This window comes from Ascaphus truei, chromosome 6 (assembly GCF_040206685.1).
Source record: "Ascaphus truei isolate aAscTru1 chromosome 6, aAscTru1.hap1, whole genome shotgun sequence".
NCBI lineage: Eukaryota > Metazoa > Chordata > Amphibia > Anura > Ascaphidae > Ascaphus > Ascaphus truei.
The window spans coordinates 42922113-43066291 of NC_134488.1; the positions used below are offsets into that span (position 1 = coordinate 42922113).

The 144179-nt window shown below is 45.1% G+C and overlaps 4 protein-coding genes and 1 long non-coding RNA gene across 11 annotated transcripts in view; 2 read left to right on the forward strand and 3 right to left on the reverse strand.

Moving 5' to 3' along the window:
- The first annotated feature begins 1414 nt into the window (after window positions 1-1414).
- On the forward strand, window positions 1415-30924 carry TMPRSS5 (transmembrane serine protease 5). Of its 5 annotated transcripts, none has more exons than XM_075604042.1 (13): window positions 1415-1649; window positions 3748-3850; window positions 4842-4940; window positions 12611-12727; window positions 13673-13808; window positions 14532-14645; window positions 15737-15780; window positions 20430-20592; window positions 21802-21986; window positions 22963-23061; window positions 26807-26949; window positions 30072-30224; window positions 30347-30924. In XM_075604042.1, the coding sequence occupies exons 1-13, from the start codon at window positions 1611-1613 to the stop codon at window positions 30353-30355; spliced, it is 1404 nt and encodes a 467-aa protein (XP_075460157.1). In that variant the 5' UTR covers window positions 1415-1610; the 3' UTR covers window positions 30356-30924. The 5 variants fall into 5 exon arrangements, with proteins under 5 accessions (XP_075460157.1, XP_075460158.1, XP_075460159.1 ...); XM_075604043.1 differs by having other exon boundaries at window positions 21808-21986; XM_075604044.1 differs by lacking the exon at window positions 4842-4940.
- A 5185-nt stretch (window positions 30925-36109) lies between these two features.
- ZW10 (zw10 kinetochore protein) lies at window positions 36110-51596 on the reverse strand. 3 transcript variants are annotated; one of them, XM_075604048.1, is made up of 17 exons: window positions 51440-51596; window positions 46773-46907; window positions 46064-46165; window positions 45385-45462; window positions 44775-44934; window positions 43925-44074; window positions 43099-43290; window positions 42040-42203; window positions 40791-40973; window positions 40245-40480; window positions 39407-39478; window positions 39081-39119; window positions 38785-38942; window positions 38312-38442; window positions 37868-37999; window positions 37440-37642; window positions 36110-36783 (listed from the first exon to the last, which is right to left on the reverse strand). In XM_075604048.1, the coding sequence occupies exons 1-17, from the start codon at window positions 51542-51544 to the stop codon at window positions 36663-36665; spliced, it is 2361 nt and encodes a 786-aa protein (XP_075460163.1). In that variant the 5' UTR covers window positions 51545-51596; the 3' UTR covers window positions 36110-36662. The 3 variants fall into 3 exon arrangements, 2 of the variants coding, with proteins under 2 accessions (XP_075460163.1, XP_075460164.1); XM_075604049.1 differs by lacking the exon at window positions 39081-39119; XR_012802139.1 differs by lacking the exon at window positions 36110-36783 and having other exon boundaries at window positions 37504-37642; window positions 38316-38442.
- A 241-nt stretch (window positions 51597-51837) lies between these two features.
- Window positions 51838-64363, forward strand: LOC142496935 (uncharacterized). The gene is made up of 3 exons (XR_012802140.1): window positions 51838-51925; window positions 52396-52514; window positions 62639-64363. It is a non-coding gene; the product is annotated as an uncharacterized LOC142496935 (long non-coding RNA).
- LOC142496934 (G protein-activated inward rectifier potassium channel 4-like) lies at window positions 55245-103958 on the reverse strand. Its single transcript, XM_075604050.1, has 4 exons — window positions 103753-103958; window positions 69353-69629; window positions 65056-66292; window positions 55245-56990 (listed from the first exon to the last, which is right to left on the reverse strand). The coding sequence occupies exons 2-4, from the start codon at window positions 69566-69568 to the stop codon at window positions 56632-56634; spliced, it is 1812 nt and encodes a 603-aa protein (XP_075460165.1). The 5' UTR covers window positions 69569-69629; window positions 103753-103958; the 3' UTR covers window positions 55245-56631.
- Window positions 103959-121808: 17850 nt separating this feature from the next.
- Window positions 121809-144179, reverse strand: part of USP28 (ubiquitin specific peptidase 28) — a 28992-nt gene continuing 6621 nt past the window's right edge. The window contains exons 6-11 of the mRNA XM_075606584.1: window positions 132119-132297; window positions 131909-131987; window positions 130904-130983; window positions 127469-127592; window positions 126378-126573; window positions 121809-123837 (exon numbers count right to left, since the gene is read on the reverse strand). Of these exons, the coding sequence (XP_075462699.1) occupies window positions 123668-123837; window positions 126378-126573; window positions 127469-127592; window positions 130904-130983; window positions 131909-131987; window positions 132119-132297 (828 nt within the window). The 3' untranslated portion in view covers window positions 121809-123667. The remainder of the gene's footprint in view (window positions 123838-126377; window positions 126574-127468; window positions 127593-130903; window positions 130984-131908; window positions 131988-132118; window positions 132298-144179) is intronic.

Sequence of the window (144179 nt, forward strand, 5' to 3'; positions counted from 1 at the left end):
AGGTCTCCCCCATCCATCTCAGCTGATCTGTACCAGGAGTCTGTGTGTAAAGATACCTTTACGTGAATTTTACTCTTTATGTCCTGTGTGTATTATCTACCTTACATTTATTTAAATACATTTTATTTCCTCTGCATCATATATATACATACATACATACATACATACAGAGAAAGCGCGCGCGCACACACACACACACACACACACACACACACACACACACACACACACACACACACACACACACTGAAAAAAAAAAGGTCTCAGCAACTGTGGTGCACGATAAAGGGTTAATACTTAGTCTGTACGGATCCTTAGAGAGCACAACACAAGAGATAATCACAAAAAAATGTGCTTTATTGGGTCCACAATGTATACATATGCCTGACATTTCAGTCCCCAGGGGGACCTTCTTCAGTGGTAGCATGCCAGCTGGGAGCCACACACTAAAGGAAGTATGAATGCACAGTGAACAGGAAAGGAGCTACTGTAGGATTTAAATCAAACAACGACTGACCTGTGATTCTTGTTTTGTGGTGCACCTTTATCAGATGTCCCTGTGATCTAATATACATTGGTAAGACAAAAAGGAAACTGAAACAGCGGATAGCTCAGCATAGGTCATGCATCATGTTATCCTTACATCGTTACGTCCGGATCTTAAGCAGCAACCGGTGGTCAGATGTTTTGTGGAATTTGCATATCAGAGATCGGCATTTTGGTTCATGCCAATTGACTGTGTGCTACGCTCTAATAGAGGTGGGGACAATGATATGTTGTTACTACAGAGGGAAGCCCGCTGGATTTTACATCGTAAAACTAGAGCGCCTTAGGATAAATGGGGAACTCAGTCTGGCATGTTTCTATGAACGCTGCTTTCACGTGGAAACATTTCCCTCTGCGCTGTTGACCAGACACAGGGTGCATGGTAATTCTTTTTGGCTGTATCGTAACCAGGTCATATTGTAATGGTCCTGGCTGCTTGATCTGTATACTATGATAACTACTCTCAAGCTTCCCCCCCCCCCCCCCCCCCCAACTGGGCAGGTTTTCAGGATATACCTGCTTCAGCACAGGTGGCTCAATCAGTCCCAGCTTCAGCACAGGTGACTCAATCAGTCCCTGCTTCAGCACAGGTGGATCCATCAGTCCCTGCTTCTGCACAGGTGGCTCAATCAGAGGCTCAGTCTCCAACTGAGCCCATGATTGAGCCACTTGTGCTGAAGCTGGGATATCCTGAAAACCTGACCTGTTGGAGGGGTTGAGGTCTGGAGTTGAGCACCCCTGCTGTATATAACAGGTAGTGCAGACTAGTCCAGCCAGGGCTCGTGACCCCAGAGTTGAAATAACAAACCCAATTCAGCTGAGCTCTGCTGATGTGACTCTCTCTTTACACCAGATAACAATCTGTTCTCGCTGACTATTTAACTAGAGGCCACCGCTGGACATCCCTTCAACGCTCAGCTACTGCACAGGGCAAAAAGCGCGTGTACCCAGCATACACCTCAGCTTTGGATCAACATGGCAGGAACATCTGTAATAATTTCCTGTGGAACATAAGCTGTTTTTATTCATCTATTTATTCTACTTGTTGGGCTGAAAATATCGGAATGTGCCCAAGATACATTGAAACAGACATGGGAAATCTGGTATGTTTGCCGTTACTTACTGTGTCATGTTTTTATAGTTCCGGTAGCTTTATTAGAAGTATTCGTAAATGGGTTTTTTATTTACGTTTTATCACTTCTCTAGTAAACAAACGCTTTGTTTTTGTTTTTTACAATCTTTATCTAATTTTTTTGCTGAGGACATCAGTCTTCAGAATAGTTATCTCTGCTCTGAGCCTCTGTTTACAAAATCATTCTGAAGCCGACAGATAAACTGATCTGCTTGAATCTCGTGTATCCGACAATATTCTTTTTTTCCCCAAGATAGAAATAAGAAACAGTTATTTAAAGGGTGATTGAACCTGCCTTGTAGAGCTAATAACACTGACACATTGTTTCAAACAAACTAAACATCTACAAGTTGAACTGACGCCTTTCAGAATTCTGCGGTGATCATGTGATTCTGTATAGCGCTTTCCAAACCTCACAAGTCTCTTCTTCATATGTCCTGCCGGCAGCAGACTGGAAAGAACGGAACATTTTGAAATGGCGATAACAGGCACAATGTATAAACAATTGTTGTTTTTTAAAATGAATTGAAGGAATGCACTTTGTTCCCCCCAAAATACTTTTTTTTCACCTAAAATCATTAGCAGCATTTGGTGATGTCATTATTCACTTTCTCCCATTCAGGGCACGTTTTCTTATTGTGGGTCATGTCCATGCATAGGAATGCATTAACAATTATTTTGTCTTTTATGACCAGAATTGACGGACAATTGGTTCACAAGAGTGGCGCATTATTGCAATTTGTTATACATATCTGCATATGTATGTATATCTTTGTATAGCGCATTCCACGTATATAGCACTTTATGATACACGTGACATAATATAATACAGGGGAGCGAAAACTTTTTGAGCTGCGCCCCCTGCCTGCTCCCCCTCACTCTCGCGCCCCACTTACCTGGTTTGGCGGCGTCAAATGGCGCTGTGGGGTCACGTGACCCCGTTGCCATGGAGATTGTGTGATGTCACTGCGCATGACACCGTGGCGTCATTTGATGCGGTGTTGCCATGGCGACGTATCACAGCAACACGTCTGAACCCGGGTAAGTGAGTTGCAGTGGCCTCACGCGATCCCCCGGGATTTCATTTAAATGTCTCGGGGAAGAGTGCGGGACCTCTGCAACCGCCTGCCTACCCCCCCCCCCCCCACCCACCCCAAAAAAAATATCCGGCGCCCCCCCTTTGTGCACCACTGATATAACACATAATGAGAATTTGCGCTTCAGACAATACAATAGGAAAAGGGTTCCCTACCCCAAATAGCTTAGAATCTAAGTGGGGAGAACATACACAGCTACAGTAGTAGGAGGGCGTTCTGGTGTGTGTGTGCCAGGGGTTCAAGGTCTGTGTATGAGGTGTATAGTTCATGGACCAGCCAGTATAGTTCATATGTGCACCATACAAACTCCGCCTCCAATCCTACACCCCAGTGTCATTGAAAGAGACATTTACGCACCCACCGCACAACACATCTTGTTGTGCATCTTCTGTGCGTCTGTTTTTAAGACCAAATTGCCAATAGCGATGTTTTGTACATATCCCACAATGTGCGCTGGAAGTCTTGGGAGAGGGGTGTTGAGAGGCGTAGAATAAATTAGGAGGAAAGTGTTCTAGGTGTTAGAGGTAGAAGAAAACGAGCGTAGGGGATAAACTGGGTGCATTTTGATAACTAGATCAATACGGGGAAAAATCTCTCTAAAATTGAACATACTGCAGTATAGAACAGGGGTAGTCAACTCCAGTCCTCAAGACCCCCCCCCCCTCCCCCCATAGGTCTGGTTTTCAGGATGTCCCTGCTTCAGCACAGGTGGCTCACTAAGCCACCTGTGCTGACGCAGGGATATCCTGAAAACCAGACCTGTTGGGGGGGGTCGAGGACTGGAGTTGAGAACCCCTCCGTTCACACCTCTTCACACTTTCATTGGCCAGAGGGGTTAGCAGTGAGACTACTCACCTGTAGCATCCATGGGAGTTTCTGTGCGCTCGTGTCCTGATCGGCACTATCCTAGTTTAACGAATAACCCCCAAAGAGCTTGACTAATATTTGGCTACTCTCTCTCTCCGCCTCCAGAGCCCCGGATCCGATTCCTTGGCACAGAATAATGCTGAGCACCACAAACATACCAGCAAGATCAAAAGGGATCTGGTAGGGGTTCAAAGATCTCTTGAACCAGGTAAGCCGTGTGCATAGGCCCTGGGTCTCTCTCCGGGAATGTTGTGAGACTGGGTAAGGAAATTGATGGTTTGTACTTCAAATATGAACATGTGTCATAGACATTAGGTAATGTTGGTGCCTCCGGCTCTGGGAGATAAAGGAACATGTCCAAAGCCCCAGGGAGAGCTGATAGTGGGATCCGAACCAGTTACACTGGTTACAACAGCCCGAACTTACTACTGCAAATAGTCCCAAAGCACTGAGAATGAAGGTCATGTGATCAGGATCCCACCGAGCGCGCGCAAGTGATTTTTGGTTAGACTTGACCACCCATGTTTACACATTCAACGTCGACCAGAACATGCAGTGCGTGCAGAGAAACAGCCACCCACTGGAAGGGCCCGGAGATTATAAATAATGCATGGAACCGGTGTAACACAAAGGGGTTCTTCTTACTGACGTCTTTCGGCTGCCAGACGGGGTATAAACCAGTGCAAAAAAACATCACCAGATTCATCAAGGAATAGGAACCCCGTGGAATGGAAGGAATTGGACTTTTTTTGCACTGGGTTAGCGCCCATTTTGCTGCCGGGAGACCTTAGAAAGTGATTTCCATGAACTCCAGTAGGGTGCTGAAGTTGGGGTGATGTTTGCTTTGGCATCACCATGTAAAAAATAGAATACAATCTTCGTGCGACTACTTATCATCCATCAATTTGATTGCAAGCTCTTCGGGGCAGTTATGAGCATTTCACCTGTGATGTTGGCTCGGTGAGTAAAGGTACTGACTGAGCGTAATAACAATCCCCTGCGAGGTGGGTTACCCCCCCCGTTCAAATCCTAAAACCAGCGTCTTGTAACCCGAGGCCGGTACCTTTAATGCCTTGTGCCTCAAGCACCAAAATTAGATTGTAAGTTCTGCAGGTTAACATTTTTATGTTCAGCACTCCCTATAGTGTCACCAACTTGATACAAAGGATACATCAACTATCACATGCTTTCTTGCTTAGAGACATCCAAGGATTGCCCCCGCAGTGTGAAGAAGACCCTCGTCCTTCTGCTCGCCGTTGGAGTTCTTGCAGGAACGGCGGCGGGACTTTATATTCTAGGTGTGTGACTTATACAGTGTATTCGATTTAAAGGGTCAGATCAACGACCCCCCGCCCTCTCCCCCTCCAAAACAAACAACTTTCTTTGCACACGGTTTACACGAGTAATCGGCTTAAATCATTGCCAATTAGGGTTTCACCCACATTTTTGGTCCGAGATCAGATGCATTTTATTGGGGTCTTAAATAATCCTGTATCATTTTGGCTTAATTGCATGATTGAGCAACCCTATATTTTGTACACGTGACAGTCAGACGTGGCGCCTCACGCTGATTTTCTGTGCGTCTCACTGATTTTTGGCATTATTGACGAGAGTTCGATTACATTTCTTTTAAAGTAATATTTTGGGTTCACGAAACATTTTGGCTCGTGCAGGGTGAAATCTCTGCTTTGTGTTCCCTGTCCCATACATAAAAACCATGAAAGGAAACATACCATTGGCGACGTGCGCGCTGCCTGGAGCTGCAAGGCGGCAAACTCCTGGAGAGATTTTGAAAATTGTTTCTGGCGGGTGACAGCCGCGTCACACGAGTGGCTTTGCCAATGAGGGCGAACCACTCACTGCCACACCTCCGCCACGCCTCCTGTCCCCTCTTCTCCCCTGTGTGATCAAGATGCCGCTCGGCGGCAGCGCAGGGCAACGTCACCGGATCGCGCTGCCACTCAGCGGCATCTGGTATAATCCGAGCCTTACACGTCCCTTTACTGACGAGCAATCTTATCATAGTACTAGCCTGGCCAAAGACATGTAATAACGTCAAACTCCCATGTAGTTACTGAACCTTTTCTACTTTGCCAATCTCAAATATTAGTGCATACATATAAAGATATATTAGAGAGTGTACAGCAGCGGTGGCTAACTCCAGTCCCCAAGGGCCACTAACAGGTCAGGTTAAGATATTCCTGCTTCAGCACAGGTGGCTCAGTCAAAGACTGTGCCACTGCTTGAGCCACCTGTACTAAAGCAGGGATAACCATAAAAGTGAGTGGCTCAGTCAATAACTGGGCAACTCCAATCCTCAAGGGCCCCCAACAGGTTAGATTTACAGAATACATGTAGAACAAAGAAGCAAAAGGCGCACTGCCAGGGAGTCAGGTGGTGCAAAAAATAGAATCCATTTATTTCAGAACATCTCTGATGACAAACATAACCCCAGGGGGGGCAACAAACAACCTCCTATGCGTTTCGGACGGGTAGGTCCTTTATCGTCCGAAACGCGTAGGAGGTTGTTTGTTGCCCCCCCCCTGGGGTTATGTTTGTCATCAGAGATGTTCTGAAATAAATGGATTCTATTTTTTGCACCACCTGACTCCCTGGCAGTGCGCCTTTTGCTTCTTTGTTCTACATGTATTTGGATTTCCTCCATGGCTGGCATGCCACAGCGGACCCCTACAGACAGCAGAAGTGGGTAAGGAATATATTTTTTCATGTATGACCATTATAGTTGAGTACTCTAACCTGGACTGCCTTAATTACTATGAGGACATTATTCTACATGCTGTTATGAGTGACTCACAGGCCAATTCATTTTATACCCACACTGCTATATTGGGGTCCATGAAGATTGCTAACTGTTGATCTAGTTGTCATAAGATTGGAGCACACCTTGACCCCCCCTTTTTTCCTAGATTTACAGAATATCCCTGCATCAGCACAGGTGGCGCAGTCTTCAACTTAGCCACCTGGGCTGAAGCAGGGATATCCTGAAAACCTGACCTGTTGGGGTCTTGAAGATTGGGGTTAAGAACCCGTGGATTCACTCTATTCCAGTGAGTGAGGCTCAATAACAATGAGTAAGGCTTCTGTCCAATGACGTTGTACAATACAATGAGAATAATATAAACGAGGAAAGTGGAAGTGTGGTCCTAAAGTATGGAGAATGCAGAAGTAGTGGTTCTCCTTACTCCGCAGTACTATATGTTCTCCTTACTCCGCAGTACTATAGGTGCTCCTTACTCCGCAGTACTATAGGTTCTCCTTACTCCGCAGAACTATAGGTTCTCCTTACTCCGCAGAACTATAGGTTCTCCTTACTCCGCAGTACTATATGTTCTCCTTACTCCGCAGTACTATAGCACCTTAACCAATGATGTGTATGTACTGTATATGTAGCAATGTGGGGCGATTTGGGGAATACCCTAATCAGGGTAATACAGAGTACTGGAATGGGTGCTACTATCACACAATTATTGCAAATAAAGAGATAGACAGGCCCGCCAAAAAGGTATACAAAAAGTGTCTTTTATTGAATCAAAAAAGTCACTTTGTATACCTTTTTGGTGTGCCCATCTTTATTTTATATCTATATAAAAAAAAAAATATGTATTAAAATGCCAAAAACGGAGAATACTCCAAACTCTGCAAATGCAGAAGATTGCAAATACTGATCAGCTGGAAAAAGCTGTAAACTTGCCCAAGTAACAGAGGAAACTACAGTACCTGTCTCAGTATGACAGCAGAGCAGGGACACAACATGAGGTATTTCATACAAACAAAATGCCTATCAACTCTGCCACTGTATAAGCAGCTAACCACCAGCATGGCAGGAACTTGGGATTAGATACCTCAAATGACTTTTCAAAACAGATAGTCGCTGTCAGCCCAGAAGAACGCACAGCCGTCCTGGGAGTTACACACCACCTGTCTGATTATGAACTGTCAAAACCAGAGCTCTCCCCATTCTCTCTAAGGAACTAACATTCTGTCCCAGCACCAAAATGGATCAAATCCAATTATACTCCGACCTAGAAGAATTCTTCAGGAGTTACGACTGAAAGAATATTTCCGCAAAAACGAGAGCACCCCCAGAATGACGGAGTGCACTTATTTCACAGCGGCAAACTAGACGGCTACATCTACCGCTTCATATTCCGAGTTTCCTCACTAGCGTCAGCACAGCAGAAAAAAATAATGTACAACCTTTCCCCCATGGAGAGATCTGCAATCATGGAACTGCCAACCAACCACAGCATCAAACCAGCAGACAAAAGGAGGTGCAGTGGTGGTTATGGATACAAATAAATACATAGAAGGTAATAGACATCTACAACAAGAAACTGACCCATGATCCAACCCAGGAATATATAAAGCAACTCGGGAATCTCCTCAAATCATTCCCTAATCACCTGCAACCAGAATTGGAGCTACTAATACCTAACAACGCAGGAGTTGGTATCTTCCACATGCTTCCCAAAATCCTGGCCAACCAATTATAACAGGTATGGATATACTCACTGAACAAATATCAGGCCAACGTTGAGAATATCCTAAAACCACTAGTCACAAACACCAACAGCTTCATACAAGATACCACTGACTTTCTAAACTAAACAACTACTGTACTGTACCATCCAACACACTACTAGTTACTATGGATGTAGAATCCCTGTACAGTAACATTCCCCACAAGGATGGCACTGCAGCATGCTTGTTATTCCTTGTAACATCTCCCCTGGATCAGAAATACAGCGCTGAAGTAATAACCAAACTGATAGAATACATCCTCACGCACAACTACTTCAGCTTCAGCCAGGACATTTATCTACAACTAATGGGGACTGCAATGGGCACCAGGATGGCCCCGCAATATGTCAATCTTGAACAGGGATTCTTTACCACATGCCTCCATAAACCTTATAAATATTACGGAAGCAATTGATGATCTGTTTATAATATGGACAAAGGGTGAAGAAAATCTCAAGTAGGTAATGAAGAAACAGGCACACGGTCTTAATCAGCAACAATAAGGTTTAATGTGCCATGAAAACCAACGTTTCGGCAGTACAATATATATATAGCAAATGTAAATATACTGTATGCTCATTTGCATGTCTTAGGCCGGTCTGCAACCCTGCCTTTCACCATTATCACCCCGCACACAGCACTTCCACTGCAGCAAGGGATTCTAGGAAATGACATGCAAATGAGCCACTTTTTGCTTCAAAAATCATTTTATACATGGTTCCCTATAGGCTTAAGCTTGCTGCATGGTCACAGCTTTGAGCACAGCCAGGGTTAAGATGCATAGCCAGAAAACCCACCCACAGACAGCTGTTTCGACCTTAATGGGTCTCATCAGTGTGGGGTTGGTTAACTGGCTATGCAATGAAGCGAAAGGATGGGGTTTACCATACTGAGTTAAGTTATGGTGAGTAAAAAAAGTGACAAAAACCCTCCACAGTGGAGGCGCTGCGCTATAAGTGTTACCCCAAGCTCCCAGCTAGCGGAGGCTCAGATCTCCTGGAGCCACAGGTTGTGTACAGTGACCAGTAGTCTCTTTGTGAGCGTCAGAAAAGGGGCTACATATATTGTATTGTATTGTATGTCTTTATTTATATAGCGCCATTAATGCACATAGCGCTTCACAGTAGTAATACATGGGGTAATCAAATTAATAACAGATAATATAAATAACAGATCATGGGAATAAGTGCTTTAGACATAAAAGTAAAATTTCGGAAGAGGAGTCCCTGCCCCGAGGAGCTTACAGTCTAATTTATATATATATATATATATATATATATATATATATATATATATATATATATATATATATATATATAAAGGGTCACGTGGCATAGGAACTACGGTGGTCGAGCAGTCCAGACGCCAGAATGAGGACGTCAGTGAAGGATTTCCCTGGTCACTGATTGGTGAGAGGCTAATGGTGGCCACACTGAACAGAGGTGTTCCGCTTTGAAGGAAAAATACCTTTTCGGTGACTACAGCAGCAGCAACATCCATTTGCAGTAATTTCCACCGCATTCAAATGGAGGACGGCTGTGAAGTCTCACGTCCATCTGGTGCATGGGCTGGTCCCATAACATGCCTTTATTTTATTGACAAAGTGTGAGTGTACATTTGTCTGTCCATAGAATAGTAAACCTTTCATATCTGATTTTATACAAGGATCGGGTGCTTTTTCTTTATCTTTTCTATATATAATTAAAATCAAGGACAGAACATAGAACACAGACAGAGCCCAATGCTACTTCCAATGACACAGATACACAGTAAAGTACCTATATATCTATATATATATATGTATATCTAAACTAAAAACATATGATCATTTAGTTTGATTCTTTGGCCAAAGTATCTTAAGCCTGCACACCAAACGCCAAGGTAGACCAAATCTGTGCAGGTCCTAACACTAATCAAATTCTTAATAACCTGTATAATACCAGGAAGAAAACTTTATAATAAAGCTGTTGTGATTAGCTGCATAGTTCTTAGTTTGATGGAAGCTCTTATTTACCTGTATAATACCAGGAAAAGCAATCTGAATTAGATTTGTCACCACCAAACTGCATGCATGGACCTGCGTGTGTGGAAAATTAATGATCCTTAACCATTTGGAAGCATAGTGGGATGGGGGTGAGCATGGAACCTGGGAAGGAGGAGCCACCCTCCCTTAAACAGCTGTGACCAGCTGGACAAGATTGCAAAACAGAGAAAACCAGTAAGCTCCTAATTTATATACCCCCATATATATCCAGAGGAAGGCAAACAAGAAAAAGCCAAATGACATATCATCCAATGATATCTCCTAAGGGGGGGAAATAAATTCCTTCCAGACTCCAAATAATTGCAATCAGATTTCTCCCTGGATCAACTTCCTTCCCATGTTTACTTACTTGATATATCTCTGTATATCTTTCCTTTCTAAAAAGATGTCCAACTTTTTTTCTTTTTTTTTAAGATGTATATTGTATCTGCCATCAGTCTCCATGGGTAATGAATTCAACATTTTAACTGCCCTTACTGTAAAGATCCCTTTCCATTATTGCTGTTGAAATCTCTTTTCCTCCAATCTTAAGGGATGACCCTGTGTCCTTCGTACTGCCCTTGGGATGAATAGTTCTTTTGACAGCTCCCTGTATTTTCCCCGGATATATTTGTATATAATTATCATATCCCATCTTAGACACCTTTTTTAATATACATAAATCTAATTGGGTAGCCTCTGCTCATAAATCAGATTATCCATCCCCTTTATTAATTTTGTGGCTCTTTTCTGCACTTTCTCTAATACCATAATGTCTTTTCTATGGAGTGATGCCCAAAACTGTACTCCATATTTAAGGTGTGGTCTTACTAATGCTTTAATTATGTTTAGTTCCCTTCCATCCAGTCCCCATTGAATACAAGATAAGATCTTGTTTGACATTGCAGCTATTGCATGATTTTGGGTACTATTGCTAAGCCTTACATTTATCTGTATTAAACCTCATCTGCCATTTACCTGCCCAAGTTTCCAGTCTCTCCAAGTCCTTCTGGAGAGAAATTACATCCTGCTCTGATTCTACTACCTTACACAATTTAGTATTGTCAGCAAAGATGGAGACTTTGCTCTCGATGCCAACCTCAAAGTCATTAATAAACAAGTTAAAAAGCAGGGGTCCCAGTACCGATCCCTGAGGTACTCCACTCACGACTTTAATCCAACCTGAAAAAGTTCCATTTATGACAACCCTCTATTGTCTCCTTCAACCAGTTTTCAAACCAGGTGCATATATTATTACTGAGTCCAATTTGGTTTATTTTGTATACCCGCCTCGTGTGGAACCATATCAAAAGCCTTTGCAAAATCTAAGTAGACCACATCAACTGCATTACCCTGGTCTAAATTCCTATTTACCTCCTCAAAGAAACTAATAAGGTTAGTTTGGCATGATCAATCCTTCATAAATCCATGCTGACTATTACTAATAATTTTGCTACCTACAGTATTGGGTATTCCTGAATATTACCCCATACTAAACCTTCAAGTAGCTTCCCCACTATTGATGTCCAGGCTTACAGGTCTGTAATTCCCTGGTTGTGATCTAGCTCCCTCTTTAAATATAGGCACCACGTCTGCTTTACACCAATCTGCACAGACACACCATGAAGAAGGAAGATTTTGTACTCCAGTGAGACACACTTCTCACGGCCAGATTATTCCAGAAATGATTTAAACATCAAAATCCTCAAAATAATCTTTACAAGGATCTAGAACGGAAAATATTTTAACTTAAAATGACAATGATTATTGACACTAAAGCAAAAGGACGTAATGCTGAAATGGGGTTTCTTATACACGATCAGCATGGTTTGTAATGTTTCTCCCTACCTCTTTGATTTCATTCCAAACCCTTCTCCCCCGCTGCACACACCCTCACACTGCTCATGGATATATGGTCCTACATGTTCTCTAAATATCTCAGTAACCCTTTCATCCATGTATTGTCCTGTCTATTTGTTTATCCTCTTGCAATGAATTCGTCACATCTCCTGTCTTACTTTGTTTTCTGGGTTTTTTACATCTGTTTTAACCTCCTGGAATCTTTATCAATCAGAATCGTTTGACATAAGGAAGAGAGGAGATGTCACGAAAGCTTGTCTTAAAATATCAATTGTTAGTCCAAATAAAAAAAAAAGGTATCATCTAATTCTGAAGTACTCCGTTACTCTGCACGATCGCAACTGGACTAACACGGCTATTTCTACTGTGTGTGTGTGTATCTATCACACACACCTTCCCTTTCTTGATACAAATAGAAATTTCTACTTTTAAACATTGTCTCCACTCAACATCTTCACCGATTAACATAGCATTGAAATACTGTAGGGATTAGTTGCTGCTGCAGGAGTGAAGCATTAATTCTATTCCTTTGACTGTTTGCAGTGCAGTATTTCATGGGGCCCCTCGTTTATCAAGGCTCTGTTCCGTTACAAGATGCTGAGGTGACGGCTCTGTGCAATGACACCGACAACGAGGTCACCACTGTGGCGCCCAGAAAAGGTTTGGGATTTTACTACTATTGGGTTCTTGGTATTGCATTCCTATGAATTTCAGGGACATAAACAGTGACTATGCTTGGGATAGAGACCTACATGTACTGTATGTCAGGCACAGTCCTGAAGTCCTTGTGTTGGACTCTATTCTCATGAAGTTCTAGAGCAAAGTTGACACTACAGATGGTCAAGCTCCTTCCGTACAGAGCTCATTGTGTGTGTGTCTGTGTGTGTGTGTGTGTGTGTGTGTCTCTATAAAGCCTCTAGCATTGAGAAATCTAAAACCACGACTGTCCAAGACAGCACTGTTCTGTAATATGTTGTTACCCATCAAAATATGCTTTGATATCACTTGTGATAGAAATCCCTTAAATTTATGCTACTGAAGCTGACAAATTCTCCACTGTTGACGTTGTATTGATCTACAATGCGTTAGTTACAGTACAGGCTCCCCCAGATGAGAGGAACTGTAACTGCCATATTAGATCAATTAACTTTGGTTTAAGTTTAATGTGGAGTCCAGTTGAATAGCCACAATATAGTATAGTAAAGGAATCTGTAAGGTAACACTGAAACCGTTCCTTCGACTGTATGAAAGTGGTCATTGTATGGGATAAAACATGTAGAAATCTGGAAAGAATCAGCGTATTTTGGAATAGGAATCCATTTCTTTAACTTTCAATAGACTAAAGAGAATGAATAATTAAAGGTTTACGTGAAAAATCTGTTTCTGTGACAATTCTTTTATTAAGTAACCCTATCTCCGTTAGGTACGTGGGCATTTCCAACCAACGTTCCATTCCCTGGGAAATTAAGTGGTTGCTAATTAATTGTTTATACCTATTTTTTTTTTTAAATTTGGCTAGTGTTTCATGAAGATAGTGATTCTGTTACTGTAATACAGAGACTCAACATTATCATTAGAAATCCTTCTTTAATAAAATGGTTTCAGTATCTTTCAGAATAACAACGGAAAACTTCTTGTTGGAAGTACAGGTGGAGGACAGGCAAGAATGGCTCCCAACATGTCACGAGAGATGGAATTCTACCTGGGGGACCCTCATATGCAGACATCTGGGATACATCAGGTACAGTATCGCTGTCTACTTCAAGGTGTACGTTACAAAGGGAAATATGATGGTCAAAGAGTAATCCCCCTTCCATTCCAATCCTGCACAATACTTAGAATGCTGGTGTGCCCAATAAAGCCATACCTACAATTAAATTAATATATTGACAACCTAACTCCATGTCTTCATGAGGTTTTTTTGAACCAGGATATACTAGGATCAGATTGGGTTGCATCCAAAGCTTATGATGACACAGAACCAGGTTTGTATTGGTAATAGTTCTGTATTAATTTGTACTTTTTCAATTCCAAAGCAGTTTTTAAACAATTATATTTGAGAAGCATTCATACAGCCAAATCTAGTGTGAAATATTGCCAATGAATGTGTGTTTTTTGGGTCGACTTGCAAACTAGGGTTACCACCTGCCTGCCAACCTGAAGATGTAAATCCAGGCCAGTGACATTTGGGGATGCTTGTATTAAAAGCCAAAACTAACCCCCAACCTCCACCAACCCCTTTACAACCATCTCAACATCTGGATGGGATCAGCATTTTTGAGTGGGAGCTTGTGGTAATTATGTTGAGAAAGGAGCAGTGTTAAGCAACACAAAGCAATTCATCATATAACCTCCTGCAAAGTGATTAGCACATTTACTGCTGAAGGACAGTAATGCATTGCAATGCTTAATCTTTCTGGAGTGGTGTATCCCATTGATCCCACACTGTGTCCTCTTCCTGAAGGTTGACGCAACACAAAGGCGTGAATATGACAGACATCAAGTTAAACCACAGCCAAGAATTTGTTCAAGTACCACTTGGTCAGACCTCTGGAATTGAACATATCTGGCAAATCAGGTATGCAACCTATGAATAAATCCCATAAAAGTCTAACGGTTCTATGTATATTAACACCCCAGGAAGCCATTGGGAAAATAAAGGTGTGTAACGTTCTTCTGGTTGGGGATGGGATCTGTATGATTTAATGCTCCCATTCATATTTCTGATAGTGGAATGGAAGTAATCACTTACAGAAATGTGTAGTAGGACTGATTATCCCAGCACTCTTAAGCTCCTTCTCTTTAGCACTGATGGGGCTTAAGTGTTCCTTTTTTTTTAACTATATTTTTCAGCTTACAATAAAGTAGCAGTGGCCAATTCCAGTCCTCAGGTTTTCAGGATATCCCTGCTGAGCTAGCTGTGCTGAAGCAGGGATATTCAGATGACCTGCTGGTGGCCCTTGAGGACTGGAGTTGGCCACTCATGCACTAAAAGGATGACTCGCAAAACTTTTTTTCTTCCATATTAATGTTGTTTTTGTTCATAATTAAAGGTGCGGTTCGTCCCGCATTTTTCCTCGTTTTCACGATTTCTTCCCCACGCTGTACAACACGCTGTATGTGTCGTTTTTTTTTTTTTTTTTTTAATCTGCGCACTGATTTTTAATATGTGTTTTTATTCCTGAAAAATGAGCCCCAATCCCAAATCGAGAAAGCTGGTAAACCTAGCAGGACCAGAGCGTTTCTCCGATAGGTCTCTTTGAAAGTCTGCCTAGGAAGCAGCTCTGTGCTGCCTGCTGTAGTGAATAGAGTGAGAATGACCTGCAGAGGCTGCCATGTGCATACTCTACGGCAAGCTTTGGGCCTTTTATTTAACATAAAACGTGATAATCAATAACAGACGGAAAAACAAATAAAAAATAAGGTTGGTACGTAGTTTGCGTTACAGGCCGGCGCGCGCATTGCACGGAGAACATTTCAGACAGGTCATGTTGGCGTAAATCTGTGTCTTTAAAGGTATAATGAAAACTAACTTCACTCGCATAATGGTGAAAAATAGTACAGCCCAACGTGCCACGATCGGCACTATCGTGGTTTAATGAATAAACCAATCTAGGCTTGGCAGTGTATTCTTCGGGTGGGCTCATGTCTCAACCTTTCAATCTGCAGGCGCGGGTGTGTTTCTGGTCGTATTGTTGCCATAAAATGTTCAGGTGAGCCCCATCCATCTTTCCTCTTTTGCTTCTCTGTCACCTGCCTTGTTCATTATAAAATAGGGTTACCATGCCTCCGTATTTTCCCGAACATGTCCGGCTTCTTGACTGGAAGGTCGCCGTTCAGGAGGAATTTTTTTTAATAACTCTAAATGTCCAGGAACGCCAACCGCGCAAGCGGTGATGAACATGCACGTGTGTGGCTTTTGGTGTCCTGTTTAAAAAATTAAAAAAATAAAAATTAATATGGACTGCTGGTAACCCTATTATAAAAGCTATCCTCAAACACATGGACCCTATAACAGAGTCTGCTCCTGGGTTTCTGTACCTGATATACGGTATCATTCTATACTGCAGCATGTTTGAGATTTTGTAAATATTGTATACGAAGAAAAAGTGGGGACCTACTTAAAACCCACAGTTTCCCAAACCTGCTTTTCAATTACCTCCGACATCTACAATACTTCTTATTTATACTAACTCTGAATGCTCCACTTGGAAGAGACCTACACCGTGTATCCCCATGTCAACATCTCCTCTGCTTATGTAAACTCCATGCTCCGTTCTTCCCAATCTTCTGCGGGACACAGGGAAAAGATCTGCGACCTCTGAACAAGCAACCCCCCCCCCCCCCCAAGACAGAAGGGAGAAATGCCATTTGAGGTGCACGCAAAGAGTCCCACAAACATGCATTAAACATTAACCACAAAAAAAGGACACGGCATTTAAACTCCAGAGAAAATACTGTGCGTGTAACTGCTATTTAAACTAGCTAATGTTGATAGTAATTCCCAGGATAACGGGGTAAATAATCTCTGTACACGCTGTGGTCAGGACAAATTTTATGAGCTTTTTGCTGGAGTTTATATGCAGTGTTCTTTATTTGTTTATTTTTTTGGGTTAATATTTAATACATGTTTGTGGGATTCTTTGAGTGCGCCGCACATGGTATTTCTCCTTTGTTTTTGGGTGGGTTTGCATGGTCTCCGTACGTGATAGCTGAGGTAGTCCCACAGCCATGTATATTTGAAATGATAATGACATATAGATTTTGTTAATATTATTGAGACTTTTTTGAGTGCAGGATCATTTCTTTTGTATGTATCTGTGATGTTTGAAGAGCTCTATACCAGGCGCTCTCGGCCTCTTTTTGCACAGGGGCACCCCTGCAGGACTTTTTAAATCTTGGGGCACCCCTGCTCTTAAGATTTCACTCATCCCGTACTTCACTTGCCCTCGCCATCCGTCTCACAAGTGCTAACCCCCACCCTCTTCTTACACACTCCAGATTCACCCTCACACTCACTATTACTCAACACACGTGCCACATTTATCTCCCACCACACACAGACTCTTTCTTAATACTAAACATAAACACCCCATTTTCTCCCATGCTCTTAAACTACCTATTCCCCCCCTCCCCCCCCACAACAAAAAGCCTAACTTCCCTCACCCTCCTCACACACAACGCCCTCACTCCTTCCCTCTTTCCTCCCAGACACCTCAAACATGTCCGCTGCTCAGCGGGTACGCTCTGCGCTGTCTGGAGATCAGAGGCTCCACGCTCTCCTCTGTGCCGGGCACACCCTTGGCAGTGACTCACAGCACACTGGGGTTCTCCGGCACACTTTGGCAGAGGTTCATGGCACACTGGAGTTCCCCAGCACCCTTATGGCACACTGGGTTTCCCTGGTACACCCTTGGCAGAGGTTCACGGCACACTGGGGTTCCCCAGCACCCTCGGCAGTGGGTCACGGCACACTGGGGTTCCCCAGCACCCTTGGCAGAGGCTCACGGCACACTGGGGTTCCCCAGCACCCTCGGCAGAGGCTCACGGCACACTGGGGTTCCCCAGCACCCTCAGCAGAGGCTCACGGCACACTGGGGTTCCCCAGCACACTGCTTTAGAAACATTGCTCTATACAATATAATTTAATCACTGGAGAAGTGTAATATGTGTCTGTTAAACCTAGAGGGCAACAAGAAAAGGTTTTAATCAGCTTACCCGTGTAATCACCAGTCTTAGGGGCCGCTTCGATAAGCCACTTATCGAGGCCTTTTCAGCCAAAATGCCAACTGCTAATCATTAAGCCTCGATAAGTGGGCAATAAAGGCATGAATCGCAAATTTTTTTCAGCCGTCAAAAAAAGATCGGCGGGTGAGCGGCGATAAGCCCCTTATCTGAAACTCGTGCAATTCTAGTAACCTCGATCAGTTTTTCGAGACAAATCGTAGCTCTAGAATGGTGATTTTTCTCCCAAAATCCTCACGCCAGGAAAAGTTGATGTGAAGCGGCGAGACAGGATTTAGAAAAAAAAATGCATTTTTCCTGCATCAGATTCATGCCTTCATTACCTTTAGCGAGTTAATAGCGCTAAGGTAATGAAGGAGTTAACCCCTCCCGCTACCCACCCAGTAGGTATATAAACACCCACCATGGGCCAAATTCCAACTTCACCCATCCTCGCTACCCACAATTAATATTTTAAAACATAACAACCCTACTACCCACCTCCTCTACCCCCAACAACCCCCCCAAACACATACAGTAGAGTAATGGGCAAAATTACTATTATCCAGATATGGATAATAGTGCATTTGCCCATTATAAAATCAAACATTAGCCAGCCAGCATTAATAAAGTAATGAAAACATTCAACTTACTGCTGCCATCATGAAGGCATCCTCGTCAGCATACTGCAGGTCCATGTCCTCCGATGCCAGCAAGAATACAAGAAAAAAATACAAGCTATTGGGCCCTAACCCCTTAATTACTATAGTGGTTATTAACCGCTAAGGTGATTAAGGGGTTAACACCGTCCCCCCGCTACCCACCTGGGAGGCTAACCACCCACGCAGGCCCCACTATACCCACCCTATACCCACTGATTGGCACATCATACCCATATAATATGGGCATAATAAGCCACTATATCACTCAATGTTCAACCTAATAAAAATAATTAAGGCCAAAAATACATAATAATCAAAGAAATACACAAGCACCTAAACAACCCAACAATAAAAGAACTAAAAAGCCTCAACTACACATCAATCACTAAAACAGCAAAATAATTCCAATTATGTTATTCCAAAATATAAGCATACAAATAAATAAACATCTATCCAACCAATCAATTAAAGAAATAAAACCAGCAGCCAACAAAACAAATAATTCATTTAAAACGCTAACCAATCCTAAAATTTACTAAAAACAAGCCATCCAAATTCAAAACAATTTAATCCAAACAATAAACAGAAATCGAAAAAATAACAATCAATAGAAAACAAGCATTTGCCAAAAAATGCATTGGCTGGCACTGTATTTATCTGTACCCTAAAGGGGCACAGATAAATATATTAGCAGTCAATGGGCAATCACAAACATAAAAAGAAATACAATAAAAAAAACCTGAAAAAGACATTTACATACATTCCGACTCCCGGTGTATCTGCTAGCTCTCGACCCGCGACTTCATCACCGGCAATCCATCTCCATCCACCTTGAAGATTAGGAACAGGTAACAAAAATCTTCAATCTTCATCTGTCAATTCAAAACCCAGTGGTAAATCCACAACGGGTGTTGTCTCATCGTCTTCTTGAGCTAAAATGAGACGGAACAGGCCTTATATAGGGCCTGTGATGTCACATTTTAGGGTTCCCACCACTATGGTAGTGAAGGGGTTAACTGCTCCCGCAACCTTCCTGGCAGGCCTAACCACCCACCCTGTGACTACTACCCCCTTCATCCACCCCCTCTGCCCCAAGAAACAGGCTATTGAGTTTTAACCCCTTCATTGCCTTAGCGTCTGGCTGCTAAAGTAATGAAGCTGTTTTAAGCTGTTTTAATATACATTTTAATACTAGTGTAGATGAGCAGGGGGTCTCCGGAGCAGAACCGCGCTGAATTGAGGTCCGGGGACCCCCAGCTTCCCGAGATACCGGCCCCCCATAACTGGGCCTGTATCTCCTATGCATTTTATTCCCACGGTCACGTGACGCGAGACATTTAAATGCATAAGAGATACCGGCACCCCATAGTGGAGCTTGTATCTCGGGAAGCAGGGGGTCCCCGGACATGAAATCAACGCGGTTCTGCTCCGGAGACCCCCAATATACAATATACTAGTACTGTAATACAATTTATATTCCAAAACGTTAATTTCGGGTGAGATTTACCAGGGAGAGGCGGCTCTCTATGCAGCCGAAAGAAATCACCGCGTAAGACCTTTTGAGAGAGACGATCATCACGCCGCCGGCTTCTCGCCCGTTTTGGAATTCTGCTATCACAGGTAATCGAGGCTTTCTGATACCGTGATAGCAACGCTCAAAAAATGGCGGCGTAAATGGCCCAGCGATTTATTTTTTATGAAGGCTTCTAGAATAGGCCCCTTAGAAAGATGAATTCCTCTTAATGTAACGGTCTTTCTTATTTGTATCTTGGGAAAGAAATGGAATATGCTTTGCATTTCTCCGGTAACACTGGATTCAAGCCGATCACATACTTAAGTTTGCGTTTCATAATTACTTTGCAAACAAAAAACACAGTATTACAGGACTGACACACGGTCTTATCACCAAGAGATAAAGATGATCAAGTCGCTTCCCATGTATATGCTAAATGTTAAACCTTAACCTCTCTCTGCAGAATGTGGGACTCGTTCCAAGTCTGCCCGAATCATTGGGGGAAGTGACGCTCTGCTGGGACGTTGGCCGTGGCAGGTCAGCCTGTACCTCAACAACAAACATGTCTGCGGTGGGTCCATCGTGGCACATCAGTGGATCATCACAGCAGCGCACTGCGTGCACAAGTAGGTCAAACGTTTCACTCCCTACCAGCAGCATTCTCCGACCTCTCACAGTGTGTCTCTGCCTCCTGTTCTTCTCCCTCTCACAGTGTGTCTCTGCCTCCTGTTCTCCTCCCTCTCACGGTGTCTCTCTGTCTCCTGTTCTCCTCCCTCTCACGGTGTCTCTCTGTCTCCTGTTCTCCTCCCTCTCACGGTGTCTCTCTGTCTCCTGTTCTCCTCCCTCTCACAGTGTGTCTCTGCCTCCTGTGCTTCTCCCTGTCACGGTGTCTCTCTGTCTCCTGTTCTCCTCCCTCTCACAGTGTGTCTCTGCCTCCTGTTCTCCTCCCTCTCACGGTGTCTCTCTGTCTCCTGTTCTCCTCCCTCTCACGGTGTCTCTCTGTCTCCTGTTCTCCCTCTCACAGTGTGTCTCTGTCTCCTGTTCTCCTCCCTCTCACGGTGTCTCTGTCTCCTGTTCTCCACCCTCTCACGGTGTCTCTCTGTCTCCTGTTCTCCTCCCTCTCACGGTGTCTCTCTGTCTCCTGTTCTCCCTCTCACAGTGTGTCTCTGTCTCCTGTTCTCCTCCCTCTCACGGTGTCTCTCTGTCTCCTGTTCTCCTCCCTCTCACGGTGTCTCTCTGTCTCCTGTTCTCCCTCTCACAGTGTGTCTCTGTCTCCTGTTCTCCTCCCTCTCACAGTGTGTCTCTGTCTCCTGTTCTCCTCCCTCTCACAGTGTGTCTCTGTCTCCTGTTCTCCTCCCTCTCACGGTGTCTCTCTGTCTCCTGTTCTCCTCCCTCTCACGGTGTCTCTCTGTCTCCTGTTCTCCCTCTCACAGTGTGTCTCTGTCTCCTGTTCTCCTCCCTCTCACGGTGTCTCTCTGTCTCCTGTTCTCCTCCCTCTCACGGTGTCTCTCTGTCTCCTGTTCTCCCTCTCACGGTGTCTCTCTGTCTCCTGTTCTCCTCCCTCTCACGGTGTCTCTCGGTCTCCTGTTCTCCACCCTCTCACGGTGTCTCTCTGTCTCCTGTTCTCCACCCTCTCACGGTGTCTCTCTGTCTCCTGTTCTCCTCCCTCTCACGGTGTCTCTCTGTCTCCTGTTCTCCTCCCTCTCACGGTGTCTCTCTGTCTCCTGTTCTCCTCCCTCTCACGGTGTCTCTCTGTCTCCTGTTCTCCCCCCTCTCACGGTTTCTCTGTCCATCTGCTGTCTACATACTGACACGGGCTTCTCCCCTGGGTTAAGCTACAGGTCCCCTCAGCTGTCCAGCTGGTCCATATTTGCAGGCATTGTTAGTCACTCACACACAGTGAGGCATGCCACACTGCCATCTACTGTGGAGAAGATCATTTATCACGAGAAGTATGATGACAGAAGCCATGATTACGACATAGCTCTGATGAAGCTTGAAAAGTCCTTAAATTATTCCGGTAAGGATCCTGGTTTCAGATGCAGTACATACAGACTGCGAGAAGGGCTTACAGGGACCTGTTCTGGTATCTCTGAAGTGGGACAACCTGCTTGTAAAGAGCCCTTTCCGATGGTATTGGCACGCTTTGCTATTCTGTAAGCCGTTCTCGCATGTCCAAACTGTGTCTAAAAGGCTTTTTTAGATGTGGTTTAACTCTGGTTCTGCCAAACCGATGGGTTTGTCAAAAAAGCCTCAAACTCGCATTGTTTTTACTATAACCGCTATTCTTGTAGCTCCGTTATGCAAACCGCTTCTAAACACTTGAATTTTTTCGCACCACCTCATATCATGTGGGTTACATCCAGAGCCTAAATCTGGGTTTGGCCGAGAGAGCAAAACCCCATATATCAGATTGGGGATGGAGTTAGCACCTCAGGTCACCCCGCTTTTAACGCGCGTACAATCCGGGCGGTTTGCCTGTTACACCGCATAATTTGTCACTATTTATAGAAGCCGTTTAGAAGAAGCCGTTTGCAATAGAGAATAGGGGGTTTTCTCCCTTTTCACTCCACTTCTGCACATGTCACACCGTGCGATTTGGCACGACAACTTCGGAGCTATGAGAATGAGCCCCTACATCTCCTTTCTTTTTAGCATTAAAAATAATGTATTGCGCTATGATGGCGCGCGTTTCTCTGCTTGTGTCTGTACCTATACAGATATAACCAGGGTTATTTTAACCTCTGCTGCATTATGGTGAGGGATATGTTGTGATATTCTGTATTATCGCTGTCTTTGATTCCTATGGAAAATCTGTGATATTCTGCGTTATAACGCGATATTCTGCGTTACCAGCGGCGGGTACAATAACCTTTGCTGCATCTGTATCGTACCTTTTTGCTTCCATTATCAGCGGCATCCCCTCCGACCCTCCTGTTTGTTATTCCCTGTGACGCGTCCGCTGTAGTTGACACTAACATCAGTTTTCCGCACAGATAGCGTGCGTCCGGTATGTTTGCCTCAGTATGACCAGGAGCTCCCCGCGGGAACGGAGTGCTGGGTCTCCGGCTGGGGGCACACTCACCCTGACAGCAGTAAGTTAACATCACTGAAAACCAATGGCCTGCCTGCCCATAACTCCAGGTCAGCACTGTGATAATGGTCCAGTCCGGTCTTTGTTCAGAGCTTACTTTATTATACTAAAGCAGCTTACAGACCATCAATGGGAACACAAAACCAAGACTGGTTCATTATAAAACTGGGACTTGGTTGGAAGCAATTACTATTATTGACAAACATGTTTAATGGGTCAGTCCTTTCTAGGGCCAAAGTGTACTAATGGCAGTGACATGTTTAAGGGGTCAGTCCCTCCTAGGAGAAAATATTCAGGGGCAGAGTCAGACTTGGCCCCTGAGGTTGGGAGGGGGTCCTGCCAGGGGGCAGTCAGACTTGGCCCCTGTGGTTGGGAGGGGGTCCCTGCAGAGAGTAGATTCTTGACCCCTGAGGTTGGGGGGGATCCTGGCAGAGGGCAGATGCAGACTTGGGCCCTGAGGTTGAGAGGGGGTCCCGGCAGGGGGCAGATTCAGACTTGGGCCCCGGAGGTTGGGGGGGGGGGACTCCTGGATACCGACCAAATACTGCCCAACGAAGCTTTGAGGCGGTCCTAGTTCCTATCCAAATTTTCTGCAAATTTCTCCAGGAATTCTATCATTTCTTTCATTGGCTCAGGTTGTGCTAATGATCGTCTCTCAATCCCGTAACACCCAGACAGGTTTGCCACAGGAACAGTATCAGCACTGGGCTCAGAATTTAGAGAAATCACTTACAGATTATTTCCCCAAACAAGCCAAGAGAATAGAAATCCAGTGGTGAGTGTTACACTGTGCTGAGAATAAACAGAATATATTCCTGATATATAGGGAAGGATCCGGAAGATCAGTCTGTGTGATATGTGAACACAGCACTCCCCCTTCAGGCTGATCCAGGCATTGCAGTCTCAGTAAACAACTCACCACAGAACAAAGTAACGGCTTTAGGCTGCGCTTATGGCGACGGTGACGTCACTCTGCGGTCGCTGGAAAAATCAAATTGACTTGACTTCCAGCGATCGCGACCAAGCCGTTGCACCGCTTCTACTATAAACGCACGCGACGGCGGCAATACGTTTGTTTTGCTGCAACGTTGCATCGCCGGCACTATAAGCGCAGCCTTAGCATGAATATTACCTAACTTCCAAGGAGAGATTCGTAGTCATACAGGTCTCTAAAGAGAAACCCTGAGCTTGGCCTACAATCCACAGTAGGTGAAACCAACAATTTCATTTGATAAAGAACGGTCAGGTGCAGAGCTCTGATGTTAAGCAGCCATCTTGAAGGCACACCTGGAAGTCGCAGCAGTGACATGTTTAAGGGGCCAGTCCCTCCTAGGGGCAGAGTGTGGCAGTGACATGGTTAATGGGTCAGTCCCTCCTTGGGGCAGAGTGTACTAATGTAGTGACCTGGTTAAGGGGTCAGTCCCTCCTAGGGGCAAAGTGTACTAATGCCAGCAACATGGTTAAGGGGTCAGCAGTGGTGGGATTCTGCCGGTTCGCAACCTGTTCCTAAAATTTCACAAGTTCGCAGAACCGGTGCGGGCGGTATCTTTCCTTTGCAAATCTTTTCAATATGGCCGTGCGATGTCAAATGGCGCCGCGTTTCCATATCAACGCTATGTGACTGCATCACGTGGGCCCGTGTCTATGACCACAGAATGCTAAGTGACGTAACGCGGCGCCATGTGACATCGCACGGCCATAAAGGAAAGATGCGTGGCGGGTGTTCTCGCTCAGCCGGGCACGCTCGGGGCGCTCAGACAGGGACCCTGCGCCTCCTCTATCACCCACTCCTGCCCCTTCAAGCTGCAGTGGCTCCATGTCCTCCACTACCCCGGAGCGCAGGCCGGCGGCGAGAGCGGGGTAATGGGCAGACCCTGGGTGCGGTGTAACTCCTGCCGCGCGCTCACCTAGTAGCCGGGTGAAAGAGGGGTCCGACAGCAAAGTGCTGGCTGTCTGTCCTCTACACTGAATCCTTCCCCCCGCTGACTGCCACAGGAAAGGGAGACACACCGCAGGTTAATGCGACTGGCACCACAACAAAGTCATGAACTAGTTCCAGAGGAACCGGTCTCCCGCTCCTTGGCTCCAGAGGAAGGTGTCTCCTCTGTTTCCCACTCCAGCTCCATCTGATCCTCCTCCTGCTCATCATCATCCTCTTCTTCTTCCTTCTCCTCTTCCCTGAGGGGAAGGTATGAGGGGTGGTTTGTGTGGGTATGAGGGGATGGATCATGGCTGTGTGGGAACCTCTCGGCACCCATCCACAATGAGGTTCAATGGCTTTCCCAGTTGCAGAATTCCCATAAGTCCAGGCCTAGAGCGGCAACATTTTGGGCATCAAAAATTTCCGCACCTTATATAGATATTTCATCTATATTTTACAGGGTGATGGAGAACCTGTTGCTAAAATTTCTGAATCCCACCACTGTGGATCAGTCCCTCCTATGAGCAAAGTGTACTAATGCCAGTGACATGTTTAAGGTATCAGTCCCTCCTATGAGCAAAGTGTACTAATAGCAGTAACATGTATAAGGTATCAGTCCCTCCTATGAGCAAAGTGTACTAATAGCAGTAACATGTCTAAGGTATCAGTCCCTCCTATGAGCAAAGTGTACTAATAGCAGTAACATGTCTAAGGTATCAGTCCCTCCTATGAGCAAAGTGTACTAATGCCAGTGACATGTCTAAGGTATCAGTCCCTCCTAGGGGCAAAGTGTACTAATAGCAGTAACATGTCTAAGGTATCAGTCCCTCCTATGAGCAAAGTGTACTAATAGCAGTAACATGTCTAAGGTATCAGTCCCTCCTATGAGCAAAGTGTACTAATGCCAGTGACATGTCTAAGGTATCAGTCCCTCCTATGAGCAAAGTGTACTAATGCCAGTGACATGTCTAAGGTATCAGTCCCTCCTAGGGGCAAAGTGTACTAATAGCAGTAACATGGTTGAGGGGATGATCTGGGTGATTGACCAAAACCTGTCACCTATAAGTGTTTTAAAATCGTGTTTTTAAAGTTTGTAAACACGGTGATCTGAGACTTAAGAGGGATTCCTATTGTTTGAGGTCCCTGCGTGTTCAGACAAGGCCCCGTTCTCTTCCCCTGCCTTTATCTTTGACTCTCTCTGAGGTGGGCTAAGGGTACAGAAAACATTTGGGGGCCTATGCAGAAAGGTCCAATAAGTCAGTTATCGGCAGCTTATCGTCAAAAAAGCCTACTGCTTTTCTGTAAGCGCCGAAATTTTGGCGATACTAGAAAATTTCGGCAAAAATGTATTCCGAAAAAAAAAATTGCCAAACGCACGCCGATAAGCCACTTATCGGCAATTATCTGCAGTTTTTGTAACTCGCTCAATTCTAGTAGCCACGATCATCTTATTGATGTTAATCGCCGCTGTAGAATTGAGATTTCTTCTCCGAATCGCCTCGTTAATCGGAGAACACTCCCTGTTTCAGAGGCCCCAAAGAAAGGCAATTTGTAATTAATTTCCAAAGAAACCATAATCGTTTTACTGCTACAATTTCTCGCTTATCCTGTTCCATTTAATATTGGCTCTTCGAGTGTAACATAAATCTGATTTATGATTTTATTAGGGTGGATAAAGTAAGATAACGTAAAAATACTAAAAATTAAAAAATGAATTGTTTTCTGCCCCCTAGCTGTTTCAGATTTAATTATTAAATTAAAAAAGAATTGCACCTTTTTAGGGTCTCTCGGGACCCTCTCTTTTTCCTTTTTTGCTTTTCACCAGCTCACATGCCGCGAAGTCTGAAGGAGGCCATGCTTCCCCTTATCAGCACCAGGAAGTGCAACAGCTCCTGCGTCTATGATGGTGACATCACTCCCAGAATGCTTTGCGCTGGATATCTCGCTGGCAAAGTAGACGCCTGTCAGGTAAAGGCCTTGGGGTCTTAACTAGTCTTTTGTTACTCAGAATTCTGTGCAGCAGACACATATTCGCGGTGATAAAGAGGAGTTACTCATAAGTGCTAGGCGTGTCTTCCACAGGAGCCCAAATCCTGCTTCATTCACCCCAATATTGCATGTAATTTACAGCCACTTATGCAACCCTTGAGAAAGGTGCTCTTGACATAGAAATGCCAGCAAGATGTTTGCTTTTTTGTATTGACTTATGGCTAAGTAAATCTCGTTTTGCTACACCAGGGGTGACCAGCTCCCAGTCCTCAAGGGCCACCAACAGGTCAGGTGTTCAGGATATCCCTGCTTCAGCACAGGTGGCTCAACCGAAGACTGACTCTGAGCCACCTGTGCTGAATCAGGGACTGGTTGAGCCATCTGTAGTGAAGCAGGGATATCCAGAAAACCTGACCTGTTGGTGGCCCCTGAGGACCGGAGTTGGCCACCCCTGTGCTGAAGAAGCGGCTCAGTGGGAGCTTGGATCATAATCCCAGTGTCTGTTTCTTGTGACCTTGGGGATGTCCCTGTGCCTCAGGTACCAAAAAATAGATTGTAAGCTCTGCAGGGCAGGGACTGTGTCTGCAACAATTCTATGTACAGCGATGGGTACACTGTCCGTGCTGCACAAGGCAGAACTATTCTTCTCCATGTTGGTGTGCTGAACCTCCTTGTGCTGTTTGATTTAATTACCAGGGCTAGTGTCTCCCAGCACCCAGCTACTAGTTACAATTTGTCTTTAATTATTGGGTACTACTGACCGTAAAAACCCTCTGTATGACTGTCTAATATACCGGCCCGAGCAGCATCACAAAGCCGAAACCGTGGCCAAACTGATGAGGCCAAAAGAATGAAACGACTGCCTTTGGATGGGTTTCCTGATTCTGCACTCTCCTATCCCACAACCTGTGTAATCCAACAGGCGATGGGGAAATATGCATGTTTAAAAATGGACAGGAAGCTATAAAAGGGGGTCTATGTTGTATTGCCACGTTGGGAAGAAAACAGACGCAAGCGTTTTTTTTTTTTTTTACATTTTTCGCCTTGTAATCTCAATGTCAAGGACTTGTAACCATGTTTCTTGCCCCATGTACATCCCCCTCACAATTCGGGGTGTTGGAGTTAGGGAGGAGTTACCCGATGCACAAATTATTCTGACTGATACATTGCGTCACAGGGGCAGGTTATCGTCTCGCCTGGTTTCTGCTTTACATAGCCGTTCCTTGGAGGTGTGTGGCTCCTCCCTTCAGCACAGAGCCCCTACCAATTCTCCAACTGGCATAAAGGTACAACACACCTCATTGTCAGTCCACACATCACCCGCCACCGAAGAGCAGGTGAGTGTCTGTGGCTGACAGAACAGATATATGTCAGCATTAATATGTCACCCCAGGGTATTTGTGCACCCACAGGTCACCTTTATAATAAGGGAACTCTGATACTGGCTTTGGCCAATTTTTAATTGCACTAAATCATAAGCTTCATTTATTTAACCCCTTCAGGGCACTTTCACATACTTCACAAAGTTTAGTCCATAGGACAATAAGAAATGACATATATTCAATGTAGGTACCTTCTAAACGGAGGTTACCTTGACGAGGTTGGCGGCTTGTATCATATTTTGATCAAAAGATGCAACCAAATGACTCCTTTGTTACACAGCCTTAGGTTCTAAATGTGAACATGTCACCAGTATATTTTAGCCCAAATTGGTAGGAGCGCAGGATCTGTTCTTTTGTTTTCCACAGATTATTATGACGTGGTTAATTGTTGCCTCAAGGTTAGGAGGGTGAATCTCATTGACGTGGAACAATCTGGCACCGCTGGGCGCGGTATGTCAACACTCGCCTTACTCTTGCGTTCTTCTCAAGGACGTCTTCTTTCTACCCCCTTCGTATCTAAAGCCCTCTCCCACCTTAAACCTTTCTCACTGACTGCCCCACACCTCTGGAATGCCCTTCCCCTCAGTACCCGACTAGCACCCTCTCTATCCACCTTTAAGACCAACCTCAAAACACACTTGCTTAAAGAAGCATATGAATAGCACTGTGGATATTCTGAACACATGGCACATAAAGCTTGGCCCCCTGCAGACGCACTTACCAGAACTCCTTCCTACTGTCTCTGTACGTTCTCCCTACCTACCAATTAGACTGTAAGCTCCTCGGGGCAGGGACTCCCCTTCCGTAATGTTACTTTTATGTCTAAAGCACTTATTCCCATGATCTATTATTTATATTATCTGTTATTTATTTGATTACCACATGTATTACTACTGTGAAGCGCTATGTACATTTATGGCGCTATATAAATAAAGACATACAATACAAAACAATACTGTGTGGGTTACTCATTAAGATCCTATAGTGTCAATCAGGGCATTTTCATACGCAGACCCCCATCGTACTCACTGGGCGTTTCTCTGTGATAGTACCCTGATTGGTACATTTGGAGCTTAATGAGGGAAAAAACCATGGGCCCCAGAGTGCTCAATTCATGTTACTACCTTCACCTGCAGTTTAACCCCTGCCTGACATGTCAGGTGAAGGAAGCCGGTTTTGGGGACATTCAGACCCACTTTCATATCTTTGCTACGAATGGAATACGTAATCCAAGCAGTAGGGGTCCTGGCTCTGTGTAGGTGACGAGGCTGATGAGTGTATGGTACGGTGGTCTCAGAGCTTGCCCGGGCTTCTTATCCTTTCACCAACAGAGGGGCCAGCATTGCTCTGCCGATCATTTGTGCCTTCCTAATCATCTGGTTTAAATGGTTCCTATGTCTTCATCCTCCCAAACAGGGGAACCCTCCAGACGTTGCAATATTCTCAAAACGGCTCAATTACTGGCCCTGACCCCTGCAGTGTTAGAATCTCAGTAGCATTGTTTCCTTAAGTTGAGGAGGGCTTCTTACAGCCTGTATTATATATTCAGAGCAAGCCGGAATTGTGGAGAAAGTGTAACCTAGTGAGACTTCATCTATAACCTCGTCACTGCCTGAGCAGTGAGTTCCTCGCCCCTCTGGCAGTGGTGGGGTTTGACAGTGGAAGTCACTCTTTCAATCAGCAAGTTTCTTTGACCTTCTCTGTCCTTGTCCTTTGCAGGGCGACAGTGGTGGCCCCTTGGTATGTCAGACAGACTACACCTGGCGCTTAGTTGGCGTGGTGAGTTGGGGCATGGGGTGTGCTGAACCCAATCGTCCTGGCGTGTACACTAAAATAGTGGCGTTCTTAGACTGGATCCATCACATCATAGAGGTAAGCGCTCTCTTCTCTCCTCTCTCTCTCCTTCTGCCTCTCCCTCTCTTGTATTGCTGCTGTATAAAGTAAAAAAAACAAAGTACAGTTCTAACCCAGCAATATGTCTTTACCTATTATAGGATGACTAGAAGGAGCCATGCAGGAGAATGTACCAATATTAACACCAGTGCCTCTTATAGCTGGAACTTCAGCTTAAAGCTCATCTTTCCAAAACAAACTGGAAGATGTGAAGATGTGCAAAAGTGAAGAGACATTTATCCACTTTCAAAGGAAAATAAGTGACCAGGAGACTATTCTGCATTATACACAATAGATGTGACATGTACTGTATGTGGGGGAAAATATATATATATATATATATATATATATATATATATATATATTTTTATTATATCTATTTCCCAGATGCACTGTGCAACAGAAGGTTTAGAGAAGCTGATGAACCAATAAACAGGAGGCAGGTAACATTATTCTGAACATTGAACCCGATGGCCCAAAGCTTAGCGGTACATTGCTGGCAGGGAAAGGGTTACAGATATTGCATACAGGGCCAAAATGTGGACCACTGTTCAGATCCGATTATAACGGGCTGGTATGGTGGATTTTTATGTAATTAGGATAATTGATACCTCTGGTAATCATTCTCTGTCAAACGCTCATGTTTTTGCCCTGTTTTTTTGTTGAAGTGATGTAATAAATCGTGTTTAACTAGATTTCACTGTTTATAATCGTCTGTGGGAAGTTATTTAACTCCTGCAGTGCTGAAATTGTTTCTGCTAGCCTGTCCGGGAGGGGAAATAGCAGAGGTAGCAAATTCTTCATCATCGCGGGTTTTTCATAAGTAAATGACAACGATTTATACGTCGTCATGAAAATCCATCCAGCGCGATCACGTGTAATACAACGTCTCCATGGAGTCCCTGTGTGAGTGGGTTAGTTTCTCCATCAACATCCGGTCCCATATACGTTGCGGTAAGGTGTCTCGGGGAGGGGCGGTAAGGTGTCTCGGGGAGGGGCGGTAAGGTGTCTCGGGGAGGGGCGGTAAGGTGTCTCGGGGAGGGGCGCTAGGGTGTCTCGGGGAGGGGCGCTAGGGTGTCTCAGGGACGGTAAGGTGTCTCGGGGAGGGGCGGTAAGGTGTCTCGGGGAGGGGCGGTAGGGTGTCTCGGGGAGGGGCGGTAGGGTGTCTCAGGGACGGTAAGGTGTCTCGGGGAGGGGCGGTAAGGTGTCTCGGGGAGGGGCGGTAGGGTGTCTCGGGGAGGGGCGGAAGGGTGTCTCGGGGAGGGGCGGTAGGGTGTCTCGGGGAGGGGCGGTAAGGTGTCTCGGGGAGGGGCGGTAGGGTGTCTCGGGGAGGGGCGGTAGGGTGTCTCGGGGAGGGGCGGTAGGGTGTCTCAGGGACGGTAAGGTGTCTCGGGGAGGGGCGGTAAGGTGTCTCGGGGAGGGGCGGTAAGGTGTCTCGGGGAGGGGCGGAAGGGTGTCTCAGGGACGGTAAGGTGTCTCGGGGAGGGGCGGTAGGGTGTCTCGGGGAGGGGCGGTAAGGTGTCTCAGGGAGGGACCATCTGTTTTGTACAGCTATCTGCAGTTAAAATATGTTATGCATGTATATCTTTATATAGTGCCAGTCATGTACATAGCGTGTCACAGCAGTAATACACAGGACAGAATAATATAACATATAATGGGAATAAGAGCTTCAGACATAAAACAATAGTAAAAGGGGTCCCTCTCCCGAAGAACTTACAATCTAAGTCGAGAGAAGTTACATAGACAGTGGGAGGGTGTTCTGATAAGTGCGTCTGCAAGGGGTCAGGGTCAGTGCATGTTAGGCCTCGGACAGGGTCAAAAAGACCGCGCTGAGGGGAAACATTATCCCAATGAGCACGGCTTTAGACGGCGCTTCCGCAGGCGTGCGGAATTGCAGCCGACAGAGAAATGTAAGTTTTCCCGCTGAGGGAAGCGCAGGGCCGGTCACGTGACTGCCAAAAGCCAATGGCAGTCCGTGACGTGGGCGCTGTGACGCGCTAGCCCCGGCTCGCAAGCTGACGCTCATGCAGGGACACAAAAAAAGCTCCTGCTTGAGCAGGAGAGCATGAGCGTCAGCGCTGCCTAGCGCTCTTCCCTTCACCATGCCCGAGGCCTAAGATGTATCATTGCGTTTAATGAATTGGAACAGATAAGTCCGTGTGTAGACTTGCCCACTGCCCAGCAGAAAAAGGCGCGGATCTGAAGGAACCTTGATCTCCAAAATGAGAGAGATTATTTCTTCCCCCCCTTACATTTTACCCGTTAAACCAGATTTGTATTTGTTGTGGTTTAAGTATAAATTGCTTTACCATGGATAACACCACCTTCCCCCCCAAATACAAGCATGTACGTATTAGTGTTTGGGGGGAGAGAAGGTGTTATCCGAGGTAAAGTAATTTATGTATAAATATCGTACATACACAATATAAATGTAAAAATGAGTTTTGGAGTTAGATTGCAGTATAACTCAAAAATAGGTAGAGAGCGCCCTCTGATGGTCAAAGTCAAACATTACACTGCACAGGCGGCGTTGGGGTGACCAACTCCAGTCCTCAAGAGCTACCAACAGGTCTACGACTGAGCCATGGATTGAGCCGCCTGTGCTGAAGCAGGGATATCCTGAAAACCTGACCTGTTTAGGAATCTTGAGAATCCCTACCCTAGGCCCCAAGCCAAAATTACTCAGAGGGACTAGACAGGAAAGCAGAGATGGTGCAGTGGGAGGATTAGAGGCCGGGAGAGAGATTCATATCAACTACAGGTCATTTATATTCCAGCTGTTGTACGTCCTGATTATTGTATTGAGGTGCAGGGGCTTTTTCTTTCAGGGGACAATTTCTATTCTGTAGCCACAGGGTATATGCTCGATGTAGTATGGCCAGATAGCTTAACTCAGCCCCCTTTTCAAAGCACACCAAGTACTGTGATATTTTCTTAACTTTATTGCAGATGGTATGATGTGATGAGAGAGTGCTTCTCTGTGTAGGTGCTTTGTAATCAGAGGCAGGTAAAACAGAATGGCCTTGCCATGGAGTGTGTAGCATTAAGGGGTTACTCACTCAGCCAGTGCAGGAAGGGAAAGGAAGTGAGGAGCAAGGGTCACACAAGAAGTGAGATGGGACTAAACTAACTGTCAGCAAAGACAGGGCGAGGGCAGAACAGCCCATTCTGAGAAGGATCTCAGAGGTTGCTATAGCAACCCACTGACTAAATGTACAGGCAGGGATTGCAACATTGTGTCTATCACACAGGCACTGTGTGTTTTCTGAGCAAATATACATGCAGCTGAAATAAGGAACTGACAGGAAGAAGCTGCAAACGTGGGTAAACAGAAATATGAATCCTGTTCCAGGACAAATTCGGACGACCTTTGTCTTGAAATGTTCTCTGGCAGCTCCACACCTGGATATCGTAGTATTAGGAGACTATTGGCAATTACCAATCATGATTTGGATTATCTCTCCCATTCTCTTTGCCAGAGGATGATGGAGCGAAAGGATGTGTTGGGATCTTTGAAAAGTTTCATCCCGGTTCTGTCTTTCCACCACTTTTATCCATCGGGTGTAGTAACTGGTATAAAAGCCAGGCACATCCAGAATCTTTTTTGTAAACGGTCTGATATTGAAGTTTCTCTCTCGGGTCAGAATCCCATTCCCCATCTTGAAAATATAGAGGATTTAGATAATGGCTAGGTTAATGAACATGGTTATTTTTGAGATCCACTTTATCCTAGATACTGAATCTGGTATTTTCTATCAAAAAAGCATAAAAATAGAGATTGGGAGATCTTTTGGGTCTGACTGCTTCAATCACAGAACCGGTCTCCCAATGTTAGGATGGTTTGCCATCGGACTTGAGGGACTACACACGTCTTGAATCTCATTAACAATTTGCGGTGTTGGTTTTCCGATTCCTTTGCTACTACTGATGTACGTTCACACTATATTATCAGACATGTTGATGGAGTTTGTGCGGTTAAAAGGTTTTTGGCAAATCATGATCTGAGATTTTCTTTACATACTTGGAATTTGTTCCATCGACTTCCTTTATTTTGTATGATAAGTGGTATCGGCAATGTAGAGGTTTTGCAGTGGTTACCTCTGTAACACCCACATACGCCAATTTATTTTTGGGGTCATGGGAGCTTGATTTAATTTATAATCATAATAAACACAAATCCCAGCAAGCTCAAAAAACCAAAAAAAAGGGTTTAACTAAATGACCCTTACTCATGAGATTAGCACTGAAGTATTGTGCTATGTATTTTGTCACTTTGGATGTAGCACTGGGCCTTTGTCTTTTGTTGTTTCATTTACTATACCCAGAATCCATAGGTTAAGCCAGTTGCGTTCAACCTTTTGTTTGGTAAGGAACCTTATCATTATATTGTGAAATTCTGCAGAAACTCCAACCCTCTCTAATAGCGCGTCTGATCAGATGCATTGTAAGGAACCCCAACCCTCTCTAATAGCGCGTCTGATCAGATGCATTGAAAAATTCTTCTATATTTGGTACAATTTTCAAATGACCCACATATTGCAGGGAACCCTTTAGGCGCGTGGGTATAAAAGGAGGTAGTGCTACTCTTTGTCACCTCCCACCTTGAGAAAGCGCCAGCCCCGAGCGCAAAACGTACGTCTGGATGACGTCATCGCGTTGACGTCGTGGAGGTCACAGGTGAGATTGCTCTGGTGCATTGGGGGGCGGGTAAACTACAGTAGGCGGCGGGCATTGTAGCCTTTATGCATTATGCGCGGCAACAATTGTGAGTAGACTTTGAGCTCTAACAGCTGACTAGATTACGATTATCCGTACCGCAGTTAACACTGGTTATTTTGGCACATGTGAAACACTTTGAGGTTGGCTGTTAGAGTACTTACTCTTGTGTGATACTTGTATTCTATTACTACCGAGTAACCGAGTCTGTGCCAATATCTACCATAGTTAGAACCTCCTCTCAATATGTGAGGCACGGGTACCTATCTAGGGATACACCGTTAGGGTATACAGTATACTGGTGTCCCAGAGCCAATCTAGGCATCTGGGTGTTACCTTAAAGCCATATATACAGGTATCTGATACACTATGTACACTTGATCATCTAGACATAGATAGATACCTCTCTATTTAACCCCAGACCTAGATCTAGCTACCACCATTAGGGAATATTTGATTACCTGTGTTTGGATTGTCCACCCTTTTCCCTCTTAGGTAACACCAATCACCCTTTTGTTTTAATTGTTTTTATGATAATTAGAGTATGCGTCATTTTTGTACTAATAAAACGTTATTATTTTGGCCTGCATTAGGCTTTTACTGGTAACGGTCCTCCCACAGTGCTGGGAGCTGTTACTTTTGTGTACCCCACACACCTTATTAGACTATCTGTCAGGGAGTATTATACCCCTATACACTACAGCAGCCTTGTTGTGCAATTAATAGGGATCTCTGGGAGAAACCCTTTATCTCCTTGTTTGATTTTGAACCCTTTAGGGATGCCAGGGGAACCAAAGGATTCATAGGAACCTTGCATGAAAAAACATTGGGTTATGTCTATTAATCCATAGGTTATACAATTGTGGGCAAGAACTATCTTGATCTGGACTAGTATGGAACCGTTTTTGACATTTGTACAGATTAAAGCAAATAACAAGTCTTTAACATAGAATTTCTGTGGTGTAACAGATTTTTGGGGATAAAAAGCTCTAGCTCACTGATGGGAGGTTTGGGATTAAAAGCCTGACAAGCTGCTGATTCAAGCGAATATATTTTTAGCCAGATGATATCAACTACCTGTGATTAATAAAGCATATGTGACAGCCCTCTCTAAACGGACGAGATTTCTTAAATAAAAGAATGTATCTGATCAACAGAGGTTTAATTTCATGTTTGATTACTCACCTGAAGCAGATATTGTTAAACAAGCAATTCATAACTAGAAAATGTTCTCCTTATCCCCTCTGAAATAATAGATGTGGACATCCACTTAGCATGTGTTCCCAAATTTAAGGACAAATTAATCCATATTAAATTAAGGATGATGTTGTATTGGCTAGATCGAAAACCTAAAGAAAATTCTTCCTGTGGTAGGTGCCAAATGTATTATAAACAGGGTAATCAATAGCATTACTTAAAATCTAAAGTTGCATAGGTCTTAAGTGCAGTCAGAATGTTTTGAATGACAGAGGCACTTCTGAGGTTAGATTATTTATGGCCCTTTAAAAAAAAGGGGCAGCTATCTTTATAAAAAAAAAAAAAAAAGTGTTGTAAATGAAACAGCGTTGAGCTTATTTTTTGCCTTAGAGACAGAGATACTATTAGTACAATTTAAAAAAAAAAAAAACAAGTATAAAGCCTGAAGTTTCTTTGAAGACCGCTGGAGGGAACCGGCGCTTTCTTCTGCTGACGTGAAGTTTATTTAATCCGGGCTAGAGCCGCGGCTCTCCTCTCAGTGTTCTGAAACAGCGCTCGGATCAAACTCTTCACCTCATTGGTGGAGAACTCCATAGCGAGAGGCCCCTTCCTGTCTGCCCAGCTGGGGAGAGAAACAGATGAAAGATTACGCTCAAACACAGACATGTCCTGTAAAAAGACTTCACTACAGCCTGCACACTAAGTTGATAGGAATTCAGTCCTAGTAACACCACAGACCAGCAATACAATGCAACATCTGCCTGGCAACAAAAAGGTTAAAAACAAAAATCAAAGTGTTCTCTTCATATTTTTGTTCCATTTCTCCCCCCGCCCCTAAATTATATATTTGTGTAGCTGAAAACAAATTAATCTCCAGGACCAAATTAGAGTGATAATGGCAATATGGTTAAACTGGTTGTTCTAAGGCATAACTTTACTTTTTCAATAATCAAACAAAGAATAAGTGCAGCAAAATCTGAGAAGGCAGTGCAGATTTGGAAACCCCAATCAGAGACCAGTTTCGTTCCTCTGGGCTTAAAGCTGGGCCACTGATTGTGCATCGAGAATCTGGTAGTGACGTACGATGGTGGGTACATTTAAAATAATAATAATAATAATAATAATAATATGGACACAAAACCTACTTTGTAGAATGAATGTTGTAATAAATGTGGCAGCAATACAAAAATAAAATGCTAAATGAAAAAAAAAAAAAAAAAAAACACTGTATAATCTTTTAACGAGGGAATCCAAGACTAGTACAGGAAAGTGACCCACCGATCCACAATATCCTGCAAACTGGCCTGCAAGATCATCATCAACTCTTTGAATTTCATCCACTTCGGCACGTAGAGCGGCACCTCCTCCTGATACTTCTTGTTCTTACTCTCTTCAGGCAGAGGGGTGAATAAAAGGGCACCTTCCTCAATCACTGCCAGGCACAGCGCGTACAGCCGCTCGCCATCCTCCGTGGAGATGTCCTGCCAGAAACACGGGACGTCAATCCTTTGCCCTGTAATGCGTTGCAGGGGGCCTGGTGCCTTTTGCAGGGGAACCTCAGAGAAATAGGCCATGTTATTTTGACCTCTACGTTGCCCGTGGGCTATTAGCCAAACGTCAAAAGGGGTTTTAAGGCCAGTGGAGATTTTTCTATCCCGGGGAGAAGGAACAATCATTGGCACTCAAATGGTTAAAAGGTCACCTACCTCTAAGGCAGCAATTTTGCTGATCATCTCATCGACGGCCAAGTTCAGCAAGTTCCCCATGGCCCTGCAGTATGTACATACGGGGAGGACATCCTGCCAAACCTTCCCCAGGTGGCTCAGCTGGTGTATAACCTTTGAAAGGAAGACTAAGTCACAGCTGTGCTATAGCTTCCTCCGATAAGAACAGTGAATGAGTGTACACACCCCACACACCCCACACACCCCACACACCCCACACACCCCACACACCACACACCCCACACACCCCACACACCCCACACACCCCACACCCCACACCCCACACACGTTTTATTATTCCCCAAAATCTCTCAACATACCCAGGCCTGCTTCAGGATTTACATTGTGATGCATATCAGCCACATGCACTGACAGAGTCATTACAGGAACACACAGAGCTAGCATACTCACAGGCACTGTTCTCACCTGCCTTATTGCCTTGTGTGCTGCAGTGTAATTCTCTTCCTCCTCCATATTACGGAAGTTTCTCGCGCTGGACAACCTTTCAAGAAGTTCTTCCTCCTGTAAACTTATCTGGACCCGAAAACTCTCTTTGCCTGTCAGAAAAACAATGGCAGACAGCTACAGCACCGACTGAAACGTATGAAGGTGCTTTCATCATCTACTGGGAAAATAGGCAGGTTAAGTGAACCATTCTTGTCTTCATTTATTAGCCGCCACCTTCTCTGCTGTTTGGCTGTGCTCTGCATCCAAAGTTCTTTCAATTCAACTACTTCTTTAGTAGTCCCCCGGATCCCAGCACCGTCCAGCATCTCTCTCCGTACCTTACGGAGACTCCTATACTATTTGGAAGTTCTTACTATAGCTTCTCCTCAATCCTCATTCATACCAGACAAACTCCTCCCTTAGCCCCAGTAATAAAAGGATTACATCTCTACCAAGTTTCCTGAATCCTGGCACCAAGTCTACGAAGGTGGTATCTCCGTCATTGAATGGGGTGTGGAACTGGTGTCCCAGTGTGAGCAGGTGGTGTGCGATGTACATGCAGTTGTTGTGATGGATGGCAGAGAGCTGGGGAAGTTTCTGCAGGTTCTCTCTGTATTGAGAAAAACACACATTCCCACTTTATCCATGGAAGCTTGTCTTAGATTAGCAGCGATTTGTACGACACATCCATCTACTTTCACCAAACTCCCACTCTATTGTACCGTTCAAGCCGAGGGCAAACTCTCACCTCCTCTCGGCCAGCACCAGCACACTGCTTTGCAGGCTCCTCTTGCAGCGCAGGGATTTAGGAAGCATTTGAACAGCTTAGGAAACATTAAAGTCTCTCCAAAACACGTATGTGTGTGTGTATGCAGTGGGGTGCGTGTACATACGGGTCTCTGGCAGTAAAGGTGTCACAGTATCATGGCTTGTATAGACATCAAATGTAAAACATCTATACATAGATTTTATGCTGCATGTATAAGCGGGCACCTACACTTCCATTTCCAAGTCTCTGCCATGTGTTGAACACATACAGCACACACAATGACATCCATGAGGAGTAATACTCACTTGTGATACACTGGCACAACATCATAGAACAGTTGGAAGAGATTTTTGACTGTGTAGAATAGCTGGGTACCACTGAAAGGAGGGAAGAAAAATAAAACAAGTACAAAGGATTACAACTGAACACAAAAAGGCTCCATTTAACACTACAGAAGCCACAAAACTGTTTTGCAAGAGACGCACACATAGTCTTCACCATCTTATTGTATTACATTCCCCAAATTCAGTGTGGTGGGAAGTGATCAGTACATGGGGTCATTATTATTCCGCTTCTATTTAAGTGCAGTTTATGCATGTCCCGTTTTGTTTTAATACCATACTACACAGTCTGTTTTCACCGCCATGTTTTCCCAGCTCACTGGTTTATACACGGCTTTATTCAGGAGCCTGTAACCGTAGGTAACACGGACGCTGCCACTTCGTGACAGTACAAGAGTATAGTACTGCATCTATCATGCCATTTGCGTCTCTTAACCCGACTTCCAGAAGCTCCGTTTTATGGCAATGGGAAGATCTCGCCAACAAAAAAAAAAGGTTTATGTTGCTCGCGCTGGCACAGGTCATCGCACCCGCTCTGGCCTTCACCATCATTGATCATCCGGGACTTGATAGATCTGCCACCACATATTTTAGAGCTGGGGTGTGCGACTCCAGTCCTCAAGACCCCCCGCCCCCCAACAAGTCAGGTTTTCAGGATCTCAGCTGCAGCACAGGTGGTTCAGTCGAAGACTGAGTCACCTGTGCTGAAGCTGGGATATCCTGAAAACCTGACCTGTTTGGAGGGGGGGGGGGGGGTCCTTGAAGACTGGAGATTAGCAGCCCTGTGTTAGAGTCTCCTTACCAAGGTTTGCTGCTGGTTGCAGCCTCAGACAGCGTCAGATAGGTGAGTTCCATCAGCTTCTCCACGGACTCGCTGATCCTGCACGCGGGCAGAGAGGTGGTGTGCTGGCTGAGCCGGACTGCGTTCTCCAGGGCTGGCACAGCGAGCACAAGGTTTGATACCTTCTGGCTCTTCGCCTTGTCCGCACCTCTGGGGCTGGGCAGTTTCGGAATGGTCACCTTGGATTCAGGAGTAATCTGAGAATAAAAAGTGGCACAGAAGAAACCTGAAACTGGTCTCTAATCCAATCAAAATGCTCAGCCTTCCATACCATTCCTAATGGCCATTACATGCCCCAACAGCTCCAAAATGAAGCCGGACATACATACAGAAAGGTCTTTAAAGGGGCCGAAATGTTAAACCGGTTCAAATAAAACCTTTTTTCCTATATGTAATGATCCGGAGAGTGCCTCAGATCTAGATATGTCCTATATTCTGCCCGAGTGAGGCCTGTTCCCGGTGCAAAATCAGCCTCAGCGCATGAGCCAGAGCTGCTGTCCTATTCACCTTGACCGTGTTATGCATCTCTGAGGTCATCAGATTTCTCGCGGTGACGATGACATCCTGGCATTTCTTGCTGGCGAAGTGGCCGTTGACGTTTCTGGCGTATCTGAGCAGGTCGGTGGTCTCTCCCTTCAGGTACTTCATACCTATCAGGGCGTTTTCAAACTCCTCTGTGTATTTGATGACCTAAACGCCAACACAAGTATAGCAAGTATATAAAAGGAAGCTCGGTGTAATGCATCACATGTAATGAAACCGCTCACATTCTTCTACTTAAGCAACTAAACAAGTTCGGTACAAAAGGAAAGTCTGAGAGAAAAATGAGGCATCTGATCCTGAGAATCCTAGTGTAACATACTGTATTATATGCTTTTTGTGATCAACATATAATATAAAAAAAAAAAAATCACACACACACACACACACACACACGTTCTCCAAATAATTGCCGATAAATATGTAAACAATATTTTACATTTCGATAACCTCAAATTGTTCAAGTTTGAATTAAACAGAGGCCAAAGTCATGTAAGTACTAACACAGGAGCAGCTCGGCGAGCAAAGGCGCTAACTGAAAATAACACTCCTGAAAAGGATTTGGGTGACTGTCTTTTTTTTTTTCCCAAATATTTTTATTAGGCATTGGTACATCAGATTATTGTCAGACACATTTCACAGCCTAATACATTAACATTTTAACCTTTTTTGGGGGGTCTGTCTCTTTAAGAAACTTTCTGCAAAGCCTGTGTTTGATGTCTGTCTCTGGATGGCACTTATTTTCGCACACGGGCACTGGTCGTGGGCAGATGTTATTTACCTTCACTTCTAAGACATCCCACTATATTAACACACATTCTTTACACACACGATACTATTCCAAATTAGAAGATGCAAATTCTGTCCTATCAGATACTAGCAGGAGACAGATGTATCACCTCTATCCAATCACAAGTTAGTAAATGTATGCCACGCCCATGTATTGGGAGACTAGAACGGTTTTGAATTTTGTTTGTCTCCTTTATGTGAGCATATCCCTGGGTATGGCACTCATCTTACCAATTACTAAAACCAGCTGAAGAATTACTCCATTGTTTGAGTTTCAACTTATTCTTTAACACTTCTACACAAAAAAAAAAAAAAAAATATTTATATGAAGAGGATTTTAAGGTTCATCTCTTATAAGTAAAATCACAAGCAGCAGAATGAGCCAAGAACATGCAGGTGACTTAGGGGGCGGGGGGGGGGGGGGTACCTCCTTATACTGCTCCAGTTTGCTGCTGCTGTTCGGTATGGAGTACACCAGACAGTCTTTGATGATGCTCCCCGATAGGTCCTCCCAGATCAGATCTCCGAGGACTTCTGCCAGCACGACATTCACAGTGCCCTCACCGAGCTGGAACTCTTCCACCGGCACGTCTAATCAGAGCAAGGCACAAAGATCGTTTACAAGCCGCGTTTATGCAAGATGTGCGCGACACCAAACATGCACAATACTTTACAGACCAGGAATACAGGTCAAGTAAAATTCATATCCGGGACGATACAGATGAATAAGAGAAAGACACAAACACGAAACTCTTGCTTCAGCCTAATTGATACTGGAAAGGTGCAGAGAAAAGTAAGTAACTTAAAGAACACACAAGGGAACTCTTCCCAGGCTGCACTCAATACATCAAGGCGATAGGATTAGTAGTATGATAAAGGTAAACTAGTTCATGGAAATATCCACTCGACAAATATAGTGGGACAAAGTTACGAGGCAAGCGTAACCCACGATCATAATGATCGACCAAGAGAAGGGAGAAGAAATGAGTGAGTAAAGACACCGACTAATAATTACACTGAGTTTGCATCAGGAGACCCTGGTCCAAAGCCCGGTGTCGGCTCCAAAGTGACAGATTGTAAACTCATCGGGGCAGAGACTAAATTCTTGTGTGCTGCGCCCCACATGCTATAAGTTATGATTATTATATAATTAAACATGTAAAAAAACAAGTAGTAATCAGTGTGTGATAAATACAATTATTGCTTTATTTAAAATATACATAGTGACTATAGACTCGTGTCCTCAAAGGCCACTAACTGGCCAGGTTTTCACAATATCCCTGCTTCGAAACAGGTTGCTCAGTCATTCTGAACACTTGACCTGTCGGTGGCCCTTGAGGACAGGAGTTTGCCAATTCTGCTCTAAAAAGGGACCAACACACACACACACACACACAAATTCAATGTGACGTGAAACCCTCGTCCCCTGGCTCAGGAAAAGGAATATACTGAAGCTTTACATTACTATCTGTCATCCTCTCCGTACCAAGTAAGTGTTTGTGAAGTACTTCCAGCACCAGCTTGAGTTTCACGAAGACGTCTGCAGCCAGCGGATGCTCCAGGCCCATCTCCTCGAGTTCAAACCTGAGGACCACGCCGTGAGGCTGCGTGTCCACGCGGGCATGGAGGGACGGGTAAGTTACCAGGGGCTTCAGGATGTAATTCAGCAGTAACTGACCTATGGGAGAATGGGGAGAGACAGAGAGTGGATGTATATTCCTGCAGCACATCTCATTAAACACTACAACATGAATAATACAATATTCTCGTTAACAAAACACAGGCTCTGCTACATATCGTGCTGGTAGTAATTCAAACCACCACCGCCAGTGTTCAACCCCTTTTCCCTCCTATTTTCAAACCGTTTTATTTACTTTTTTTGCCTCTGCTTGCAATGTTCCTGTGCCATTAAACCTGTGCTGCTGCAGTGGGCATCACACCAACAGGTCAGGTTTTCCTGATAGCCCCGATTCAGCACAGATGGCTCAATCAGAGGCTAAGTCTAAGACTGTGCTTCTCAGTTCTGAAGCAGAGTAATTGAGCCACCTGTGCTGAAGCTGGGACTGATTGTGCCACCTGCAATATCCTGATAACCTGACCTGTTGAGGAAGGGGGAGGGGGGGTTGTGGACTGAAGTTAAGCACCCGTGTTATACTGCGCAAGTCATTTTAATAACCCCCGTCTCCGCACTGTACGGCAGGGACTCGGGGTGTCTGTTACATTATACGCAGTGCTCCATACAATGAAACGATGCATCCAAGCTGCAGGAACGCTGCTCCCCGTATTACATGGAAATGAAACGCTGATCTTACTGAAGCATTTCAGCTTGGTGTGGAGCTCCCCCAGGATTGCGAAGGCCTGAAGCAAGGACCCCAGCAGCGGCCCGGACACCGCGTCCTCACTCGAGGGCGGAGTGTACAGATGGAGCTCGGTCTGCATTACCATGTCCTGAGCGGAGGGTTCTGGAAGGTTAGACACTATTAGTACAGAGGGACGTTGGCGTCTGCTGCCGACAAGATGCTGCACATTTTAATAGTGAAATGTGCCGTACTACAGACAACGGACTGACTAGATCTGCTGGGAGCAACATTACCCTCTCTAGCTTTTCAACGTTTTTACCCCATAAACAATTGTTCTGCTGTACTATCCCATGTACCCTACCCACCACTTCAGAAAAGGAGCCATTTAAACACCCCCAACTCTCAGCAAGGTTAATGCCCTTCAATGCTGTAATGTTAGGAAGCCGTGAGGCGTTGCCCCTTAAACACGGCACTTCCATAGTACACGTTAAGGCGGGTTAGGACATGTGGGCGTGGGCCCCTCCTCGCCCCACCCTCCCACCACTCCCCACCGTTTACCCAACCGACATTTAGCCACCAGCCGTGTCACTGCCAAGTTAACTCCCTAACCTTACCTCCTTACCCTAAAAACCTCAACACCCTTACTCTTAAAACCTCAACCTTACCCCTTATCATAAAGCTCAACCTTAACCCACAACCCTAACCCCCAATACCTTACTTTAGAGGCTGAACGGCAGCAGCGAGTGGTCCCATTCCGCATAGGAGGGACTGCCCCCAGACACCATGTAACCCCCTTATTCTAAAAGTTCGTTCATAGTATGCCCAGTGGGACTGCTGCCTTAGACATGATAACAGGGAGTACCTTGGCCTTGAGGGAGCTTCCACACAGCCAGCTGCCGCCATTCCTCTCCCAGGTTGTAAAGCATGTTCTGTTTCTGCACAATCATCTCTACCTCCAGCGCTTTCAGCAGCTTCAGATCGCAGCCTTTCCGGGACTTCAGTCCATTCATGCTGCTCTGCGCCTGCAAATGAACACCAAAGACACCGGATTATTTTCAGCGCCGTTCTCACCACAGCCTCAAAAAAAAAAAAAAAGAAAACCCATTCATATTTAATCTGGAAATGACCAGAAGGAACACAGGTAGACTGGCAGCGACATGATCTTTAGACATTAATTCAGTAGGCCAGGGACAACAACAGGTCAGGTTTTAAGGCAATCCCTGCTACAGCACAGGTAGCTCAATTAGTCCCAGTTTCAACAGAGGTGGCCCAGTCTTTGACTGAGGCACCTGTGCTGAAGCTGGGATATCCCCAAAACCTGACCTGTTGAGGGCTTCAGGAAGTAAAAGCAATTCAAAGCCTTTCTATCTGTCCAAGACTTATTTTATTGGCTGGAAAGCGGTTAAGTTGTGAATCCACGCGTTAATAGCTTTAGTATAGGCACAAAGATATAATTACAGATAAACAGTGACCTTTTCTAGGTGCTGAGCTGCCGCAATGTAGTTTCTCTCCGTCAATGAGCATTTGTATTTCTCGATGATGCTATCAAACTGTATTTATAGAAAAAAAACAAAAAACGACAATTAGTTTTTAGTCAGCATTTTATGTCCCACGTGTGAATGTAATTTCTACATCAACAACCTTAGGTTAGCACCATTATTCCCTTTAATGCACCAGGATGTAGGAGTTTAGTGTCACTGCCTTTGAATTGGATAAATGGAAATATCCGATGCGTGTTCGTCCCTGGAACCTTTGCTCAACAATTCTATACACACTGCAGAGCTATATAAAAATAATAGTATTGCTATTATTAATACTAATAACACCGGCTGTCATCTAGAGCAGGGGTGCTCAACAAGTCCTCAAGCCCCCATCCCCTCCAAACATGTTAGGTATCCCAGCTCCAGCATAGGTGGCTCAATCAAAGGCTCACTCGCAGACTGAGCCACCTGTGCTGAAGCAGGGATATCCAAAAATATCCATAAAAATGCAGAGTAAACGTTACATTTGCATAAGATGAGATGTTTATCTGTTGTTATCCTGTACGGGCATTACGTACCTGTGGATATTAAAATCTACCATTCTTAAAGAAGCGTCACACTACGCGGTCTTGTGATAGAGAGATAGAGAGAGAGAGAGAGAGACACTCACCTCCTGCAGCTGTTGCAGCACACTCAGTATAACAGTGTTCTTTTCCAGCTGTTGCTTCAGCTCTGTGAATTCAGTGATGGCGACTCTGAGATCCCCTTGTACCTGCAGCAAGAAAAAGGTCCAACTGAGATGTGGTACTGGCCCCTCCAGCACTAAAGGGGTTAAAAGAGGAGCGACCTGGATGCCATAATGATCAGGTCTTACAGCAACAACCCGCCCATTTTGGATATCAATTTTGATTAGATTTCAAACCGTAGGGCCCTCAGGAGATAAACCAGGTTATTTTATTGGTTCTGGCGATCATTCGGTTCAGAGAGAACCCAAACCTCCACCCCCCCCCCCCACCCCCTCCAGGTTCTAACACTGGAAAAGAAAGGGAGGGATTACCAGTTTAAAACAAGACCATAAATATTCAGAACACTGCTTTCCTTGAGCAAACGTTCCTCTAGCCACTACGAGAAGCCCCATTACAAGGCGCCATCATTACAGAAACTAGAAAATACGTTCAGAAGACCACAGATCTGTACCAAAACACCCAATTGGAGGAAAGGGGTAGACTTGAACACTTAAGGCACCTTGTTAGGATCTAGACTTGCTCTTTGGATCAACACCAGAGACAAGGCTTACATTACACAGTCCCAGCACTGAATAAGATGGATATTAGGATGGGATAAGAATCCCCCGTCAGGTTCAGGCCACACGTTCTTACCTCATTCTCAATCCTAGACTTTAAAACGTCCACGTCACCGACGAGACCCTGAACTTCCGTTACCAGAGCTTCGGCGCTCTGCAGGCTGGGAAGAAACTCATCGTATTTCTTATTGATCAGGTTGCATACGTCACCCTGCAGACAAGAGGTCATCACAGATATAAATCTATACCAACCTCAATAAGCACTCCTGGGGACGCTTGCATGTCTCACTTTTATTTGACTAAAATCAAACACATTGGGTTTACAGCATAAACATGCAAAGTAATTGTAAAATACAATAAATCTGTAGATTATAAGAACCCAACCAGGACCTATTGTGTCAGCGTGTGTTCAAGCACAAGTCTACACGGAGGGCTTCACAAAGAGATGGTGCCGATGTGGATACCCTTTGGAATGGCTGGTCTCAGGTCTTTTGAAACCAAATTTATCTTTTCCATTCACAAAATCCCAAATACAGAAAAACAGGATCCAGGATTCAAAATTGCATCCACAGATTGGCAAAGAACACCAACAAAAAGAAACATTAATAATTGTTCCACTGTTAGCTTCTTAAAAAAAATATACCACGAGATTACTTTGAGCACGAAACTGCATATTAAGACATTAGCAGTAAAATGTTTCTTTGGAGGAAGTGTGACTTTAAGTTAATATTATTGCTCTGAGCAAGCACAGTAGGAAGAAAAAAATATATATTATTGGATTGCACCAGAACAGTTCAACCCACTTATTTTCCATACAAATCATATAACATTCAAACGATGTTCACCTCACTGCAAAACATGTCCAATTAAAACAGGACTACGAACTTGTTTTCGCACCAAATAACATTGGCCCGTCCAACAGATATTAATGGCAGATTAGATTTTACAATCTATAGGGCAAGTCATCCTCTTATCAATGATTTCCTCTGGTGCTCCCAGGCCTGTATTATATCTGTATTCCACTGTAAATAGAATTGTGTCCTAATAAAGAAATTCGTAATGAGATCATTCTCTGCTGCACAATTGTGGAAAGCCTTTTGTCTGCAGGGTGTAACCTGGAGTTTAATCATACCTTCCATCGCCGAGGTTATTTTGCAATGTTGAAAAAGGTACATTCCCAGATTTTATTAGCTTGATTATTCCAAATTTTAAAAAAAGCAGAACCGGATGACTAACAAATTAATTATATATTTATAGATTGGGGATTCCTTACAATGCATCTGATCTCAGACGTGCTACTATAGACTGTTGGGGTTCCTCAGAATTTAACTTGGGGGTCCTTAACAAAATAAAAAGGTTGGAAACCACTGAACTAGACAGACGCAAAAAAAAAAACAACTATTTTTAAACTTTTTTTTTTTTCAAACTTAGTTGGAAACATACCCTGCAGGAGTTAGAGAGGCCATCCGCCATAGGATTAAAGTTAAATAATAGCTGTGCCCCCTCACTACACAACAGTTAGACTGTGGGGTTCAGAGGGGGATGTCTTCAACAAAAGCAAAAGAAGGGAGACCCCACCTTTAGTTCAGAGGGGGAAGCACAACACCCAAGATTGAAGTAGGACAGTCCAATCTTTATCTTGGGGGGGTTTCACCCGATCTCCAAATACCACAAGTGACAATCCCACTATACACCAGGTAGATTGTGAAGTTCAGAGGGGGATGCTTACCCCTAAAATCAAAAGGCCACAGTTACCCCATTCAATCTTGGGGGTCCCCCCCATCCCCCAATGAGTGTTTAAGATCTTTACCTAACCTCGCGACAAAAATTATTGAAAACTGCTGTAAAGCAAGCTGCAGAATTCATTTTTTCCCCCTCCTTTAATATATGCATCAATACAATCCACACAATGATAAGTAACTAGCTACGTTGCCGAATCTTCGCCGAGCAATCGGCTCGAGGGTTCACTACATGGCCGTCAGTGCAGCAGAAGAGGACCAAAGATGCAAAGTTCTGTGGAGATGATCATGTGACCAGGCAGTCACTAGATACAATTGGTGCACTGCTAGAGAGAGGGCAGGGCTCAAAAAGGGGTGTGCCAGAGCCTGTTCCAGAAGAGGAAGCAACTTTGTAAGTGGTTGCTATAGAAACCAAAAAATGCTTGTTACATTAAAATACATTAAAAATGTTTTTTTTCTGTTTGTTTTTTAAATGCTACAATTATTTTCTCATAGTACAGAACGGGTGTATTAAAACACACATGTAGGATATTGCTTGGACTGCAGCTTTAAATTCACAAAGATCCAGTCTCTCCCTGTTGTTTTGGTTGGCTATATATAGCCCGCTGTGTGGGGCGGCCACTTTAATAAAGACATCCCTGCCACATGCTCCCTAGTGACAGATCCTACACGTGAAGCGCAGCATGGTTAATGACATCTTAACGACAGGTCATGTGGAGCTGGACACACGCCAACCGCATCACACGTTTAGTAACATGACATCACCATGGAAGGATGTTAATCCGGGAGCTGGGGTTAGATCTCATTTATGTAAACACTGAAGGGCCGGGCCCACTTTGAGGGTCAAAAAAAAAAAAAGTAGATAAATTATCAGTAAAACTGTAATGATTTGGATATATTGTCACGTGTATTACTACTGTGAAGCGCTATATAAATAAAGACATACATAGTGACATGTATATTTTTTGCTTTTGTCCAGGAACATGGAATTCAAGCATATAAGCTACATATGTCCCCAAGTAGAGATATAGATATATATGTAAACCGTCCACCAGCATCCATACATACCCGTACACATAGGGGCTGGACGTAGGGGATGGGGCGGGCTTGAGTACCCCTGGGTTTATACATTTTAATAATGTACGTATGTTATGTTACCGATTTCGTATTTACAGTGCCCCCACCCCAAAAACAGTTCCTGTTCATAATACACACAGGGGAGACAAGCTGAAAATGATTGTGATAGATATATAGAAATAGATATAGATATATCTATATATACATACACACACACACTATATAGTATGGGCTAAATTGAATACACACACGGCTTGATGACACACAGACACTGGGCTTGGTTGAATAAATATAGCTTGTAAACGCGCGGTAATAATATATCACTTCCTAGTAAAACACTATATATATATATATATATATATATATATATATATATATATATATATATATATATATAAATATATATATATATATATATATATTGAGGTCCCCACTGTACAGCAGGCTGGTTATACCCCGCACAGCTATACCCTGCAGCCCCCCGCACAGCTATACACTGCAGCCCCCCGCACAGCTATACCCTGCAGCCCCCCGCACAGCTATACCCTGCAGCCCCCCGCACAGCTATACCCTGCAGCCCCCCCGCACAGCTATACCCTGCAGCCCCCCCGCACAGCTATACCCTGCAGCCCCCCGCACAGCTATACCCTGCAGCCCCCCGCACAGCTATACCCTGCAGCCCCCCGCACAGCTATACCCTGCAGCCCCCCGCACAGCTATACCCTGCAGCCCCCCGCACAGCTATACCCTGCAGCCCCCCGCACAGCTATACCCTGCAGCCCCCCGCACAGCTATACCCTGCAGCCCCCCGCACAGCTATACCCTGCAGCCCCCCGCACAGCTATACCCTGCAGCCCCCCGCACAGCTATACCCTGCAGCCCCCCGCACAGCTATACCCTGCAGCCCCCCGCACAGCTATACCCTGCAGCCCCCCGCACAGCTATACCCTGCAGCCCCCCGCACAGCTATACCCTGCAGCCCCCCGCACAGCTATACCCTGCAGCCCCCCGCACAGCTATACCCTGCAGCCCCCCGCACAGCTATACCCTGCAGCCCCCCGCACAGCTATGCTATACACTGCAGCCCCCCGCACAGCTATACCCTGCAGCCCCCCGCACAGCTATACACTGCAGCCCCCCGCACAGCTATGCTATACACTGCAGCCCCCCGCACAGCTATACCCTGCAGCCCCCCGCACAGCTATACCCTGCAGCCCCCCGCACAGCTATACCCTGCAGCCCCCCGCACAGCTATACCCTGCAGCCCCCCGCACAGCTATGCTATACACTGCAGCCCCCCGCACAGCTATACCCTGCAGCCCCCCGCACAGCTATACACTGCAGCCCCCCGCACAGCTATGCTATACACTGCAGCCCCCCGCACAGCTATACCCTGCAGCCCCCCGCACAGCTATACCCTGCAGCCCCCCGCACAGCTATACCCTGCAGCCCCCCGCACAGCTATACCCTGAAGCCCCCCGCACAGCTATACCCTGCTGCCCCCCGCACAGCTATACCCTGCAGCCCCCCGCACAGCTATACCCTGCAGCCCCCCGCACAGCTATACCCTGCAGCCCCCCGCACAGCTATACCCTGCAGCCCCCCGCACAGCTATACCCTGCAGCCCCCCGCACAGCTATACCCTGCAGCCCCCCGCACAGCTATACACTGCAGCCCCCCGCACAGCTATACCCTGCAGCCCCCCGCACAGCTATACCCTGCAGCCCCCCGCACAGCTATACCCTGCAGCCCCCCGCACAGCTATGCTATACACTGCAGCCCCCCGCACAGCTATGCTATACACTGCAGCCCCCCGCACAGCTATGCTATACACTGCAGCCCCCCGCACAGCTATGCTATACACTGCAGCCCCCCGCACAGCTATGCTATACACTGCAGCCCCCAGCACAGCTATACCCTGCAGCACCTTCACTTCCTCCACCCGCAGGGACAGGCGACTGATCTTGGTCCCCAGGTCCTCCTTTCCCAGCCGGCCGGAGTGAGCCAGCACCTCAGTGACAAACGACGCCATGATCCGGCCGGTTCGCTCCCCCTCCGCCGCGTTTAAACCGGCTGCGCGGAGCATGCTGGGGATGCGTAGTCCTGCCCGAGCAAGAAAGTGCAGACGCTGCGCACGCCAAGACTACAACTCCCAACAGGCGCTGCGACCCAGCAAGTGACAGCCGTTGGGAGCTGCAACGTCAGCCTGCGCAAGGGTTCCTGGGTATTGCGTTTATAAAAGGTGGGAAGTTTGAGACTACAACCCCAAGGAGGCGCTGCGAAAATCCAAGGTACATCATAGATAGCACTGCGCGCAATGCAGGCTGGGGATTGTAGTCATGCCTATACAGGTATGCCCACCAGTAAAAGTTATATATACTGTATATACTAGCTGAGAGACTCGGCGTTGCCCGTGAGTTAAATTTCCCGCTAGGAGGGGGGGGGGGGGACAGTGGACAGGAGGGGGGGACACAGTAGACAGGAGGGGGGACAGTGGACAGGAGGGGGGGGACAGTGGACAGGAGGGGGGGGACAGTGGACAGGAGGGGGGGACAGTGGACAGGAGGGGGGGACAGTGGACAGGAGGGGGGGGACAGTGGACAGGAGGGGGGGTGGACAGGAGGGGGGGTGGACAGGAGGGGGGGGGACAGTGGACAGGAGGGGGGGGGACAGTGGACAGGAGGGGGGACAGTGGACAGGAGGGGGGACAGTGTCCGTGTCCCTCCTCTACACTCCCCCTGTATGTTTCTCTGCTCCCCGCTCTCTCTCGGCTCCTCCCCCCCATGCGCAGCTCCGGTCCCCACCCTACAGTGTCTGACACACACGCACACACGCACACACACACAGATATGTCACCTCTCCTTCCGGGCGCCGCCATCTTAGGCACTCGGCGCTGCGAGGGAGGAAGGGGGTCCTTCCGGGCGCCGCCATCTTAGGCACTCAACGCCGCGAGGGAGCTGCAGGCTGCCTGCCCACTGCCTGTCACCCTGCCGGGGAGGGAGGTGAGTGAGCGCCGGGGAGGGAGGTGACTGAGCGCCGGGGAGGGAGGTAACTGTGCGCCAGGGAGGGAGGTGACTGAGCGCCGGGGAGGGAGGTGACTGAGCGCCGGGGTGGGAGGTGACTGAGCGCCGGGGAGGGAGGTGAGTGTGATGGGGGGGGATAGGACAGAGAGAGTGTGTGTGTGTGGCCGAGGGGGAAGAGCGTGGCAGTTGGGTGACGTCAGACACACCAATCTGATTGGCCAGAGGCTGAGGACCAATCAGATTCACTGCAGCTAGCACCAACCTTTCGATTTTATATATTAAGATAAGATGCCAGGTTATCTGTTCCTTAGACTTTCCCTTATAATGCTGCTATCTGGAGTTTCTGTGTATTATTTAATAATCATTTTTTAAGTTTTTCATATACATATGTGTGTGTGTATATATATATATATATATGTATGTAGCCCTTGTACCCAGGGTTGCCACCTCTCCGGGTTTGACCCGGATACTCCGGGTTTCGGACACTTACCTCCGGGCTACAGGTTGCCGTCGTCAATCTCCGGGTGTTGGCAAGGTGCGGTGGCGTCTCCAGCATTCTCCTGCAATTTCCCCCTCCAACTGCAATGAATGTGGCTGCGTGAGGTCAAATGATGCAGCATTGCCGTGGTAACCAGACGCTACGAGATCTCATGACGCTACACGGCGTCACATTGCCATGGCAACACGGTGCCGCGTAGCGTCACGACGTTACGTAGCGGCTGGTTACCATGGCAATGCAGCGTCATTTCACGTCGTGCAGCCATGTTCACTGCAGTTGGAGGGGGAATTGCAGCAGGATGCCGGGAGATCCCGCTGCACCACCACGCCACACAAAGTAAGGGATTTTTTTTTTCCTCCGGGTTAGCCTTCAGTAGAAGGTGGCAACCCTGCTTGTACCCCTGGGGTACTACAACTACTCGTGCTGCTGTCACCTGTGTGGCTAACAGAAGGCCTGAACCTCCGCCACTGGGAGCCTGGGGTATACTTATACATGGTGCAGCGCCTCCACCGATGAGGGATCCCAACGTGGTTGGAGTGTTCCCTCACCAGAACCCACATACACAGTAAAAACACACACAGTTGAATAAGAACAGTATTTACTAAGCATATGAATATAACTTCTTTACATAGATCTCATTGCATCATTCCTCATGTCAATCATTGCATCACCCTTTGTCCTTTCAGTAGCAATGTGCCTGAGCACTTAACCCCTGAGTGCCCACAAACAATAGTTTTAGTGTGAGGGATAGCGCTTTCTGGTGTTGGGGCCCAGGTGGAGCACTTAAAATACCTCCCTGGTCATAGTCCTGACCAGGATAATCAACAACAATCAGCGGCTCTGCAACGTGGTCCTGCTGCGCGGCGCGCTGCTCCTTGCGTGGATGATTCCACCGCCTGACTCCTCTGTGGAGGGACCCCCAGCCGGCTGATCCTTTGGGAACAGTCTCTACTATTGAGTCCAGATCTCCTTTTAGCTATCCTGCAGCATATCTCTCTCTCTATAGCTATAGTGGAAAGAGTCCCTATCTTAAGGCCTTTCCCTATATCATGCACATAGAACATTTCTACAGTGGCTCAGGGAACTAACTGGGCCCTGGGGGAGTTACCTCTGGCCTAGTTCCTGGAGCACAGCTCCGTGGACACCACCTGCACCTTCAGGGTCCAGGTCTTGACTCCCTGTTTCCTGTCCCAGCATGCAGTACTCTTTCTTAATAAAGTCATACAGAAAACGATTACTTCAAGTTATTGCTGCTAAAGGTGGTTCTACAAGCTATTGAATCATAATGTGTACTTAGTTTTTCACACATGGCTTCTCCATTTTGGCTTTATTTTTGTTAAATAAATCATGACACGGTGTAATATGTCGTGTTGTTGTTCATCTGAGGTTGTATTTACCTAATTTTAAGACCTGCTAAGTGCTAAATGATTGTTATCATGTCCTGATACAGTGTATGTAGAACCATGGAATTCAAAGAGGGTGTACTTTCTTTTTCACATGACTGTGTATATATATATATATATATATATATATATATATATATATATAACCATTTAAATTTTATTATAATCACACATTTCATATGTATAATCCCATGGGAGTTTTCTTTTTTCGGAGAAATTTTGAGGCATAAATAATTTTGTATGGACTCTTCAAAAATGGCCACTATTATGATTATTGTTACTTATTGCAAACACATTACTGCTAGACGTGCACTTTTCACAATTTCAATACGACATCCTAACCCTTCCAATTCTAATAAAAACTATACGTAGAGTAGATTCTTGGATATTGTTTTCCATTTAGGCCTAAATAACAAATTAATTAAGGGAATTCATTTTAAGTCCCTCTCCCAAAATACTGTCAACCCTCACTGGTTTGGAGTCAGTCCTACTTATTTTTAGCATTAATGGAGTTTTGCTGATTGGTCATCTTCATTTTTTTTTTGAAAGCTACAATTCTAAAAGTGCAGGGGAAACAGTCTCAGGCGAGGAAAATCCTGCCTGTGCAGCCAACACAACACAGACAAAGAAATTCTTCCAAGTACAGGTCTCATCTAAGACAGAGATACAAAGTACAGCTCTACTCACATGTTCATAATGACGTTCTTCATTTAATGTGACAGCCAAGAACAGTGGAAAGACAACGTTTCAGGTCCCATATGGTCCTTTCATCAGATCTTGAAAGCTGACACCTCTGGGTCTCAAAAAGGAATTAAAGGCAAAACACTGTGTTCCATATTCATTTTTATTTTATTTTTGAAAACAGCATGAGGAACTGGAGGTTAAAAAAAAAACCCGTAGCAACATCTCTATGCACCAATTGGTAAATGTTCCATGAGCCTCAAGTCCTCTCCTGCCTGCTCACGATCCTCAGAGTGCTGTACGGGAAGTCCGTTCTCACCGTCTCTGCTGCGTTTCTTCTCTAGTGTACAAAAGGTGACAAGTGACAAAGGTCTTGGGTCGTATAGTGGTCAGAGTCCTGGAAGTTCTGGGACCCTTCGGAGTTCAGACAGACGAAAGGGACAGTAGATGACTGCCACAGAGTGATACTGAGTGTCACTAGGTGCTGATAAAAGGGACAGTTTGACGTAGCATAGGAGACAATAGGGCCGGGACAAGGGACAGTCGCGTTAGAAGGAGCATAGGAGATAAAGACAGGCCATTGAATTTAGACCACGGAGATAGGACAGTGACAGGAGAGGGTGACAGGATGTTGTCGTTGTTGTTGCAATGTGAATATTCTAGTTATCCTGGAGGGTGGTTAGGGTTGCCAGGCGGCTTCTCCAAACAATACTGGACACATTGGTGAAAGGTACGACGTGCTCGAGACACACACTTCTCATCGCTCCATGCTGTTTCCTCCTCTCCTTGTCTCCACTCCTTGGCTATTGACACCCCCTCCTGATTGGCTGCTGCTAGGTAATGCAGCCAATCAGGATGGAGGAAGCTGCCCAGCCCCCTAGCAACAGCTTAGCTCTCTCCCTACTCAGGGAAATCCCACCGCCCTCCAAAGCCGGTCAGGTCACTACGTCCAGAGAGGTAATACCAGTATACACATACACGTCCAGAGAGGTAATACCAGTATACACATACACGCCCAGAGAGGTAATACTGGTATACACATACACGTCCAGAGAGGTAATACCAGTATACACATACACGCCCAGAGAGGTAATACCGGCATACACATACATGTCCAGAGAGGTAATACCGGTATACACATACACGCCCAGAGAGGTAATACCGGTATACACATACACGCCCAGAGAGGTAATACCGGTATACACACACACGCCCAGAGAGGTAATACCGGTATACACATACACGCCCAGAGATATAATACCGGAATACACATACATGTCCAGTATTACCTCTAATCTTTGACTGGACAGTGTCCAAATACAGGACAGTACGGTTCAAGACAGGACGCCTGAGAACCCTACTGATGGTATACACTGCTGTGTTTGGAGGATTATAGATGCCCCCTCTCGAAACATAATTGTTCCCCCCCTGTGGAACCTCTTTCCTTTTGCGGGAAGGGGACAGTTTCCCTGAAGTGGATTTTTAAATGTTGGCAACTAAGGAATGTATGCTATCAAACATCAAGATCATTGTGAGATTCCCTGCTGCCCTCCTCGGCGATCCTGTGGATGTCTGTCCTGTCCTGATACCGCTGAGCGGGGTCTGCAGGTCCAATGGTCGAGTCCTCTGGAACACACGTCTGAAGCATGTTGTCCCAGTAGAGGCTGAGAGTGGACCTATCAGTCTGTTCCATCTCCCTGAGCTCTTGCATCTCCTTCGCGCTCCCCCAAGGCGTCTGGACATCAAAGGTTTTCTCAAAGTGGGTGTAATCGACACGGAAGGCTCCCTTCTCTAGAGTCATGCAGGGCTCGAACCGGTGGCCCCACAGTATCTCGTCCTCGGTGTAAGACGTCTTAGCCTGACACGTCATACCTACGTCGAAAGACACATCAAAGGGAATGTTATTGAGAGGACTCTAGGGCAAGGTTCTCCAAACCTTCTCATATTATAGACCACTTCAATGCTAATGATGATTTGGAGCAGGGCTGCTCAACTACAGTCCTAAAAACTAACCAGCAGGTCAGGTTTTCAGGATATCCCAGCTTCAGCACAGGTAGTTCAATCAGAGGCTCAGTTGAAGATTGAGCCCCTGATCGAGCCAGCTGTGCTGAAGCAGGGACTGATTGAGACACCTGTGCTGAAGCAGGGAAATCCTGAAAACCGGACAAGTTGGGGGATGGGGTGTGCAGGGGGGTTTGAGGACTAGAGTTAAGCACTCCTGATTTGGAGGACAACTATAATTACACTTAGATATATCCATCACTATATTTACATATAACATATATTTCAAAAGTACTGTAGCTGTATTTAACAATCCGCCATTAGTAGCGATAGAAAATGCACAGAGAGCTACTAGAAGTGAGAAGCTTCAGGGAGTCCGACCACCATTAATGTCTTCTGCGACCTCTGGAAGTCCAAGGGCACCGCAGTATGAGAAGTGCTCATGGTGGGGGGAGAGAGGGGAGGAGAGGGTCTGTGTATTAAGCTCCAAGACTCTTTTGGGAAATACAACTCTTCACTTCAATATAAGATCATTTTAGGAGCTAGGTATCCAAGTCAGGGAGATGCACAACTGGGGCGAAAATCTGCACCAGGTTTATCAAACAAAAGAAATCCCATTTTTAAAGCAATTAGATTTTTCTCTTTAACATAGTTGGTACTAGTATTTTACATGGGGTTTGGCTACATTGGTACCTGACCCCAAGTGGTTTGTTTGTATTTCAATTGATTAATCTGTTACCATTTTTTTTTTAATCCAGTTTTGAATGAGGGACAATTTGATTCATAACCCACTTTTGGGACAGTGTTGCCCTGTTGTACTAGGAAATAATATTGGGGGCGACACAATAGGAGAACAGATGTATAATAATATGACGAATACATTTCTTTCCATCCCACAAATATATTTATATATTTGTATAAAAAAAATTACCAATTCCACCAGTGACTTTCCAAATCAGGAACCCACATCAACTGTAAAATAATACAGAGTGCACGATGGACTTGTTTTTTCCTCAATTCTGTATTGCGGTGATAGAGAGATCCAGCATGATAGGACGTACATAACAGTTCTGACTATAATAAGATCTGAAGAATAGATATCGCTTGCCTGAAATGTACAGAAACGTATACAAATATTTTATTGGTCCAAAGTGTGTTAGCGTGTGTCTGTGTGTGTCTACATGTGTATTTTTCTGGTATACTGTACAATAATTAGAAATACTGAAAGTCAGTTTGTGTTATGAACCAGAAGCCTGCTGACCCATTTCAATAATATCATTTATTTAAGTCATGCGCAGGGCCGTCAACAGAAATCGTGGGGCCCGGGACAAACATTTTAAGCAGCCCCCCCCATGTCGGCGGTATTGCCCGCCACACCCCCCCTCATTTCACGTCTCACGAGCCCCCTCTCTTCCCCCCCTCTTCCCATATATTTCTCTCCCTTCCGTCTCACCCTCCCGCCTCGCATGTATTTGTCTCCCCTGCTTCTCACTCTTACTCCCTGTTTTCCTCACCTTCTGTCAATTACCCCACGCTCACTGATTCCGACCGGTACCCCCACACAATTCCCCCACAAGATATATACCAAAAAAACTTCCCAACCCCCAAATACTTTTTAAAAAAAATCCCCCCCCCCAAATACAGTATATACAACCCCCCCCCCCCCCAAATTCACACAAAAACCCCACCTACTATATATATATATATATATATATATATATATATATATATATATATATATATATATATATATATATATATATATACCATAATACTGAGTTAAGTTATGGTGAGTAAAAAAAGTGACAAAAACCCTCCACAGGAAAGCAAATATGCAAATACAACTGTATGCTCATCTGCATGTCTAATACAGTTGTATTTGCATATATATATATATATATATATATATATTCTGATTGGCTGGTAGGAATTCTCCCACGCTCGGATTGGCTGTAGTATTTCATGAATGGGACTGAAATTCTATAAGAAAGCCAGCAGCCAATCCAGTCCTCAGATTCTAAGCGCCAAGACAGCAGCGGCAAATTCAAAATCACCAAAAGATGGTCTTGGAGAAATAGACGCGAGCCAGTTTACGAAATTTCAAGTTCCACTTTTCAGGGCCAAGTTCTGTAAAGAGGACGTAGCAGTCGCGGCTGGAATTACACACCGAAAAAAGTACCAGGACATTTGGTACTTGCCCCCGGTCAAGGGTTTTGGCAGCTCCGGAAGAGATACAGCGGTGGCGTCTGGTAACTCATGCCGAATTGAGTTCCAGGACTTTTCGGGTTAAACCCGGTAACCAAAATACATTGTTTTATGGACTGTAGAAGCTGGGAACGGCTAGTTTTTTTCACCCAGACCCCCTGTAAGTGTGTTTTTCCATTGTATATTGTAATCCATTGTGTCTACGTCTGTTTCCAAGGAATAAATCACAATTTATTTTACCTCCTTGTTTTGCTCAATGTTATGATCCCGGTTTAAAAAGTGTAAATACCTGGTCTCCCGTGACATGGACAATCTAATTTGGTCCCCTAAACAGATTCTTAAATCTATCAGAGAATCGCTGTCCTCAATGACTCTAGCAATCTGGGAGGCCTCTAAATTCAGATGTTCATTGACTACCAAACGCTCATTAATGACCCCTGTTTTTGACAATCCAGACTTTGCTTCGGGTCTGAATAGCAAAGATTTTGTAATCTGGAAACAGAAAGGGTTTATTAGACTCAGATCTGGAGGCCAGGAAAAATATTAAAACATTTCAACAAATTCAGTCAGAAAAAGACATCCCCCATGCAGAATTTTTTAAATACCTCCAGATCCGAGCATTTTATAACAAATTCACATCCCGCCCACCATTAACAAATTTTGAAAAGCTCTGTATATTAGAATCAGACACGAGTGGACTTTATCTCAAATGTTCTCATACATCTCAGTGTGTTCTGGTCCTGCATACTCTCGAAAACTACACTACATGTCCAATGAGAAGAAGATTTAGGTGAAGTGCTGGAGTGGGACGAGATCTTTATTATGACTGCTAAGAGTTTAATCTGCACTATGTTAAAGAGAACTAAGGCATATAAGGTTATAATGAGATGGTATCTCACCCCACTAAAATTATCAACATTGGTTCCAGGTTATTCCCCATGGTGCCCAAAACAATGTGGAGAACAAGCAGACTTGTTACATATGCTGTGGTTGTGCCCATGTGGGAGCAAATTAAAGATTGGTTACCGAGGATTTTGGCCAAGGCTGTAATGGAGTGGAGTGCAGGTGCAGGAAACATGGAAAAGGGGCGCCAGGAACTTTTCAACTTGGTGGTATTTATTATGCACAACAATTCCTTAGCGTCCATACGCAGATTTCAGTGAACAGAGCATTATGTCATAGAACAGCATACAGCAGCATTATCAGGACAGGTTTTAGTGACATAGTGAATAGAGCATTCCGCCATGGTAACCTTCTCCTCCTCCAGACAGGAGTTCCATGCAGGCAATATAGAACTAGAACCTCACGCCTTTCATTGACCGTGGTGTATGGAGTCATCGCCTCCCACACAAGAGCAGCCTCTCTTGGTCCCTAGCTCAAGGACCCTGCATTTCAGGAAACTCATCCCTGTCTGTTGCAATAAGGAGGAGGGCTTTCCATTTCTTTATACCTGCTTGTGCTGCTAGATGTGCATTCCCTGGAGTACCTCTATATGGAGGTACATGTATCTCCTGATATAGGAAGCTCCTCTGGAGTCCCTCTCCCCCTAGATCAATATACTCGACTCTTCACCCCCTAAGGGGCACTGACTCACCCCTTCCTCTGGGGTCTGCTTTTCCTGGGGTCTCCTCCTCTCCCTCTAGACTGACTATATTTTAGACTAGCTGATATACCCGGCGTTGCCTGTGATGTAATGTTCTGGCTCCCCCATACTCCCTCTCAACTCCCTTCCCCCCCCTCTTCACAGCTGTTGAGGCTTCCCCCCCTTCTCTCCTGACTCCCTCCCCCCCTCTCTCCTGACTCCCTCCCCCCCCCCCTCTCTCCTGACTCCCTCCCCCCCCTCTCTCCTGACTCCCTCCCCCCTCTCTCCTGACTCCCCCCCCTCTCTCCTGACTCCCTCCCCCCCTCTCTCCTGACTCCCTCCCCCCCCTCTCTCCTGACTCCCTCTCTTCCCCCCTCTCCTGACTCCCTCTCTCCCCCCCCTCTCCTGACTCCCTCTCTCCCCCCCTCTCCTGACTGACTCCCCCCCCCTCTCTCCTGACTGAATACCACCCCCCGCCTGTCCGCTGTGCGCCGCCATCTTACCCATTCGGCGCCGCGAGGCAGGTGCAGGAGGAAGGGGGTCCTTCCAGGCGCCGCCATCTTAGCCACTCAGCGCCGCAAGGCAGCTGCAGGAGGAAGGGGGTCCTTCTGGGCGCCTCCATCTTACCCCCACTTGGCACCGCGAGGCAGCTGCAGGAGGAAGGCTGCCTGCCCACTGCCTGTCCCCCTGCCGGGGAGGGAGGGAAGTAAGCGCCGGGGAGGGAAGTGAGCGCCGGGGAGGGAAGTGAGCGCCGGGGAGGGAGGGAAGTGAGCATTGGCGTCTGGGGCAGGAGGGCCGCGCCGCGCTTCCCCTCCGTCCGTGAGCCGGTGCAGGGCGGCGCACGTGAGGGTGAGTGTGATGGGGGGAAGAAGGAGAGAGAGAGTGAGAGTGTGAGAGTGTGGCTGAGGGGGAAGAGAGTGTCAGTTGGGTGACGTCAGAGCCACCAATCTGATTGGCCAGAGGCTGAGGACCAATCAGATTCACCGCAGCTAGCACTAACCTTTCGATTTTATATATTAAAGATGGAGCCACATCTTTATACCTGGGGAGTGGTCAACCTTCCCTCCCCCAGTAACTGGGCAGATCTAGCTCACCCTGACATGTGACTCCAGCATCTTCCAGACCCAAACATGTGCCTGAAAGTGCAACAATATAACAATAACTGTGGGTGTGATACTACATGTACAGCCTTATGATGGATTAACCCTGGCACTGCCTGCTGTTACCAGGACTGACATGCCAGGCCAGAGAAATATACAGCAGGGTGCTACACAAGCCAACACAGGGTGTAACCAGAGCCGAAAGTACATTAGTTGCTCACTTTGCAATGGCAGAGAGGTGCGAGATCGCAGCATTGTGGGAACAGAAAGAAATTCCGTCCATTTCTAAAATCAGAAACAGAATTTGGTTTGTCTGCCAGATGGAAAAGTGAACAAGTTTGGTTAATAATACTGGCGCTAAGTTCCAAAATGTCTGGCTGCTGTGGCTAGCTCAGACAGACGTCCCAGGAGTGAATCCCACAATCCCACTGTGATCGTAATAAATACTTTCTCCTCTGAGTGACTGTGGGGAGCTCAGGAGCGGTATAGGATGGTGCAGACCTAGTAATAGAAGTAAAAGAACAGGAATGGGAGAGATGAATCCGTGAGCAATTCCAAGAAAGATAAAATATAAGCTCTGCCCGGCTTCTTGCTTATGGTATAAATCTGTATTTTTTCATTTATCTCCGTAGGACGTAGACGCAAGCGCCATTAATACAGTGTTGGAATGGACCCTAACAGCTCGTTCCTGCTGCCACGTTGCTTGGTGTGCGGTGACACTGCTGCTACACTGATGGGCATCAGTGGAAACCTGAACAGCTAGATAAAGAAGTTGGAATGAAACGCGCAAAAATCAAAAGGAAGAAGCAGAAATCGTGCTTAGGGGCATGCCACCCCCTTGGTGCCATACTGGGGCATGCCACGCCCTTGGTGCCATACTGGGGCATGCCACGCCCTTGATGCCATTCATATGGGACATGCCACACCCTTGGTGCCATTCTTATGGGGCATGCCACGCCCTTGGTGCCATTCTTATGGGGCATGCCACGCCCTTGGTGCCATTCTTATGGGGCATGCCACGCCCTTGGTGCCATTCTTATGGGGCATGCCACGCCCTTGGTGCCATGCCTTGCCAATGAGTATATAACCTGGCTGTTAGTGCCCTCCAGTCAGAAGTCAAACTATTACTGCTTCCAGACATCAAGAAAAGTCCTGCAGCGCAGAAGCAGATCAGCCGCAGGAGCCATAGAAGAGGAAGGATACGATACATGTCAGCAGAATAGGTACCAATCTATTTAATACCATTATCTCTTACCAATATCAACATAATGCCCCCCCCCCTCCCCCATGTAAGCTTGGCCATAAATAATAGTTATTTTGCCAGCCTTTTGGCCCAAAAGTTTATTTTCCCAAAGCCTTGTTGATTTGTTAGAAGACTCCTCTTTAGCTCTCACTAATTTTCAGTGAGTGACGCTCTTATTACCTCAACCTCAAATTAAACGGAAAAAAAACGATTCTAGTTTGAAAATACAGATTATTTGTATGCAGTTTACAATTAATTATTTATTCTAATAGTGGCGCAGCTAGACATGTGTGGCCCCTGGGCAAAAAAAAATGTCAGGGCCCCCTCATGTCTGTCTCTCTCTCTCTCTGCTTTCTCACTCTCTCTACTCTCTTTTTTTGCGCTCTCTTTGCTCTCTCTCTCTCCCTCTCTGCTCTCTCTCTCTCTCTCTCCCTCTCTTTGCTCTGTCTCTCTCTCGCTCTCTCTCTCATGTTTTTCTTTTCCCTCTTATGTATTTCTCTCTTGTACGTCATTTTCTCTGTCTCTTCCTTCCTGTATCCTTTCCCTTTCATGTCTCTTTTTACCCCTGTGATTTAACCCTTCCCCTCCCTCTCACCTTTCCCAGCCCCTCCCACTGACCGAGGCCCCACCCCTTCCCCTCCCTCTCACCTTTCCCAGCCTGTCTCTCAGGCTGCAGCCCCGCCCACTGACTGAAACCCTGCCCCTTCCCCTCCCTCTCACCTTTCCCAGCCCCTCCCACTGACCGAGGCCCCACCCCTTCCCATCCCTCTCACCTTTTCCAGCCTGTCTCTCAGACTGCAGCCCCGCCCACTGACTGAGACCCCGCCCCTTCCCTCCCTCTCACCTTTTCCATCCTGTCCGGCTGCAGCCCCGCCCACTGACTGAGGCCCCGCCCCTTCCCTCCCTCTGACCTTTCCCAGCCTGTCTCTCAGACTGCAGCCCCGCCCTACTGACCTAGGCCCCGCCCACCTTTGGAGGCTCTGCAGAGGAAGGGATTCCCCTTCTGTCCTAACTACTACATCTCAGGGCCTTGACCCAGGCCCTACCCACCTGCAGAGGAGGGGCCCGCACCCTGCATCTCGGGGCCCGCACCCTGCATTTCAGGTCCCGCAATGTGCCAGCGCGAGCTACGCCCTAGCTCAAGACCACAACTGGTCTGATTTTCAGATATCCCTGCTTCAGCACAGGTGGCTCAATCAATGGCTCAGTCTTTGACTGAGCCACTGATTGAGCCACCTGTGCTGAAGCAGGGATATCCTGAAAACCTGACCAGCTGGGGGGTCTTGAGGACTGGAATTGACAACCCCACGCACTACTCACATACACTGTCTTTTAATCACACTCAGAGCAATTTTCACATACTATAATCCCTGGCTGCAGAGATAATGGGGAAGAGCAGGGTGGCAGACTTGTTTGATACATGTGAATATGCTCACAAGTGATATTTGTATTTGCTGTACATCTATGAGCAAAAGGTGCTTCCCTCAGACTCATTCAGTGCATATAAACATGTTTAACACTTGACACTGCCTATCCATTCACTGCATTTATATTAACCCCTTGAATGCTCAAGGGGCAGGAAATGCATGGTAAACTCTGATAGATGTTTAGCTACAAAGGGTCTATTAACTAAAGTCTGCCACATTTATCTAAGAAAAGGAATCATCCCATTGAAAGCAATTTAATTTTTTCCTGTTGATAAATGTGGGGCAATTCTTTTGCACTGGATTTGCCCCAGCTTTTGCCCCTGACTTTAGTAAATAACCCCCAAATGAATAACCATGGTGACCCCTATCTCTTTCTCACCTGTGGCTTCCACAATACCCTCCAGTATCACAATGATCTCAAACTGCTCCCTTTTCAATGACTCTGCCGTCATTTCCCAGAAAGGGCTATGGTCGTTGATGAAATGGCAGATGATCTGTGGTTCCACCAGGAAGAGACGGTCTTCTCCCGTATCGTAACCTAGGTTGATCTCTGATTGTTCCAAGGGAATAAACTCCCCTTCTCTCGTCTGCCGGGATTTGATCAGCTTGGCTCTTATCTTGGCATCTACCATGTGGCTGTCCCTTAGATCTCCAATCCTGAACATCAAACACAGCTTCTCATCCCTGTGGGACACCACACACTTCTTGCTAAAGATCAACGTTTCGGCCCTTTTTTTCGGCCGAGAAATCTTTACAAACATGCAGCCCACCATGAGTGCGTCGATCATTGACCCTAATATTGACTGCGCCATGAGCAATATTACACCCTCGGGGCAATTGGCGGTCACCATCCTGGTGCCATAGCCAATGGTCCTTTGACTTTCCACAGAGAACAGTAAGGCAGAAAGGAAGGAGTCTACATTGTCAATACAAGGCTTCCACTCAGGATTCCCAATGTGGTTCACGTCATCTCTAAGAAAGGCGTCCAAGAAATAAATAACCGCGAACGCGACCCAGGTGACAATATAACACAACATGAAGACAAAGATGAACCAGCGGTACTTCAGGTCCACGATGGTGGTGAAAATGTCCGACAGAAATCTCTTATTCTGTCCGATATGTCCGAGGTTGACCCTGCACTTTCCATCCTTGGTGACATATCTCTGGCGCTTCTGACGTTTTGTGATGTTGAAGAGCTGCCGGTCATCGTACATGAGCTTACAACGCATCCGGTGAGATTTGGTGGTGACAGGAGCGGAGACCACACTGCGGGTGGGAGTCTTGCTACGCATGGGAATATTCGGGACACTGAGGGCATGTCTCGGGTACCACTTAGTATTTATATCCCGAAGCTGCGCCTCCTGCTTGGAAGCTCGTTGGTAATGGGGTAAGTCTTCAGTGTTAATAGACACACTAGGCCTATGCTTGGCAGGAGGCTGGGGGGCATCTCCAGTAGGGTCCACGGCACTAAATCTCCTTTGACGAGCTTCCCTGGCATTGTTTGTATAAGACAGGGGGATGAAGTTGGAGATGATGCCTCCTTTTTTCGGGGCAGTAAATTCCACTTTCTGATGATAATCGTCACAGGAAGTGACCGACACAACCATCGTTTCAGGCTGCAAAAAAGCATGGACAGTCAAATATAACTACCATAGATTACTCTCCCCTCCCCATCACACATTAAAAAGTTCCCTAAAAAAACAATACAGTCTTAGAGACCCATACAGCACCTTCCTCATAGCCTGTCAGGAGTGGCCAACTCCAGTCCTCAAGAGCAACCAACAGGTCAGGTTTTAAGGATATCCCTGCTTCAGCACAGTTGGCTTAATCAGTGGCTCAGTCAAAGACTGATTGAGCTGCCTGAAGCAGGGATATCCCCAATACATGGCTTGTTGGTAACCCTTGAGGACTGGAGTTGCCCAGCCCTGCTGCGTGGCCACCTTAGCCTTCCTGACCCATATCATTTTGTCTCTGACCCTGTAAACAGTTTCTATTTCTCTGCGGATAAACTGATTGTAACATAGCATTCAAGCTGCCGTTCAAGCTGCCGTTTAAATTATTATTATTATTTTCATTGAATATGTGCAGCAATACAATCTGCACACTGACAAGTGAGTAGCTAAGTTGCCGAACGATCCGTTCTCCTGTAATCAATCGCTGACGATTCGGCTCAGGGTTCATTACACTGTATCACTGTTAGGGCTGCAGAAGACAACCCAAGATGGAAGATCATGTGACCAGACAGTCACTAGATACAAATGGTGCAATGCTAGTGAGAGAGCAGGGCTTAAGAGCTAGAGCCTGTCTCAGAAGAGGAAGGGGATGTGACTTTGTGAATGGTTTCTATAGAAACAAGCGATGAAATGTCCGGGAAGCGCAATATATGTAAAAAAGAATGAAATACAATGGTGATAGTGCAATATTGTTAAGGTGAAATGGATAATCTCAAATACAGATGACACTGCTCTCAATATATACTCACAAACGTGTGAGGTTATTCAGGCACATAAAGGTATCTTTTAAGGTATTGTTGTTAGTCCTTCAGTCATCAGGAGATACAGCAGTCAATGCAGCCCCATACAGATGTACTCCCAGGAACCTTAATCAAAGATACGACTGGACATAGTGCAGACTGTATGTATCATTTATGAAGGTAAGTCAAACAAGTTTACACTCACATGGTTTCAAATAAGGATAAGCATTTAGATCTCAATGGATCTCTCCGGCCGGGTGAATGGTGTTTCAGCTCCCCCTCTCTCGTGGCGTGCGTTCCACCGGTGCGTTCCAAACACCGGAAGTGATGTCATCCGCCGCGTCCACTTCCTGGGGTTCCGGCCGTCTCAGGGATAGAGCGTCACTCTACGCGTTTCACCACATAGGTTTCATCAGGAGTCTATGTGGTGAAACGCGTAGAGTGACGCTCTATCCCTGAGACGGCCGGAACCCCAGGAAGTGGACGCGGCGGATGACATCACTTCCGGTGTTTGGAACGCACCGGTGGAACGCACGCCACGAGAGAGGGGGAGCTGAAACACCATTCACCCGGCCGGAGAGATCCATTGAGATCTAAATGCTTATCCTTATTTGAAACCATGTGAGTGTAAACTTGTTTAACTTACCTTCATAAATGATACATACAGTCTGCACTATGTCCAGTCGTATCTTTGATTAAGGTTCCTGGGAGTACATCTGTATGGGGCTGCATTGACTGCTGTATCTCCTGATGACTGAAGGACTAACAACAATACCTTAAAAGATACCTTTATGTGCCTGAATAACCTCACACGTTTGTGAGTATATATTGAGAGCAGTGTCATCTGTATTTGAGATTATCCATTTCACCTTAACAATATTGCACTATCACCATTGTATTTCATTCTTTTTTACATATATTGCGCTTCCCGGACATTTCATCGCTACTATTCTATATGAGGATTGACTGAGCAAACCTCAACTGGGTCACAGCTGCATCGTATATTTGTATAAGTATCACTGTACTATTTATAATATTATTGGTTATATCTGATTACTTAGAGCGCCACATTTTGATAAGTTTCCTTTGTATGCACTTTCTATAGAAACAAAACTGCTTGTCCCATTATAATACATTAAAAGTGTTTTAAAAAAAAAAAAAATTCTTTAAATGCAACAAGTATTTTCCTCATAGTGCAGAAAAATAACACATTTAGGATATTGCTTGAAATGCAGCTTTAAAACATCACTATACAGTAGGTTGCATTATTTATTTAGTTTATTTTTGTATTTTATTTATAGGATCGAAGTAGGGGGTCTCTATGTTAATTTCAGCTCGGGAGAGCCCCTGTATACCGAGATACTGAGCTCCGTAAGGGGTGCCGGTATCTCTCTGCTGTTTCAATGTGCCTCATCTTGTGGCCCTATAGGAACCTGCAAGGGATGACTCCATGGTCTCCTATTGGCCCGCAAAACCCGGGACATTTAAAGCCCCCCATTAATTTAGCCCCAACCTGCCCCGTCGGAGCTGCTACCGGCAGACATACTGGCGCCCCCTATGTCGGTAAGTTTCTCTGGAAGCACCGGGTCTCCGGAGCTGAAATTAACACAGTTGAGCTCCGGAGACCCCCTGCTTCAATCCTATAAATAAAAAAAATTACAAAACAAACAATGCCGCCTGTAGTGATGCTTTTAGCCACACTTTAACATTAACAGTCATTAGTGGATATGCACTGCTATGATATTGCCTCATTTGTATATCGTTTGAATGTCATTTACATTAATGTCCATGGTTTAACGCACTGGTGCTCAACTCCAGTCCACAAGCCCCCCCAACAGGTTAGGTTTTAAGGATATCCCAGCTTCAGCACAGGGGGCTCAATAAGTCCCTGCTTCAGCACAAGTGGCTCAATCAGTCCCTGTTTCAGCACAGGTGGCTCAATCAGTTCCATCTTCAGCACAGATGGCTCAATGATAGAGCCACCTGTGCTGAAGCAGGGATATCCCTAAAACCTGACCGGTTGGTGGGGGGGCTTGAGGACTGGAGCTGACCCCCCCCCCCTCCACCGTAATCCCCCCCCCCCCGGCTTAAAGTGATGTTGCTGTCCTTTGTAAACACGATATTAGTCTTAACGTAACATTAAGTTAGGTTAACATCACACAAGAGAAGGGGGTTTGTGGATGTGGGCCTGCGTCAACCTCACCTTTTGTGGGAAGGTCCCATATCTGCTGGTGTCCGTGGGGCCTCGGGGCAGATAAGCCAGCATGTGCTTGGCGGTGGGAGTCTGCACTGGTGGGATGGAGTTCCTCCTCGCCCGAGGGTCATCCACCTTCAGCCGGCTGTCATTGATGTGGTTACGAACACATGATCCGTTGTCCTGCTGCAGGTCCAGGCTGCTGCTGGGTGCAGCCAATGCCATTGTGTTGCAGATGGCGGCCTTGTTGGTTTAGACAAGAGCATGGCACCTTCTCTGTTGAATGCTACAAAGAAAGACAGTTGTAGCCTTTTAATATAACAGATTCAGTTCCATATAACTTGCAGCAACATGCACAAATACTGCTGAATATACTCTATATACGGCTTTCATTGGGGCTCATATCTATTGCATGGTTTACAGCGAGCAGGACTGAGTTATAAAGCAGATTTTAGAAATATATATGTGCAGCCGCCCTTGGGATTACTATGACCATAGAGGGTAAGCCCCGCCCAGTTCTGCCTGGTGACTGTGATGCAACAGTATTATATATATACAGTGTATAGTAAAGGAGAAGGATCTGGAAGGAGAGGAGTCACTCCATAGAGGAGTCACTGTGGAAGGGCCTCATTGTGTATAGTGTAAATAAGTTAGTGTCTAGATGAGTCTTTAATAGGGCAGGTATACCCTTTCTTGTTTTGTAGTAAGGGTTAATGCCCTTACCAGCTACGGTCCATAGAAATGGCTCATCCCTACTTTCTTGGGTCACATGGAGGAAGCCTATGCCTAGAAGGGGTTGCCTGAGCTGTACCCCAAGGCATAGCAGATTCCATCCAACCAGAGGGTCCATAGCTAACTCCAACCCAGAAGCCAATGAGTTGGCATTCATTAACCGAGACAGGGATACCGAGAACGAGAGGAGTGAGTTAGGCCTATAAGAGTTCTCCAGGGGATGGAGAACTACAGTCACTATGCAGGAAAGGGATCGGTTAGGTAACCCAGGATGAGTAAAGCCTCTGCACCTCCCTAATGCTCAAGATCAGGGCCAGCTGGGGAAGAGAAAATAAACGATACAAAGAGTGGAGAAATCAGACCGTACATATTGTATGAATAAAGTTCCTGGTGCCCCCATCATTGCATTACCAGCACCCACCTTTGAACAGCAATGGATTGCAACTTTAGTTCATTGCTCGTTCAAACTAATGAAGCTAATTGTGGAACAGAAAGTCAAGGAAAGACAAATATTGCAAGTACAAGTAAAAGAATTACAACCACAGTTAGAACAGTTCCAGGAGATGGAGGGGGTTAAGAGCTTGACACAATGTTGTCTACCACAATTGATAATATTGAGAAATAATTTATGGCTAAAAAACAAAGCAAATACAACAGTGACCGCGTTGATTATGAGAAGAAACAGATTTATAGTTGGCAGCGGATTCTTCCCGTTAGAGAACGTACTAGTCAAGGTTCCCAAAAAAGCCAGGAAGGAAAAATTAATTAAGATCAACACCACGTAAATCGATATACTAAAAACAAGAAATAATGAACAACCCAGTGGGGGGGACTCAGACATCTCTGATGTGGGGAACTTTTCTCACTCTGATTCATTTTCTGACAGATTAGTCAGGATATCAGGCCCATCCTCCGACTTCAGGCTCTAGACAGAGTGCAGTGACAGGGGGTTACAGATCCTTTCAAGAGGCTCCTTCCTCTTCAAAAAAACAAAAATTTGGGAAACGGCAACAAAAAATCTTCCCTCTTTTTCAAAAAAATCAAAAAGAACCAGGAGGGGAAAGAAGAAAAGATGGAGACAGGATCCCAAAGAAGAGGAAAACCCAATCATAGAGGACGTTTCACCCGTTATCAATATCTCAGGACAAGAACTTTCCGATTCAGAAATATCACTATTAAATAAAGGGTTAAAATTTGCTCCGGCCATGGATTTGGACTTATTTAACACAGCAATTGATGTTCAAAAATGTGTCCGCAAATTAACCTTGAAGGCTTTTTTTCCCCAGAGGAAACCAGATATATCGGATGGAGGGGAAAGGACGACAAACTCATCCACATAATGTCTGATGAGGAAGAAAATCTCTCCATAGAAAATAATACGAATGCCCTCCCTTTCCCTCTTTTTCTCTTCCCCCTCTTTCTCTCTCCTATTCTTTTACTATTCTTAAAGAGATATCCAAGGAAGCGGCTGCTTCCCCATAAAGAAATTGAAAGGGAATCTTGGTATAAATAAAGGATAGGCTATGTATAAGATTATACATTAATATGTATGGATATGTATTTGTTTTCCGCCTATCTGCTCACATAGAGGATTCCATGACCCGCTTTCCCAAAAGCTTTGTCTATTGTATGCTGTATATCTCTTGACAAAAAACAATAAAACATTTGAAACAAAGAAAATAATACGAATGGGGGAACCTCTAATAATTTGGGGGGGGGGGGGGGGAGATGGAATTTCCTATTTCAGGGATGCTTGTGATATACAAGATTTAACAAAACACAGAACCCCAGCAAGCTCTTTTTGGGAACCCCTGAGCCCCCACAAAAAATATATATGTATATGTGTCAAAATGGAGTGCTATAGGACTTGCAAACGGGTGTCTGCCTTGTCGTGGTTCGCAAGCTTACAACGCTTTGGCCAAAGGGTTAAACTAAATGACCCTATTTCAAGAGAAAATATAAGTATTTTACTGTGTGTTTCTGTCATGTTGGATGTAGCATTGGGCTTCTCTGTCGTCTGTTGTATACATATGCCACGCTCAATAGCACTCCATTTTGGCACATATATATATTTGTGGGAGCTCAGGGGTTCCCAAAAAGAGCTTGCTGGGGTTCTGTGTTTTGTTAACCTATTCTCAGCTGTTTTAGGTGCTTGTGGTTAGTGGCTCCTCCTTCCCAGGTTTTAAGCCCGCCCCTCCCCACTTCCCTAGTTTGCAGGTCCTTTCATTCTGCTGGATATAGACCCACTGTGGTCTTTCTCCCTCCTAATAGAGGTAAATGAGAATTTTAATCCTAATAGAGGTATATTAGTATTTTATCTGGTAGTGTTAGGACTTGCGAACGGGTGTCTGCCTTGTCGTGGCTCGCAAGCTTACAACGCTTTGGCCAAAGGGTTAAACTAAATGACCCTATTTCAAGAGAATATATAAGTATTTTACTGTGTGTTTCTGTCATGTTGGATGTAACATTGGGCTTCTCTGTCGTCTGTGATATACAAGATTTGAAAGATCTTAATGATCTCTTGGGTGAACATGAAGAGAGTTCACAATCAACTAATATACCAGATTTTAGTGTCTGGCAATCTGACCTGAAAGGGAAGTCTGTCTTCTACCCCCAATACGCCAAGAGTCATTATTTATCTACCTTTGAAAATCTAGTGATTAGAGATCTACGACTCTTGGCGGCGGGCTTTTCATTTAAATATCCCCATAGGGATAATCTTAGTGTCAATGAAAGACAAGCGATGAAATCATTACAAAGCAATACATCATTAGTAATTAAAAATGCGGATAAAGGTGGGGCGGTGGTGGTTCAGAGTAGGGCTAGCTACCTCAAGGAGGCCTACCGCAAACTTGGGGACCCTACCACCTACTTTGAACTACCAGGTGACCCCACAGATGCCTTTTCAGGGCCTTTCTAGACTTGATCGAACTGGGTAAAGTGACCAATGTGTTGAATAAATATGAAATAAGATTTTTGGTTAATCCATGTTCTGTTATTCCTGCTTTTTACCATCTCCCAAAGATCCATAAGACATTGGTCGACCCTCCGGGGAGGCCAATCATTTCGTCTATTGGATCTTTGAGAGATGGTCTATCAAAATATATTGATAGATATCTACAACCGTTTGTAGAGATCTTTCATCATTAATTTTGGATTTGAGTGATCTCATCACTCACCTTAAAAATATCAAATGAGGGTCACAATCTATCTGGGTTACCATGGATGTGACCTCCTTGTACTCAGCTATCGATCATGACCAGGGATTGGCGGCTGTTCGTCATTTTCTACAGGGTCCAGGTAGCAATGAATTTAACACCACGTTTATTTGGGATGCAATAGAATTTTAACTCACTCAAAATTACATTCTTTTTGATCACAAGTTTTATTTACAACTACAAGGCACAGCTATGGGCACAAGTTTTGCACCGTCTTATGCTAATTTATTTATGGGGTGGTGGGAATCTATGTTTATTTTTGGTGGTCTTAATCCTTTTAGAAAACACATCACTTTTTATAAACACTTCATCGATGATTTGATTTTGATTTGGGATGGGGATTTAGTGACACTTTATGCTTTTTTTTTATTTTATTAATCAAAATTCGTATAATTTAAAATTCACTCACAATATTCACCATCACCATATACACTCCCTGGACCTTTTACTTTATATAGATATCAACAAAGACATACTGTATATATATTTATTTTCTTCTCCATGTTAAGAAAAGTTAGAGATTAGGCTGTGCTAAGAGTTGGGCACATATAATACAGAATTCAGTAGTTGCAGACTGACATTGAGCTGTGTAATGCAGCAGGCAAAGCTCTAGGTTTGAAATATCCCTGTTTAAAACAGATTGGAAGCAAAAGGTGACAAACTCAGTGTGACCATTTGCATGTAATTACCCAGAATCCCTCTCTGCAGTTTAGCCACTGTGCGACATGAGGAACATATGTAAATTCACTAATGATCATTTGTCTTCGCTGCACCTTGTACGGTGGAAGGTTTTTGTCACTTTCCTTTTACCCACAATAACGTTGTGTCTGTATGTTCAGCACACGCCCCCTAACCCCCATGTGTTAGATTCCCCCGCATATAATACATATGTACAGAATAGGTGTACGGACACTTACAGAATTAGACCACGTTTATAGTGCCTGCGACAGTGATGCGACAGCAACGCTGACGTCAGCTGCGGTCACTGGAAAAATCAAATTGAACGGACTTCCAGCGATCACGACCAAGCCGTCGCGCCGTCCCGTCGGTCCTACTATAAGTGCATATGACATTTGTTTTCATGCGATGTCGCGTTGCTGTCGCCGTCGACGGCACTATAAGCGCGGCCTTAGCAATACGTGGCCCCAGCTGCAGAGTTAATATCTCCTACTCTGAATAAAGCAGCATCATTCAGGATTCACATAAAGTACTGTAAGTAACGAAAGGTACTTCTCTACCTCCAGGTGTGGCCAACACCAGTCCTGTTGGTGGCCCTTGAGAACTGGCGTTGGCCATAGCACTGGACTGACCGCTGTCTACTCCCTGTCTGGGAGAGGCGGGGAGATCCCTCCCAAACATCCCACCAAATAAATTAGGGCGACATGCCTCTGCTGAAGAAGGAGCACCCCTGGGTGATATGCTAATGATATGCAAAGTATATTTCAATGAGTCCCGTTCCACACTTCCTAAAAGGATTTCCATACCAACTACATAGAGTTCATAAAAAGCTTAAGGCACCAACCTAATGACTGGAATCATTTCAGATCCAACAGGTGCAGAACCCACAGCCGCTGCTTAGCTAGCAGTGAGAGCGGAACCAGCTGATAGGGAGTAATCCTTTCACATTCTACTTTTGAGCTGCTCCCTGTATGTATGAATTGTATGAATGTATTGTATGTATTGTATGTATTGTATGTATGTCTTTATTTATATAGTACCCACAGAGTACTCAGCGCTTCACAAAAAATACAGTACAGGGAATTATAATAATACAATAAGTGCAACAAAATCAGACAATTGTAAAGGAAATCCCTGCCCCGATGATCTTACAATCTAAGTGGTATGTTGGGAGATTTACAGCAGGTGAGGGAATCAGTGCAGTAGATGGCAGTGCTTGGTCACAATGCTTGGTAGGAGTGACTGTGGGTGTGAGACAATAGCAATGAGTCCCGGCAGTTGGGATGCCTGATATGTGAGTCGAGTTTTAAAAGTTAGTCAGTATTAACACAATTAGCAAGGGAAGAGATGGCAGGGAGGCATGGGTGAGAGCAGGTGGGTATATGACTGGGTCCAGGATTAGGAGAGATATCCCCAGCAGCAGGAAGAAGTAGATAGATAGAGAGTGTGAATAAAGGGTTTGTGGTGGTGCTTTTTATTGAGGGGAAAGGAAGTTGTTGGGATAGAGGTATATAGATAAGGGTGCAGTGTATAAGCACAGGCATAGGTGGAGGGGAGGAGAGATGAAGAAATGTGGATAGGAGGGGAGTGAGGAAGTTGGACAGAACAGAAACGTTTACAAAGGAGTGAGGAAACAGGAAATAGAAAAAGTATTAGGGAGAGCATAGTGAGATACAGGAGGAGATACTTCCCAGGTATTGAAGGATAGGAAGAGTACAAATTATCAGAGCATCTAGTTCACACAGCTGCAGAGTTGCTGTTGTTGTTGAAGTGCAGAGTCAAGTTCATCTTGTATTGTTCACCTCCAATTTCAACTCCAAAATTAACTCCACAGACACTGTATATGTGACACTTTGGGTGTGACACTGCTCACACATGTAGCTAATCCAGCTATTATAATATCTCACAGGTATCCCAGGTGTGCTCCACATGGAACATTAAACTGTCAACCAGGAAGTGGAAGTTGTCTGTTTTTAATGGAACCCAGAGGAGGGAGCTACTACAGGTATATGCACTCATGTTGGTGCTGCATGACAGATATGCACAAAAATGCCTACGGTTTAACTGAACAGGGGCACAAATATTCACTTTGCCAGACACATACTGAATTGAAATACTTTATTTTACAATAAATTAAACTCTACAAACTGCAGGAAGTGATTCCGCTTGCTTCCCAAGCACACAAAGTGTTATTGGGGTTGACAAGTCTAAGCCTCCTTAGGAATGGGGTATGGTGTCAGACCCAACAGGATCAGAAGTTAAACCCACACAACCTCTGTTACTCAGAACAGCAGCTCTAGCAGTGTGAGCTAAACCAGCTGATGGGTTGCAGTGAACAATGCCTGCTAACAGCATACCTCAAAGGGATATCTATTGTGTTGATTGTATTTGTATCTTTGAGAGTACTTCAAGCACAAAGTAATAATATGTACTGAGGGCTATGAGTTACTGAGGCCAGGTGGCATTAAATAAAAATGTAACAGAACATGGGCAACCTCACTGTACTGGGTTAGAAGAAAATGGATGCCACCTCTGCTGCTCTTGGGATTACACAGTTATAACTGCGGTTTGACTAGAAAGCACTATTTTTATTTGTAGACGAATGTTCTTGATACTATCTGGATGTTATACATTTTCATCTTATTAGACCAGATCTGTGCAATCTCATTTATATAGAATGTACACGGGGCATTAAATCCTTTTAATCCTATTAAATCCCTTTGCAAAGGTTTAATACAGATATTTTCAATCCAGGTACAAAGAACTGTTTTAGGCATGTCTCCCTAATTTATTTGGAGGGACGCTTGATGGGATATATATATACAACTGGCAACTGCTAAATAAATTAGCGTGCATGCGTCACCGACAGATTCAGAATCCGTGTGTGGACTGTCAAATCCGAATTCCAGTGAATGTCGAATTTGAATGAATCCCCCTGGATTGTCAAGCATGAAATCGGGAATGGAATTTTGACAGTTTTGCCAGTCTCTACTTTGCACCCAGTGTGCCAGGCCAACCACAGACCGAGTGCCAGTTCCAGCAACAGCATAGGAGGAATACTGCGAGAGAGTGATGTATATTCTTCCAGTCTCTCTCTCTCATCTCGCGCTCTCTCTCTCTCTATATATATACAGGGCTCGACAAATGATGCCGCATTGCCGTGGCAATGGGACGCTACGTGACGTCGTGACATCACATGGAGCCTGCCACGATACGCGACATCATGTTGTCATGATGATCATGATGTCACCGTGTCCCATTGCCATGGCAGTCCGGCGTCATTTGATGCCGCATGGCCATTTTAACTGGAGCTGCAGGGGGAAAAGATGAATTTGCAGGGGAGAAGACAGAGAAGGCCACACCATGCCGTCGGACCCCGCCGCTGTACCCCACCCACCTCAGGTAAGTGTCGTGAGGGGGGGTGAGCCACTGACTTTTGGGGGGATGCGAGTGGGGTTTTGCCCAGTTTGTCGGGCCCTGTATGTATATGTATATATATATATATATATAAATTATTACTAGGATATAATGTATATGTAACCCTCCTTACCCGGCTCTAAAGGAGGTCCCATCAGTTCTACTACAGGCATACCCCGGTTTAAGGACACTCACTTTAAGTACACTCGCGAGTAAGTAAATATCGCTCAATAGGCAAATAGCAGCTCGCGCATGCGCCTGTCAGCACGTCCTGAACAGCAATACCGGCTCCCTACCTGTACCGAAGCTGTGCGCAAGCGGGGAGACTATAGAGCCTGTTACACATGCGTTATTTACATCAGTTATGCACGTATATATGACGATTGCAGTACAGTACGTGCATCGATAAGTGGGAAAAAGGTAGTATGCCTGTATACACATTGGCAGTGCACAGTTTCTCAGGCCTTTTCAGTGTGCTGGGTAGGTGCAGGCTGGGCGTGGGTGCTTAAATATAACAAGGATGGGCGCCAGAAACTTTCATAAACAAACATGTGTTGCATTTGACATCCGTCAATAGTATTTAATCGAATAACAAGTTGTTACATAGTTACGTAGTTACATAGTTACGTAGTAGGTGAGGTTGAAAAAAGACATGCGTCCATCAGGTTCAACCTATGCTAAATTTAGACAACAGATACTTTATCCTATATCTATACTTTCCTTATTGATCCAGAGGAAAGCAAACAAAAAACCCCAGTGTCATATCATCCAATGATATCTCATAAGGTATATAAGGTATAAGTAAGGTATATATATGATATATCATTAAACTGAGAACGGAAGTTCAAGTCTTCCTAGGGCTAGTACTAGTAGTAGTAGCACTAGTTTTAGTAGTACTGAAACTGAGAACGTGAAGATGCAGATTGAGAATGTGAGTTCTAGAGAAAAGCCAGTGCCAGCCGCTGTTACTGCTGCAACCAGTGGCGGAGTAAGGGGCGGCTGGCCAGGTACTTGCCTAGGGTGCCAATCAAAAAGGTTCCCGTTGAGATAGATCTTGAGTTGAGACAAAGTTGAAAATGAGAAAAAGAGAGAGAAAGAGAGAAAGAGGGAAAGAAAGAGAGAGAGTGAGAATCAAAATCCATTGTAATCCTTCATGATGAATCTGATGTCAGTCTCGTATATAACATGATTTAATCAAGTTAAAGAAAAGAACCCCCCAAAAATAGGAAAGTGAGGTGTCAACTGGCAGATCACCCCGATTCATCATCACCATCATCAATCATCAATCATTACTCCAAATCATTCATGATTTACATTTTAAAAATGGTTGAACTTGCTCGATGTATTTTGTTCTTTTTTAAACTACTGGACCAGTGTTTCAGTTGCACTTTGCAATTGAAAGAAATCGGGATGGTTGTGGGGGCACCTTCGGAGGTAAGTATCTCGGAAATCAGGGGGGTCAAGGGGAGAGAGTCACTGGAGCTGGGAGCATCACAGTCGAGCTCTGTGGGACCTCTCAGATCTTCTAACAGGTCTACAAATGTAGGACACTCCCTCCAAATGTAGGATAAATGGGATTGACAACCCGAAATCTATGCAGACCTGCCATCATTCTCCCTGATTTTCTGAGTCTCGATGATTTTTGGCATCAGCAATTTGACTTTATCCTGATAAAAATAAGAACTTTTCCATCAAAATGCCATTTGCTTGGGACCCACAGCCCATATATCTCACTAGTTTTAGCCTTTGGAGGTTGATTGATCCGTTCTAGGTGAACAGAAGTAGAAGAGCAGGAGGAGGGGTTTTTTTTTTCATAAGGTCCCAAACGAAGATAGTGATTAATTAACAAATAACCACGCTGCATTCAATTAGTACTTTGAGCAAGTTAAATAGAAACTGAGCCCAGACTGAGACAGAACAGGAATGTACCCAAGGGAAATTAAGGAGAACCCACTCATCGCCGATACATAGAAAGCCTGGCAAAGTAGCAGGAAAAAATTGGAATTGAATCAAATGTTTTCGTTGCATCTTCCTTCGGTGGGAAATATTGCTTGCCAAGAGGGAAAGGCGGGATTTCCTTTTTAATTGTGGGCAAAAAAAGGCCTAAAACAGATCAGAAAATTCATGAATAAATTGGATCACACGTTCCAATATCTTCCGGAAGAATAGAAACTGGAATATACACAGTTATATGCATATCTGCACTCAGGGCATTATGTGCAAGAGTTGTTGGCGGACCTAGATTTTGGAAACCATTTGGATGACTTGATACATTTGCCATTATCGCAAAGGATTTCGGCATCTACCATATATAACGGGACAAGAAAAGATTTAGATTATACAAAAATAATAGGAGGGTTACAAAAATGGCGTGCAGAGCTTCCTGACACGAATTATTCCATGAAACGTTAACATGAATCCCTGCAATTTATCAAGAGATGGTATATAAGCTGATGCACAGAACATCGCTCACACTCAAAGTAAGTATACTAAAAAATAAACAAAAAACTACAAAAAGTGCTCAGCCCGGCTGCGGACTTACTGCACTACTTCTGGGAACGTGCGAAAAAGTATCACTTCTGCAAAGAAGTCCATAACTGCTGCTTTGAGATGAGAAAACGGAAATGTGAGCTTACTCTTAACTGGGCTATTTTCAGAACGATCAAAAACACTGAAGATACAGATCATATAATAGACAAACGCATTATTAAATGCGATAATCTCTTGAGCTGCTAAGAAGGCGAAATTACAAGGCTGGATCAGCAACACTACCCCCAGGACTAGAGAAAAATGAATGTTCATCTTTAAAATGGGCTGGGTAAAAACATTGAAAAACATAGACCGACAATAAGACACCTTTTTAAATACACATGGATCTATTTTATTAACTCACTGCCGGGAGACACAAAACATGTAATAAAACAGGTTCAAATACACGGATTGGTTCTCGTCCCGAATCCTGAGAGGTGAAAATGCTGTTCAAAGTGTAGCAGAACTGCAGTGAGAACACACACGTTTGTTCTCTCATACTGTAGGTTCAGGTCAATCGTAATTTCGTCATTGTGTAGCGAAGCAGAATCCTGGTTTGTGCTTTTCAATACCATTATTGGGGGAGGAATGTGTACTATAAAAATGTGACAAGAATGCTACACACACTGTTACAATTAACATGCTTATTATGTATTATTTACCTTTCAGTAAAAAAAATTAACAAAAGATAAAAGAAAAAAAGAAAGAGCAATGTGTCGCATAATAAATTATTGGAATCTTATAGTTAAAACACCAACATAAACAGACAGACAAGTTCCTCCTTGAATGCACTCAGAAAGGTAAGTCAGAGCGATATGGTTGATAACATTAAAAACCTTTTAATCACCAAATAGTAAGAACATATTGTATAGAGGGAAATGGTAGAAGTAGTCCACGGCCAGTCCCTTAAAACAAACCAAGAAAAGATCTTCCTAAATAGGTGTATGGAAGATAGTGGGGACAATACACCACCTAGGTGTGGGCTACCGAAAACTGCAAAGTCTCGCCACAAAATAACTTCAGACTTGAGAACCTGTCCTGTTGGCAGGAATTCTATTATCAAAAACCAGCACACCTATAGAAAAAAGTATGCTGATACTAGATCTGAAGAAGGCGTGGGCTGCAGAAAACTGCAAAGTCTCGCCACAAAGTAACTTCAGACTTGAAAACCTGTCCTGTTGGCAGGAATTCTATTATCAAAAAACCGGCACACCTATAGAAAAAAGTATGCTGATACTAGATCTGAAGAGGCGGTTCATATACAGTTCGTGAGTAATAAAGCCCTTACATCCGTATACATAGACCATAAGGAATGGGGGTGTATGTCAACTCCAGAACACAAATGAAGTCAACGAATGATGTGGAGAGTAATACATATAACATAAATTAAACCACATACATAGCTATTAACTACGTGGCTAGTGAGTAGTAACCTCTGCGTAGGGCAAGCACAAAGCGTGCTCTGCTAGTGCCCAGAGGCACGGTTCAGTGACCGTATCCAGTTATGGCCTCAGAATAATATAACACAGTTAATGCAGAGGTCACTGAATAGGGTCTCTGCTAGATGGAAATACAGAGGTTCACTGAGTGGAGTCTCCCAGATAGCAGGCAACAGAGGCACTGTACTATGGGCCTCATGCAGAGAGCAGCGCTAGATTAAATTGGAGAGTTCAAAAAAATTTAGCTTTATTGGAGAGTTTTTTTCTCCATATGCAGAAAGGGCATAAAACTGCCTTTCTGCATATGGAGAGTTTCAACCAGCGCTATGAGCGCTGTTGAAACTGTTGGGAAAAAAATCGCGTTTTTTTTTTTTCTTCTCCCTCTGGCCAGCCTCCTGCCAACTTTTTTTGGCGGAGGTAAATAGAGAATTTCTCTCCATGTTATTGGCGCGATCAGCCACTAGATGGCGATCGCGCCTTTCTGAATATGGATATTTTTAGAACAGGGGAAATTTAGGTTCTCTCCGGTAGCTCGGCGAGAAACACAAAAAAAAAAAAAAAAATGGCGCTTTTTTTAAAACTCGCCAGTACCTGCCGTTCTACAGGCATTTCTCTCCAATAAATGCCGCTATTCACATTACCGCTGCTCTCTGCATGAGGCCCTATGTCAGAGTGCTCCTGGCAGTATAAATCAGTGCATAAGATGTTGTCCATAATGAGTGTTGCACAGAGTGATGTTGCCCTAAGTGTGTGTGGGTTACCCCTAATAATGCTAACAATATGGACCGCCCAGATAACACTCGGTTTAAGGAGAATGTCTGTCAGAGGAGCGGCTATAGTATATGCTGCTATCAGGTACAGTGACCTCAAAAAATACCTTCTGACTGACCACCCATAGTATAACTTAGCTTTATGGGGACTGGGGTTGTCCGTTGCAGCAGCTCACGATCCTACAGTGTAGGCAGAGGGGGCGGGGTGCCGAGTTGAAGGGTTGTAGCCTGCTAAGTCAGCAGCTGCAGCCGCAGCAGTCTCATCCCACTGCTAGGAGGCGTCCGCTCGGTGTGATGACGTCATCACGTTCTGGTGACCACGGACAACCCCAGTCCCCATAAAGCTAAGTTATACTATGGGTGGTCAGTCAGAAGGTATTTTTTGAGGTCACTGTACCTGATAGCAGCATATACTATAGCCGCTCCTCTGACAGACATTCTCCTTAAACCGAGTGTTATCTGGGCGGTCCATATTGTTAGCATTATTAGGGGTAACCCACACACACTTAGGGCAACATCACTCTGTGCAACACTCATTATGGACAACATCTTATGCACTGATTTATACTGCCAGGAGCACTCTGACTAAGTACAGTGCCTCTGTTGCCTGCTATCTGGGAGACTCCACTCAGTGAACCTCTGTATTTCCATCTAGCAGAGACCCTATTCAGTGACCTCTGCATTAACTGTGTTATATTATTCTGAGGCCATAACTGGATACGGTCACTGAACCGTGCCTCTGGGCACTAGCAGAGCACGCTTTGTGCTTGCCCTACGCAGAGGTTACTACTTACTAGCTACGTAGCTTTGTATGTGGTTTTATTTATGTTATATGTATTACTCTCCACATCATCTGTTGACTTCATTTGTGTTTTGGAGTTGACATACACCCCCATTCTTTGTGGTCTATGTATACGGATGTAAGGGCTTTATGACTAACGAACTGTATATGAACCGCCTCTTCAGATCTAGTATCAGCATACTTTTTTCTATAGGTGTGCCGGTTTTTTGATATTAGAATTCCTGCCAACAGGACAGGTTTTCAAGTCTGAAGTTACTTTGTGGCGAGACTTTGCAGTTTTCTGCAGCCCACACCTTCTTCAGATCTAGTATCAGCATACTTTTTTCTATAGGTGTGCTGGTTTTTGATAATAGAATTCCTGCCAACAGGACAGGTTCTCAAGTCTGAAGTTACCTTGTGGCGAGACTTTGCAGTTTTCTGTAGCCCACACCTAGGTGGTGTATTGTCCCCACTATCGTCCATACACCTGTTTGGGCAGTGACCTCTGCATTAACTGTGTTATATTATTCTGAGACCATAACTGGATACGGTCACTGAACCGTGCCTCTGGGCACTAGCAGAGCACGCTTTGTGCTTGCCCTACGCAGAGGTTACTACTCACTAGCCACGTAGTTAATAGCTATGTATGTGGTTTAATTTATGTTATATGTATTACTCTCCACATCATTCGTTGACTTCATTTGTGTTCTGGAGTTGACATACACCCCCATTCCTTATGGTCTATGTATACGGATGTAAGGGCTTTATTACTCACGAACTGTATATGAACCGCCTCTTCAGATCTAGTATCAGCATACTTTTTTCTATAGGTGTGCCGGTTTTTTGATAATAGAATTCCTGCCAACAGGACAGGTTTTCAAGTCTGAAGTTACTTTGTGGCGAGACTTTGCAGTTTTCTGCAGCCCACGCCTTCTTCAGATCTAGTATCAGCATACTTTTTTCTATAGGTGTGCTGGTTTTTGATAATAGAATTCCTGCCAACAGGACAGGTTCTCAAGTCTGAAGTTATTTTGTGGCGAGACTTTGCAGTTTTCGGTAGCCCACACCTAGGTGGTGTATTGTCCCCACTATCTTCCATACACCTATTTAGGAAGATCTTTTCTTGGTTTGTTTTAAGGGACTGGCCGTGGACTACTTCTACCATTTCCCTCTATACAATATGTTCTTACTATTTGGTGATTAAAAGGTTTTTAATGTTATCAACCATATCGCTCTGACTTACCTTTCTGAGTGCATTCAAGGAGGCACTTGTCTGTCTGTTTATGTTGTTATTATAGTTTATCCTCTATTGCACCAGTTTGTGTGTTATTTGATTTCATATACTATCCTCATTTTGCTGACGCGGGAGCTTCCCCTTCCCCTGTCCCCTTCCCTTCCCCCACCCCCAGATTAGTTAAAACACCAACACAGGCTGTAGAGCAGCACAATGAGGGTAGAAATCACATAATAACCACTGGAGTGACCGAGTGCTTGTATTAACCCATCGAGCTTCACAACAGGTCCCTGCTCCCTTCCATGCTGCTTATACTGAAATAATAACTGGGTATTTCTAACCCAGGGGTGGCCAAGTTCAGTCGTCCAGGGCCACCAACAGGTCAGGTTTTCAGGATATCCCTGCTTCCACACAGGGGGCTCAATCAGTGGCTCGGTCAAAGACTGAGCCACTGATTAAGCCCCCTATGCTGAAGCGGGGACAGATGGAACCACCTGTGATGAAGCAGGGATATCTTGAAAACCTGACCTGTTGGTGGCCCTTTGACGAACAGAGTTTCCCAATCCTGCTCTAACCACAAGCTAAATAGGGGCACAGATAATATTGGTAAAAGCCTTTTTTGTTAACATAATAGCAGGCAGCAAGTAATGGCCAACATCTGTGTCCCAGTGTTTAAGCCGCCTCTTACCGGGGAGCGACTCTTCATTACCACAGAACAGCCGCCGACAGATGACGCATGAACAATCTAAGCAGAAAGGGAGCGGGTTTAGGAACTGGATTACGAAAGACCATAATCCCCAGCAAATGAGACCTGAAACGAAGATTACTTTGCAGATAATACAAAAAAAACCCGAAAACTGTTACTTATCCACTGCCCTTCCCTGGGCTGTCGCTGTGATTTGCTTCTCTACGTTTATTTTCAGAAGAAATAAAATCTACTTGAAACCTATTTTCTGCCGACCCCAATGTCAACACTTCAACACGAATTAAATTCACTAACACACGCTGCTACACACAGACACACACATTAGGAGCAATCCACGCAATATCATACGCGTTTTTTTTTTTAAATAAATCAGTTCTGTAGTATTAGATAATATTTACTATTTAATATTTTTTTTCATTCAACTCTTAATGTCATTTTTAAGGAGTTTTAACATATTGAGCATCCTTTGTTTTCTATTGCTGGCTTTAGCCCACCTCCCCAGCAGTGCAAGAGCTTTACAACACTTTCCTGTTTGTGATCATTTGTTGTCAATATTCCCAGCCGTTTGAGCTGCAAACTGCAACAATAGATAATGTTACCTTAGTGATATAAGAATACACTGTAGCTGCTGAGTTACACTGACTGAAGAATTCATGGAAACGGAAAGGCAGCCATTTAGTGAACCCTGGGAAGCAGGATCTTTGCTGATCGATTACGGGAGAACAAATACACACGCCCGCACTGAGACCTATCAGGGCACAGGTATCTAGGCAAAAGATGTAGCAAAGGAAAACCCCACTGAGGTGTATACCTGAGCCGGTGTTTGCACCAGAATTGGCACATTTTTTGCCTGGATACATCACCCCCATAGTTGGAACAAAGACACACATACAAGCAAAGAGCTGGATGACATGTGGAGAAGACCAAGCCCTAGAACAGGAGTGGCCAACTCCAGTCCTCAAGGGCAGGGCAGGTTTTAAGGATATCCCTGCTTCAGTACAGGACTGAGCCACTGATTAAGCCACCTGTGCTGACGCAGGGATATCCTGAAAACCTGACCTGTTGGTGACCCTTGAGGACTGGAGTTGGCCAGTCGATGACTGAGCAATTGACGGAGCCACCTGTGCTGAAGCAGGGATATCCCTAATAGCTGGCCTGTTGGTGGCCCTTGAGGACTGGAGTTGGCTGTCCCTGTCCTAGAGTTAGAGGTTCACTTCATAGCTCACCACTCATGGAGCTTTTAAGACCTTTAATGTGTCTAATTAAACATGAAACAATTATCTTGGTGCATACAATAACACACACAGGTTTGACTGCTGTGGCCAAGAAGGGATTACACTTCATTGATACTAATAATCTCTTTTTTACCCTATATCTGGTAATCTGTTTTTGCCCTACATTATCAAATATCTGTTATGTACAGTATCTGAAGGAAAGTCTTGCATGGAGCGCACAGCGCTAATCTATCATAAATATCTCGTCATCTTCCACCCACTTGCATGGGGTAAAGGGAAGTCTTTGTAGAGAGAAAGAAGATGCATAAGTCATAGTTATTTTCTCTAGTTAGGCATTTGTCACAGGTGGATTTAACGTTTAATGGAGTTTATGGCAGGGCCTTTCCCCAGTTTAAAAAGGCAGCACACCTAGGGGCCTATGCAGAGAGCAGCGAATTTTAAAATTGGCGAGTTTATTAAAAAGTAGCTTTTTTGGAGAGTTTTATTCTCCATATGCAGAAATGTGCGAATTCTGCTATGTTTAACATGAATGCGTGTGGCGAGTTTAAATTGGCGAGATGCGCGCTTCAGAAATGTGTAAAAAAAAATGTGCGCCTTTTTTTTCCCTTTGCTATGGCCGCGAGCGGCAGCTTCTTGCCAATTTTTTCTGGCGAGGCAAAAAGGAGACAATCGCACCATTTTATTGGCGCGAACAGCCGCTAGATGCCGTTCGCGCCTCTCTGCATTAGGATATTTTTAAAACTGGCGAGATGGAGGTTCTCGCCAGCTGCGAGGCGAGTTTTAGAAATAGAAAAGAAAAATTGGCGCGTTTTTCGTAACTCGCCATTTTCTGCTGTTTTCTGCGCGATTTTCTCCAAAAAATGGCGAATTTTGAAATAGCGCTGCTCTCTGCATAGGCCCCCTAAAGTCTGTCTGTTGCTGACGAGTCCACCAGGGAGCTGGTTAATTGCAGCTAGAGTCAATTCGTCAGTCTCCACCTGGCTCGTCAAGCAGATTTAACGGTGAGCAGAATAAACTGCATGGGGTTCACAGAGGGACTGTGCTGCCAGAGATCCCCAGGGAACAGATCTGACTAGCACTGAAGAAGTGTGTGCTGCCAGAGAGAGATCTCAGTGAACAAACTCTCTGTTCTAGGGCTCAGCGGAACATGGAACCCACCAGGGGGTGCCCCCCCCCCCCCACACACACACAGAGAGACACCAACCCAGACCTGGACTGATAGAACCCCTGCTTACTGGTACCTCTTTGGACTTTGGGGTCAGAGGTTGGTAAGAGGCCCATCCTCCCAGCCCTGCAGATAGGGACTGAGAAGTGAGAGTTAGCCCTTACAAAGGGATAGGCATGTTTTTATTTAGCATGTTCAATAATAGTGAATAAGGAGGCGCTAACACCCTTCAGTGCTTACTAATACAATTTAACTGTGATATAAATAAATAGTAACAAGTGCAAAGTCAAGTGAAATAACAATATAAAGGTGTCACCCCCCTGCTTCTACCCTCCGGTGGGGTTGTCTTCACTCTTCCCCAGAAATGTAGATAATTTTCTCACGATCCAGGGGGAGCATGGGGGATATAAACACACAAAAACAACAATCTAAGTGTAAATGTAACCAATACAATGGTCCCTAGTGAATCTTGGCCCCTATGTGCAGCCTACTCACAAGAAGGTAGTGGTTTTCAAGCAGAGGTGACTATAGGCAGGCTGTGGACTCCAGGAATTGCAGAGTTGCCCCTTCACTGGGGAATTACGACCTCAGCAAGAGAGAAATGAACGCACATAGCACAGATCATATGATTCAAACAATTTATAAAACTCTAAAAAGTGCACACTTATAGTGTTGGAAATATAAAACAGCATGTAAGCTATAATCAGCTTTAAAGTGACCACTGGGAGATAAGCGCCGCCTCTCACCGCACCGAACCGGACGGGAACTCCGGCTGGACCCCTCGTTGGTGTACTGGAGACGCTGGAGACGCTGCTCCGTCGCCGGTTCCCGGATGTTGACATCATGTTTTTATTTAGCATGTTGACATGAGGCTGTACTGTTTAAAGCCGCGGGCTAAATGAAAGCCAATGTTTCTTTTCCCGTAACTACGCCTCCCTGGTTATACCCCTGCACTTGCCTCCTACAGAGTTGTACATAAATTAAATTATTGGGGGCCATTTATCAAAAGTGCATAGAATAGCACTAGATTTATTAAGGAAAAACATCCCCATAATGTTCAGAGTTTTCCAAACAGCCGAGTCTCTGTGATGAGAAGAGTCATGTGAGCTTGAAAGAACAGACGCCAGGAAGACACAATCCAATAAATGTACAGGGGGATCTGGCATGTGTAGAAGAAGAAGAGATGGATATTTATAAGATATTAGAATGTGAAGCGCCCAGGGAATTCTAACCCCATCTATGGAATCATATTTTGGGATAGGTAAAATATATTCTGTTTATGCAAATTGAATGTAATTTGACGTTACATATGTCTGCATGTTGGTAAATTGCTGTATGGTTCTGGATCTCCGAATCCAGTAGCGGATGCCTGAGCATGTCCCGGGGGCCGCAGCTCGGGAGGGGGCAAGGGAGTCGGGACCCTCTCTCCGCGCCCGGCACGACAACACCATCAATTCAAGTTTAGGACAGAATTAGAAGGGCAGCCCAGTAGCACAAACAGGGGAGGTGCAAGGGGTGCATTTACACCCATCCCCCCAAGAATTACAGAGCCTGCGCTCTTCCCCACAGCAATGAAACTGATTGCCGGGGGCGAGAGCGAGGCCTCTGTAAGACAGCAGCCTTCCTCCATCCATCCATCCATCCATGTAACGATGTCTTGGGTTCCCTGTGTATCCCTAAAGGGTCCCCTGCCACGCGCTATTAGAGAGGGTTGGGGTTCCTTACAATGCATCTGATCTCTAATACACTATTGGAGAGGGTCTTGGATCTGTACAATGCATCTGATCTCAGACGCGCTATTAGAGAGGGTTGGGATTCCTTACAATGCATCTGATCTCAGACGCGCTACTAGAGAGGGTTGGGGTTCATTACAATGCATCTGATCTCAGAAGCTCTATTAGAGAGGATTGGGGTGCCTCAGAATTTCACAATATAATTTTAGGATTCCTTAACCAAAAAAAGGTTGCAAACCACTGTTCTAGCGGGTGGGTCCCAAAGACAATGTATACAAGAAGAGGTTTTCGCATTTTGATTTTACAATGCAGTGCATCAAAGCAAACTTTAGTTTAGCTGCCCTTGATAATTACTGGATATAGCCTCCTATTTAATGTGCTCTCAAGAATATCTTCCCCATGCTGGAGAAGATTAGGGTCTCATTGTTTTCAATACAGTTAAGCGCTTTTCCAGGACTGGGAAGCAGTTTGGCAGCACATCTAACAGTGAGTTCTTCACCATTATCTGTCAATTCATGATGCTGTGAGCTATGTGTCATGTGGATAATCCCTGCTATTCCTGTACAGGGTTTCCACACAGCTTTGCTTGTGGCTTCGCTCCTGACCTGCCTTATCCCCCTGCCACCCTCATCACACACAGCCAGCTGTGTTTTATAGAATCCTGTGTTTAGTGATCAGCTAAATCTCCACTCCACTTGATTGAAGTTACTTCCCCTGCTGGGATCCTTCTCTTGGTCTCTGCAGCGCTGGAGAGATGGATCCAGCTATCCCACATCAGTCAGGTGCTGCATTTACCCAAACACACCATCATGTCTATCTCAGGTTCCTTATAATACATTGTTTTAAATAACAATTCCCTAACCCCCATTGTCACTATTATTTTTGTTACTGAGTGTGGAGAGGGGATGTCCTCTGGAGCTGAACATCACAAGTTTTAGCTTTGGGGACCCCTGTTTCCTGAGATATTTACCCTTTTAGCTGCTGGTAAACTACATGGAAAATCAAAGATGGATGCTGGAGGTGGCGTCCAATAGGTAGTCGCAATGTCATCTCTTGGTTGCCATTTTGATTTCCCGAACGGGAAGCAGATTACCGGCAACTGAAGAGGTAAATATCTCAGGAACAGAGGAATCCCTGGATGTAAAAATTAGTACGGTTTAGCGCCAGATTCAGGGTCACTGATACTGATACTGTAATGCATTGGTTCTCAACTCCAGTCCTCAAGACCCCGCCAACAGTTCTGGTTTTCAGGATATCCCTGCTTCAACACAGGTGGCTCAGTTCTTGCTTCAGCACAGGTGGCCCAATCAGTCCCTGTGTCAGCACAGGCGACTCAATCAGTGGTTAAGTCTTCGACCTGTGCTGAAGCAGGGATACCCTGAAAACTGACCTGTTAGTGGCCTTTGAGCACTGGAGTTGACCATTCCTGATATATGCGATGGAGGCGGAAGCAAACAGCGACACGCCTGGTGTGCTCATTCACATCATTACCCAGAATCCTTATCTGTATCCTAACCACGGTAGGACAAGGGAGTGAACAAAGCCGGTTTGGGGGCTTGTTTAAGATATGCAGATACACTCATCATGGGTTCATTGTCTTTGCCGATGTATTGTCTTTCTCATTTGTTTTGTTTCATGTCCGGTTTGCAGCCATAACCGGTGTCACAGTGTGTCAGTAACAGCTGTCTGTGAGTGCGAGACCTCCCCCATTGCCTTCCGTACCCCCCAATTAAGGAGCACTGATATCTCATGGCTTCCTGTCATTGTGTACTCAAAGGCGTGAAATAAACCACATGGAATCATCCATTGGGCAAAGCTTTGTGACCTAATTATCTCCCCCATGGAAATTTCAGACATGGATCATGCCGACTGTTGTCATGCATACACTGTCCACACTCAACAGCAGCCCTTAGAATGTTCCATTTATCCATAGTTCATGGGGGAAGTCAACCCAATTGACCCCTTGGCTGCCAAAGAATCCAGCTATGCATTACGTTTGAAAAAAACAAAACAAAAAACCCCCCATAATTTAAACATTGAAGTTGACCAGCAAAAGCTGAGACATCTCAACAGATAATGCAAGCAGAAAAGTTACCCTGCACGTGATCATTACCATCCAGTATCATTGCAAAGTATAAGTACATTTTTAAAAAGTTTCAATGTTTAGGGCCAGATATACTAAGTAAGGTTCACACACCCGATCTGGCATTACCTACCATTCAAGTAAATGAATCCCCCCCATGCGGTGAGGAAAATACTTTATGCTCCACAAGGCGCCTTCTAGTGCCGCAAAGTGTCTCGCGGAGTAAGCGCTGCTTACTGAGTCCGGTCCGTGATGTCTTCATAGTATTCAATGCTCTAAAGGTTTTACAATCTGTTCGGATATGTTTCATGATAAATTCTTCTCCGCGCCGGTAAACAGTTACGCCCCACTTATGCTTTGCGTAAACGCATTCAAATGCCACCATTTTTAATACAGGGGCGAATTAGTCGGAGGGGCGATCCCTGTTAGTTTGCAAAAAAACAAACAAACATTTAATTAACAATACTTACAAATACGCTCAGAGGCAACACCTTAACCCTCAGGGGGTGCATGCCGCCCCCACTTCCGTTTACCCCATGGGATCCGAACGACTGGTGGCATTCAATGGCCTCCAGTTCTCTGGCACTGTAACGGTTAAACATGTCACTGCCTTTGGCTTAGTCCCCTCCTCGCATGGACTGCACCTTTTAATAGATGAAATATACTGTACTTGTCAGAAGTCAAATTGTTTACCATCATTGGCCAAAGAGATAAATGGGAAGACCAACACATACCAGATACCCATTTGAAACATAGCCATGTTTTTACAGAAAGGCTCACTAGTAAAAGTTTCATGTTAAGGCCGGTTGAATCTTTCTAAGGAAGCCGGTTGCACCGATAACCTGTTGAAATCCAAAATCCGGAGGATTTGGAATATTTTTTTTTTTTTTACATCATTCTAACTTGGGACCGGGGGTAAACCGGACAATTTTTAGGTCTGAGAACTCTGCTCCCCCTCCACCCGGTCATCCAAAAGAACGCGGCGACTTCATCCCTTTTCGAAACCATTCGCAGTTTCCTATTGGCCCGAAGGACCTGCGAGATTTGGCAGCCATTTTGATTTTTCGAATAGGGATGAAAACACAGTCAAATAAACCGGAAAGGAGTTGAAAACAGCGCAGGTCACCTCTGGATAACCCTCCAACTCGAATGGTGCAATAAAATCAATACTTAAAAAACCGGTAGGCGGGATTGCTGCTTTAAGAAAAAAGTATTTTCAATCTACGGGGGAATATGGCTTTAAATCCGTCCCTGGCCCCAAGATAATAACAGCATGTTCTTGTATAGCGCTGCTAGTTTTACGCAGCGCTTTACAGAGACATTTTGCAGGCACAGTCCCTGTCCCGTGGAGCTTACAATCTATGTTTTTAGTGCCTGAGGCACAGGGAGATAAAGTGACCTGCCCAAGGTCATAAGGAGCCGACACCAGGAATTGAATGAACCAGGAATTGAACCAGGTTCCCCTGCTTCAAACTCAGTGCCAGTCAGTGTCTTTACTCACTGAGCCACTCCTTCTCCTTTAGCCAAAGGGTTAAAACGGCATTTAGGTTTCATCCTACCAAGACTCCCAACGTGGGTGGAAAAAAAGGAAATTAAATTGCAGATTACGTGGCGGTTTTGCTAAACTTGGAGTCGGGGAGAAGAACGAAACCTCCCCCAAAATCTCCTGGATTTAGCGGGATTAAACATCACAGGAATAATTATCTGGCCGTTCGTGGTTATCCGTCTAAACGTACCCAGCGAGGATAACTGGGAACGAATGTTTAATATGATCACGGAGGTGAGCACCGTCAGGGAACCTTACATCCCAAATCGGCTAAACGGTGCGCCCAGAAAACTAAAATCTGCTGCCTGATTGGGGGTTACTTGTCCCTGCAGATTTGTGGCTTTTTGTGTGTGTGTAATAAGTCGGTCGCATCTGGTTTAGATCCGTGCTGACAGCAAGCGGCCTTAAAAAAACAGTCCCGCCATGCTGGTCTAAAACAGGGGTGCTCAACTCCAGTCGTTAAGACCCCCCTAGAGGGCAGGTGTTAAGGATATCCCTGCTTCAGCACAGGTGGCTCAATCAGTGGCTCAGTCGAAGAAGCCACCTGTGCTGAAGCTGGAACAGATTGAGCCACCTGTGCTGAAGCAGGGGTTGTTTTATCCACCGGCAGCTGATGCTCTTTAACCACTGCACAAATTCACTAACACACACTGATACACACATTAACACAAACACACACTGATACACTGATACACAGCAACAATGAATACAATAATACACACACAAGTGATACACATACACACCGCACATTAACACAGTTATACGCACACTGATACAATGAATACACAAACACACAACTGATACACATACAAACCGCACATTGACACAGTTATACGCACACTGATACAATGAATACACAAACACACAACTGATACACATACAAACCGCACATTGACACAGTTATACGCACACTGATACAATGAATACACAAACACACAACTGATACACATACACACCGCACTTAACAAAGTTATATACACACTGACACAATGAATATACACACAACTGATACACATACACACTGCACATTAACACAGTTATACACTCAGAGGCACTGACACACATATTCTAGACAGACTGCTCTACACACATACACACACACACACACACTTTATTTGTATAGTTCCAGCCATGTACATAGCGTTTCACAGCAGTAATACACGTCACATACGGTAAGAATAATAATAGGGGCATTTCTGCTTATATTTTCTTATCCAAAACGGGATCATTTTTATTAACCCTTTACCTGCCGGTGGCCGCCGGCAATGCATTGCAGTGTGCAGCAGCCAAGGGGTTAATGGGGAAAGTCCATGCTACCCAGCAATGAATGTGTTAAGTTAATCTCTCCCACGTAACCATGCTGCGGGGCGCAGAACGCACAGGGATTCAGGAAGTCACTTTTAAACATAAGCCTCTTTCATACAGTATGTTCCTCTGGCCACGGGCTTCGCAAGAATCGCAGGCATCATCTGAGTGTACAAAGTCTGCCATCAGATCTCTCCAAATATCTACGTCCCGCACCCTGCCTCCTACAGTACTTCTGGGCAATAAGCATTAGCAGCCACTGTAATCACGGGGTATTATTATCCAGGATATTCATTGCTTTGCAGATTGATGTGCTATTAAGTTCCATTTACTGCTATCATCTGTCCCAAATGTGTACCCCTCAACTATCTCCGTGGGGTTTATTACCAATAAGTGCATTATAGGCAGATCACCTGCTTACTGCTATATAGGGAGCAGATATGATCACGGGGTCAGACCTCAGTCAAAGGCTGTTTCACAATGAACAGCATGAGTGAGTGTCTCATACAACAGGGGTGCTCAACTTAGTCTTCAAGATCCCTCCCCCCTCTCAACAGGTATTCCTGCTTCAGCGTAAGGTGGCTCAATCAGTCCTAGCTTCAGCACAGGTGGCTCAAACAGTCTCAGCTTCAGCACAGGTGGCTCAAACAGTCTCAGCTTCAGTACAGATGGCTCAAACAGTCCCAGCTTCAGTACAGGTGGCTCAATCAGTCCCAGCTTCAGCACAGGTGGCTCAATCAGTTCCAGCTTCAGCACAGGTGGCTCAAACAGTCCCTGTTTCAGCAGAGGTGGCTCAATCAGTCCCAGCTTCAGCACAGGTGGCTCAAACAGTCCCAGCTTCAGTACAGGTGGCTCAATCAGTCCCAGCTTCAGCACAGGTGGCTCAAACAGTCCCAGCTTCAGCATAGGTGGCTCAATCAGTCTGAGCTTCAGCACTGGTGCTCAATCAATTTCAGCTTCAGCACAGATGGCTCAACCAGTCTTTGACTGAGTCAGTGATTGAGCCACCTGTGCTGAAGCAGGGATATTCTGAAAACCTGACCTGTTGGAGTGTCTTGAGGATTGGAGTTGGAGTTGAGCATCCCTGCAATACAATATGCTGTGAAGGAACTTCCCAGTGCCAGAGAACAGCTGGGAGCTGGAATTAGGGCGGTTTCCCTGCGCCCGGCTCACGTTCCATGTCCTTGGCATGTACATCAGCAGAGAGCCCTGCGCATTATTTACAGGTGTGGAAATTATTTTAAGACTTGAAAAACCAATTTGTGCTCTGAATGCAGGTACGCTTTTTTAAATATTAAATCCTATTAACAAAGGAATTGTATGTTTGTAAATAAAAGGTACTGCCGGTTTGGAAGTAAGAAGGCGGAAGTGTAACCAACCTCAGAAATTCTATCAGAATAAACAGTAATATCAGCGCGCTCTGCGTTGCTCTGCGCTGCTCTGCGCTGCTCACAATTATTTTGTAAACACACACTTTTTTGAAGCTATCTTCCATTTATAGGAGGCCCCCTAATATTAACACTTCATTCTCTATAACCGCACTACAGAAATCACCTCACACACATGGATACACAGACACACTGATACACACACAGACACACATAAAAACATACAGATACACTGATACACACACAGACAAACACATAAAAACATACAGATACACTGATACACACAGGCACACTGATGCACACACACACACACACACACACACACACACACACACACACACACACACACAGACATACTGATACACACACAGAGACACTGATACACACACAGACATAAAGACACACTGATGCACACAGACATACAGACAAACTGATACACACAGACACACAGATACACAGACACACACATACAAACACACTTATACACACACAGACACACTTATACACACACAGACACACTGAAACACACGCAGACATACTGATACACACAGACACACTGACCCAGACACACTGATACACACACACATACACACACACACTGATACACACACACAGACACACTGATACACACACAGACACACTGATACATACTCACAGTCATACTGATACACATACAGACACACTGATACACACAGGCACACTGAAACGCACAGCACACTGATACGCACAGGCACACTGATAGACACACAGGCACACTGATAGACACACAGGCACACTGATACACACAGACATACAGACACACTGATACACACACACAGGCACACTGATAAACATACAGGTACACTGATAGACAAACAAGCACACTGATAGACACACAGGCACACTGATACATACACAGGTACACTGATAGACACACAGGCACACTGATAGACACACAGGCACACTGAAACACACGCAGGCACACTGATACACACACAGGCACACTGACACTGATAAATACTCACAGACATACTGATACACATACAGACACATTGACACACTGATACGCACCCAGACATACATACACAAACATACTGACACATTGATACATACACAGACATACTGACACATTGATACTGTACATACACAAACATATTGACACATTGATACATACACAGACATACTGAGACATTGATACATACACAGACATACTGACACATTGATACATACACAGACATACTGAAACACATACAGTAACACACTGATACACATACAGTAACACACTGATACACATACAGTAACACACTGATACACATACAGTAACACACTGATACACATACAGTAACACACTGATACATATCGGCACTAAAAGACACAAATAGGCTCTACACTTAGTGTAAAAACACACAGATCTATAATGAGTGATTTACACAGATTTGAACACGCACAGCTGCCTATATTGCAGACATTGTAGCCTGCGCTTTTGTGAGATACAGTAAAACGTTTCTTTTTTTTGAGGATGTTAACATCCGAGCTCTCGAGCGCGTAAGATTTGGGGATTATATGAACAAAAATAATGATATTTTAATGAAAATCTACTGATTTCAATGTTTGTTCAAAATCAGCGAGACTGATGCCTCAATAAAATAAAAAGTAAGATTCTCTGTACAGTCTTTTCAGCCATAACTGGGACGGTCTGTAAATAATAACTGGGACGGTCTGTAAATAATAACTGGGACGGTCTGTAAATAATAACTGGGACGTCTGTAAATAATAACTGGGACGGTCTGTAAATAATAACTGGGACGGTCTGTAAATAATAACTGGGACGGTCTGTAAATAATAACTGGGACGGTCTGTAAATAATAACTGGGACGGTCTGTAAATAATAACTGGGACGGTCTGTAAATAATACTGGGACGGTCTGTAAATAATAACTGGGACGGTCTGTAAATAATAACTGGGACGGTCTGTAAATAATAACTGGGACGGTCTGTAAATAATACTGGGACGGTCTGTAAATAATAACTGGGACGGTCTGTAAATAATACTGGGACGGTCTGTAAATAATAACTGGGACGGTCTGTAAATAATAACTGGGACGGTCTGTAAATAGTAACTGGGACGGTCTGTAAATAGTAACTGGGACGGTCTGTAAATAGTAACTGGGACGGTCTGTAAATAATAACTGGGACGGTCTGTAAATAGTAACTGGGACGGTCTGTAAATAATAACTGGGACGGTCTGTAAATAGTAACTGGGACGGTCTGTAAATAGTAACTGGGACGGTCTGTAAATAATAACTGGGACGGTCTGTAAATAATAACTGGGACGGTCTGTATATAATAACTGGGACTGTCTGTAAATAATAACTGGGACGGTCTGTAAATAATAAGTGGGACGGTCTGTAAATAATAACTGGGACGGTCTGTATATAATAACTGGGACTGTCGGTAAATAATAACTGGGACGGTCTGTAAATAATAAGTGGGACGGTCTGTATATAATAACTGGGACGTCTGTAAATAATAACTGGGACGGTCTGTAAATAGTAACTGGGACGGTCTGTAAATAATAACTGGGACGGTCTGTAAATAATAACTGGGACGGTCTGTAAATAATACTGGGACGGTCTGTAAATAATACTGGGACGTCTGTAAATAATAACTGGGACGGTCTGTAAATAATACTGGGACGGTCTGTAAATAATAAGTGGGACGGTCTGTAAATAATACTGGGACGGTCTGTAAATAATAAGTGGGACGGTCTGTAAATAATAACTGGGACGGTCTGTAAATAGTAACTGGGACGGTCTGTAAATAGTAACTGGGACGGTCTGTAAATAATAAGTGGGACGGTCTGTAAATAATAACTGGGACGGTCTGTAAATAGTTACTGGGACGGTCTGTAAATAGTAACTGGGACGGTCTGTAAATAATAACTGGGACGGTCTGTAAATAATAACTGGGACGGTCTGTAAATAATAACTGGGACGGTCTGTAAATAATAACTGGGACGGTCTGTAAATAATAACTGGGACGGTCTGTAAATAATAACTGGGACGGTCTGTAAATAATACTGGGACGGTCTGTAAATAATAACTGGGACGGTCTGTAAATAATACTGGGACGGTCTGTAAATAATAACTGGGACGGTCTGTAAATAATACTGGGACGGTCTGTAAATAGTAACTGGGACGGTCTGTAAATAATACTGGGACGGTCTGTAAATAATACTGGGACGGTCTGTAAATAATAACTGGGACGGTCTGTATATAATAACTGGGACGGTCTGTAAATAATAAGTGGGACGGTCTGTAAATAATAAGTGGGACGGTCTGTAAATAGTAACTGGGACGGTCTGTAAATAATAAGTGGGACGGTCTGTAAATAATAACTGGGACGGTCTGTAAATAGTAACTGGGACGGTCTGTAAATAGTAACTGGGACGGTCTGTAAATAATAACTGGGACGGTCTGTATATAATAACTGGGACTGTCTGTAAATAATAACTGGGACGGTCTGTAACTAATAACTGGGACGTCTGTAAATAATAACTGGGAAGGTCTGTATATAATAACTGGGACGTCTGTAAATAATAACTGGGACGGTCTGTATATAATAACTGGGACGGTCTGTAAATAATAACTGGGACGGTCTGTAAATAATAAGTGGGACGGTCTGTAAATAATAACTGGGACGGTCTGTAAATAATAAGTGGGACGGTCTGTAAATAATAAGTGGGACGGTCTGTAAATAATAAGTGGGACGGTCTGTAAATAATAACTGGGACGGTCTGTAAATAGTAACTGGGACGGTCTGTAAATAATTGGGACGGTCTGTAAATAATTGGGACGGTCTGTAAATAATAACTGGGAAGGTCTATAAATTGCAAAGACAAACAACTTGTATTTTGAATATTTAAGCACTAACCCCACCCGCACTCTATTAAGCGGTCCCATCCGTATGTATATTACAATGAATGGCCCTCCCTGTATAATCTTTATTTATATACAGAGGGGGGGAGAGCAGGCAGTGGGGCGCAGCTCCAAAAGTTTGCACACCCCTGCCCCAGTATACACGGGTGAAGTCAGGATGCTGCACTTATGAAGTGAGGCCATGAAATGTCTGTGAATTGACTGTATAACCCTGTTCTTTTAATGTAACCATGTAGTGTTATAACTCTGTGCCCAGGACATACGTGAAAACGAGAGGGAACTCTCAATGTATTACTTCCTGGTAACACGTTTTTATAAATAAATACATTGTGAATATACATCACCCCCCCACACCTCAAGATGGCTGTTTCCTTGTACCGAGCACCACACAATTCTTTGGATTTTGTCTCTCAAGACACCGAACACATCGGGATTTTATGGATATCCCAGTTGCGGTACAGATGGCTCAGTAAAGACTGAGCCACTGATTGAGCCACCTGTACTAAAGCAGGGACTGATTGAGCCACCTGTGCTGAAGCAGGGACTGATTGAGCCACCTGTGCTGAAGCAGCCACTGATTGAGCCACCTGTACTAAAGCAGGGACTGATTGAGCCACCTGTGCTGAAGCCGGGACTGATTATTGAGCCACCTGTGCAGAAGCTAGGACTCATTGAGCCAGCTGTGCTGAAGCAGGGATACCCTAAAAACCTGACCTTGAAGAAAAACAGAAAAAGTAGCGCTGGCCACTAACTATCTAAAGAGATCTGTGTCCTTTAACACTGTTGAGAGGTGAAAGGTGAATTAATGGATGTATTCACAGTCCCGGAATATATGATAGATGCAAATATGCAAATTGTCCTCGATACAACGTCAGTACAGGCATACCCCACATTAACGTACGCAATGGGACCGGAGCATGTATGTAACACAGGCATACCCCACATTAACGTACGCAATGGGACCGGAGCACGTATGTAACACAGGCATACCCCACATTAACGTACGCAATGGGACCGGAGCATGTATGTAACACAGGCATACCCCGCATTTACGTACGCAATGGGACCGGAGCACGTATGTAACACAGGCATACCCCACATTAACGTACGCAATGGGACCGGAGCATGTATGTAACACAGGCATACCCCGCATTAACGTACGCAATGGGATCGGAGCACGTATGTAACACAGGCATACCCCACATTAACGTACGCAATGGGACCGGAGCATGTATGTAACACAGGCATACCCCGCATTAACGTACGCAATGGGACCGGAGCACGTATGTAACACAGGCATACCCCACATTAACGTACGCAATGGGACCGGAGCATGTATGTAACACAGGCATACCCCGCATTAACGTACGCAATGGGACCGGAGCACATATGTAACACAGGCATACCCCACATTAACGTACGCAATGGGACCAGAGCACGTATGTAACACAGGCATACCCCACATTAACGTACGCAATGGGACCAGAGCACGTATGTAACACAGGCATACCCCACATTAACGTACGCAATGGGACCGGAGCACGTATGTAACACAGGCATACCCCACATTAACGTACGCAATGGGACCGGAGCACGTATGTAACACAGGCATACCCCACATTAACGTACGCAATGGGACCGGAGCACGTATGTAACACAGGCATACCCCACATTAACGTACGCAATGGGACCGGAGCACGTATGTAACACAGGCATACCCCACATTAACGTACGCAATGGGACCGGAGCACGTATGTAACACAGGCACACCCCACATTAACGTACGCAATGGGACCGGAGCACGTATGTAACACAGGCATACCCCACATTAACGTACGCAATGGGACCGGAGCACGCATGTAACACAGGCACACCCCGCATTAACGTATGCAATGGGACCGGAGCACGTATGTAACACAGGCATACCCCGCATTAACGTACGCAATGGGACCGGAGCATGTATGTAACACAGGCATACCCCACATTAACGTACGCAATGGGACCGGAGCATGTATGTAACACAGGCATACCCCGCATTAACGTACGCAATGGGACCGGAGCACGTATGTAACACAGGCATACCCCTCATTAACGTACGCAATGGGACCGGAGCATGTATGTAACACAGGCATACCCCACATTAACGTACGCAATGGGACCGGAGCATGTATGTAACACAGGCATACCCCGCATTAACGTACGCAATGGGACCGGAGCACGTATGTAACACAGGCATACCCCACATTAACGTACGCAATGGGACCGGAGCATGTATGTAAAGCGAAAATGTACTTAAAGTGAAGCACTACTTTTTCCCACTTATTGATGCACGTACTGTACTGCAATCGTCATATACGCGCATAACTGATGTAAATAACGCATGTGTAACAGGCTCTATAGTCTCCCTGCTTGCGCACAGCTTCGGTACAGGTAGGGAGTCAGTATTGCTGTTCAGGATGTGCTGACAGGCGCATACGGGGGCTGCCGTTTGCCTATTGGGCGATATGTCCTTACTCGCGAGTGTACTTAAAGTGAGTGTCCTTAAATCGGGGTATGCCTGTATTAAAGATGATACTTAGTGCAGTTACAGTCTTGTCAGTGTTTAAAAACAGTTTTTTGGGGGAAATCCAATTTTCAAGTCTCAAAAAGTCAGACTAAAGTATGTGTTGAAGGTCAGAGAGGCTATGGCTGTGTGCATATAAGATTGTGTCACCCGCATACATGTGTATTGAGGCTTCCGTACAAGCTGTAGGAAGATCATTGATGAACACTGAGAAGAGTAGGGGCCCCAGAACAGAGCCTTGCGGGACACCACAGGGGATATCCAGGGGGTTAGAGTTAGAGCCTGAGATGGACACATGTTGGGATCTACCTGATAGGTAGGACTGAAACCAGTTTAAAGTTTGAAAGTAATCGGACACAATCGGTATTTTTGCTCAGTAACACACTGCTATTTTTTCTTATCTTTTATTGCATATTGTTCCTATTTGCTGAGTCTACGCGCCAGAGGACATCTTCCCTTTTCCAGTTTGAAAACCTGACCTGTTGGTGGCATTGACCTTGAAGACTGGAGTTTCCGACCCCTTATATATAGATAGACTCATATTGCCCAAGCTACTTCTGTGGGTCTGTTTCTAATTTCTCCCGGAGTCCCAGCTGCACAACGGGAGCAGAGCCGATGCAGAACGCAGAGCCGGTGCAGAACGCAGAGCCGGTGCAGAACGCAGAGCCGGTGCAGAGCTGGTGCAGAACGCAGAGCCGGTGCAGAACGCAGAGCCGGTGCAGAATGCAGAGCCGGTGCAGAACGCAGAGCCGGTGCAGAGCTGGTGCAGAACGCGGAGCCGGTGCAGAACGCAGAGCCGGTGCAGAACGCAGAGCCGGTGCAGAACACAGCACCAGATTGATCAAACATACAATTGAAGGTTACTGGATTCTGTCGTTTGATAAACTTGGGGGAATGGGTGCTTCACGGATTTGGCAGCCAGGAGAAGGTGATGTCTCTATATATCTGTGTGATAATGCATTGTCACCCAGTTCAAATCCCGGTGTCGGCTCCTTCTGACCCTGGCAAGGTCCTTTATCTCCCTGTGCCTCAGGCACCACAATTAGATTGTAAGCTCTACGGGGCAGGGACTCCTGCACAATTCAAAGAACAGCGCTGTGTACACTGCCAGTGCTATAGGAGGAAAATATCATTCAATCAGTCCCAGCTTCAGCACTGATGGCTCACTCAGTCCCAGCTTCAGCACTGATGGCTCACTCAGTCCCAGCTTCAGCACTGGTGGCTCACTCAGTCCCAGCATCAGCACAGGTGGCTCAGTTTTTGATTGAGCCATCTGTACTGCAGCAGGGATAGCCATAAAACCTGCCTGATGGGGGTCTCGAGGACCGGAGTTTGATACCCCTGTTCTACAACAATGTTCAAAGAGCTTTGGCCAATGTTTGGGGAACAGGCTTCAGTAACACGACTTGTTTTTAAAGTCACCTCGATTTTTAACGTAAATTAAGTAATTGAAGTAAATTAGTTCTGTAATAGTAGTATTTTTGTTTTGTTTTTATTCAACTCTTAATGCCATTTTTTAATGAGTTTTAAAGCATCCTTTGATTTCTGTAGCAGTTTTTAATCTTGGCGACACTTTCCTGCTTGGGATAATGTGTTGCCAACGTTCCCAGCAGTTTGAGCTGCAAACTGTAACAATAGATAACGTTGCCTTAGTAATATAAGGATACATTGCAACTGCTGAGTTACACTGACTGAAGCGGACATTATATTAGGCACACAATCAGGATTTTGACAGATTTCTAACAGGAGCACCAAAGGATTGGCAGCTTAGGTAAGAATGCATAATTATACATTGTCACATGCTTCACATAGACAAATATTAGAAAAATAAAAGTTGGAAGTAGTATTGCTGCTTTAACATCGCATTGTTCTGCAATGGGGAGCAGTCCTGCTACTTTTCTATAGCACTTCATTTGGGGATAAATTGCCGGGGGTCCGGTGGACACCGCGGATTTTAAGACCGTATCTTACCTCATTCTGCCGTCTCTGAAGATCTCCCTACACGGGGGGTTCGAGTTAATCCTTTGTGTAAAGGTGCAGGAGAATCTAGCAGCAAAACTGACATTCAGAAGCGGCGAGGGTCCGAGACCCCGCACATTCCAGCTGGACGCGCCCGTCTGTGTGCCGCAGCCTCACTGAGGATCCTAGCCCCTTCAGAATGAGGTCACTCCGTAATCTGTCTCAATGTCAGGCAGAATTACCTCCAGATGATTTAATCAGTGGACTAGCTACCAGCAGCAGCAGCAGCCCGGAGACTACAGGGTTAATTCCAGAGCGGCCAATTGTTTTGTAAGCATTTGTAACGCTCTTTGCTGCCCCCCCCCCCTGCCAGGGAAGGGGTTAATATTAGCCTATGTGCCGTTACAGCTACTGTCCCCCTATTGTCAGAACGAGACTTGGGCAAACCTGTCCCGCGCTTTTCAGCCCAATTCCGTTCCGCGCTGAAATACGGAGTCGGATTTCAGCTACTTTAGCCTGCGCGGATTCTGTAAAATCCGACCACGGGGCTCTCGGATTTTAAAGAATCCGACGTTGGAATGAACGTAAATCCGATCCACGGAACGTGGTTATATGGAATCTAGTCCACAGAACGTGTTTATATCGCTTCTGGTCCACGCAACGTGTTTATATCGAATCCGATCCACGGAACATGTTTATACCGAGTCCGGGGCACGGAACGCGTTTATATCGAATCCGTTGTCGGATTCAACACCATTTATCTCCTCCTCCCCCTATTATAACTCCGTTTGTCGGATTCGGGGTCAGTTTGCAGGTTTGAATTCCAAATCTATCGGTCGGATTTTCAGTAATAGGAAAAAAAAAACACGAATCTGCGTTTTTAAGAGTAATCCGCGGCGGAAATTAATTGGCCAGTCGGCGTCAGATTCAGATTAAGGCGGAAAAAGATGCCCATCTGTAGCCGGAACCTGAAGCCCGTCTGTAGCCAGAACCTGATGCCCGTCTGTAGCCGGAACCTGATGCCCGTCTGTAGCCAGAACCTGATGCCCGTCTGTAGCCGGAACCTGATGCCCGTCTGTAGCCGGAACCTGATGCCCGTCTGTAGCCGGAACCTGATGCCCGTCTGTAGCCGGAACCTGATGCCCGTCTGTAGCCGGAACCTGATGCCTTTTATCCACTGCATGTGACAAAGAGACACATTGATACACAGACACGAATAAACATGGCGGCCAATGTCTTCGACTGAGCCACAGATTGAGCCAGATGCTGGGATATCCTGAAAACCTGACCTGTTGGTGGCCCTTGAGGACTGGAGTTGGCCGTCCCTATACTAGCCATGAACCTTATATTTCTTAATGTGCATCACTGATGATTTTTGTCCCATATTGTGCCTTACACCAGCGGCGTCAATTATATATACTTGTAATGTAATGTAATGTGTGCACCAACTAAATGGCTTGACCGGCGTCAAAATCACCCGTAAAGTTGAAGCTGGAGCACAAAAAGTCTCCTTATATTGTTAGCGCAAAATGAGGTTGCTATTTATCAACCAAAGAAGCAATCCCTCTAGCCAATTAGGCGGGGGATGGCCATGACAGGGGGCAAGCTCAAGTCTGTCGTTACTTGTCTGTTACATGTGGGTATTGGTCAGCACGGGGAGGGGGGTCCCTGGCAGCCTCCCTGCTCATGTATTTGCCGCAGCAAGTTTCATTATAAAGATTATTAAAAGGGATTATTTTCACAGTATGGCTATTATAAATAATATTACATTTACTTTTAATTGTTACTAATAGTTATAAATGAAAACCATACACATCATGCTGTTTTAATATAAATTGTATGAATCGGGTATTCGACGCGATGCAATGTGTCAAACTTCAATTAAGGAACTCTGCGCCCTTCATACGGCACACAGCATGCACGTCTATTAAATGCTCGTATTACTTTTTAGCACTAAAATTTGGTCACACAAAATGTCAAATATGATCTTGGTAAGTAAGTAGAGGATCCAGGGCACTTCGGATTTGCAAAAAAGAATTTATTCTCTTAGTGGCACACACAACGTTTCGAACTTCAATCAGTTCTTTATCAAGTGACTGGCAAATAAGAGATGTAAATGTCCAACATATATAGCCACGGAGCACCGGTACTTTAAACGCAAGTATATTGCTAACATTATAGCATTTAAGGTGTGCAAGACTAAAACCTCTGACCATATTACAAATATGATCTTGGTTCATAGAGAAAAAAGAAGATGGCGGAGGGGGGGCCTAAAAAAAAGCATTCAGATGGTGCTCGAATATTGCTGGCATCTACTCCGGTGTCTCGGGGCTGCTGGAGTCGCCGTCAGAGGAAGAACTGGAGAACGTCCGTACGAGCAGCCGTCGAAAATGGCGGCCCGCCCACTGATGATAGATGAAGCAGATGTCCCAGGTTAGTCCGCAAAGTATACGCCCCCCGGCAAAGTTCTCACAAGACCAGTGTCGAGGAGAGCAGCCGTTTATCTGGCGTCGGTGTAGTAGTCGGAAAGCGGACATCCGGGCCTCTGCTACGTATGGTCGACGTGACCTCTCACCCAACGCGTTCGACGACTGACATCGCTTCTTCAGGGGTGTATAATGAAGGAGGGGCTAGCCTCTCTATTTAAATAGTCAATGCAATTAACTCTTCGTAAGACCAATACATGAAAGGGTTAGAACAACTTAGTGAGAGATAAAACAAATAACAACGTAGACTGCTTGGCATAAATATAATACACATATAAAGGCAAATAGCACATAATTCAGATAAACAATCACGTACAGTAAATATACTTGAGGTGAATATATAACAGAAATAGAAAATGCAATAATTGTAGCCATATCAATTAGAATACCAATCGCAGCCAATTAGTCTTTTGCAATAGCATCAAACGTACATATGACAGCACTGTAGGTATAATATAAATATATATATATATGGACAAAAAACAAACAAAAGCACAAGCTCCATAGCACGTAACTGAATAAAAATATGGTACATTTATTTAAAAAAACAGCAACCCATAAGAATGTGCACTTACAGGATTTTAAACAGAACCATTCGTGGGAGAGAAATCTCTAATTGTTGTCATCAGCGATGGTAAGTGGAGTCCCCATAGGCAGAGTAGTTGTAGAGAGCCCAAAGTCACCACGAACTCCAATTCCGAGTTGGCAGCAAGTTGAACAGGCTTTAATTGCCATCACGCCCTTTGCTCCCTCATGCAGCAGTTGCTGGCTCTTGAAAATGCCGCCAGCCAGAGCGCAAGGACGCCTGGAACTCCCAGTAACACGAACACATGCGCGATGACGTCACCAGCCCTACGCGTTTCGTCACACTGCGGCGACTTCGTCAGGGGAATGTGATTGGTCAAGGACAGCCAATGAAATAGGCTGAATAGAGTAAACCCATTTTCACATTGGTTTTTAAGTTTCACCACAAATCGTATCATTAGAGACTTAAAGCTGCAGTTCAGTCAACATCCTGCATGTGTGTTTTTTTTTAATAAATCAGTTCTGTAGTAAGAAAAAATACTTTTAGCATTTTCTGTTTTTAAAAAAACTACTTTTAAAGACCAATTTTCTTGTATTCTATTTTTACAGCCATTTGCTAAGGCACTGCCCCTTCATGTCCTGTCACAAGCCCTGGCACACCCCTTTGTCAGCCCTGCCCTCCCTCTTACACATGTCAGTGCAGGAATGCTCATGAATATTCATGAGCTTCCACTGACAGACAAGTAGAATATAAACAGATCCCTTCACTAATTATGTCACCAAATTTCGACCTATCAATACATGGAGAACGAATTGACCGGCAGCTATACAGTTCTTTAGGTAATTAGAGATTGCCCACATGAAACTATTGAAGTAAAAAAATAAATTAAAAAAAAAAAAAAAAAAGACTGAACTGCAGCTTTAATTTACATCATGTTATTACAAAAATGACAATAAAAAACACTACAATTGATGTTGTTCTCACCAAACAATGAATTTAGCTTAAACTAATCAATTACTTATATATTATCTAACTTAACAATAACGTGTATAAAAAACCTATCCTACTCATAACAATCTAAGTTTCATCAAATATGGATGAATATGTGAATCTATATATTAAATTTAAATATTAATTATAAACCTAAACCTATAATAATTTTAATTCCAATATCAAAAATTAATTATATCCAATAGTATAATATAATAACAATCTAACAATTATATACCACTACACCATATAAAAAAATATAATAAAATTATATTAATCATATAATTATTTAATTCTTAGTGTGATGAGAACAGCATTCACAAAATAAAAATGATAAAAATAATAATAAATTAATATTCATAAAAAACTCATATGGTATAATCATACATAACATAACATAAACAATTATTAAAATGATTAAAATAAGGAAACAAACCGGAATGACTGAAAAAGTAACATCCAATCAAGGAGTTCTAGTATTGTATAAATGATTCCTCTCAAAGATAAAAACCACAGAACCCTATCCAAAGAAAGGGAAAGAGGAACCAAAAAATAATGATAATAAGAACCAGAGCAGCAAGGCAGAGAACAGCAAAGGCAGGACACTAAACCAGTGTACCTGTATCTAAACACTCGTTAAGACCCCTGGGAGAAAGTGTACCAAGTGAGTATATCCAAAAGGACTCTCTCATACAAAGTGTTTTGAATCTATCTCCACCCAGTAGAGTACTTGGAATACTTTCAGTGCCCATAATAATAAGTCCCTTCTGGTCCTTAGAATGCACTTGGGCAATATGTCGAGGAACACTGTGTGCCAGCCCTCCCTTAATGATGGAACGTCTATGCTCCAGGAATCTGACACACAGGCTCTTGTAGTGCAACCCACATATTGCAATTGACATGGGCAAGATTGAACATACACTATATATGTAGAGAGACGGTTGATTGGGCCCTTAATTATATATTCAGATTTATTGCTAAATGGAGAAAAGGTGCCCGACAGATGTAGATGTCCACACATTAAACACCTAGATCTGCCACATTTAATATTTCCCGATACCAACTAGTCTGTTGCAATAGCATCAAATGTACATATGACAGCACTGTAGGTATAATATATATAGTTAAACTAGAACAATATAAAATACAATATAAAAATGTGTGCATTTAAATTTGTATACTAATGAAAAGTGATGTGTGAAAGTGTACATAGAAAGATCACTGTCACCGGGTGAAATGGATTCCCTGCTGGATATTAGTAAATGTTATACTGGTGTATATAAAAATAATGGGAGTGTATTTGGCAGACACTGCTGCATACAGTATAATCATTGCACTTTGTTATCTGTTTGCATATAAATATCACTCAATTTGGTTTTATTATAACTGTTTATCTTATAATCACATTTTCTTTAGGCACATCCCATTAATAGTAACCCTGTACACTTATCTATTCTTACTTAGTACATAGAGCCCTTAAAAACAGACCTGCTGAATGTACAGTACAGTATATACAATGATACACACAGATCCGTATACCCACATGTACACAGTCCCTCACATACTTATATACTGTTACATACTGTAACATGCTGTTAAATACATATATATATACATGTGTCCATCTCAGGCTCTAACTCCAACCCCCTGGATATCACCTGTGGCGTCCCGCAAGGCTCTGTTCTGGGGCCCCTACTCTTCTCAGTGTTCATCAATGATCTTCCCACAGCTTGTCAGGAAGCTTCAATACACATGTATGCAGATGACACAATCTTATATGCACACAGCCCTAGCCTCTCCGACCTTGAACACGTAATTCAGTCTGACTTTTTGAGACTCGAAAACTGGATTTCCCAAAACAAACTGTTTTTAAACACTGACAAGACTGTAACAATGGTATTTGGGACCAAGACTAAATTTTTAAAGCTTCCAGCGACTGAGCTCCAGATTAGAACCAACACTAACACCACCCTAACTCCTGTTACTAGTTTTAAATACCTGGGCTTATGGTTTGACTCCCACTTAACATTCGGGATGCACATTGATACCCTGACAACCAAGACCTATGCCAAACTAGGGGTACTTCACAGGAACAAATCCTACCTAAGTCTCCTGGTCAGAAAGCGTATCGCACAGCAGATGTTAATGCCAATTATTGACCATGGAGACATAGTATATGGCTCGGCACCTCAAACCCACCTTAGCAAACTTGACACCCTCTACAATTCAATTTGTCGTTTTGTTCTCCAATGCAACTACAACACACATCACTGTGAAATGCTCAAAGAACTAGATTGGTCATCACTCGAGTCTAGGCGCAAAGTTCACCTTTCCTGTCTTGCCTTCAAATTCTTTATGGGCAAGCTACCCAGCTATCTGATCAAGCTCCTCACCCCTACCACATGCAGCACTTATCATCTGAGATCAGACTCCAAAAGACTGTTCATGGTCCCAAGGCTCAACAAAGTATCCGGACGTTCCTCCTTCTCTTACTGTGCTCCCCAAAACTGGAACAACCTACCAGAGACTCTCACATCCACCACCAGTTTAAATTATTTCAAATCTATGGCTGTCTCACATTTTAATCTGGTCTGTAACTGTTTCATACGCCCATAATACTTATTATCTTTAACTGTGCATGCAATGTCTTGTATATAATGTATACCCTGTTCATTTATGTAACTGTATTTGTAACCATATATTATTTGTCTTAACTCTGTCCAGGACATACTTGAAAACGAGAGGTAACTCTCAATGTATTACTTCCTGGTAAAATATTTTATAAATAAATAAAATAAATAAATATATACTGTTACATACAGTTATTGTATATACTGTTACATGATGTTACATATACTGTTACATACTGTTACATGCTGTTACATGTAGTTACTATATATACTTTTACATACAGTTACTGTATATTGGAAGACAAAAAACAGTGCACGACTCGTAGTGTATTAAATGTGATTATATTGGCTCATCACAGGTAGGTAAGTATCACACGTACACTTAGATGGAAAATATCAGGCAGCACATGTTAGGGACATGTTACCACTATGCAGCATACAACTGGTCACCAGAGGCACAGGATCTCCGCATCAACTGCCAGATGGAGACGGTCCACAGGTCCGTAGTCACTCTCACTCCACGGGGCACGTATTCAGTCCCGTCTCTCGTCGCCTCTGTCCCCGTCTCTACACTCGATTCACGGGGAGGACTACGTACTGACCATTTTAAAGTAGGGGAACTCCCGACATGATACACAGCTCTCACACCGCAAAATCCGTGTATCTCCGTGTGTGTGTCCATGTGCAAATCCGTGTATCTCTGTGTGTGTGTGTGTATATGTGCAAATCTGTGTATCGCTCTGTGTGTATACATGTGCAAATCTGTTTATATCTGTGTGTGTGTGCATGTGCAAATTTGTGTGTGTGTGTGTGTGTGTGTGTGTGTGTGTGTGTGTGTGTGTGTGTGTGTGTGTGTGTGTGTGTGTGTGTGTGTGTGTGTGTGTGTGTGCATGTACAAATCCGTGTATCTCTGTGTGTGTATACATGTGCAAATCCGTGTATCTCTATGTGTGTGTGTATATGGGTACATGTGCAAATCCGTGTATCTCTGTGTGTGTGTACATGTGCAAATCCGTGTATCTCTGTGTGTGTGTGTGTACATGTGCAAATCTGTGAGTCTCTGTGTGTACATGTGCAAATGTGTGTGTGTGTGTGTGTGTGTGTGTGTGTGTGTGTGTGTGTGTGTGTGTGTGTGTGTGTGTGTGTGTGTGTGTGTGTGTGTGTGTGTGTGTGTGTGTGTGTGTGTGTGTGTGTGTGTACATGTGCAAATCCGTGTGTGTGTGCATGTTCAAATTCATGTATCTGTGTGTGTTTGTGTTTGTACATGTACAAATTCGTGTATCTCTGTGTGTGTGTGTGTGTGTGTACATGTGAAAATCTGTGTTTCTCCATGTGTGTGTGTACATGTGCAAATCTGTGTGTGTGTGTGTGTGTGTGTGTGTGTGTGTGTGTGTGTGTGTGTGTGTGTGTGTGTGTGTGTGTGTGTGTGTGTGTGTGTGTGTGTACATGTGCAAATCCGTGTATCTCGGTGTGTGTGTACATGTGCAAATCCGTGTATCCGTGTGTGTGTGTGTGTGTGCACATGTGCAAATCTGTGTGTGTGTGTGTGCACATGTGCAAATCTGTGTATTTCTGTGTGTGCGTGTGTACATGTGCAAATCCGTGTATCTCCGTGCGCATCTCTGTGTGACTGTGTATATCATTCTGTGCGTACTTGTGCGTACTTGTGTGTTACTGTGTGTGTTCCGTGTGCGCATCTTGTGTCTGTGTATCATTGTGTGTCAGTGGATTTGTGCAGTGGTTAAAGAGCACCAGCTGCATTAGGGGTGAGCAGCTATAAGGGGCTGAAGGTTCTATTATCCCCATGGCTGGCAGTAACACATTACACATTCCTGGCCCCTGTGGCAGGCAAAGCTTGTGCATTTTATTTGCAGGTCAATTTTAAGATGGCTGCCTTTGTCGCTTCCTCCTCCTCTTCATCAAAAACCACACACCCCTCAAGAAAACACACAGAGAGAAAATGCAGCAGTAACCCCTGTTTAATACCCCTCTGGATAACACTGAGGCCTGATAAGTGGAGCTTACAGCATAATCCTCCTATAAAAATGCCGTTCTGAGAGCATGTTTCTATTCCCCCTTTGTGTTGCTGACAGACAGATGGGAAATCATCGCCAAGCTGGGACCACTCACACTCAACAACACGTAGAGGGGCCAGGGGCCAAAGAGGAGTCATAGCATTGGTAAATAGTGAAATATAGCTGGGGTCAGTGCTTTCAGAAATGTAAATGAAACAAGGATAGGTATATTAAAATCATCATAATAATAACAATAATAATAATGAAAAACGTATTATGCCCCATAGTAACCCAGTGCTGTGTTTTTTTACAATCATTAACTCATCTCTGTTGTGATAAACCTACAGCCCCTTTTATATTAAGGCAAACTGATCATCCCCCATCGTTCTCCTTTGCCCAGTTGTGTAAATGAACTGGGAGGCAGTGGGAGATGATTCTGGTAATACCTCTCGTTACAGACTAATCTGATCGGAATTAATAATAACCGTACATGGTTTACAGATCTTGGGTAATACCCTATGTGATGCGTTTGTGGACCTCTCGGTGAGAGGGGTCACCCTGTATAGTTTGTAGGTTTGTAGGTATGTATTGTATGTCTTTATTTATATAGCGCCATTAATATACATAGCGTATCACAGTAGTAATACACGTGACAATCATATAAATAACAAATAATACAAATAACAGATCATGAAAATAAGCGCTTCAGGCATAAAAGTAACATTGTAGAAGAGGAGTACCTGCTCCGAAGAGCTTACACTCTAATTGGTAGGTAGGAGGAACGTACAGAGACAGTAGGAGGGCATACAGGTAAGTGCTTCTGCAGGGGGTCAAGCTTTATGTATTGTGTATAGTATTAGCCACGGAGCTACTCATATGCTTCTTTAAACAAGTGTGTTTTAAGGTGGGTCTTAAAGGTGGATAGAGAGGATGCTAGTCGGGTACTGAGGGGAAGGGCATTCCAGAGGTGTGGGGCAGTCAGTGCGAAAGGTTTAAGGTGGGAGAGGGCTTTAGATGTAGATTAGGGCTGAGATGTAAGTAGGAGCAGAAGAGTGTAAAGCTTTAAAAGTGAGGAGGAGAATTGAGTGCGAGATGTGGGATTTGATCGGAAACCAGGAGAGGGATTTCAGGAGGGGAGACGCTGAGACAGATTTAGGAAAGAGTAGAGTGATTCTGGCAGCAGCGTTTAGGATAGTTTGTAGGAGAGACAGGTGAGAGGCAGGAAGGCCGGACAGCAGGAGGTTACAGTAATCGAGATAGGAGAGAATGAGGATCAGATCCTATATATATGCTAAAGGAAACCGCGAGCTTGAGATGAGCCAAAATAATGTTATTTATTTAGTGATGGGTACAATCCTACACACAATCAGTTTTGGGCTTAAATACTAATCGATATTTCATATTTTACTGACATCAGAACAACAGCAGATTTAAGGATTGCCTGTTGTGTCAGGGAGACCCCATGACAGCTATTTTCTCTCCCAGAAGCCCCTGCTGGTCTCGTCCACGCTGCTTATTGGTTGCTTCCTCCCAACTAAGGGCAGTGACCTCATCAAACTGGACTTAAAGCTTCATCTCATTCTGTCTCCCATGTTGTTCTATCCCCGGCAGCAGGGATTTGCTGTTGGACGTTCTTCCACTTATTTCGGAGGGACCTGCTGGAATGTTGAGATGAAAATGTCTCGCAGTGTAGCTGCAAATAACATAAATCTCACAAATGTTCCTTGCTGTGTAATAAATCAGGGGGTATAAATATGCAGATAAACTCTGTCGTATCCCAACGATTAAGAGTAATAATAAACCTTACTCAGCTAATTATAAAACGAGCAGAGCAGGTAACGATGATTTGTTCTGTGCTCATTTTTCTTGTTTATTTCCATCTTTTCTCCTAATTTGAAAGCAAATGAATTAAACAGCAATATAGACGCTGTTACCCGGAGGCCGTGTATGTCTGAGAGACAGAAAGAGTGTGTGTGTGTCTGAGAGACAGGGAGAGTGTGTGTGTGTGTGTGTATCTGAGAGACTGTGTGTGTGTGTGTGTGTGTGTGTGTGTGTGTGTGTGTGTGTGTGTGTGTGTGTGTGTGTGTGTGTGTGTGTGTGTGTGTGTGTGTGTGTGTGTGTGTGTGTGTGTGTGTGTGTGTGTGTGTCTGAGAGTGTGTGTTTGTCTGCAAGAAAGAGTGCATGAATATGTATTTGTGTGTCTGTCTGAGTGTGTGAATGTCTGAGAGTGTTTATGTGAGAGAAAGTGTGTGTATGTGTGTGAGAAAGTGTGTGTGTGTCTGAGGCAGTGTGTGTGAGGTAGAGTGTATGTGATATAGATTGTGTGAGATGTCTGAGAGAGAGTGTGTGTGTCTATGTGTGTGTGTGGTAGAGAGTGAAATATTGTAGGTGTCAGATAGTGTGTATGTTAGTGTGTGTGTCTAAGAGTTTGTCAGTGTGTGGAAAAGAAAGTGTGTGTATGTGTCGAAGAGTGCTTCTGAGAGAGGGATTGTGTGAGATAGAGTGTGTGTGGAAGAGAGAATGTGTGTGTGTGATTGTGTGTGAAAGAAAGTGTTTGTGTGAGAGTGTGTGTGGAAGAGAGAGCATGCTGTGTGTGTGAGTCTGTTTGCGTAAGAAAGAGTGTGTGTGAGGTAAAGATTGTGTGTATGTGAGAGGCAGGTTTCTGTGTATAAGTGTGCATGTGTGAGAGTGTTTTATGTGTCTGAGAGTATATGTGTGTGTGAGAGAGAATGTGTGAGCGTGTGTGTAAGAGAGAGTGTGAGAGAGAATGTGTGAGCGTGTATGTAAGAGAGAGTGTGTCTGTGACAGTGTATGTATGTAAGAGAGAATAAGGGTAGGGTGTGTGTATGAGATAGTGTGTGAGAGACCGTGTGAGAGAGTGTGTAACAGTGTGTGTAAGAGAGTTAGGGGAAAGTGTGTGAGAGAGTGTGTGAGAGTGTGTGAGAGAGCGTGTGTGAGTAAGAGAGAGGTGTGTGAGAGTGTGAGAGAGCGTGTGTGAGTAAGAGAGAGCGTGTAACAGTGTGTGTGATAGAGTTAGGGGAAGGTGTGTGAGAGAGTGTGTGAGAGAGCGTGTGTGAGTAAGAGAGAGCGTGTAACAGTGTGTGTAAGAGAGTTAGGGGAAGGTGTGTGAGAGAGTGTGTGAGAGAGCGTGTGTGAGTAAGAGAGAGCGTGTAACAGTGTGTGTAATAGAGTTAGGGGAAGGTGTATGAGAGAGTGTGTGAGAGAGCGTGTGTGAGTAAGAGAGAGCGTGTAATAGTGTGTGTAAGAGAGTTAGGGGAAGGTGTGTGAGAGAGAGAGAGTGTGTGTGTGAGAGTGTGTGAGAGTGTGTATCTGATCACTATGTAAATGAGACTGGGACAGTAACAGGACTATGCTGAGACTGGTATTGGAGAATTAGTGACACAGTCACACCGGATGAGCCGTGTACTGTATGTGTGAGTGCAATTACACCAATGGTGGAGTGGTGGTGTTAGGTGATACGGAGAACAACTGCTTTTCATTTTCTAACTCAAAGTATGACCACTTTTCATATTAACATACGACCTCACCTTATAATAAATCTCACAAACAGAACCACTGGTTTTTATTTACAAAATTGCAGTTCCAGTTTCTTTTTAAATATATACAGGTATCCCCGTTATCCAACGTTTCACTTTACAACGAATGGCATATCAACTGCATTACAATGCAACCCTATGGGCCGTTATTTGATGCCTGAATGCGTTATCCAACGCTCACCACCACTGATTAACATGGGACTCACTTTACAACGTTTCACTATCCAACGCTACTCCCAGAACGGATTCCATTGGATAGCCGAGGACTGCCTGTATAAGGGTATTTATTTTACGAAGTATGTCCTTATTCCTATTTTGAGGGACAGGGAGAGACAGAGTGAGACAGACAGAGAGACAGACAGAGAGAGAGATAGACAGAGAGAGTCAGAGATTCTTAGGCCGAGTCCATACAAGGACAGGCCGTGCTGAGGCGTGCGGACGCTCAGCGCTGAGCCCCTGCATCCTCAATGAGGATGCCTTGAGAGGGGGCTCACGCGAGCGTCCGCAGGCGTGCGGAAGAGTTGGAGATTTCAGCCAAGCGCCAAGCTGTTTTTCAGCGCGCTGTCGGCTGAAACCCTCCAATGAGAGTGGGGCTGCGTCAACGTCACGGCGCCGTGACGTCGGCGCTGTGACGTCGACGTCAGTGCGTCACGGGCGATTGGCCCAGCGACGTCACTGCCCCGCCTCCCTCAGTCTCCCCCCACCTCCGATCGCGGACGCTGGCTCGCCGGTATGTGCGTGGAATCGCACAGCTTCTGCAGGCGAGCCTCAGCGTCAGCGCGGTGCAGCACGGCTCCCCCCCTCTATGGCCCGGGCCTTAGAGTGTGTCAGAGAGAGAGACAGGGAGTGTGTGTTCGTGTTTGAGAGAGAATGTATGTGTTTCTGGGAATGTTTGAGTGTGAGTGTATGTTTGTGAGTGTGAGTGACAGACGGGTGCAAAGAGACAGAGATAATTGGGGTGCAATGTCAGAGCTGAGTATGCTAGTAATAGCTGCAGTAACAGGGTGTATGGTTACTGGGAACATGACACACATCTCCACACTTACATATTAAAACAACCAACTAACGGAATAAATCTGAGCACATCGTCCCCATTTGCATATTCTAACTGGCTAAGCTTTAATAGCGCATTTTGTTTTTTTATGGCTAGATTTGGCTGTTTTCTTCCCCTCGGGTCCTTTCCTCAGAAGGTGCTTGATAAATAAAAGCCTATTATTATTTTTATAATATACTGCTGCCACCAGTGATTTCATTCTGCGGAGGCACATAAAGAGAGTGCCATTAGACATCTTGTTTCCAGGCTGGCAGGAATGGATTGGTTTATTTCTGCTGTCTGTGACTTATTAGATACATAAAACCTTCAGCGACCGAATAAATCACGGAGGATTCTTTCATTCGAGTTACTTGTCACTGGGAACGGAGCTTACATCTCCCCCCAGCAAGGGGAAGATGGCATCGCAGCAGATTCAATGGGGATTCGAGTGAAAAGTAGCAGTTGGCGGAATAGAATATGAATGATAAAGCACCAAACGTTGCAGCATTGGGGAGAACCTCAAGGTGGCTCAATCAGTCACTGCTTCAGCACAGGTGGCTCAATCAGTCACTGCTTCAGCACAGGTGGCTCAATCAGTCACTGCTTCAGCACAGGTGGCTCAATCAGTAACTGCTTCAGCACAGGTGGCTCTTCGACTGAGCCTCTGATTGAGCCACCTGCGCTGAAGCTGGGATATCCTGAAAACCTGACCTGTTGGGTGGGCTTGAGAACTGGAGTTGAGCCCCCCTGACATAGCATGCTGTTGATATCTGTGTCTTTAACGCAGGGATTCTCTCTTCTCCCTCGTAGTTTAGTTTTACGGGAAGTTGGCGAGGAAACTGGAGGCAAGACCGTGAAGCCCCTGGTCCCGACCCAATAATAGCAAGTAATCATAGCGTTATGTTATATAGTGCCGGGGATATCCGCAAAGCGGTACATACAGGTGGGCTGGTGTCAGAGATGTGCCTCTCTCCTCCTCACATCCCCAACTGGCTTCCCATTAAATGCCGTATCATCTAGAAAATTCTTCTTTGGTTTAAGACTCATCCACCCCTCTCATTTCTCACAATGTGCTGGACCTGCTCACCTCCTCTGCTCTACTCAGGGCCGTCTCCCTTCTGTCCTACAAGTCTCTACTGCTCTGAGGATTCTCTCCCTTTTCAAACCCCACTGGAAAGGTTCCTTTTACAAGGAAGCATTTCCATAGCATTGTTACATGACCGGATTGCGTATAAGCATACAGCCCTCTTGGCCTTGTCCATTAACATGTTCACTTCCATGTACTCCTGTCTGCCCACACAGCAATTAAATTGTAAGCTGTTTTTCCCAATATTTAAGCTTCTGTATTAAACTTACACAATCATAGCAAGCTCAAAACCCCACACAACATTATCTATTAGTGTCAATTGGAGTGCCACTGGGACCAGGCTTCTGTATTATGCACTTAAATCCTAATTGTACTATTCTCCCTTGTATTATACATCCTGTACCTGTTCCTCAATATCATCTCTGTAAAGCACTGAATATACTGGCTGGTGTTATCTGCACAACAGATCATAAGCAATGGGTTTTTAATGTGGTTATTATAATATATAGTTACTATGCAGTTAGCCACACGGGGGCGGTATAACATCACACACTAAAGACTACAATCTAAAAATGCAAAATATATATATATATATATATATATATATATATATATATATATATATATATATATAACAGGCTCTATAGTAACAGGCTCTATAGTCTCCTCGCTTGTGCACAGCTTCGGTACAGGTAGGGAGCCGGTATTGCTGTTCAGGACGTGCTGACAGGCGCATGCGTGAGATGCAGTTTGACTATTGGGCGATATGTACTTACTTGCGAGTGTACTTAAAGTGAGTGTCCTTAAACCGGGGTATGCCTGTATATATATATAAATACATTACCAGAAACTGGCAGAAAGGAGACAGCACTCAGGCAGGTAAATTCAGTAAGTGTATTAAAACACAAAGCACAGAAGTCCAACGTTTCGATCCCACAGGGGGGTGCACCCCCCTGCACCCACCTGAGGAAGATCCCCCCTGTGGGATCGAAACGTTGGATCTTTTGTTAGTCACAGAACGGCATTGTTTATTCGTTTTTGATTATTAAAGCTCGGCTAACACGGTACTTGCCGGTACTATTTTGATCATGGGATAGTAACTGAAGAATTCTTACATTGTGATTTGTTACAAGGATTTATTTCTTTTAAGAATTACTGTATTTGTGAAAAAGAAATTAATTCTGATTCCTTGATGTTGCCTGATTTGGAATACTTAATTCTTGAAAAGAAAACCGCTGATGCAATGCCTAAATGGAGTATAGTGTGTGTATATATATACAGGATCCACGTTCGGAGTCAGGAAGGAATTTATTTTCCCCTTATGAGATATCATTGGATAATATGTCACTGGGGTTTTGTGTTTGCCTTCCTCTGGATCAATAAGTATATAGGATAAAGTATCTGTCGGTCTAAATAGAGCATAGGTTGAACTTGATGGACGTATGTCTTTTTTTTAACCTCATATAACTATGTAACCCTTAGCAGTACTCTCACTGTGTCCATTGTGTCTTTTGCAACAACAAAAAACATTAAATGGACTTTAATTCTGATGACTCTTCATTGTGAAATACCCCAGTACATGTATTTAAAACATAGTGTTAGAATTAGAACAGAGCTGAAGACTGTAATAATGAGGCGGGATACACAGCTTCCGCCTCATTGAACATTGATTACACCTTTTATGTTGTTCAATGGATGAGCCCATTAACACACGAGCGTGATACACTCACTGGTAGAGAGACCTGCGAGGGGAGGGACTCTATTAAATTAATGTCCCTTTCTCCTCATATACCAGTAACACTAGTTAACCTGTTTAGTAGTTACATGCATTAGAATAATCCTTTGCATCTCATCCCTCACCGGACACTTTGATGGGAGAATGGCAGATAAGATTTTATAGCACTGAACCCGACGTCTCGCTACAATTGGTCTTGTGCTTCCAGGCGATTTAGCAATGATTTTCACACACTGTAATGACTAGGCCGTGGCGGCTCGTCAGCTGGAACTACGGGAGGTGTTCGAGATATTGGTCTTCATCGCTCATCCGCACTAATACAGATTTTTTTGTTGGCATGAGGTGTTTAACAAGACTTCAGCTGCGACTCGTTCCTTTCCTAGTTAGTTTGTTGCCTTTGCCGTTAAACAACATGGCGCGCATACTCTGGGTTCAATAAACAGGACCCCCTCAACAGAGGGTGCCACTAGACCAAGGCTGGCCAACTTAAGGCCTCCAACAGGCCAGGATTCAAGGATATCCCTGCTTCAGCATGCTGAATCTTTCTGTAAGTGCTGAAGCAGGGATCTCTTTGAAACCTGACCTGTTGGTGGCACTTGAGGACTGGAGTTGGCCACTCCTGCGCTAGACAGTGCACCTGCACGGTATGGGAATGCCATTTGTGGTTTTCATTTCCATTTTGGAAAGGGACACTTCTGAAATCGGTGTCCTGACCATTTGCATCTATGCATGTTTACTGAACATCTTTAGTATGCTGTCACGCACGCGCACGCACGCACGCAAACTCTGTTTATACTTATTCGAGCCATGTATTGATAGTATTCATTCACTTATACATTTTTTCGATAGTATACATTAGAGTCCTACATCTATTGTTGTTTCAACTCTTATGATTACTTTTCACCACACTTAGACTTTGCACGTTCAATGCATATAACACAATAGTAGTTATATCACAAGCATTGCCACATTGGTATGGGAATGGATCTGTGCCTTCCACTTGTTCTTGCTCCCAGACATAGCATATAAACAATATGGGCAGTGTTGCTTAGCAGCTGATGTTCAACCACCATAGCTACAATTTTGCCGGCACTTTGCACCTGGGCTGGGAGGGTGCTCCCATCGTATGTACAGAAGCTGTATTTTGTGGCATCTTGACAAAGGTGCACGTTAGGACCGAGACGCTGATTCTCCCACAATAAACATACACTCTGATACCTCAGGAGTGCCGTTTTTCTCTCTGCGAGAATGGTTTTTATTCTATTGATCCTCTCCTTCGTGGCCTGTTCCCATGCACACGTAACGCTTCACGTGGTCACATGTGTGCACCCATCTCTTTGTACCTTGCTATTTACACATTGACAAACAGCAGCTGTCAGAATAGCCGGCTTTGGCCACGTTTTAAATGGCTGGCAAAAAAAATTAAAACAGGGGTGAGGCCTGTGTGATCCGATGGTCATTTCAGAAAAACCACACACACACTCACATACACCATAGGTCTTTATTATGTTCTCCCAAAAAAGTGATCAAACTGCACCTTTAATCTGTTCTTTATGGAGTAGGATGAAGACCCAGCTCTTTAACTCATTTCCTAAAGGGCCGATGTGCGTGTTTATAGCTTTATAATGAGTGGCTGTGTGAAAACATGCAATTAGCTGCCTGAGCAACCACGAGATTAGCTGAAGTAGTCTGGGGGCCACTGCAAGATCCTTTGGGGGCCACTGCAAGATCCTTTGGGGGCCAGATTTGGCACACATGCCTCACGTTGACGAGTCACTCTATAGACCGTTGGAAGGATGTGGTCACTTTTGTCGTTGGGTCCTGGACATGCTGTTTTAACTAGTTCACTGCTGGAGGGACCCGCCTTTCAACAGTGAAAGGATGAACCCCTCTGTCAGACATTTCTGCAATACATTGCCACCCTTCCTTTAGCTATTTTAGGCTAAAGAATGTACTCTGCCGAGTGACAATAACTAAATCAACCGCAGAAAACGAAGAATGGATCGCACTTTCAGATAAAAACATAAATACTTTATTGCACATTAAAAAAAACAAAAAAAACACAATTACCAATTGATTGGACTTCTGTACTAAACAATAGGTTTTAATTGTAACATTTTCACAAAACTCAGCTGTCCCACGCAGGACACGAGAGAATGCCACCCGTACTCCGAGCAAAAAAAGGAAGCGCTTCTATAAAAAGTCACACAAATGTGCTTTTCAGGCTGGTGACTATTGGTTTTGGCACGGCTACTGGTATCAACATTGGCTAAGGCATACATGTGTTTCTGAAGGCAGAGCAAAGCTGGGTTATTTTCTCTCCCTGGGTTTTTTTTTTAAAGGACTAAAACCGTCATCTCTAAAAACAGAAATGGAAGTAATTACAATGTTGCAAACAAGCAGGAGTCTTTAAAAGTGCTGGTTTTATTTTTTGCCCACGGTAATGGCAATCATTGTTGAGATGCCAGACTAAAAAAAAAAATCTCTCGTTCTATCAGTTTCCAAACTAAGAGAGCCAAGAATGTATTCCCCTCCTTGCCAAATCCCAATGGTGTCTGGCTCCTCACGCCAGTTTTTCCCCCACTCTCTTTCCTGCTGAATTGGAATCGTGCAGCTGCGCGCGTGATTGCTCTGAAATACACACACCCACAGGCGAAAAATTCTCTATTACCGAGTCAGTTTTTGTCAGTTGCTTGGCAAAAGATACGGACGTTAGAATTACTTAAAGCGGAGCAATTAAAAAGAGATGCGTTTGTGTTCGCTACGCTTTATTTTGTGAAAGGAGGACCATCCCCCTTTTGCTATCCAGTGGGACGATATTTTGGCTTTGAAGAACGATAACCTCTCATCACCCAGGTGCTGGGTTCCGAACCTAGTTTGCTTGTGATGGAAAGATTAAAAACAATTACATTCCTCCTTCATTACAAGCACCAGAGGAACTAACACTGGATGGCAGTGCCCTGCTGTAAAACACAAATACAGAGCACATCCTGGGCTCTCTTGGCAGGGATAAGAACTTGCTCTGATGCTCCCTTTGCTGCACCGGTCACTTACAGTTTTTTGGTGTGGGTACAAGACGCCTCCCATTAGAAGAAAAAAAAAAAAAGAGACGTCTGTATGTGCACAACACACACACACAATAGTATATTGTGCCACTGTTTGTGTCAATGTATACATAGATCAAAATATCAGCTCACTAAAAAAATAAAACAAGAAAACTTCCTCACAGGTTATATAATAGCATAGCTGACAAACTTCCTACATTTCTAGTTGCCTGGTAAAATTACTTGGGATGGGGCAGTGTGTATGTATATATTAGATATGTAGAGAGATATGGAGATTATATAGAGATATATATATATATATATATATATATAGATATATATAGATATATATATCTATATCTATATATAATATGAGAGAGAGAGAGAGAGAGAGAGAGAGAGAGAGAGAGAGAGAGAGAGAGAGAGGGGGAGAGAGAGAGAGAGAGAGGGGGAGAGAGAGAGAGACAGAGAAAGATGGAGAGAGAGAGACAAAGAAAGATGGAGAGAGAGAGACAAAGAAAGATGGAGAGATAGATGGAGAGATATACACACTGTACGTGTTTATATACACATACAGAGAACAGTGTCTTGATGTAGCGGAGACACAAATCTGCTTTTCATATAAAGTCTGTGCCCTTATTTCGTGGCAAGACCTTTACTACAATCCTCCAAGCAAAACGTGGTTTCCCCGCACGTCGGCCTCAGTGGCTTCCTCCTTTTTGTTTGTTTGGCTTTAGAATAAAAACTCTGCCCCCTGCATTATGTGCGTAAATGGACAGAGGGCAGAGTGACCTCGTCCTGAGCAGTCCCTGCAGTACACTGGCCTAGGTCACGGTGACAGCTCCCTGTATGGATTCCATGACGGCTGCGAAGCGATTGCACAGGTCGTACGGGGAGTGCGGACGGATCTTCGGCGGCTCCTTCAGCACAATGATCTCAGCAGAGCAGTCCAGGAGCCGAGGGAGAAACTGTCCAAGCTTCAACTGCAGGCTTTCTGCAAAGGGGACACAAGAGCTGGGATTACTGCATGCCCCCTCGCTTTCATAATCAAGCATGGCAAGTTTAACCATTTGGCTGAGGGGGGGCTTGCAACAAACTGGAATGGGGAACGCATACGTACAGTGAATGAACTACAGAAACAGACAGAATTGGACGCCAGAAGAGAACCAGTGGGCCCACCTAATCTTTCCAATCTGCTACACAGGATAAGAACCTATTTGAGCATTGGCTTTTTTTGTATTTAGGATAGCCTCATGTCTGCCCCAAGCAATCCTGAGTCTCTACCAACTTTGCTGGGAGCTAGACCAGGAATCCACCACACTTTCCATCGCGATATTTATAAGGTGCATTTACTCCCCTCTCTCCTCCTGCCTATTCACATCACTGAAACCATTCAATTGGTTTCTATTTTGTATCAATAAAGATGGGGTAAAAAAAAAAAAAAAAAAAACACTTATCCGGGATCAATGAAAGGTTCACTCTGAATAGGGAAAGCACGGCTGAGATCTTAGCGCTGTCAGCTCGCTGTGACCTTGTCACGTCCCTTCATTCTCTGCCTTGGCACCATGAATTCGGTGGGGCAGGAATAGCACCTTCTAAGTTTACACTGTTAGAGGTATTTATTAAAAAAAATTCAATATTAATCCGATCCTGCAGCAATGAAGGAGTGTGTGTGTGTGTGTGTGTGTGTGTGTGTGTGTGTGTGTGTGTGTGTGTGTGTGTGTGTGTGTGTGTTCGTAGAGTGCTGTGTGTAGCTGGCATTAGACAACAATAAAATAATATATGTGAATTCTTCACTGTCTAATAAGTACTGCTCAGTGCTAATTTGTATCCTACCCAGCGTGCCTGCGACGCTTATGTCTGGAATTCATTGCCGGCTGAGACAGATTTTTGACAGCCCATTAATCTGGGTTGGTGCGGGCTTGGAGGGACAAAGTGCATTGTAATGTGCCATAAACTGAAATCGTTATGCTTTAATCTTCCTTCGGAAAAAGAGGAGAGGGGGCCGCGAGTCCATAAATATGCAGGAATGTTACAACTGACACGGGTTATTACTGCGTCAACAGCTCGTGCCGCCTAAACTGGGGGAAGCGGGGAAATGAAGCTGCGTGAAAGTCAAATGCGTGGAGGTCAAAGTTTTGTCTTTATATGCTGTGTGTGACAGATCTCTCGAGGTAGGAGAAATACAATACACCTATCTCTGCTGCTGGTGAGGCTGGGGACATATTGGAAATGATAGAAACTGCCAGCAGATTTGGCATTTCACATGACATGCAGCAAGACAAGGCTCTCCAAACAAGAATAATGCTACAGTGTAACATGCTGCAATTGCTGATGTTTGGATGCAATAATGGCATATTCATCAGGGTGTTATAAAGCAAGAAATTAAGCAGAAAATCACCATTTAGAGCAAACACAGGACCTCCCCCGGTAGAATGCCCCTTTGAATGAACATTAAGACCTATGTAAAGTAGGACTGGAAGCACAGACCTGTATATCTTCAAGATATCAAATAGGGTATATCTCTCCGCTTCTCCCAAATAAATAATATGTTGTGATTATCCTAGCATTGGGCAATATAGTGACATGCTCATAATATCGTGATAATAGGAAATGGTGATTATCAATATTGTATTTCTTTATTACCGTCGCATTGCTTTAGCGTCGCAAGTTTTACGGACATTGGTGACTTGCATTTTAAGACCCACACAGCATCCAATGTACCCGGGATAGCGGCTCCTCTCCCCCCTCAGGTTAGCAGCGCTCCCCCCTTACACCGAGGATAGTGACCCCTCAGGTTAGCAGCGCTCTCCCCTTACCCCGAGGATAGCGAACCCTCTCCCGCCCCCCCTCAGGTTAGCAGCGCTCTCCCCTTACCCCGAGGATAGCAACCCCTCTCTCCCCTCAGATCAGAAGTCCTCCCTCCTTACCCCAAGATAGCGACCCCTCTCTTCCCCTCAGGTTAGCAACGCTCCTCCCTTACCCCGAGGATAGAGACCCCTCTCTCCCTCCCTCAGGTTAGCAGTGCTCCCAAATTACCCTGAGGATAGCGACCCCTCTCCCACACTCAGGTTAGAAGTGCTCCCCCCCTCTCATCCTGAGAATAGCTTTGTCCTGTGTTTATACAATTCCCCCCTCCCATGTTTGATCTCCAGCGATTGTAGTTTATTTTTTTTTAAAAATCTAATAAATTACACATTTAATTTTGCACCAAATATTAAAACTACATCTTCCACATAATTAGTATTATAAAAAAAATGGTTTCAAACTAATTACGTTATTGATGTCATCTGCTTTAAATAATGTTGTAAGTGTCTTGTACTGTATGCTTCCTATACAACAAACATCATGATATATTTCTTTATATCATTATCATGGTAAATGTTTTGTTACTGCCCAACTCTAGGCTATCCCAAGCATTTTTTTATATCCTTTTTTTGTAAATGCCTCTATCACTACTGCTTGGAGGCCGTCCCATGTATCCACTCCCCTTTCAGAGAAGTATACTCCAATTTTACCGCCTTGCTCGCTCACCATCTATATCCTGCCCCAAGTAGGAGCACCAGCGGCTCCTCATGACCTCGATGGCTGACAAGTCTTCTTCCGAGATCGTGTTGTTGAAGATGAGATGCATGCAGGGGATGATTAGGTCGTTCATGATGCTGATCCCTTCAGATACCCGTTCTTCTTCCTGGCTCTCAAACAAACTAGCGGCTAGATCATTTAGGTCCTGTAGGAGACAAGAGCAGTTACTGGGGTTGGCAGGTGTGTATGTGTGTATGTGTGTATGCTTTGAAAGCTCTGAACACTATATCATTGAATCTATGCAGAACTCTACTGTTGGGCCGCAAAGTTATCACAACCTGCATGTCTCCAGGGCCCACACGGCCACTAAACCTTTGAACTAAATAATGTGTAGAGTTAGTCTGTAAACATGGTGAGCGGAGACTTAGGAGGGATTTCCTCCAGCTACTCCCGTGTTTATATCACTACGGGCTGAACAGGAGATTTCACAGGTTAAGCCTCCCTCCTTTATTATATGTATTGGCTCAACAGTGACGGGTTGGATGGAGGCTGAGAAAACATTTAGAGGCTTGATTACACGGTTTAAAGCGGCAGTCCCATCTACTCTTCTCCCTTCTCCTCCGCCCCACACATACATACATACTGGTGTTACCAGCGTTTAAAGCTCTAGATAAGGAAATCAAAACGGCTGCCCAATCTCGCAGGCCGACATCCTCCATTGTGCGTCCTACTAGACAACCATATAAAGGTTCAATTAAAAAAACAACTGTAACTGCATCGATAAATGTATTTCGATTTGTAGGGTCCCCAGAGATGAAAATACTGCGTTTAGCTTAAGGGGACACCTTGTGACAGAGGCTTTAAGGAAGACTATTACATTATGAACTCATTTTTTATATGCAGCATGTTTTGCAAAGGAACAGGAACCGAACGTCTAACGATGCAATCCGTCTCAAAAATATTTAGGGATTTTTTAAAGGACTTATTTTTAGACACGTTAAAATTCTCCTTCCTCCGCTCCACCAGTTCTCCTCAGGATTCAGTGATGTGAACAAGCTGGAGACCCCATTAGACCCCATTAGCAAATGCTGAAGACGCACCAGGAGACACTTCCTTCTGTATAAGGCAATCAGAGACTCCTCCACTCCTCTGCTTGGCCCTACACTCAGAAGTGAACTGTTACTCTGATAGGCGTACACCAGGTAAGTAAGGGCTTCTTGGCATCTGAAGAAAAGAAAAAAAAGTTAATAAAAACACCATGATTTGGGGCTGTGATATCTACGTTTAGTGGATATTACCATCTATTAGTCTGTGCTCCTGTGAATAATCCAAATTGATAGTTATGTCACTGAAATAACTACTTCCCCAAACTGATCCTTAAACCATATGGTGAAAAAAGATTGATGCAACTAGCGCTGGTGACAAGTGACACCAAAAGTGAACTTATACAAATGAATAAGCAATTGATAATATTGGTGAATATGCACAAATATTAAATGTGATCAAAATAACAAGTCCTTCCCAATGTACATAAAGTCCAGCGGCTGCCTAAAAAGTCTCACTGGTTCTCTTATAACCAGATAAGTCTATTGGGGAAAAGAGACATCTATGGCGCCTGGGTGAATAATTGGAAATTACCTAATTATCAGCCAAACCCGTTCGGAGGTGATTCCTCCATTTGAATCCTCTATAGGTATCCACGAAAGACTGCAGCAATGCTCACCCGGTGTGATCCTCATGCATAAGGGAGATAGGAAAAACAGGACATCCTGCAATGGTGTATTATCCATGATAATGATCAGTGGTGAACAATGGCGGAGGCGTTCAAAACCATAGATTTAATAAAGATAAGACAATAAAAAGATTGCCACGTCAATCTAAAATGCAAAAATTAAACAATCTACATGGATGGCACCGTGAATATATGTAGGTTCCTCCGCAATTGGGAAAAATTGAAATCCTACTTACGACAGGTGCGTAGGACTTGCGCCATCTAGGTAGCACTCTTGGGATGTTTGTTTCTCCCCGGATGTAAGCTCGATACAGCCGTCTGCGTCTCAGGTGGGCTGCACTGTTCAGACTCCGACTAGTCACTGCCCGGCCTTCTCCGACAACGTCACTCACAGCTGGTCATCGACTATGGGATCCCTCTGGTGCACAGTGATGACCCTACGCGTTTCAAGAAGTAAACATGCGTCTCTTCCTCAGGGGTGATGACAGTCCTTAGATCCTGGGTCTTTTTATACCTCAAATCGGATCCAATAAAACGTAACAGTGTCCTGGGAACTTTCTCAAATGAGTGATAGTCATAGTCCATGGGGCACCTATTCAGGACTGTTAATGAATGGGGCTCATAAACAGATATGGATACAAATGTAACTATAACCATCTATTTAAATATAAACATCTATACAAATCAACATCAAAGCACATCACTAATAGGATATGTCATTTGTGTCATTTACACAATCAAATTAAGTGACGTATATATGTCCTAATATAAATAAGGATAACAATAAATGTAATAATAATAAGGAACATAGATGGCTCTAAATATCGCTGATAGAAATCACTAATGATAATACTAATGTGAACTATTTAATGTCACTGATGGTCACTGATCGCAATATTAATGTTAACTATTTAGTGTGAACTATTTCAGTCACAGAAATCAGTCGGAGGTAGGGAGTACCTCATCAACCCACCTGTCAGGTATATCCAGACGCGTGCCTGGTATCAATTACCACCAGCAGAAAATACAACTAAGGCATATTGTCTCCACTCATGTTGTAACTAATGTATCTACTGTATCTACTCATAATGAGGCTAAATAGTGAAATTATATTAGGATCTATATCCATCACCTAATGATTGTGTAAATGACACAAATGACATATCCTATTAGTGATGTGCTTTGATGTTGATTTGTATAGATGTTTATATTTACAGTATAGAGACGGTTAGTGTTACATTTGTATCCATATATGTTTATGAGACCCATTCATTAACAGTCCTGAATAGGTGCCCCATGGACTATGACTATCACTCAATTGAGAAAGGTCCCAGGACACTGTTACATTTTATTGGATGCATGTTTACTTCTTGAAACGCGTAGGGTCATCACTGTGCACCAGAGGGATCCCGAAGACCAGCTGTGAGTGACATCCGGGCAGTGACGACTCGGAGTCTGAACAGCGCAGCCCACCTGAGACGCCGACAGCTGTATCGAGCTTACAACCGGGGAGAAAAAAACATCCCAAGAGTGCTACCTACAAGGCGCAAGTCCAACGGACCTTTCGCAAGTAAGATTTTAATTTTTCCCAACGGCAGAGGAACCTACATATATTCACGGTGCCATTCATGTAGATTGTTTTATTTTTGCATTTTAGATTGCTGTGGCAATCTTTTTATTGTCTTATCTTTATTAAATCTATGGTTTTGAACGCCTCCGCCATTGTTCACCACTGATCATTATCAAGGGTAATACGCCATTGCAAGATGTCCTGTTTTTCCTATCTCCTCTATGCACGAGGATCACACCGGGTGTGCATTGCTGCAGTCTTTCGTGGACACCTATAGAGGATTCAACTGGAGGAATCACCTTAAACCATATGGGCCTTAATGTCTGCAAGTTTAGGTATGTGGCATACTCGGCAGCTGGGTGCTCATTTGCATGTCACTACCCAGAATCCTTGTCTGTAGCTAAACCACTGCATGGCAATGGGGTGAATGACATAAGTTTGGGGACATGTGGAAGAAATGCAGACACACTCATGGATATATTATTATTATTATGTGGTTGCTCTATAGTAGATTGTCTGAGCTACAATATTCTATCCTCCTAAGTACGGAGGTGCTGTACTGCACGACACTTCTGCAGGTTGTGGAAAGGACTCATAGAAACTCTAAATACACTTATTGGCTAACAAGGGCCCTACCTAAAAGAAAGACCACTGGTCCAGTCCAATTAAGTCAGTTCTTCTCCAGCTGAGCAGTAGATTTAAATAATGAATGATGTGGTACACCAATAAAAATAAGTACATAATAGCTACATTGGCTGGTGGATGCTTCATAAAAAAAGCCACAAATAATGTATATGGAAGACAGCCACAGATATTGCACACAAAAAAAAAATACATTATAATACCATCAGTAACATCAACTTTACGGTCATTAGATGACCTCTGCTAGGGAACCATTTTTGGGGTAGCAGCATTAGATACTCAAAATGCCTTCCTTATGCAGAAGAGAAAGGAATTGGATTACATTCTTCTCCACTACAAGGAACATTTAGAATAAAGCAGCAATTCTCAAAAATGTCTTCAGGACCCACCAGGTCCCCAAGGACACCCAAGGATCTAGGAATAAGCAATTTGCACACGGTCAAGTCACACAATTTGCATTTGAATAGAAAGATGTGTGGTTGGCTCAGGAATACTGAGGGGGGATTAAGAACCACTGGAATAGGGGCCTCAGACTTCATGCATGCACCAGACACAGAACATTTATTCAAGTTACAATAAGGTTTCACCTACTTTCCATTCTGGTACAGCTCCAGTCCAGTTAGAAGGTAAACAGACACCTTGCGAAAAAGACTGTAGTCTTCATGCCACTTCTGTTACGAAAGAGATTACTTTCAAAAGTGGGAACATCAGACAAAAGGCTTTTGCCCACCAATTAAGCTATTAAGAGAGTTGACACATTATTAAAGAGGGGGCTAGGAGAGAGTGAGAGGATGGTTTTTCTTTTTAACTCAGAGCTTGGTCTTTGCAGGTTCAACAGGATATGTTGTGTTAGGCTGAGGCCATGGTGGTGCCTTCTCCCATGCGGAGGCACCTGGAGGCTGAGGGAAAGCTGGTGCTTTCCCTGGCCATGGTGGGCGTTCCTAGTGATGTCACGGAGCTGGTTTGCCCTCATTGGGCGAACCGCTCATGTGACCTGTCTGTCGCGCGGACCACGCCCCCTCCCGCACGCCACATGGACGCGAACACTGCCTTAAGGCAGTCTGAGGCACCATGTTCAAGGCCTAAGGGTTACCAATTAATGGGACAGTCCCTTCTATGACAAATGGGGATTTAAGGACAGTGTCATGTTTAACAGGTTAAATTGAACAGATACTTTTAAACAAAACAACAAACGACCTATATAAGCATTTTAAAATATATTTTCAATCTTAATGTTTCCATGGTAAAGTAAAAAGCTCTGGTGTGTTTTACAACCTTTAACTGATTTGGTGATCTGGCTCAGTCCCCAGAACTAAAGGCGACTTGTTGTTTTTATGTTAGCCACGGATTGTATAGTAATGATAAAGTCCTGATGAGTCATACAGATAAGGGTAAGTTCAGCTTGAATTCAGTGAACCCAGACAAAAAGGAGGAATATTCATATCATTCTTACCCAGATAAAGTGACGTAAAACAGTTACTGTAACCGGGCTGCATCTTCCTAAGGAAGCCAATTACACTGACCACTGGTTTCCTTTTTTGATTTGCTACATAGGATTGCCCCTTTAACGCACATGCTGCACCCATATAACATCACCTTGTAGTCTTTCATATCCATATCACTTGGCCCAATCTCCTTGAGTTTTGCTCGAGCCACCTTCATGATGTTTATTGATCTAGGGCAGCAAAATAACAAAAAATGAATATGGCAGGGAAGGGCGGAGGAGGAGGGGGCGGGGAGGAGGAGGGAGGGAGAACAGTGGAAAAGGATTGGGAAGCACCTCCTTATAGAAAGGGTCCAGCTCACCTCTCGTCATAGCTGAGGTTTTTATCAGCAAATTGCTCCAGCAGCGTCCGTTCGATGACACGTTTTGGGGCCTTGTTCTGAAAGAAGTAAACCAGCACATGCTGAAGCCGTGGGTCGCTGGACGGAGTGGGGTCCTCTTTGGACAGTTGATTGAGTCGGGAATATTCTTCACGAAATGCCTAGAGGGGCCAAACGGTTACGGTCAGAGCATCATTTCTTCAAAAAGTGCTCTCCGGCTTTCTTCGAGAGGATAGGAGTAAAGTACACGGACAGTAAGCATTATGTTGGTTGAGATTCCCACTTTGGACACCGGTATCAGAGGCTCATGCCACTAAAAAATCAGAACCGACAAAGCAGGCACCGAATTTGATACATCAGACTACAGTCTGAACGCCTCCTATTGAGTTGTGATACCCACATGGATGCACAAGAGATCATCACAAATTAACTCTGTGTACCAAAGCCTTCAAGTGTCCTGGACTCAAATCTGGAAATCTTAAGTTGGTCCATTAAAAAGTAATCACAACGTCAAACACTACGCATCCCCAGGGTCAACACCAGAACTTTGAACAAACCCCTTTTGACATTGCTTATTTCACAAGCTTTAGGTACATCTTACGCTAATGTACAGGTAAGTAAACCATTTATATACAACAGGATGTACTTTTATGAAAAAAGTGTCTAGAACCACACACAAAATCCTGAACTCTCAAGGTAACCTTACAGGTGGGTTATATACTGTGGCCAAAGTCATCCATAACCCTTTCCAATTACAGTAAACAAAGAAGCCCCAATGCAAATCCAATAGGATCACTTAGTTCATTTCTAGGTTTTATCTTCTCATAAGTGTGGGTCATTTAGTTCAATCTTTTGGTCAAAACATGTTAAACCTGCAAACTTGTCAAGGTGCAACTGTGTCAGCAGGTCCCACACTACCAGTGATATACTGTGTCAGCAGGTCCCACACTACCAGTGTTACACTGTGTCAGCAGGTCCCACACTACCAGTGTTATACTGTGTCAGCAGGTCCCACACTACCAGTGTTATACTGTGTCAGCAGGTCCCACACTACCAGTGTTACACTGTGTCAGCAGGTCCCACACTACCAGTGTTATACTGTGTCAGCAGGTCCCACACTACCAGTGTTATACTGTGTCAGCAGGTCACACACTACCAGTGTTATACTGTGTCAGCAAGTCCCACACTACCGGTGTTATACTGTGTCAGCAGGTCCCACACTACCAGTGTTATACTGTGTCAGCAGGTCCCACACTACCAGTGTTATACTGTGTCAGCAGGTCACACACTACCAGTGTTATACTGTGTCAGCAGGTCACACACTACCAGTGTTATACTGCGTCAGCAGGTCCCACACTACCAGTGTTATACTGCGTCAGCAGGTCCCACACTACCAGTGTTATACTGCGTAAGCAGGTCCCACACTACCAGTGTTATACTGCGTCAGCAGGTCCCACACTACCAGTGTTATACTGTGTCAGCAGGTCCCATACTGCCAGTGTTATACTGTTTCAGCAGGTCCCACACTACCAGTGTTATACTGTGTCAGCAGGTCCCACACTACCAGTGTTATACTGTGTCAGCAGGTCCCACACTGCCAGTGTTATACTGTGTCAGCAGGTCCCACACTACCAGTGTTATACTGTGTCAGCAGGTCCCACACTACCAGTGTTATACTGTGTCAGCAGGTCCCACACTGCCAGTGTTATACTGTGTCAGCAGGTCCCACACTGCCAGTGTTATACTGTGTCAGCAGGTCCCACACTGCCAGTGTTATACTGTGTCAGCAGGTCCCACACTGCCAGTGTTATACTGTGTCAGCAGGTCCCACACTGCCAGTATTATACACTGCCAGTGTCAGGCCTCGGCCATGTTTAGCGCTTGCTGGCGGAAGCGTGCTGACGAGCGCTCCCGCTCAGCACTGATCCCCTACAGCCGCAATTAGAGCGGCTTTAGTAGGGGCTCACCTGCGCTTCCGCGCGCTTGCGGAAGCGCAGGTCTTAGGGGAATTTAAAATTCCCCCGCTTGCCGGCGCGACAGGCCGGTCACGTGAGCGGTTCACCCAATGAGGGCGAACCAGCTCCGTGACGTCACTGGCCCGCCCCCGGCCAGTGACACGCCCGCCCTCTGACAGCGCGTGCGGTAAGCAACCGCAAGGCCAGGGAAAGCACCCGCTGTCCCTGCGCCTCAGCACGCCAGCAGGGAGCATAGCCGAGGCCTTACACCGTGTCAGCAGGTCCCACACTACCAGTGTTACATTGTCTCAGCAGGTCCCACTCTGCCAGTGTTATACTGCGTCAGCAGGTCCCACACTACCAGTGTTATACTGTGTCAGCAGGTCCCACACTACCAGTGTTATACTGTGTCAGCAGGTCCCACACTACCAGTGTTATACTGTGTCAGCAGGTCCCACACTACCAGTGTTATACTGCGTCAGCAGGTCCCACACTACCAGTGTTATACTGCGTCAGCAGGTCCCACACTACCAGTGTTATACTGTGTCAGCGGGTCCCACACTGCCAGTGTTATACTGCGTCAGCGGGTCCCACACTACCAGTGTTATACTGCGTCAGCAGGTCCCACACTACCAGTGTTATACTGTGTCAGCAGGTCCCACACTACCAGTGTTATACTGTGTCAGCAGGTCCCACACTACCAGTGTTATACTGTGTCAGCAGGTCCCACACTGCCAGTGTTATACTGTGTCAGCAGGTCCCACACTGCCAGTGTTATACTGTGTCAGCAGGTCCCACACTGCCAGTGTTATACTGTGTCAGCGTGTCCCACACTACCAGTGTTATACTGTGTCAGCAGGTCCCACACTACCAGTGTTATACTGTGTCAGCGTGTCCCACACTACCAGTGTTATACTGTGTCAGCAGGTCCCACACTACCAGTGTTATACAGTGTCAGCGTGTCCCACACTGCCAGTGTTATACTGTGTCAGCGTGTCCCACACTACCAGTGTTATACTGTGTCAGCAGGTCCCACACTACCAGTGTTATACTGTGTCAGCGTGTCCCACACTGCCAGTGTTATACTGTGTCAGCGTGTCCCACACTACCAGTGTTATACTGTGTCAGCAGGTCCCACACTGCCAGTGTTATACTGTGTCAGCAGGTCCCACACTGCCAGTGTTATACTGTGTCAGCAGGTCCCACACTGCCAGTGTTATACTGTGTCAGCAGGTCCCACACTACCTGTGTTATACTGTGTCAGCAGGTCCCACACTGCCAGTGTTATACTGTGTCAGCAGGTCCCACACTACCAGTGTTATACTGTGTCAGCAGGTCACACACTACCAGTGTTACACTGTGTCAGCAGGTCCCCCACTGCCAGTGTTACACTGTGTCAGCAGGTCCCACACTACCAGTGTCAAGCCTCGGCCATGTTTAGCGCTTGCTGGCGGAAGCGTGCTGACGCGCGCTCCCGCTCAGCACTGAGCCCCTACAGCCGCAATTAGAGCGGCTTTAGTAGGGGCTCACCTGAGCTTCCGCGCGCTTGCGGAAGCGCAGGTCTTAGGGGAATTTACAATTCCCCTGCTTGCCGGCGCGACAGGCCGGTCACGTGAGCGGTTCGCCCAATGAGGGCGAACCAGCTCCGTGACGTCACTGGCCCGCCCCCTGACGGCCCGCTGACGGCGGGGAGCATGGCCGAGGCCTTAAACTGTGTCAGCAGGTCCCACACTGCCAGTGTTATACTGTGTCAGCAGGTCCCACACTGCCAGTGTTATATTGTGTCAGCAGGTCCCACACTGCCAGTGTTATACTGTGTCAGCAGGTCCCACACTCCCAGTGTTATACTGTGTCAGCAGGTACCACACTACCAGTGTTATACTGTGTCAGCAAGTCCCACACTACCAGTGTTATACTGTGTCAGCAGGTCCCACACTCCCAGTGTTATACTGTGTCAGCAGGTACCACACTACCAGTGTTATACTGTGTCAGCAAGTCCCACACTACCGGTGTTATACTGTGTCAGCAGGTCCCACACTGCCAGTGTTATACTGTGTCAGCAGGCCCCACACTCCCAGTGTTATACTGTGTCAGCAGGTCACACACTACCAGTGTTATACTGTGTCAGCAGGTCACACACTACCAGTGTTATACTGTGTCAGCGGGTCCCACACTGCCAGTGTTATACTGTGTCAGCGGGTCCCACACTCCCAGTGTTATACTGTGTCAGCAGGTCCCACACTCCCAGTGTTATACTGTGTCAGCAGGTCCCACACTGCCAGTGTTACACTGTGTCAGCAGGTCCCACACTGCCAGTGTTATACTGTGTCAGCAGGTCACACACTACCAGTGTTATACTGTGTCAGCGGGTCCCACACTGCCAGTGTTATACTGTGTCAGCGGGTCCCACACTCCCAGTGTTATACTGTGTCAGCAGGTCCCACACTCCCAGTGTTATACTGTGTCAGCAGGTCCCACACTGCCAGTGTTACACTGTGTCAGCAGGTCCCACACTGCCAGTGTTATACTGTGTCAGCAGGTCACACACTGCCAGTGTTATACTGTGTCAGCAGGTCCCACACTGCCAGTGTTATACTGTGTCAGCAGGTCCCACACTGCCAGTGTTATACTGTGTCAGCAGGTCCCACACTGCCAGTGTTACACTGTGTCAGCAGGTCCCACACTGCCAGTGTTATACTGTGTCAGCAGGTCACACACTACCAGTGTTATACTGTGTCAGCAGGTCACACACTACCAGTGTTATACTGTGTCAGCAGGTCCCACACTGCCAGTGTTATACTGTGTCAGCAGGTCCCACACTGCCAGTGTTATACTGTGTCAGCAGGTCCCACACTACCTGTGTTATACTGTCAGCAGGTCCCCCACTGCCAGTGTTACACTGTGTCAGCAGGCCCCACACTCCCAGTGTTATACTGTCAGCAGGTCCCACACTGCCAGTGTTATACTGTGCCAGCAGGCCCCACACTCCCAGTGTTATACTGTCAGCAGGTCCCACACTGCCAGTGTTATACTGTGTCAGCAGGTCCCACACTCCCAGTGTTATACTGTGTCAGCAGGTCCCACACTGCCAGTGTTATACTGTGTCAGCGGGTCCCACACTGCCAGTGTTATACTGTGTCAGCAGGTCCTACACTGCCAGTGTTATACTGTGTCAGCAGGTCCCACACTACCAGTGTTACACTGTGTCAGCAGGTCCCACACTGCCAGTGTTATACTGTGTCAGCAGGTCCCACACTACCAGTGTTATACTGTGTCAGCAGGTCCCACACTGCCAGTGTTATACTGTGTCAGCAGGTCCCACACTACCAGTGTTATACTGTGTCAGCAGGTCCCACACTGCCAGTGTTATACTGTGTCAGCAGGTCCCACACTGCCAGTGTTATACTGTGTCAGCAGGTCCCACACTGCCAGTGTTATACTGTGTCAGCAGGTCCCACACTGCCAGTGTTATACTGTGTCAGCAGGTCCCACACTGCCAGTGTTATACTGTGTCAGCAGGTCCCACTCTGCCAGTGTTATACTGTGTCAGCAGGTCCCACACTCCCAGTGTTATACTGTCAGCAGGTCCCACACTGCCAGTGTTATACTGTGTCAGCAGGTCCCACACTGCCAGTGTTATACTGTGTCAGCAGGTCCCACACTGCCAGTGTTATACTGTGTCAGCAGGTCCCACACTACCAGTGTTATACTGTGTCAGCAGGTCCCACACTGCCAGTGTTATACTGTGTCAGCAGGTCCCACACTACCAGTGTTATACTGTGTCAGCAGGTCCCACACTACCAGTGTTATACTGTGTCAGCAGGTCCCACACTACCAGTGTTATACTGTGTCAGCAGGTCCCACACTACCAGTGTTATACTGTGTCAGCAGGTCCCACTCTGCCAGTGTTATACTGTGTCAGCAGGTCCCACACTACCAGTGTTATACTGTGTCAGCAGGTCACACACTACCAGTGTTATACTGTGTCAGCAGGTCCCACACTCCCAGTGTTATACTGTGTCAGCAGGTCCCACACTGCCAGTGTTATACTGTGTCAGCAGGTCCCACACTGCCAGTGTTATACTGTGTCAGCAGGTCCCACACTACCAGTGTTATACTGTGTCAGCAGGTCCCACACTCCCAGTGTTATACTGTCAGCAGGTCCCACACTGCCAGTGTTATACTGTGTCAGCAGGTCCCACACTCCCAGTGTTATACTGTGTCAGCAGGTCCCACACTCCCAGTGTTATACTGTGTCAGCAGGTCCCACACTGCCAGTGTTATACTGTGTCAGCAGGTCCCACACTACCAGTGTTATACTGTGTCAGCAGGTCCCACACTGCCAGTGTTATACTGTGTCAGCAAGTCCCACACTACCAGTGTTATACTGTGTCAGCAGGTCCCGCATGGGATGCGTAGCATGCATGTATGCGGTGTCCAAGGGGTTAACATTTAGAAGCACTATATGTGAGCTACAGGGCAGTTAAAAACCAGTGCTCCAAGAAATAGTGAGGGGAAAAAAAAAAAAAAAATTTTCAAGAAAAATAAAGTGCTAGAAAAAAATCCATATATTCCTACGCTTCGTGATGCAGCATAAATGATCACCACCTTCCTCCTGGGGAACAGAGCTCTCAAATGACTGCTACATTGTCCTGTGTGCTGGGACTGAGCCACAAGTGCTGAAGCAGGGACATCCTGAAAACCTGACCTTTGGCGGCCCTTGAGGACTGTAGTTGGCCACTCCCTGCTTCAGGACAGGTAACTCAGTCACAGCTTCAGCACAAGTGGCTCAGCCTTTGACTGAGGCACTTGTGCTGAAGCAGGGATATCCTGAAAACCTGGATATATATAACCAGTGTTATACTGTGTCAGCAAGTCCCACACTACCGGTGTTATACTGTGTCAGCAAGTCCCACACTGCCAGTGTTATACTGTGTCAGCAGGTCACACACTACCAGTGTTATACTGTGTCAGCAGGTCCCACACTGCCAGTGTTATACTGTGTCAGCAGGTCCCACACTGCCAGTGTTACACTGTGTCAGCAGGTCCCACACTGCCAGTGTTATACTGTGTCAGCAGGTCCCACACTGCCAGTGTTATAATGTGTCAGCAGGTCCCACACTGCCAGTGTTATACTGTGTCAGCAGGTCCCACACTACCAGTGTTATACTGTGTCAGCAGGTCCCACACTGCCAGTGTTACACTGTGTCAGCAGGTCCCACACTGCCAGTGTTATACTGTGTCAGCAGGTCCCACACTGCCAGTGTTATAATGTGTCAGCAGGTCCCACACTGCCAGTGTTATACTGTGTCAGCAGGTCCCACACTGCCAGTGTTATACTGTGTCAGCAGGTCCCACACTGCCAGTGTTATAATGTGTCAGCAGGTCCCACACTGCCAGTGTTATACTGTGTCAGCAGGTCCCACACTGCCAGTGTTATACTGTGTCAGCAGGTCCCACACTGCCAGTGTTATACTGTGTCAGCAGGTCCCACACTGCCAGTGTTATACTGTGTCAGCAAGTCCCACACTGCCAGTGTTATACTGTGTCAGCAGGTCCCACACTACCAGTGTTATACTGTGTCAGCAGGTCCCACACTGCCAGTGTTATACTGTGTCAGCAGGTCCCACTCTGCCAGTGTTATACTGTGTCAGCAGGTCCCACACTCCCAGTGTTATACTGTCAGCAGGTCCCACACTGCCAGTGTTATACTGTGTCAGCAGGTCCCACACTGCCAGTGTTATACTGTGTCAGCAGGTCCCACACTGCCAGTGTTATACTGTGTCAGCAGGTCCCACACTACCAGTGTTATACTGTGTCAGCAGGTCCCACACTGCCAGTGTTATACTGTGTCAGCAGGTCCCACACTACCAGTGTTATACTGTGTCAGCAGGTCCCACACTACCAGTGTTATACTGTGTCAGCAGGTCCCACACTACCAGTGTTATACTGTGTCAGCAGGTCCCACACTACCAGTGTTATACTGTGTCAGCAGGTCCCACTCTGCCAGTGTTATACAGTGTCAGCAGGTCCCACACTACCAGTGTTATACTGTGTCAGCAGGTCACACACTACCAGTGTTATACTGTGTCAGCAGGTCCCACACTCCCAGTGTTATACTGTGTCAGCAGGTCCCACACTGCCAGTGTTATACTGTGTCAGCAGGTCCCACACTGCCAGTGTTATACTGTGTCAGCAGGTCCCACACTGCCAGTGTTATACTATCAGCAGGTCCCACACTGCCAGTGTTATACTGTGTCAGCAGGTCCCACACTACCAGTGTTATACTGTGTCAGCAGGTCCCACACTCCCAGTGTTATACTGTCAGCAGGTCCCACACTGCCAGTGTTATACTGTGTCAGCAGGTCCCACACTCCCAGTGTTATACTGTGTCAGCAGGTCCCACACTCCCAGTGTTATACTGTGTCAGCAGGTCCCACACTACCAGTGTTATACTGTGTCAGCAGGTCCCACACTACCAGTGTTATACTGTGTCAGCAGGTCCCACACTGCCAGTGTTATACTGTGTCAGCAAGTCCCACACTACCAGTGTTATACTGTGTCAGCAGGTCCCGCATGGGATGCGTAGCATGCATGTATGCGGTGTCCAAGGGGTTAACATTTAGAAGCACTATATGTGAGCTACAGGGCAGTTAAAAACCAGTGCTCCAAGAAATAGTGAGGGGAAAAAAAAAAAAAAAATTTTCAAGAAAAATAAAGTGCTAGAAAAAAATCCATATATTCCTACGCTTCGTGATGCAGCATAAATGATCACCACCTTCCTCCTGGGGAACAGAGCTCTCAAATGACTGCTACATTGTCCTGTGTGCTGGGACTGAGCCACAAGTGCTGAAGCAGGGACATCCTGAAAACCTGACCTTTGGCGGCCCTTGAGGACTGTAGTTGGCCACTCCCTGCTTCAGGACAGGTAACTCAGTCACAGCTTCAGCACAAGTGGCTCAGCCTTTGACTGAGGCACTTGTGCTGAAGCAGGGATATCCTGAAAACCTGGATATATATAACCAGTGTTATACTGTGTCAGCAAGTCCCACACTACCGGTGTTATACTGTGTCAGCAAGTCCCACACTGCCAGTGTTATACTGTGTCAGCAGGTCACACACTACCAGTGTTATACTGTGTCAGCAGGTCCCACACTGCCAGTGTTATACTGTGTCAGCAGGTCCCACACTGCCAGTGTTACACTGTGTCAGCAGGTCCCACACTGCCAGTGTTATACTGTGTCAGCAGGTCCCACACTGCCAGTGTTATAATGTGTCAGCAGGTCCCACACTGCCAGTGTTATACTGTGTCAGCAGGTCCCACACTACCAGTGTTATACTGTGTCAGCAGGTCCCACACTGCCAGTGTTATACTGTGTCAGCAGGTCCCACACTGCCAGTGTTATACTGTGTCAGCAGGTCCCACACTGCCAGTGTTACACTGTGTCAGCAGGTCCCACACTGCCAGTGTTATACTGTGTCAGCAGGTCCCACACTGCCAGTGTTATAATGTGTCAGCAGGTCCCACACTGCCAGTGTTATACTGTGTCAGCAGGTCCCACACTGCCAGTGTTATACTGTGTCAGCAGGTCCCACACTGCCAGTGTTATAATGTGTCAGCAGGTCCCACACTGCCAGTGTTATACTGTGTCAGCAGGTCCCACACTGCCAGTGTTATACTGTGTCAGCAGGTCCCACACTGCCAGTGTTATACTGTGTCAGCAGGTCCCACACTGCCAGTGTTATACTGTGTCAGCAAGTCCCACACTGCCAGTGTTATACTGTGTCAGCAGGTCCCACACTACCAGTGTTATACTGTGTCAGCAGGTCCCACACTGCCAGTGTTATACTGTGTCAGCGGGTCCCACACTCCCAGTGTTATACTGTGTCAGCAGGTCCCACACTCCCAGTGTTACACTGTGTCAGCAGGTCCCACACTGCCAGTGTTACACTGTGTCAGCAGGTCACACACTACCAGTGTTATACTGTGTCAGCAGGTCACACACTACCAGTGTTATACTGTGTCAGCAGGTCACACACTACCAGTGTTATACTGTGTCAGCAGGTCACACACTGCCAGTGTTACACTGTGTCAGCAGGTCCCACACTGCCAGTGTTATACTGTGTCAGCAGGTCACACACTACCAGTGTTATACTGTGTCAGCAGGTCACACACTACCAGTGTTATACTGTGTCAGCAGGTCCCACACTGCCAGTGTTATACTGTGTCAGCAGGTCCCACACTCCCAGTGTTATACTGTGTCAGCAGGTCCCACACTCCCAGTGTTATACTGTCAGCAGGTCCCACACTGCCAGTGTTATACTGTGTCAGCAGGTCCCACACTGCCAGTGTTATACTGTGTCAGCAGGTCCCACACTCCCAGTGTTATACTGTCAGCAGGTCCCACACTGCCAGTGTTATACTGTGTCAGCAGGTCCCACACTGCCAGTGTTATACTGTGTCAGCGGGTCCCACACTGCCAGTGTTATACTGTGTCAGCAGGTCCCACACTGCCAGTGTTATACAGTGTCAGCGGGTCCCACACTGCCAGTGTTATACTGTGTCAGCAGGTCCCACACTGCCAGTGTTATACTGTGTCAGCAGGTCCCACACTGCCAGTGTTATACTGTGTCAGCGGGTCCCACACTGCCAGTGTTATACTGTGTCAGCAGGTCCCACACTGCCAGTGTTATACTGTGTCAGCAGGTCCCACACTGCCAGTGTTATACTGTGTCAGCAGGTCCCACACTGCCAGTGTTATACTGTGTCAGCAGGTCCCACTCTGCCAGTGTTATACTGTGTCAGCAGGTCCCACACTCCCAGTGTTATACTGTCAGCAGGTCCCACACTCCCAGTGTTATACTGTGTCAGCAAGTCCCACACTACCAGTGTTATACTGTGTCAGCAGGTCCCACACTGCCAGTGTTATACTGTGTCAGCAGGTCCCACACTACCAGTGTTATACTGTGTCAGCAGGTCCCACACTGCCAGTGTTATACTGTGTCAGCAGGTCCCACACTACCAGTGTTATACTGTGTCAGCAGGTCCCACACTACCAGTGTTATACTGTGTCAGCAGGTCCCACTCTGCCAGTGTTATACTGTGTCAGCAGGTCCCACACTACCAGTGTTATACTGTGTCAGCAGGTCACACACTACCAGTGTTATACTGTGTCAGCAGGTCCCACACTCCCAGTGTTATACTGTGTCAGCAGGTCCCACACTGCCAGTGTTATACTGTGTCAGCAGGTCCCACACTCCCAGTGTTATACTGTGTCAGCAGGTCCCACACTCCCAGTGTTATACTGTCAGCAGGTCCCACACTGCCAGTATTATACTGTGTCAGCAGGTCCCACACTCCCAGTGTTATACTGTGTCAGCAGGTCCCACACTCCCAGTGTTATACTGTGTCAGCAGGTCCCACACTACCAGTGTTATACTGTGTCAGCAGGTCCCACACTACCAGTGTTATACTGTGTCAGCAGGTCCCACACTGCCAGTGTTATACTGTGTCAGCAAGTCCCACACTACCAGTGTTATACTGTGTCAGCAGGTCCCACACTGCCAGTGTTATACTGTGTCAGCAGGTCCCACTCTGCCAGTGTTATACTGTGTCAGCAGGTCCCACACTGCCAGTGTTATACTGTGTCAGCAGGTCCCACTCTGCCAGTGTTATACTGTGTCAGCAGGTCCCACACTCCCAGTGTTATACTGTCAGCAGGTCCCACACTGCCAGTGTTATACTGTGTCAGCAGGTCCCACACTGCCAGTGTTATACTGTGTCAGCAGGTCCCACACTACCAGTGTTATACTGTGTCAGCAGGTCCCACACTGCCAGTGTTATACTGTGTCAGCAGGTCCCACACTACCAGTGTTATACTGTGTCAGCAGGTCCCACACTACCAGTGTTATACTGTGTCAGCAGGTCCCACTCTGCCAGTGTTATACTGTGTCAGCAGGTCCCACACTACCAGTGTTATACTGTGTCAGCAGGTCACACACTACCAGTGTTATACTGTGTCAGCAGGTCCCACACTCCCAGTGTTATACTGTGTCAGCAGGTCCCACACTGCCAGTGTTATACTGTG

What these genes read in the sequence shown, in the direction of transcription:
- LOC142496934 (XM_075604050.1), bottom strand. Translation starts at nt 69,568, where the DNA reads ATGGCATTGGCTGCACCCAGCAGCAGCCTGGACCTGCAGCAGGACAAC. An exon ending in ATGGGACCTTCCCACAAAAG is followed by an intron (nt 66,293 to 69,352) that starts GTGAGGTTGACG and finishes GCTTTTTTGCAG; the next exon opens with CCTGAAACGATGGTTGTGTC. An exon ending in GGGTATTGTGGAAGCCACAG is followed by an intron (nt 56,991 to 65,055) that starts GTGAGAAAGAGA and finishes CTTTCGACGTAG; the next exon opens with GTATGACGTGTCAGGCTAAG.
- TMPRSS5 (XM_075604042.1), top strand. Translation starts at nt 1,611, where the DNA reads ATGTGCCCAAGATACATTGAAACAGACATGGGAAATCTG. An exon ending in GAACATATCTGGCAAATCAG is followed by an intron (nt 14,646 to 15,736) that starts GTATGCAACCTA and finishes TTCAATCTGCAG; the next exon opens with GCGCGGGTGTGTTTCTGGTC. An exon ending in GCAGCGCACTGCGTGCACAA is followed by an intron (nt 20,593 to 21,801) that starts GTAGGTCAAACG and finishes CCCTGGGTTAAG; the next exon opens with CTACAGGTCCCCTCAGCTGT.
- ZW10 (XM_075604048.1), bottom strand. Translation starts at nt 51,544, where the DNA reads ATGGCGTCGTTTGTCACTGAGGTGCTGGCTCACTCCGGCCGGCTGGGA. An exon ending in TGCGGGTGGAGGAAGTGAAG is followed by an intron (nt 46,908 to 51,439) that starts GTGCTGCAGGGT and finishes TCTTGTCTGCAG; the next exon opens with GGTGACGTATGCAACCTGAT. An exon ending in GTTGTGCCAGTGTATCACAA is followed by an intron (nt 39,120 to 39,406) that starts GTGAGTATTACT and finishes GCGCTGCAAGAG; the next exon opens with GAGCCTGCAAAGCAGTGTGC.